The sequence below is a fragment of the Lepidochelys kempii genome, chromosome 1 (assembly GCF_965140265.1).
Source record: "Lepidochelys kempii isolate rLepKem1 chromosome 1, rLepKem1.hap2, whole genome shotgun sequence".
Classification (NCBI taxonomy): domain Eukaryota; kingdom Metazoa; phylum Chordata; order Testudines; family Cheloniidae; genus Lepidochelys; species Lepidochelys kempii.
This window is the reverse complement of record NC_133256.1, coordinates 233,779,076-233,923,254: the sequence shown is the minus strand read 5'-3', so window position 1 is coordinate 233,923,254 and position 144,179 is coordinate 233,779,076. Positions and strand designations below refer to the sequence as shown.

The window sequence follows — 144,179 nt, the reverse complement described above, 5'->3', positions numbered from 1 at the left end:
CAAAGAAATGTCTCCCGATAAACTTTTTTTTAAAATGTACAATGCATGTCTCCACAGGTGAGGTTTCAGTCAGAGATGAACGCAACCTGCAGAACTGAGATCGATGTTTGGATGGCGGCGCTTTAATAAAAAATAATATGAGTAATTAATAACACTTACATCATACTTTTATCAATAGATCTCAAAGTGTTTTACAAAGGAGGGCTGTATCACAATACCCATTTTACAGATGGGGAAACTGAGGCACGGAGCAGTGAAATGACTTGCTCAAGGTCACCCAGGGGAGAGGCTTAGCCTGTTTGGAGTCGTTATGCTGTAAACCCCTTCAACAGCTTATTTTAGGGGCTTGAGTCAATGCCATCTGATGTCAATGGGAATCTTTCCATTGTCTTTAATAGGCTGTGGATCATGCCCTAGAAGCAGCCATCAAATGTTTCTCCCTTTCTTCCTTTACTACTTTGGAATAGCTGACATCAATTTGTGCATATTTTTGACTATTTCAGTTTCTTTATTAATTTCCTTTCCCTATCTTTTCATTAAACAAGGACAAACTGTTTAAACAGGTATTATCAAGATTGATTTTGTTACTTAGATTGTGTATCTGCTTTAGGTGTGTCAATCCAGCACTGCAATTGCTTGCAATTGATATGTATACATTGATTATGAGAGCTCTAAGAGAGAGAGTATTCTGGCTCTATTAGTTGTTTAGCTGCCACTCGATATACGCTGCAAACTGCCTTTTCAGTAGTGTGTGTGACTTCTGGATACCAAACATCCATTAATAATAAATGGGATCTAAAATAACCATATGATAGAGATTCAGGAAAATAAGCATGTGCTCATATCCACCTGTATTCAGGACAGCACTGAAATCAATAGGACATAAACATGGGCTTAAGTGCTGTCCTGCACAGGAATGTTTTCCTGAATCAGGGCTGTCAAGGTTCCTTCCCCACTCTGAATGATAGGGTACAGATGTGGGGACCTGCATGAAAAACCTCCTAAGCTTATCTTTACCAGCTTAGGTCAAAACTTCCCCAAGGTACAAAACATTCCATCCTTTGTCCTTGGATTGGCCGCTACCACCACCAAACAAATACTGGTTACTGGGGAAAAGCTGTTTGGAAACATCTTTCCCCCCAAATTACTTCCCAAAACCTTGCACCCCACTTCCTGGACAAGGTTTGGTAAAAAGCCTCACCAATTTGCCTAGGTGACTACAGACCCAGACCCTTGGATCTTAAGAACAATGAACAATCCTCCCAACACTTGCACCCCCCTTTCCTGGGGAATGTTGGATAAAAAGCCTCACCAATTTGCATAGGTGACCACAGACCCAAACCCTTGGATCTGAGAACAATGAAAAAGCATTCAGTTTTCTTACAAGAAGACTTTTAATAGAGATAGAAGTATATAGAAGTAAAGAAATCCCCCCTGTAACATCAGGATGGTAGATACCTTACAGGGTAATTAGATTCAAAACATAGAGAACCCCTCTAGGCAAAACCTTAAGTTATAAAAAGATACACAGACAGAAATAGTTATTCTATTCAGCACAATTCTTTTCTCAGCCATTTAAAGAAATCATAATCTAACGCATACCTAGCTAGATTACTTACTAAAAGTTCTAAGACTCCATTCCTGGTCTATCCCCGGCAAAGCAGCATATAGACAGACAGACCAGACCCTTTGTTTCTCTCCCTCCTCCCAGCTTTTGAAAGTATCTTGTCTCCCCATTGGTCATTTTGGTCAGGTACCAGTGAGGTCTTAACCCTTTACAGGTGAGAGGATTTTTTTCTCTGGCCAGGAGGGATTTTAAAGGGGTTTACTCTTCCCTTTATATTTATGACAAGGGCCTTGGGAATTACATGCATAAAGTAATTCTTCATAGTATGCTGAAAAAGAACCACTCTGGTTTAATCAAATATGGGCATACAGCAGGCTACATGAAAGCTTCTGTTGTCAGACATGACTAGTAATTGGTGCTTCAGTTTTTGGGTGCCCAACTTGAGACAGCTTAAAGGCACAAAATTTTCAAAGGGTCAGCGCTCAGTATTTTCTGAAAAATCAGGCTCCTTTAATGTGTCTACAGTTAGGCACCCACTTGAAAATTGAGGCCAAATTGCATGGTATTAAATATTTTAAAAGTTTTCTAGCTTCCATATCAAAACTAAAACGATACAGGAATTTACTCCATTGACTTCAATGGAATGTAAGCACATGCTTTGTGCTTGAGGAGTTCTATACTAGGGAAACTTTCCTGATGTGAGGCCTTCTATATAGGGGTTTTGGTTGTGCCTCAAAATGTGCATAAGCATGAATATGAGCCAGGTTTTTGTAGGACAGAAGAAGATTTTAATTATTTTGAGTTATGATTATTTTATGATTTAATGCGTAAGGATACAAGTATTAACTATTTTTAATTTTACATATATATCTTATCCTTCAGTTAATTATCCAATTAAACTAAAATGTGTGACACAGAATTATTTCTTATTCTAGATTAGAGAGAATTTTGAGCATGCTCCAAACCATAACTAAGCAAAAGGACTTTCTTGCAACATTTGATGTATTTCAAACTCCAGCAGACTGAACCTGTTCTAATATTTTCACTCTGCTATTTTTGTACTAGTGCTTTTGAAATTTAATTTGACATCCTGATGCATTTGTTGCTTGTTTCACTACAGCTGGAATACCAGCCCCCGTTTATTTTGGTGCTTTGGTAAACAGAACTTGCTTAAAATAGGGAAGTAAAATCTGTTGGAGTCGAGGAGCTTGTAGGATATATGATTCTAATGTGTGGGTTTTTTCTCTTTTTTGTAAACATCTTGAGAATTGCACATGAAGATATGTATTAATAGTCATAGGTCATTACAGCTGCTTTTCTTACACATTTAAAAGTCAAGAAATGCTAAAGTGAAGGCTGCATTATCTATTGGAGTAAGTTGCTCTCCTCCACGGTTATTTTCAGAGGGGCCTTGATGATAACAATTAAGGGTGATGTTATGGACTCACGCTCTGGCATAGACCTGGCCACTCAACTACTGGCCCTCTGCATAGGAAGCATGGACAGGTAAATGGGGCATTGCTGGAGCATGTCTCCATGTTGTATCTTAGAGACCAACAAATTTATTAGAGCATAAGCTTTTGTGGGCTACAGCCCACTTCATCGGATGCATTGAATTGAATGAAGTGGGCTGTAGCCCACAAAAGCTTATGCTCTAATAAATTTGTTAGTCTCTAAGGTGCCACAAGTATTCCTGGTTTTTTTGCGGATACAGACTAACATGGCTGCTACTCTGAAACCTGTCTCCATGCTGGCAATTCTCAGCTGCCAGAAGAGCCACGTGGGAACCACGAGTATCTGGGCTTAAGTTAGAGGAGCCTTCTGGGTCTTCTAATACACACTGGGCACCAAATTAGTGTAAAGCCACATTTCCACCTGTTCCATCTCTCATCTTGTAGTGAAGTGAAGACTCACCAGCAAGATGCCTCCTGCTGGTTGTCTTGGGAATTAGCTCTTCACCAGCTTCGGAGCACCCTATGCTGCCTGGTGTCTCGCCTGCCTCAGGCCCCCATGTCCCTCCCGGTGCCCCTTACCCTGGGGTTCTGCCCCAGTAGTACCCCCACTCTCTGGGTCTCCCCTCCCAGGGGAACCCCCAACCCTCCCAGGGGAACCCTCTAAGCCCACCTTGCCTCAGTGGCTACTGCCAGACATCATCTAGCCCCTGTTCACTGGGGCAGACTGCAGTGTAATGGCCACTCATCATTGGCAAGGGGGGTTTGGACCTGTTGCCTTTCCCTGCAACCCAGTACCTCTCTAGGCCTTCCTGTCAGGCTGCAGCCTGGGAGGTCACCAGGCCTAAGCTGCCCAGCTCAGCCTGCCCCTTCCCCAGCACTGCTCTGTCCATAGTACCCTTTGCTCCTTCAGGCAGCAAGGTCCATCTCTCCCCAAAGCTAGAGAGACACTCCTTTGTCTCCTGTCCCCACAGCCCTTTTATCAGGGCCAGCTGGGCCCTGACTGGCATGGCCCCAGCTGTGGCTGCTTCTCCAATCAGCCTAGCTTGGCTGCTTCAAAAAACCCCTGTTCTCCAGGAGTGGGGCAGCCACTACACTACACACTTCCTGTGCAGAGCATAGTTCTGCCAAATGCAAGATTCAGGTCCTAAGTTCTACTGTGTCTGATAAGAGCACCACAGTTCAGCTAGCTCCTCAGTTGCTGCAAAGCTGCATAACTTCATTGACTTCAATGGGACTACTCTGATTTACACCAGCAAAGCATCTGTGCTGTAAAGAAAGAGCTGTGGACAGTCTTTTCTTTCTGACCTCTGTTCCCAGGTACACCTACAGAGGCCTAGTTGCAAGGATAGGGGCACCTTTCTATTTCTTAGCTTGCCTGTTTTTATGATGGTGAAGAAATATCACACAGGAGATTGCAGTCCCACAGAAAATGGGGGACAGAAAGGAGGAGCTACAAATATCTATGTTACCTAAAAGAACAATGACTGTTTTGCAGATTCCTCTGATGAGGAGAAAGAAACCTATCTTTAGAAAACAAGCATAAGTCCACTGTTATAAATATAAAGGGAAGGGTAAACACCTTAAAATCCCTCCTGGCCAGAGGAAAAACTCTTTCACCTGTAAAGCGTTAAGAAGCTAGGATAACCCCGCTGGCACCTGACCAAAATGACCAATGAGGAGACAAGATACTTTCAAAAGCTGGGAGGAGGGAGAAAAACAAAGGGTCTATGTCTGTCTGTGTGATGCTTTTGCCGGGGACAGAACAGGAATGGAGTCTTAGAACTTAGTAAGTAATCTAGCGTTAGATATGCGTTAGATTATGATTTCTTTAAATGGCTGAGAAAATAAGCTGTGCTGAATAGAATGAATATTCCTGACTGTGTGTCTTTTTTGTAACTTAAGGTTTTGCCTAGGGGATTCTCTATGTTTTGAATCTAATTACCCTGTAAGGTATTTACCATCCTGATTTTACAGAGGTGATTCTTTTTACTGTTTCTTCTATTAAAATGTTTCTTTTCAAGAACTGAATGTTTTTTTCATTGTTCTCAGATCCAAGGGTTTGGGTCTGTGGTCACCTATGCAAATTGGTGAGGATTTTTACCAAACCTTCCCTAGGAAGTGGGGTGCAAGTGTTGGGAGGATTTTGGGGGAAAAGACGTGTCCAAACTATGTTTCCCAGTAAACCCAGTTAGAGTTTGGTGGTGGCAGTGGTTATTCCAAGGATAAAGGATAAAATTAATTTGTACCTTGGGGAAGCTTTAACCTAAGCTGGTAAAAGTAAGCTTAGGAGGTTTTCATGCAGGTCCCCACATCTGTACCCTAGAGTTCAGAGTGGGGAAGGAACCTAGACATCCACCTTGTACTAATCAAGGTGTGATCATGTGCGGTGTTGAGCACTCTGGCCACCATCCATCAAAGCACTTAGGTGTGTGCTTCACTGTCAGGGCATGAGTCATCCCACTGTACTCGACGGGACTGTTTATGCGATGGTGGAATGGTGTTTAAAAAACCAAAAGTGAGTAAACGTTTCAACTAAACCCCATATTCTCCAAAGGAGTAATGGGTAAACTCTGTCTACCTGTGACTGCACTACTATATGCATGTGCTTTAAAGTGGTGAACATGCTTAAGTGCTTTTGCTGGATCAGGGCCAGACCTGCCACCACTTTGGAAGATCAAGTTTCGAGAGAGTTGGTCTGAGTCTAATCTAATTTACACTGAGGTAACTTCAGTGGAATTACACTTGATTTAAATCAGTGTAGGAAAGAACATCAGAATGTTGCGCAATCCACATCCTCCTGTACAGTCAGGACATGAAAGGGGTAATAAAAGCAGACAGAAAATGGAAGAGAGCAACAAGAGTGGCTTAGGATTACACTATCCAGGTGAACTTTGTGACACCTGAAAACAAGCAGAATATGTGTAATGTGAACAGATTCATGCTATTAAGAATTAGAGAAGGAAACCATGTTCTACATTATGAAGTGTAACTGTTAACGATTTTTATTTGGCTTTGTAGGGGGAGTTCTACCAAAGTGGGTCAAACATCCATTATTGTGGGAACTATTTTTGGATCATTGTCTTAGGAGCTGCATTTGTTTTTAAAACTTCCTGGCAGACATAGCACAAGGCAATCAGAACATGTAAATATCGAAATGTTCAGATTTGGTCTTGGAGCTCCACGTCTGACCCAAACCCCACTCCTCTCCTGACATAGTGCTTTATCTTCAGCAAAACAGAACCTACTGTGAAAGGTAAAATAAGAGTGTGCAAACAGTGCTCTTGTTTTGTTAAAAATACTTTATTAATATATAAACAAAACATCGTGCCGCATACATTCATTGATCAGCAGGAATCAACATATTTTAATTTATCATCCCAAAAAGTAAAATGAATTGCATGTAAACCAAACTCAGTTCAAGCCACTATGTTCAGATTCATGTAACAGGGCCTGAGATGCCTCTCATTTGCAGGGTGTAAATCAGGGGTAACTCGAGAGAAGTTAATGCAATAGCACCAATGTGAGCCTGAGAAGAATGATTTTGAATCCCTGAAAGTTCAAGGATGTTTGAATCTGGGATTTTGATTCAGGCCCATCTCTAATGCTGACATACTTAGTGCTGATGTAGTTTATATTCCAACACACAAAACAGCCTGTTTTCTTCTATCTGATTGTAGCCTGAAGTCAAACAACCCTTTATAAAAGTACCCCAAAGTATGAACACGTTGGTTTAATTCTGTGAGCAGCAAAACTGGGGCAATTCTTCTGTCCAGGACCAGCATTTGAGGAGCTCTCACACCAGTGACCTGCACATGTGCCATGTCATGGGTGCTTCCTGTGCTTTTGTTTACAGCCAGACTGGTGGGGGTGTTGGTGGAAGCACAGGACCAAAGGCTCTTTGAGTATGGGGAGCCACCTGTTATTTCTCCCATGTCGGGGAAACAGAGAGAGTTCATTTTTAGACGTGTTGAGCTTCCTTCCATTTTCTATAAACTATAGCCCAAGGTATGGAAGAGATTATTCCAATCCAGTCATGCATGGTTCTCACGGCTCCTCAGGCTCGACATAGAGCCTGGAGAGCGTAGGATTTAACCCTAGAATAGAGCGAGACTTAGTCTACAGTACAAAGTTTTGCCAGCATAGCTATGGTGGCTAAGAAGACACCTGATGTAGACGTGAGTACTCAAACAGAAGAATGCTTCCTCTGGCTTAGCTAATGTTGTTCAGGGAGGTGGTATAGCTATGCCAGTAGAAGAACTCCTGTCAGCCTACACTGCATCTCCGTTAGGGGGCTCTATCAGCAAAGGCTCTGAAGTGTAGACAATCCCTAAGCCTATGACACAACATGCTGCAACAGCGGTGACAAATTACCCCAATTGTTCTTATTAGTAATATTCATTCTCTTTGAAAAGTCACAGAGCAGTCTTTGTCAGGGGGACATCACACTTCACGTAGTGAGGCTTTATTTAAAGAGATATTTTAGTAATAAATGATAGGTGCGTTTGTTATTAAGGCTCTCTCTTCTCTGGCATGTCATCGAAGCTCTATTTGAGGGCTTTTAGCACTTTATTTAATGGCCCTTTTTGGCACTTTATTGGGGGATGACGAATATATATACTGCAGTCTTTCAATTATTACAAACTTACATTGATAAAGTTCTAAAAAAAAATTTAAAAAAATCAAAGAAATGTAGCTCCAGTGTCTGCCACCTCATTGCACAGGATCAGCATAATTACACTAATGACGAGAAAAGGTTTGATTCAATACTGAAAGGTACTTTAAAACTAATACAGTATAGTCTCTCTTCTGCAGTCTATTTTGACTGGTTAATGTTTGAGCCAAATCCTGAAGTTGTCATGAAGTGTTTGAGGTCCAGGTGGTTTTTGCCTGAATGACTGAGGGACCAACCCTACAATCTTTATTCATGTTAGTAATCCTCATTCGTATGAATGTGCCCATTGAACTCAGGAAGAACAATTGACTATATAAGGATTATTTGATTTAATAAGGATTGCAAGACTAGAATTTATATAGATCAGGTTCAAAAACAGGCAAGAGTTGTTGTGAATTTTTTTATTGTAAATTTCCCATCTGTTTTTTAATTAAAATTTTGAAATTGGAAACATTTCAACCAGCCTTACAATTGTTTAAAAAACAAAATTATCATTTTTCCTGCTTTTTTGGAGGGAGGTGAGGGGTTAAAACTTGAAAAATTTCCATCGCAATTCCAAAAAGCTGTAGACTTCAGTATTTGTACCTATGCTCTACTTGTAAAACCTCCACTTGAGCATTCAGAGTTAGAAAATGCCTGTGTCCTTTTCACATGCATGTTTCTTCATTTGCCTCCAAAGCTTTGGCACAAGGAAAATTTTCATTTTTACTGACAGTAGTTGATCCCTTCCTGGATGGTACTTCTGTACTATTCAAATCTATCAGCTCATTGCTCTCTGGTCTGAATCGTTTTATTATTAAAATGAAGAGAATTATATATAAGAAACAACATCCTGCCCTCAGTCCTGCAATGAGTCCAAGATAGACATTTCTAGAAGAAAAATGAAAACATGAATGTTTGTATCATTGATACTTGAGATACAGTCAGGGTCCAAAAAGAAAAGGAGTACTTGTGGCACCTTGGAGACTAACCAATTTATTTGAGCATGAGCTTTCGTGAGCGATGAAGTGAGCTGTAGCTCACGAAAGCTCATGCTCAAATAAATTGGTTAGTCTCTAAGGTGCCACAAGTACTCCTTTTCTTTTTGCGAATACAGACTAACACAGCTGTTACTCTGAAACCTGTCAGGGTCCAAACACCCCCCTAAATAGAGAACGGGGGGTTTAAAGCCCAAAGAATAAGCAATTGAAGCTACTGATTGTATACCATGTTATTGTGCATAAAAATATGTCAAGGAAGGATTTTTATAAAAGCTTGTAATGTTCTAATCATTCTGACATATGTATGCAGACTATGGTTATGAATTTATGTAATCTGTGTATTTAGAGAACTGGGCCCACAAACTTTGGCTCCACAACAGCAGGACAGGTCTACACTGAAAATGCTGCATTGGTGTAGCTGCACCTGCTCCGCTCTAGCGCTTAAGTGTGGACTCTTCTCCTGTCGGGGTAGTTAATCCACCTCCCTGAAAGGCAGCAGCTATGTTGACAGAAGCTCTCCTGACGACATAGTGCTATCTACACAGGGGGTTAGGTCTGTATAACTAGGTCGCTGAGTGATATAGTTCTACTGATATAGGTTGGTAGTGTAGATACCTCCCATTCCCAAACCACTTGTTTACACCAAATCAGAGTCAAATAACACTCTATTGTACGACTCAGGAAAAGACAATGACGAACCATTAAACTTAATGAAAAGATAGAGACAACTGGTGATTTTCCCACTTTGAATATCTCTAGTGACTGAAGAAAAAGAAAATGCAGACTTTTTAAAATGAAAGGGATTTGAAGTGAAAAGCATCCAGAAATTGACCGACAGCCAGTGGGAGAGAAGCTATCCATGAAAAGCTAGATCCCCTCTATTGTTGGGGGGGGGGTATGCTGGGAAATTGTTCAAAGACAATAGGTATCTTGTATTGGAAAAGGGAATTTATCTAATATGTAAGTGTAAAGCCTGAGGTTGCACCATTATGTTTATTTTCTGTGTAACTTGTATGGGATTGCTTTCCCTTACTATTTCATCTTTGAATCTGTGGTTTTTCTATTAAAGAAATCTTTTGTTTATTTTTACCTGAACTATGTCTCTGTTGAGCAAACTGTGTGGAGGCTAAAGAAAGCTGGTATCTGGGGGAGGGGGTGGTGGTCTGGTTTCACATATTTGGGGGTGATGACCAGAGGGGAAAAATCCAAGTGTCTGGTAGTTAAGAACTTGGGGAGACAGATTTGGGAAGACTTGGGACCAGAAGGGCTGTTGGGGTCACCCTGCAAGGAATAACTAGGCAGGTGGAAGCCAGGGTGAGACCTTATTCTTGTGGTCTGGTTACTACCCTGGTGTCAGGGCTCTGAGCTATAGCAGCAGAGCATTAAGGCACCCAAGGTTACAGGGCAGGTGGTGACAGAACTCCTTACCGGTCTCGGTGATCCCTAAAATGTCAATACTTACCAGGCCTGAATGGAATTTGAGTGTAAGATGTAAAATATGCATTTATGAAAAGCTGCTTAGACTCTCTGAATCCTGCTAAATCACAAACACAACACTAAGAGCGAGGGTCTGGGATATATTAGGACTCCTCCTCTGCACAGTTCCGGTTGTGCAAAGAGGCCATAAACTGTTTGATAATTTCCATCAGAGAAAGGGCTCCATGCTGGGGGTGAAGGTGCTGCATTTGGCACCCTCCAACCAGCTTGGGGAGAATGTCAGGGTCGGGAGAGGGTGTAACAGAGCAGAGCTCTATCTGCAATGCCAATCTTCTACTGATGCGGGGTGGTTAATGGATCATACATTAATCACACATCTTAGTTCTGCTAGGCCTATCCTCTATTGACATAGGGTCAATCAGTGGCACAACTTAGAGCTGTCTGGCATGGGGACTTGAGGCAGCAAAACTGTGCTGCCCCCCTTTCTCCTGGACTGAGTGGATTTTTGGCACAGGAGAGAATCAACTTGAAAACACCCGCTTTGTTCTTCAGTCCTGTTTTCTATATCTGAGCCAAAGCACGTCACAGCCACACTAAAGAGCCAAGTTAGAAAAGAGCAGTTTATCCAGGGAGCATTTATTCTACTTGTATAATGACAGGTTTCAGAGTAGCAGCCGTGTTAGTCTGTATCCGCAAAAAGAAAAGGAGGACTTGTGGCACCTTTGTTAGCTCTAAGGTGCCACAAGTCCTCCTTTTCTTTCTGCTTGTATAGAAGCAGCCACCTTAGAAAAGTGTTAGCCGTTTAACCAGTCCAAGGCACAGTTGAGTGGTAGAGAAAACCCTAAAGTAAATTGTAGACACTCATTTTGCCAACCCCTAACACACAAAGCACTCCACTGAACTCAATTTCCCATTGCCGTAATATTAGTGTTCCTCAGCATTCTAAGGATTAAATTAACAACCGTTAAAAATGCAACCTTTGGTAACAGGACCTTTAGGCATAAAGAAGAGACCTTCTGCAATTTCATATGTTAGAACTAATCAAAAGAACATTGTTCCCCAGGCCTAGCTTTGATTAAGTTTATATGCTTTGAGATTGTCTGATCAATTTTGTGATTTTCTTTTTTGCCCCTGAGACTTAGTGCTAGTTGAAAAATGTTTTTTTTTCTGAAGAAAATTTTGACTTTTCATCAAAAAAGTAAAATTCAGAACCTAGAAGTTGAGGTTTTCAGCCAAAAACCCAAAATATATTTGGCTGAAAACTGATAGGAATAGCCCAACATACAGTTTAGGGCTGAAAACTTTTATTTTAGAATGGTTTGTTTTCTGACACAAATTTGAAAATTTTCAAAGATGGTACAAATTATTTTCATGAACAGTTTTGTTTAATCAAAAACCCAGTTGTCCATCCCCCTCCCCCAAAAAACAAATCAACAGAAAATTTAGTATAACTAGTAGAAAACTTCATTTAAACTCTGAAGCTGCAGCTGAATGAAGAACAGGAGACAGGAGCTATTCTGAATACCCTACAGTCAACGCTGCTTGGTAAGCCAAATTCTTTTCCCTGTTGTTTTTAGCCTTTATTCTTAATTTCATCTCACCTGAATGCTTTCGTGTCATACACTCTGCAAGACCCTGATCCTCCACACCTCTTTGTTCCCCATTTCAAGCAGGTCTGATCTATCAAAGCTCCAAAATAAATAGGCGCTGGAAGTCCACCTGCAAAGAAAATAAATTAGTAGAATGAGCGTAACATTATAACAATAACAGCGCTTAGTTTATAGTGGAGGAAGGAGCCCCTTAACAAATGGTTAGAACAGGAGCATGTGAACTCAGGACTCCTGGATTCTGCTCCCACCACTGCTAGCCTCATGACTTTAGGCAAGTTGATCAGCCTCCATGTTTGCTCAGCTGTAAAATGGTAATTTCCTACTTCCCAGCCTTGTTGTCAACTTAATTAATGCATGTAAAGTGGTTTAAATTCTTTGGATGGAGTCTTCTGTAGACTGGACAAGCATTATTATTACTCCCACATAAGAAAAAGAAAATTAATGATTCCAGTGATTCCACTTTTTCAGTTTTTTGCCTCTCTCTCAAAAAAAAGTTTAAATGTCCTCTTCTTCACATTTTCTTGAGCATCAGTCTGTTCCTGGTTTTGATTTGTGTGTCACAATTCATCACAGATTCTAATCCCATGTACATCACTATATCCATTAAAGCTGTGTAATTAAAATAGATCAGTGCTACAGCTCAGCTGAGCAAAACACTTAAGTATGTACTTAACTTTAAGCATGTGCTTAAGTCTCACTGTGTATGCTTACACAAGACAAACCCATGGTACTGTGTCTCAGAGCCCATACCAATCGACTTGGTGCATGGGTTTGGGGCTGAGAGGCTAAAAACAGTAGTGTAGACGTTCCGGCTTGGGCTAGAGCCCAGGTTCCAAGGCCTTCCTCTTATCAGGTTTCAGAGCTCAGGCTCCAGCCCAAGTGGGAATGTCTACACTGCAATCTTTAGCCCTGCAGGCCAAGCCCCAATTGACCTCCATTCTGAGACTCGGCATTGTGGGAGTTTTTTTGCAGTGTAGACATACCCATTGACTTCAGGCACTTAACGCATGTGCTTTGCTGAACTGGGGTCTAAACCATTTCTTGATCGACTGCCAAACACTTCCGTTTTCAAAACAAAAATCAATCACAATTTACAATGATCAGTGTTCAGCTTTGTTAGGAAAAATTCTTTTACAAAAATATGAAAATGGCCCAGTGAGAGCTCATTGGGAAATGGGTTCCTGCAACGGTCAGATAAGGCAGGGATGGGAGCAGAGGGAGATCTTTGTGACAGTAAGGGGGGGAAGGAGGGCGACGGAGCATGTGGAAGCTGTGGGGACGTGCCCAATGGTGGTTGTAGGAGAGAGAGTATTTGGAGATGCAGCCCTAAAGGAGCTGGGTAATCTTATCCCATTTTAAAGTCTGAAACACCAAATCATAATCCTTAGGTGCCTGCCTACGTGAATAAAACAAAAAACCTCTGCAGTTCAATCCCCTCCTTTTCCCTGACTCTTTCATTACATAGATTGTTTAACTAGACAAATATATTACATATTCATGTGCTAGGACATACCTATGAAGCATATTGAGGTGGAACATATTCAATACACTCTACAAATTTCACAAAATCAAATTTTTGGAAGGGTTTGGGGGTTTGTTTGGTTTTTTTGGTTCTGACACAGAACAAGGACATTACACCAAGTCATCTCAGGTCCATCTCTATTGTGTTCTATTTAAATCCTAAGAGGAATAAAGAAGAATAGGAAAAAAACAAAAATTTTACCTAGTATCCTTCCACACAAAGCGTCAATGCCAACCGCAAATGATTTCAAGTCTGGTGAAACAGATCTAAAAGGTAGGCGATCACATTAATTTTATATTCACGGGAAGAGCACTTAAGATAATACAGTTTTGCCAGCCTCTACACTGAGCATGTCCATATATGCTCCATTGTAACAAGTGCCACACAACTTTATTTTACATAGCAAATTTCATACAAGCCATAATGGAAAACGCTCCTCAAAGGTTTCATTTAAGATGCTGCTTCTGCACTCATTGATCTACATAGGCGTAGGAGCAGGCTTTCAGACAATCAGGTGCATTGTGTAAAAATATATGTGAAGACATCATATGAGGAAAGAAAAGTAAACATTCTATCATAATACTATTAAGGACCTGATCCGGCCAGACACTTACCCCTGAGTCCTCCTCAATGCAGTTAAAGTTAACACACAAACGTAAAGGTGTTACTGTCTCAGGGCCTGAGGCATAGCAAGGACATGGAGAGAGCATTTCAGATGACATTTGAAAGGGGCTGGAAAGTTGCTGAGGCAGACACAGAAAGGCCATTTGAGATGACTGTAATTGTGGTGAACATCACAGCTGAAAGTGGCAAGATTGTGGGCTGATACAAATTGGAAGAAGTAGGGAAGGGAATAGACACACAGCCTTTAATTCTAACCGGGCATGGAGCCATGAGTACAACGGTGTTGCATGCCAGCACAACTGTAGAAATAAATGGGACCAATTCTCATTTCCACAGGCCTGGTCTGCCCACAGTTTTTGTAGTGTTACACATGTCAGTTTAGGGTTATGTGATTATTTTTACCAATAAAGTTGCACCCCTTGGTGCAGACACAGTTATACAGGTATGAAGGTGCCTTACACCAGTATTGCTTATTTCTTTTCCTGTATGGGAAGCATCCATACTGGAAGGGGAAGGGTGTACCACTTTAACTATATTGGTGCAGTGGCCTTACGGTGGTGTTTACCCAAGCAGTGTAAGATGGCTTTAGTGTAACTGGGAGTTAGGCCCAAGTAAGTTTAAGTATCAAGTCTTCTGCACTCAAAAGTATTAAATCTCACACCCTTTAAGGGCCAGATCCTTTACTCTCAGATGGTGAAAGGCCTGGATGCGTGTGAGGAGACATGGGCTTCAATGTGATCTTCAACATGCAAATGAGGCTCTTGATTACATACTGCTGCCTTTTGCCTTCCTCTTGCTACTAGGCAAGAGTAATTTAATGACTGTGTAGCATGCAAATGACTGGGTCCTGCTGTCCTGCCAATAACTTTTTACCCTAGCTTGTATATGCAACACTCTTCACAGGAACATTTCCATAAAAGATGTATTTTAACAGTGAAATAACTAACTCAATGTAGCTAGTCACAGTAAATCACAAGTGGGGGAGGGCTGACCTCAGTTAGCTAGTGTGATAGATAGGGCAAATTTCCTGTAACATCCTTGAAAAATCTTCTTGCATTAGGCTTAAGTTTCTTTGGAGTCCCTTGTATTAAATGCAAAGTTTATGTTTTATGGTGGGATTTTATGTAACTTCTCTAATGGGGAAGATGTGGCCAGTGTAAAAGTTGGAAACAGTTATGAGCTTCAAAGAACTAGTTTAAACAATGTGGTAGACAAGAAGAAATTTTTGGGATAAACAAAGTTAAGAGCATTTCTTAGGAAATCCCTGGTGGGAACTGAATGCAAATTCTCAACTCCGGACACAACCTTTTGAAGCTATGCCTCAAGGAGAGAACCATTGTCTGTTGATCACGTGTTATTTGAGGACAAGATCAAAGGCTCAAGAAGTATAACAGGAAGGCTGCACTATTCAAGGTGGTGAGCTAAAGCTGTTATTAACTTGTAACCACACAAAAATGCCTTCGTGGGATTTGAAGAACTGACCATCTACCAGAGCCCTTGTTGGAGTTGGGGGTGATCTCTAGTAAGGTGATTAGCATGTAGGGGTTTTTTTATTGTTTTAAATATGTTTTCTCTGTAATGCTTTCACCTTAAGAATAAATGTTCTCTCTAAGAAAGAGCTGTGTGGCAACTGATAACTGTAGGCAATTACAACTGTTGATAACCTCTGAGGAGAAAGCAAAAAACAAATGCCAGCCTGTTTAGGCAGTCTGGCTTGCTGAGAAACTCAGTTTAGGAAGGGAACTGTGCAGTCTCGAAGAATTCCAGTCAGACAGGAGAGAGACATGGGTTTCTGCCCAAGATAGGTGACAGCTGAGGAGCTGGAAGCCTAGAATGAGTACCCTGGTTGGACCATGCTGAGGGAATACAGGTGCAGTTGCCCTGAACTATCACAGCTACATCAAGGGAAAACCTACCTGTGCCTCAGCTCCACTAGGATTTAACAGCGAGATAATTAGTTTGAATTAGCTATCTCAGTGTAAAAACATACCTTTCTAGGCAGTGACATCATAACCAATCCATCAGGTGAATTAAAGCAAGTCAACAGAGAACAGAAGGCAGTTTCAAACTGGTTCCTAAAACGAATGGGGAGCCAGTGGAATACATCATAATTACAGCAGTTTAGCTGTAACAGATTCTAATCCACACAGGTAGTGAGAACTGCTGCATTGAAAATCAATACAAATGAAGCAGCAATAAGTGGTGCTGTGCACCGATAATTTAAGATTATAATCTATGTTTATGAATGAACAGAAACAGACTTTGGTAAGTAAGGCAAACAATTTTAGTTTTACTTTTATGTTTAAAGGGCAGTGGTAATTGAGTTTTTTGTTTTGTTTTTTATACCAGTCAATTTTCATTGGTGCTGGAACTATTCATTTAGTTCCAATTTTAGATAAAACAGGAGATCTGATATTTCAGGGTGTGTACTGAAGTAAATCAAGTATACCGAAGACCACAAATATAACTGTAAAAGAGCAATACAGACCAGAGATTCTAATCTCAGATGCACAGCACTTTGCCTTATGTAAACCACTTTATAAAGGTGAGTTCTTTCTCAGAAAACTCTATGTGAAGTAGGTATTATATCCATTTTACAAACGGCTTAACTTGGGTACAGAGAAATTAAGTGACTTTACTAAGGTCATGCACAGAGTCAGAAAAGGAATCCATTGCTCTGACTACTGAATAATCCCCCTTTCCTTCTCCCCGCCCCCCCATCCATAATTAAGTGGAGAGGGTGGTCAGAACAAGGCCGATCCAATCCATCACATAAGTCCCAAATACAGTTTAAGTGAGACAAATGATGGCTTGGCCTTTTGCTGGCCCTTTGCACAGGGGTGGGTTTTGTAGGAAGTGCAGAAACACCCACTGCCTCTCTGAGATTAGAATTTCATTCTTCAAAGCAGAAATGAAGTGACAGAATGGTACATTAATACTTTGTTTCTGTTTGCCCAAAACTTTATGGTCAAGGTTAAGGTAAAGTATTTTACCTAAACATAATCATGTATGTAGGAGTGCCTCCTAAAGCTAAAATAAGTGCACATGTGCTCAGTAGTGCCAAAAAATAGGGAAATGTTTTAGTGCAGCTTTCTCTTTGGCACTGTCCCAGAACTGCAGAGAAATTGCCACTCTCAAGCCCTTCAACTTGCACACAGCTGCAGTTGTGAAACACCTGAAAGAGAAAGATGAGATGACTCACTTACTTCATGAGCACTCATAGATTTCCAAGCATCTAGACTTTTGATGGTAGTTAAGAATACAGTGTATTTCATATGGGAATAGCGGACCCCTAAATGATTTGCAGACTTTGGGCCAGCTTACCCTGTATGCGTCTGCTGCTTTGCATTGCTCCAGTGACACAAACCAGCTGTGAATCCAGTTTAGGCAGCCATGCTATTACTGTACTGGGGTATGAAATTCTGTGGTTAGCTTAAAGATGGGTTAAAATTCAAGTTCAAGGTGGTTCATGTATAAGATTTGGAGGCCATCTAAAGTACATAAATAAGTATAGATTACTAAGGGCCTAAATATTCAAATGTGGGGACCTAAATCTATATTTAGGGACCTAAATAAAAGTGGCCTGTGTGGTGATGTAACAGGTTTCACTCACCACTAGGGAGCCTCCTCCTGGCTGTTTAGGGGATTAGCTCCTTCCAGGTTTGACACCCCTTTCCTCACACCATGGCCCTTCCCTCTCTTTTTGGGACTCAGGGTACTCCCTCCAGCCAGGTCACGAAAGCCTTCCCCTTCCTGGGTATCAAAGTCCCCCCTAAACAACTGTCCCATGAAGTCTTTGGCTCTACTGCCCAGTCTAAACCACTTTGCTCAGTGGCTGGTAGGGGAACCCAGGCCCACACAATACTCCAGGCTCCAGTCCAGAGACCCTATGTCCACCAACTGTGGTCTGCTTACACCCAGATCCAGTTGCTGTTTCCCCTGGACTCCTTCCTACTTTTCTGCTCTTATCTTCTGGCCTGGCCCCTGACTGGGTTTATCAATACAAATTCCTTCCTCCCAGGGAGTGTCAGCAGATTACTTAACACACTCCCATCTCCCAGGCAGTGACTACAGATTATTTCCCTTGTAGCCCCTTTCTGCTGCCAGCTTCTGGCTTTTACCAGCCCCATCTATTCCTTCTCAGCTAGACTAACTTTTCAATCCGTGGTTCTTCCCTGGGTGCAGCCTATCAGGTTAATGGACCTCACTTAACCTGCTCTACCTTGAGCAGGGTGGACACCCAATTGTAGGTGGCCATTGAAGTCAGTAGAAGTTGTGGGTGCTCAACACCTCTGAAACCCAGGACTCTTATTTAGGTGCCTAGGAATATGGATTTAGATTCTACCATGTTGGAAAGTATTGCCTTATGTTTGATCATTGTTAGGTGATGTGATGGAAACCCTGTTGAGTTTATCAAAGTTTTCTTCTCACTTTCACTACTTCCAAGAACAATTTACCAGTTGAGATTTTCAGAACAATACAAGGATATAATTTCAATGGTGATGCTGAGCTAAATTCCCTGCTCTACTTTGAAAATCCTAGCCATACATTTTAGTTCAAGCATTTAACCTTACATTGCTTATTTTACAACTATGTTGACCATACTCATAAAAGGTAGGACTCAGGTTTGTGACCTTATTGTGATCTGAGTTAACTGATAGATAACTTGGGTTTAATTGGCAAGCTCCTTTGTAAATGCTAATGTAGACATGCAATTTTTCCAAGATGTAAACTTCATTATTTACCTGAGGCAATATATGCCAACTGTACCAGTGTGATGTAAAAGGGCCTTCTTACTTGAAAGTTGCATATTTATCTCAAATTCCTTTTAAACTGATACAAACACTTGTGTAGACACTGTTATTTCAGTTTTGTATATTACTTAGTTTGGTTTATTTTAAATTGCTTCCTAATTAATGTAAACTAAACTGAACTAAAACGGAGAATGTACATATCTTTTTGTGCCCCTTTAATTGAATAGATCTAGAATCATACCTTAACTTCCTCATGTGGACAATCCCTAAGTGCAAATGAATGTCAGACCCTAAACTAGGATCTTTCTATCTCACATATTGTCCTCAGTAATAAAGATTCTGCAAGCCAGATTAAACCATTATAAATATTGGAGCAAATTCATTGTCTTTTATGTATTTGCACCAGTATGACTGATTAGAATATAGCTAATAATTCTGCTAATAATGCACAAAATTCTATAGAATCCTCTTACTCAGTGTTGCCCCTGTGAGCTAACAGGAACAAAGGCAGTAAAAAATTATTTTTGTCACTGAAGTATTCAGCATTCTATCCGCCTACATCTGAGTAACAGATTTGCTGAGAAATATATTTTTACAGTCACTTTCCAGAGTAAGAAAACATTGTTTAGAAAAAACAAATTCTAAATTTAAAAAAAACTTTAAAGCAAAGAAAATCTAAAAGTGAGTCTAGGTTATTGAATTCCAATGGGATTTGGGTGCCTGACTCCCCTGGGTTCCTCTGAAAGTGGAGCGAGGCATTTAGTGCCCTTAGGCTCCCTTGAAATTCCCAGCTGGATGCTTTTGTGCTTTCTCCGTTCACTAGTTCAGAGGTAAAATGGTAGAGAATGGGTATCTCTACATGGTTGCTTAAGCATAAAATAAGCAACAGAAATCCATCCATATAAATAATTATTATTTGTATTCTTTTAATTTATATCTATCAACCTACTTACCATATTCTTTCCAGTCCCAATCGATGATTTACACCCAGCAAAGCATGCGGTCATATAAGTGATTCCATTGTCCCCACACACAGGATCCCATTGATTTAATACACAACTGCAGTCAGAATTGCAGCTGGCAATTAAGTTGTTTTTTGGGAAGGAAGATTGTTTTACTCTGGAGAGATTACAAGTAGAATCTTAATTGATCAAATAAAACAATTCCTTATTAGAAAAATAAACATAGACAACACATGAATGACCAAGCACAGAGAAATGAGGTGGAGTAAAGCGGTCTCCATTGGCAAACTGCATTCAGTGGAGCATGAAGAACTGATAGATAGTAATTGCATGTAGAATGTCGGCTAAATTGATCTAAGCCAAGGTTCTCTTGGTTTTATCATAAAACGTTAAGAATTTTGCTGGATTGTAGCTTCAAATTGCAAGCCATGTCTGACTAGCTATCTTTGGTGGGATCATCAGTGACAAGGATGACATGAACAGACACAGAATGGGATTGCTAATAGATTTAGTGGAAGATTCAGCCCGGGGGGAAAAAAAATCACACATGAAATTGCTGCCACCTTCAGACTAACTCTATCCTCCCTCCCTCCCTCCACATTGTCCAACTACCCCTGCAAATGCGAAGTAGTGGTCTAAACCCCGACATGCTTGTTATAGCTCCAGTTGTTTGGTCAGAGTAGCAGCAGCAATGCTGCTCCTTGGTCTCCTGGATACATGCGTGTGAGGCCTGGTTTACACTAGACAATTAGGTGGGTTTAACTACATCAGTCGGGAGGGGGGGGGAGGGTGTGAAAAATCCACACCTCTGACCAGTGTCGTTAAACTGACCTAAGTCCCTATGTAGACAGAGCTAGGTCAATGCAAGAATTCTTCCATCAACCTCATTACGCCAATGGGTGAATCCCTCCATTCAGCAAATGGAGTGTCGACTCTAAAGCTCTCCAGCAGGGCAGCTGCAGTTGCTGCTGTAGCGTTAAGTGTAGACAAGCACTGACTCATGAGTACTGCTCTCATCTGAAGTCTTCTACTCAGCAGCAACCCTGCAACACTGGTCAGGCTGGACTCCTGTTGCCTTATTCAGATCTCACATTGGTTTCACCCCAAAATAACACCATTGACCTCTGTGGGGTTACTCCTGATTTATGCTGGTGCAAGTGAGATCGAGGGACCAATTTAAGATCTTGCTGACGAGAACCAAGATTTTCATACGTGACTAGTGATTGAGTTTGTTTTGGTGTCCAATTTGAGATGCATGAACACATTTTCCAAAAGTGCTGTGCACCCGTCCTCTGAAAATCAGATGCTTTTAAGGTGTCTGACATCAGACACCCAAAGATTCAGGCACCAAAAACCACAAATCGCTTTTGAAAAGCTTGGCCTGGGTTCCCAATTTAAAACCACGCCATTGAAGGAAAAACAATCACCCTCCCCCACCCCCGAAATTTTCGAATGAAAAAGTATTTTAGTTGTGTTTTCCCCTGAGTTATGATATTGCTCATCTTGCAGTTAAGAATATTAATGTGGCTGCAGAGTGCCAAGATGGCTGAAATAATCTGTGAATCACAAGGTCTCTTTTTCACTTCAGCAGAAAGGTCCCATGATGTGGGAAATCCCCCAGTAGTGAGTTGTTGGGGTATGGAGAAGCTATTTGACCTATTTATTCATCTTTGGGGTACCCCCAATTTTGGGAGCAATCAAAATAAGTCATTTTAATCCTCCAGCATCATCTCTAATTCAACAGGCAGCCTGATTGCCAGGGACTGAACTTGGCCACAGTAGTCTCCACTGAACAAAACTCTGAGATCCTCTTGTAACTAAACTCCAAGTCACGCTGGCCTGGTTACAGAGAACATTGGTGACCGGTTTGACAAAAGAATTGGGAATGTTTAGGTGAATATAGGCTGCTTCAAGAAAAATGGACTGAGTTTTGATTAAACCTGGACTGGAAACCCCAGGCAAAGCCTAGTGGGTAGAGCAGGGTGAAATTTTTCACACAAAATGTTTTGGGGGGAGAGGAGGAGGGGAAAAATGCATATTCATTGACAGTGAAACTTTCTCCTAATTCACGTTCATTTAGTTTGTTGGGGAAAAAAACAAAAAAATTCTGAAAAAAAAAAGAAAACATTTTGTTTCGACATTTTTCAAACGAAACATTTTAATTCTTCAGCTTGAATCAACTTTTCATTTCAAAGTTTCCTTGGATTTTGGCCATTTAAAAATAAAATTAAAACAAACCATTTCATTCGACCCAATTTTTTTTTAACTTTCAATTCACTGAAAATTATGAAAATGTTGGTTTTCAGTCTGACCTGAAGCATTTTTTCCAACTTTTTGAAACTGCCACTGAACCAAAAATTATGTTATTTGCCCAACTCTATTTCCTTTTGAATGTCTGTTTGAATTAGACTGTGAACTCAACACAAAATTCTGGGAGTTTGAATCTCCACTGCCATGCACCTTAAGTAGACATTTACACCTCTGTAAATTGGGTGTAAAATGCTACCAATTCCAATGTCTCCACTGATGTCTGCCCATGATAGTGCTTTCCATCCACTATGCCCAGGGATAAATGTCTATACAAAGTGCAAAGCAATGATGAATCTGATCTGGAGTGTGCAAATTCCCATGAGCTGAAAGTGAAGCAAGGTCTGCAGAGCCATTTGCAAATTGACACCACCAAGTTCAATACATCTCTAACACTGAGCATCCAAATATCCTGAAGCATCTCCTCTGACTACTAAAAGGTTTCAGAGTAGCAGCCGTGTTAGTCTGTATCCACAAAAAGAAAAGGAGGACTTGTGGCACCTTAGAGACTAACCAATTTATTTGAGCATAAGCTTTCGTGAGCTACAGCTCACTTCATCGGATGCATTCAGTGGAAAATACAGTGGGGAGATTTATATACACAGAGAACATGAAACAATGGGTGTTACGATACACACTGTAACGAGAGTGATCATTTAAGGTGAGCTATTACCAGCAGGAGAGCCGGTGGGGGTGGGGGGGCGGGGAGGGGAAATCTTTTGTAGTAATAATCAAGGTGGGCCATTTCCAGCAGTTGACAAGAACGTGTGAGGAACAGTGGGGGGTGGGGGGTTGGCTGATGTGATTAGGCCCTACGATGGTGTCCCCTGAATAGATATGTGGACACAGTTGGCAATGGGCTTTGTTGCAAGGATAGGTTCCTAGGTTAGTGGTTCTGCTGTGTGGTGTGTGGTTGCTGGTGAATATTTGCACAAAGCCCCCCAACCTGTGTCTCCCAACCTGAAGCAAATACTCACCATTGCCAACTGTGTCCACTTAGCTATTCAGGGGACAGCATCATAGGGCCTAATCACATCAGCCACACTATCAGAGACTCGTTCACCTGCACATCTATCAATGTGATATATGCCATCATGTGCCAGCAATGCCCCTCTGCCATGTACATTGGCCAAACTGGACAATCTCTACGTAAAAGAATAAATGGATTCAAATCAGACGTCAAGAATTATAACGTTCAAAAACCAGTCGGAGGACACTTCAATCTCTTTGGTCCTAAAAGTTGCAATTCTTCAATAAAAAAACTTCAAAAACAGACTCCAACGAGAGACTGCTGAATTGGAATTAATTTGCAAACTGGATACAATAAACTTAGGCTTGAATAAAGACTGGGAGTGGATGGGTCATTACACAAAGTAAAACTATTTCCCCTTATTTATTCCCCCCCCCCCCCAGCTCCCGGCTGTTCCTCAGACGTTCTTGTCAACTGCTGGAAATGACCCACCTTGATTATCACTACAAAAGGTTTCTCCCCCGCCCCGCTCTCCTGCTGGTAATAGCTCACCTTACCTGATCACTCTCGTTACAGTGTGTATGGTAACACCCATTGTTTCATGTTCTCTATGTATATAAATCTCCCCACTGTATTTTCCACTGAATGCATCCGATGAAGTGAGCTGTAGCTCACGAAAGCTCATGCTCAAATAAATGTGTTAGTCTCTAAGGTGCCACAAGTCCTCCTTTTCTTCTGACTACTAACACTCTCTAGTATGCACTGTTAGTAGGCCTCAACGAGCAAAGCTGGCACAAATCAATGTCGCTCCACTGACCTCCGTAGAATTGAGCTGATTTACATCAGCTGAGGATGTAGTCCCATTATTTTTCTCTTTAACTAAACACAATAAACTTTATACTTTAAAACTTTAAGACAAACAAATAGTTATAGTATATTTGTGTATAAAGTTATATACCAGTAAATTACAATATGCAAACAAGGGCCTGAGTCACAGAGTTTAGATCTCAGAGTAACAGCCGTGTTAGTCTGTATTCGCAAAAAGAAAAGGAGTACTTGTGGCACCTTAGAGACTAAACTGTTAGTCTCTAAGGTGCCACAAGTACTCCTTTTCTTTTTAGAGTTTAGATCTAAATTCAGATCCGAACTACTCCCTAGCATTCTACTTTGGGACCTTCTTGAAACGTAGCGATCATGAGAAGAAAGGATATGGAAAGTGTGTTTCTGAACAATGAAGACAAGAATACAAACCCAGAGAGAATACAAACCCAGAGTAGGAGACTGTTAAACCAGCCACCTGGAGCACCTCACAATCACATGTGAAGTACAAGAGGTTTAACAGGTATGCAGCTATAAAGGTGGCACATCCAAATTTTGCCATTCCAGTTATGTGTAACTTGAACTTTTTAATGATAAAGCCTCCCAGAAACATCCCCAGAATTGTAATGGGTAAAAGTATCACACCTGCAAACAAAAAGGAACAGAAGGATGTTTACATTTATTGAAACAGCACCCTATTAAAATAAAAGTCTGATGCTAGTTTGTGGTTTGCATTTTGTGTCTTTTAGTTTCTTAACTATGAATATGTGAAATTCAGGTTAGCTGAAATAGACACTAATCCAGACCTTGCCCTATTCTTCAGATTGAGTTTTTGAAGTTCAATAAAGTTCTGTTTCATTTTTGCTTGATGCTTCATTTTCTCCCTATGCCTGCAATTAGAAAAAGACTGTTTTTATTCTATTCCTTGCCTTTTTGTATGTGATTTCCAGCACAGGATTGCAGGTGCTAGAAGTTCGGACAATTCAGATAAAAATCTCACCTTGTGGGCACTTACTCAGCTGACATAAGCCTCCAAACCTTTCGAGGTCTGGCCATAGATTGTGCTAACAGAGATGGTGAAAGGAAACAGTGTTTGGATTTGGACTGAGCTTGAGCTGGGATTCCATTTGTAGGTTGGAGCCTGAATCCTGGCTAAGGTTTGGGCTCAGGTCCAATGATGTTGAAACCTCACAAACTCTCCTCCTGAAATTTTGACCCCAAACTTCAGAAATCTTACAAGCTGTTATTGTGAGATTTTATTCTTCTTTTGTGAGACTTTGGATGCATCCAAACCAGGACCAGAAATAAGGCCCTTCCAGTTTGGATTCATCCAACCTATAACGAAAGCAGTAGGGACTGGTTCAGAATCAGGAATCTGAATCCAAGTCCTCAATATTCTTAAAATCCCAAAGGGTTCAGATGACATTATCCCATTAATAGTAGAAAAAAGCATTGTCTGTGATTTATTATCAGCCAGTTTACTATATGAAGAAACCCAGGAAAATGATCACTAGAACTATAGGTAAATAATAATCCTCAATTTAAGATTTAACCCCCACCCACAAAGGAATCCATGGTTTATCTAAGGGCCCAATTCAATTCCACTGAAGAGAGTGTCAGAACTCTCTTGGAAATGAATGGGACCAGGATTTGGTCCTAAGTTGGAAGATAAAGTAACAAATGAAAATTTTTCATTGTAGGATGGAAAGAAGAGGGACACATACCGATTAGAAAGATGGCTCTTGACACGGATACATTAAATTGCTGTTCCATAAACTTTGTCTCAAAAGTTAACAACCCAACCATAGAATTGTACTGCAGAATAGTGAGGGACAAGTACACCAGAAAGACTGGGTTCCCAAGAAGTTTCTTCAAAGTTGGTAGGAAATCTGGAAAGGAAAGGTGAGTGTCTTATTCTCTGCTAAATATGAAATAGCCATATGGAAAGCTTTGTCCTTATTCAGCTGATGAACCAGACACTGATTTAGTTACTGGCTGTGTTAGAAAGTTTAATTTATTTTTCTCTCCATTATGCTAAACACTATCGAAGGGCAATCTTATAACCATGAGAACTTTCCTCTTCTTTCATACTTGACTTAGAGAGATACTAGTACATGAAGAGGCGGTGCAGTCTAGTTGATAGTGTGCTAGACTGGGAATCAAGAGACCTGGTTTATAACCCTGATTCTGTCAGTGGCCCACTTGGACTGTAAAGTCTTTGGGGCAAGGACTGTCTCTTATGTGCTTGTACAGTGCTTAGTCCAAATCTTGACTGGGACCTCTAATTAGCACTGGACTACTAGTAATAATAATAATAATGTCAGTGGTTGCAAATTATTTGAAGTATTGCCAACCCTAGGTGTTCAAACTCATGTGTTGGGTCCCAAAAATCATGATATTTTAAATAATATTTTGGGGTTCATTTTATTTGCCTTTTTTTGTGAGATGGGGTGGGTGAGGTAATATCTTTTATTGGACCAACCTTTGTTGGTGAAAGAGACAAGCTTTAGAGCTACACAGAGCTCTTCTTCAGGTGAGCTTTGAGGGTTTGCATCTTCCAGTTTTCCTCTTCAATCATGAGGGCTAGAAGCTTACTTCAAAAAAAAAAAAAAAAAAGATAAGAGTGTCCCATAATCACGTGACTTCAAGAGCTGGGGCTTTAAGAAAAGCACTGAATATCATGAGATTTGCAGTAAAATTGTAGGTGTTGGCAATACTGTGCTTGGTATTTCCCTCTTTTACTTTGATCTTATTAATAGAGGGGAGTAACTTAAGCAGAATGAAGGACTCATTAATGCATAATCAGGTTTTCCTACACTGTCTTCCCTGCTCAATACCTCTTACCTTATGTTTATGCATGTAATGTGCCATGCCAGTGTGATGGCTAACACACCGAGACACATAAATGAATGAGCTGTATAGCTTTTGCTAAAGGTCTGTAGATGGTGATGGTGGTCATGACGGGGGTTTACCACCTCATATTCTCTGTGGAGTGGCACAGAGGGGGACCTGTTACACACTCTCACCTGGGGGTTATACCAGCACTACATAGGATGATGATGATTATTTACTATTTGCATTGCAGTCACATCCAGGGATGCAGCCTGATTGTGGTCAGTACTGTACAAACGTATAAGCAGCCCTCAGTGAATACTTGAAAGACAACAATGTGAAATAGATCATCCAATATGTTCTTACCTTTTACTGCTTCTGAGAATTTTAACTGTGGTTGATTTGGGGATTCTATTTTACAGTGATCTTCTTGAATAGTTACAGATGATTCGCTCAGCTTCTTCAAATTTCTTTCTTCTCCTTCTTTTGGTAAGGAGTAAGGAAAGAACCAGAAAGGCAATGAAGCCAGAAAACTGACTGCTCCACATATCACCAATCCAAGCCACCAGGCGCCAACCCAACGAGCATCCTTAGGATTTATGGTTAAACTCTCTAAAAAGAGAGCGAGAGAGATTCCAAATTAAGCACCAGGTTTTTGTTTCTTGATTAACTGACATATAATATATTTCAGTACACAGAGCAATTTAAACTTGTATAAGAACATTTGTATCCAATATTTAAACATTTAAGATTAGCCATATTTGCTACAGAAATTTAAAAACTATTTTGTTGGTGAATCATTCTCAAGCACCTAAGAATAGGAAATACTAGTCACTTATTCAGCGACCACCATGTCCCTTACATTCCCTGATGTCCCTTCCTTGCTGCAGTCTGCCATTGCAATGCTTTTCCAAGAAAACCCATAAAAATGCAACATTCTCCCTTTATGGGACCCAAAATTCTACCCAGGATTAGAGACAGGCAAAGTGATTTAGATGATGAAAGTATCCGCCACATGAAGCTTTGCCCATTCCTTGACCTGGAGCAGAACCAGCTCTTTGGAGGTCCTCAATGTTCATTTAACATAGTCTCCCCATTTTTCTTTTTATTTGTGCAGATCACTGCATTTCCAGCTTCCCATCTAACATGTAATCCAAACAATAATGTTAGCTATTGAACCAGTAACACCCATTGGAAAGCCCCTTATTTCTGAGAGAGCTAACTGACAAGCAGTTGCTGAACACATACAGAACATCTGAGTCACTGATATTTCAGTATTATCATTCAGTGAATCATTTCTGTGTCTTACCAAGATCCACCACTCCAACATCTACCCACAGATTAGCACAGAAAGATCCGAGCAGAAAGCCAAGTGTTGGCCCAACCATTCCTGACGATCTTATGGTGCCTGTAAGAGAAGGAAGATATTATGATATAGTAAGTAATATACTTTATACAGAAAAACAACCATTAGTCTGAAAAAAATGCTTACAGTGCGTGAGAATTTCTAATTTTATGTTTTAGAAACTTTGCTTTACATTTTAAGGCTCTGATCCTGCCTGTTACAATATTCAGGCAGATTCCTTCACCCACTTGGAGCCCAACAGAAGTCAATGTGGTTTTGTATGGGCTAACATATATTATACCTGGTAGGATCAGGGTCAAGAGACAATATGGAAAAAGAGCATATTATAGTGATTTTAATCTAAAAAGATTTTTTTTCTTTCAGCTCTATGTGACTGTATCATTCAGTTAATGACCATTACTAGAAAGCATATAGTTTTATAAATGTTGAAGGGATCACAACTGTGGTTACAACTGCTGGTCACAACCAGTTTACATGACTGTGGGATGCATGACTTTCCCTGTACCGTATACTCAAATAAGCCCTGAATTTAACTTTAAGGAGGGGTATTTCCTTTGCCTCATCTGCTTAAAGTTAAGCATGCACTTATAAGCTTTCTTCATTCAGAGCCAAAGTACAGTGATAAGTAGTAGTGCAGGTTAATAAGTAGAAATTTAGATAGAATACTCTGAAAATGTCAATTGGCTGAATTAATATGCCCCTGTTTAAGTGTAGTTCAGTATAAAAAATGTCTACAAAATACAAGTAAATGTGAGAATTAGCAAACCAACAAAAAGCTATGTTAATATTTATTTATACAGCTCCAAAAGTAGGCTAGTAGAGAAACAAGGAGACAAGAGGGAAAATCCTGGCTCTATTGAAGTCAGTGGGAGTTTTGCTATTGACTTCACTGTGGCCAGCATTTCACCCAAGGTCTTTGCTTACGAACTAAACAGACATCAGAGATGAAGGAGGTGGATCATAGAATACCAGGGTTGGAAGGGACCTCAGAAGGTCATCAAGTCATCAAGTCCAACCATCTGCTCAAAGAAGGAGCAATCCCAAATTTTTGCCCCAGATCCCTAAATGGCCCCCTCAAGGATTGAATTTACAACCCTGGGTTTAGCAGGCCAATGCTCAAACCACTGAGCTATCCCTCCCCCTAAGGGGATGCAACAAGAAGCAAATGAATGAGCAGTAACATTTAGTACAAACTGGTCAGGCCTATGCTGCATTTTGTTATAATGTTTTATCATCTAATTTGTGAAACGCAGTGTAATCTGATTTTATTTCTCATTCCATGTCATGGCTAGACAGAAAAAATAAAAAGTTCCAAAAAGCTAATTCCTACATGGACAGCAGCATTTCCCTTTCACTTATGCTGATCTGTGGAGTTTTGAGTTGTAAGGAACAAAATGGGGGTAAAATTGTCAAAAATGCCTCAGGGCTAGATTCAAACAGATATTGTAATGTTCAGTGTTACAATGCCAGGCTCCTAGGTGCCCTGCCGCCCAGTGGAATCCTCTGCCCTGGGTTAGGTGCTCAAGCTCCCCATGCATTGTACAAGGAGAGGAAGTCATCTAAAGAAGGGATTATCAGAAACCAACTGAGTGGGAAGCTGCCTAAATTAGCCAAGCGTGAATGCAAAGGAAAGCTGTAGGGCTTAGGCCCAGATCCTCAAAGGTATTTAAGCACCTAACCCACACTGATCTGGGCCTTAGGTGTGCGCCTCCCTCTACGCCAAATTCTCAGATGTGAACCCTCTCCTAGAGTTAGGCACCTAAGCCAGATCAGCCCTTTCTCATGGGGAACAAGAGGGCAACTCACCCCATAAGAGCCAGTAGCCTAGTGGTTAGTGCACTCCCCTGAAATGTGGGAAACCAGTGTTCAAGTCAAGCAGAATGGGAATTCAAACCTGGGTCTCTTACATCCCACCTGAGTTCCCCAATCACTGGGCTACTGAGTATCCTGGAGTCATATACCCACGCAGCTATCTTTTGTGTGGGGCCCGAGTTTGTAAGTGTGCTCTGAGAACCTAGGTGCCAACTTTTCCCAGTGCCGGTGGGTGCTTGTGTCCGCTGGCCCCACCCTTGCCCTGCCCCCATTTCAACCCCTTCCCCAAAGTCTCCCCCCCCTCCCTGCCCCTATTGGACCCCTTCCCCAAATCCCCGCCCCGGCCCCACCTCTTTCCTGAGTGCGCTGTGTTCCTCCTCCTCCCAGTGCTTGCCATGTGAAACAGCTGTTTTGTGGTGCAGCGCTGGGAGCTAGGGGGGAAAAGTGGGAATGCGGCACACTCAGGGGAGGAGGCGGAGCGGAGGCGAGCTGGGGCAGGGCGGGGGAGGAGGGACTGCCAGTTGGTGCAGAGTACCCACCAATTTTTCCCCATATCATTGGATTGACCACCCTTGAAATCTACATTAATATGCCTAATTCAACTTCTTTTACCCTTTCATGTGGAGATTCGTCTTCTATACATTTTGTAATTTGAGAAGCTCCTTGTTTTATAGATCTCACTACAGTGATTGCTCAGCAAATGAACAGCGGTTCCTACAATGGAGCCTCACACTATGATCCCACTGTGTGGACTTTATTCTCCACTGCATTACATCCGTTCTACCCCACTTTCACTCAGTTCACTTCACTGTAGAACCTGAAGTAACACAGTAGGGAAATCGGGATGAAATCTTGGTTCCGCTGACTTCAATGGAGCCAGATTTCATCCTTTATTTTGTATTAATCTGCAGTAAGACAGCTCCCATTCAAAGTTCTGTGCACTCCTGACAATCTTCTAAAAATACACTAGTAAGTGAACAGATCTAGTAGCATATTATCTGTCTTTAAAGTTATATTGTGTAATTCTTGAATATACATCAAACCATCAGCCAGACTTTGAAACAGGCATGCAGCAATTATCCATGTTTGTAGAGAGATTTATACCTACGCTTCTCATCTGCATATGTTTTATACCTTTTAAATATATTGAGTGCCAATCTGATCTCCCCTGTAAATCAAGAGCCACTCTACTGAAGCCAATTTGTTACACTGCTGTGCACCAGATATAAGAGAGATCAAAATAAGTTCATTTGTGACATTTTCTTGTCATCTTCCTCAAAAGCTTGTCTCTTTCTCCAACAGAAGTTGGTCCAATAAAAGACATCACCTCACCAACCTTCTCTCATTATTTACTGTGTAATTTTTGAACAGCTATAACCATAGCCAATAAATTGAGCACACTTACATGTAGAGGGTCAACTGTTGTAAATCAGTGTAGTGCCATCTGGCCCATATATTGTTTAATAAATATCACATATAAATCAGTTTTAACACCTGAAACACATCTTGGCTATTGGTTTCCAGGGACGCAGGATAGACCCCTAATGCCACATTAAATCTTACTGTAGAATTTTCATTCAGCAGCCTCTGCTCTGCAGAGGAAACACAGGGAAATGTGATATATCTGATGAAAAACTGCCAATGACTCCTCTTGCAAAATGCAAAATTGAATGGCTGGCTAAACCAATTAATTGTACTAATACCCAATTACAATTAAACTCATTCATAAGCATGTTGTTTGCTGAGGATCAATTGAAGGCTTAGTGCTCCGTAGAACTATAAAGTGAGCAGTAAATCAGAACAGCCAGACAATCATATTACAAAGGATTACAGGAGAAGTCTGACGAAGGAAACAGAACAAAGCAAGGCATTCAGATTCTGATTCCTCTTCCTCATCACAGCTGCATGCAACTAGATAATAATGGATGAAAATTCTTATACCCTGCGTTACTTTGAATAATACCTTACTCCCCAAGAGCTCCCATTAAAGTCAATGGGCCTGTTTACGGAATCAGATTCAACCTATTATGAAGAAGGGTGAATCATCACCAGGCCCATGGTGATTAGCTATTATACTTACATAGTTTAAAGGCTGTAATGAAACCAGAGCCACTGTTCCCTCTAAGCTGTGTGCGTGCACACACAGATCCTAAACCCTGCGCACACAGCGAACCACCGCAAGCACAACAATTTGCCCAGAAGAAATTTTTTGCACACACGGCCTGTCAAAGATTAGAGGGAACATTGACCAGAGCATTAACAAAGAGGAAAGTTCACCTACGCCATGATGCCCACAAAACACATGACTGTGGCTTAGCATCTGTGACTGCTACTATGCTAGTACCCTCACTGTTACTGTGTGCTCCCTCTCTCTGTCTCTGTTGTAACCACCTGCGGTCTCTCATCACATAAGGGTAGATCCTGCAAATGAACCTACATGAGGAGATCCCTGAGCCTGCGGGGAGCCCCACTGACTTCTGTGGGGCTTGGCACAGGTGCAGCAGAGTGCTATGAATTGCAGGATCAGCAGAGTGCTATGAATTGCCTTAACTCCCAATCCTGCAAAAATTAAAACACATACTTAATTTTGTGCACTATGAGAAGTTTGATGGGGCAACAGGTTTATTCATAGTGCATAAAGTTAACCATGTGTATACATCTTTGCAGGACCAGGACCTTAGCTTGCAAGCTCTTTGGGACAGAGCCCCCACAAAAATCTCTTGCCTTTGCATTATTCATGCCTACATTGCTTAACACAATAGAGCTATAATCTTTGACTATGGAGCTGCCACAATACAAATACGTAGCAATAATAATAATGAGACTTGGTACTTATATATGAGTAAAGGACATGTCATAAACCTGACCCTTCTATTTTTCAGATAAGTTGCAGCTGAATCATTGATTATTACATGTAGTGGATGCCATTAAAAACTGGACAGTTACTCCCAGAAGCAATGACAATTTATACCAGCTGTCCTATAGACTTCAATGAGACTGCTTATACCAGCAAAGTTATGCACCTGCTTAAGTGTTTGCAGGATTGGGGCCATAGTATTTAAATTCACTGACCTGCCTCTTGTTCTAAGTATGCAGAAATCATAAAAATTGCAGGGAAGGTCCATTTTTAGAATGGTGCCTAATGCATTAGAGTTTTCCTGATTTTTTTTTTAAATGACTGAAAAGAAAAGAACATATTCCATCTGATATATCCAAATGTGTTAGATTCCTAGTTCAGGAATATTCAAACACTAGGCATGTGAATAATTATACTCACTTGAGTAGTGCCACGGAAATCACATGAATAAAGCTGTTATGTGCATAAGCATTTGCAGACTCAGAACTTCAGTTAAGATTGTGCTGCTTTTTTTATTTTTAAAGCTACACTATACAGACTCAAACACTAATAATTCTGTCCTCTTGGACTCCCTTGTGGCAAAGTCCTATGAAATGGAATGGGATGAATCCAGTAGGGTCCTGTGGAATTCATTAGAGAATGATCTCCTTTCCATAGCTTTTTTAAAAAAAATGTTATAGAATGCTATCGCAGAAATATAATTTTCTATTGAATTCAATTGGATGGGTAAAAAGCCAAAGAAAGGCTTTCATTTTCCGTTAAATTCTATAACACTTCAGATGTTGTTATAATTATTTATAATTTATATTACTGTAGCACCAAAAGTCTCCAATAGTGATCAGAGCTACATTGTACTAGGCTTCCGCAAAGACCTTACACTCTAAGGGCTTGTCTACACTAACCTGCTGGATTGGCAGGCAGCGATCGATCCAGCGGGGGTCAATTTATCGTGTCTAGTATAGACACGATAAATCGACCACTGAGCACTCTCCCGTCGACTCCGGTACTTCACCAGAATGAGGAGTGCAAGCAAAGTCGACGGGAAAGCGTCAGCTGTCGACTTACCTCAGTGAAGACACCTCAGTAAGTAGATCTAAGTACATCGACTTCAGCTACACTATTCACTATCAAGTTGCAGTGGGGGAGGTTTAGGTTGGATATTAGGAAAAACTTTTTCACTAGGAGGGTGGTGAAACATCGGAATGCATTACCTAGGGAGGTGGTAGAATCTCCTTCCTTAGAAGTTTTTAAGGTCAGGCTTGACAAAGCCCTGGCTGGGATGATTTAGTTGGGGATTGGTCTTGCTTTGAGCAGGGGGTTGGACTAGATGACTTCCTGAGGTCCCTTCCAATCCTGATATTCTATGATTCTATGATTTTAAATTGCAGATTTTAGATCAACCCCCATGCGGTAGTGTAGACTACACTTACCAGTGGATCAACGGTGCAGAGATTAATCTACTGGGGGTCGATTTAGTGGGTCTAGCGAAGACCCGCTAAATCGACCACAGATCACTCTCCTATCAACTCCGGTACTCCACCGGAACCAGAAGAGTAAGGGGAGTCAACGGGAGAGTGTCTCCCGTCGACACAGCATAGTGTGGACCCCGCGGTAAGTAGATCTAAGCTATGTTGACTTGAGTTATGCTACTAATGTAACTCAAATTATATAGCTTAGATCAACTTTCCCCCATAGTGTAGACCTGCCCTAAAGTAGACAAACCAGACAAAGGAGGGCAAGTGGAAATGTGAGCACTCAGCAGTGAAGTAAGTTGACCAAGCTCACACACACAGGTTTGTGGTCAAAATTCAACGATAGTCTTGAGTGGAATTTTTTCCATTACAGGACGATACTTATTAGGCACTAATATGGCATGGACGGGTCTTGCTCATCAGATATGCAGAAGAGTATTGCAATGAGAGATGATCAATAAGTGGAATGTACATCCTGCAGAAAATCCAATATTTCAGCTTTTGGTTTAATCCCAAATTGGGACGAAATGTGAAAGTATCAAAACTTTTAATGGAATGAAAAGTTATGAAAATTTTCAACTCAGAAATGTCGCAATGAAACATTTCAGGATTCCAAAATCAAAAATTTTGTTTCAGTTTATTGACCCAAAAGAAAATGTTTAGTTTCAGGTTGAGTCAATGTTAGTCTCTGAGTCTATCTGAGCTGCCAGAGTGCCTCAAGGGTATTGTAGTTGCAGGTCCCATATGCCCCTAAGGGACCCGCTCCTACATTTCCCTGATGCACCATGGTCCTTCCCTGTGGCTGAGTGACTGTAGTGTGACTTTTGGACCAGTCCTAATTAGAAAGTTCTGAGGTGATCATGAATAACTTGGTAAACTGAGGTAGGGAATTAGTGGGTTTTGTACAGCCCTATTTTGTATATTCCACATCTTTCTATCTAAAATTTTTCTTTCCTCATCCCCAAATGAAGACTGTTTTCAGTGGCTTTAGGTGCAGTATCATCTATCAAGTTCTTCCTGAGATTAGTATATTATACTGATATTTCCATGGCCAGTGTATGTGCCATCAAACTTATTCTGGGCAATTGCTTAGCCATGCATCAATTACACAGATTATGGGTTTGATATAGTAGTTCAAGATAATAAACTGGTTATGAATGAGCTAAGACAGTTGGGACTCTTTCTCCCCGGTCAACAAGCGATCCTGCTTCCAAAGAAATGCCCATTGATTGGAAATGACATCCTGGCAGCTGGTTGTATACGTCCCTCCCTGACTTTACGTCAGTTGTGCTAGGTTGCAAAACTCAAAGTGCCAACTGCAAGCTTTCTGAAAGCTTTTAATAAAATGTTTAAAGTATTATTATTATTAAAGTGAGTTATTTGGGGAAGGGTGGTTAGGAAGAGTTTGTCTGTGGGTCTAGAGCCGCACACAGCTCTTCATGGCCCCCATGTACTACTCTCAGGGTAAGTCTTTGACTATGCTCCACTTGTTCCGTCGGCCAACAAACTGATCCGTGTTGCAAGACACCCTGAGGGGGAGGAAAAGCTGCTGTTTAGAACTCTTTTCCAAAGATAAGCATGGAACTTGCTCAGCTTTCCACTCTTACAGTTGTAAGGTGAGGAAAGAATGCAGACTATTGTCAACGGAACACTGGGGTTGTTCTAGTTTTGATGCAGAAATGTTTAAAAGCTTGATCTGGGAGTTGATATTGTACATTAATTTATTACCTATGTAAAATGCTGAGTTTTCTTCTTTGGCAAAATCATCAACATATGACACTCCCAGTGGCATAATAGGTGCTTCACCAATTCCACGTAAAAGGTTTCCCATCAGTACAAAGATCCACAGATAGGAGCTTGCTGCTTTTTCACATCCTGTAGGCAATAAATATTTACATTTTTGGAAAGAGAGCTTTCAGAAGAACTTATTTGCAATGGAATTGAAATGGTGCCTTTTGAACAATGGGGAGAAAAACACTGATAATAGATTTAATTAGTCTGTTTTCTTTACAATCTGCTATACCTCTTTGAGGTCCATTTTATGCCAGCCATTCAAGAGAAAATCTTGGGTGTTCTGATACAATATCAGAATCATAGAATCATAGAATCATAGAATATCAGGGTTGGAAGGGACCCCAGAAGGTCATCTAGTCCAACCCCCTGCTCAAAGCAGGACCAATTCCCAGTTAAATCATCCCAGCCAGGGCTTTGTCAAGCCTGACCTTAAAAACCTCTAAGGAAGGAGATTCTACCACCTCCCTAGGTAACGCATTCCAGTGTTTCACCACCCTCTTAGTGAAAAAGTTTTTCCTAATATCCAATCTAAACCTCCCCCACTGCAACTTGAATATTTTGACAGGATCCAGTGATACAATGAAAAATGTCATTAGATTGCAAGGGGATGACATTTTGCTGGCCACAAAAATGTTGCGGGGAGCAGTAATCTTGCAAAAAAGGACATCCCAAGAACAGGCCTGATTGTGCAATGCTTACCCACATTGGTGAGCGTTTACTCAGACAGGTCTTCTCACAGAAGTTGAGGCACTTAAGTACGTGTTTAACTTTTAAGCACCGATTTAAGTGCTTTGCTTAATCGGGACAATGGGTATGTTTTCTTTGGATATTCTGCCTCATACATTAGTGGAATTACATAAGGTTGAATGTGTACGTAAATAACAAGAGATTCTAATCTGGATAATAGGAGTTCTACACTTAGCTCTTTCTATTTTCTCCTCAATATATATACATGGCTTCCATTAAATTTGGGAGGTGGGATAGAGGGCAGGGGTGACTGGAGAACATGCTTCCTCTTAGTGGTTTTAATATTATACTTTCCAATAAAAAGAGAACATATAAAATGATGTTAACCAAGACTGAGTCCAATCACAGAGCATTTGCTTACCAGAATTTTTCAACTCTCTAGTCATTTCTATGGCATCTAAAGTCGGACGATGTAAAGGTAATGCTAGAGAGCAGGCTGATAAACTTGTAGAAGAGTTGTCCTCTGTAAGTGGTATTCTTTCATAATTATAACTGGAAAATAATGATGTGAGATGTAGCTGAAATATAAATAACTTATCTTTTGCGAAAATTGTACATAAACTTGGTGCTCATGGAATTACTTTGTCTATTATATGAAGGCAGAGTTGATCGACAAATAGCTGTGGCTTGGGTGCGTCACAGCTTAGTGGTTCTCCAAAGAGAATTGATATCTGTTGATGCACCTTCATATGGGACTATAATGCTGTTCCCTAGCTAAGAGAGCTATTAAAGGTTGCACATCCCTTAAGTCAACCCTGGCTACAGGAATTTTAAATTCAGTTGTGACCACTCAGTGTCTGGCTTGGCTGCACATTCAAATAGCTTATGTTTTTATCTAGAGACTTCATTCAGAGGAGTAAAGAAGAGACAACCTGATATTGTTGGTGTTCGGTAGTGTTCAGAGTTTCCACATACTGACAGCCACATTGTTATTTTTACAGCATCTGGGATTTAGTATAGTATTAGTGTCTACTAATGTGATGAAAGGCAATATGGTCCATGGTTCGTTGCCACCCTCCCTCTGGTTATTACATTTGCGTTATGAGAAAAGGTTTATCTTTCAAAGCTCTACTGAGAGAATGGATTAAATCTATATACCCCTCACTGGGCAGTGCCGTGCAGTTCTCAGAGACTGCTGGCTCTCTACAATTCCACAAGCAGAGTAGAGATTTGGGCCTTTTCTGCTCTTTGGTCCACATAGCCCCACTCAGTATCCCTACTCAATCTTTCTTTTATGGCAGTTCCTTCTTGGCTAGCCCTGTTCTGGGAAGAAACAAGCCTCTCCCATTGGCATGGTGGGGAGGCACTGCCTTCCATGATGTCATTCCTTCTGTGCCCTGATTGTCATATATGGCAGTTGTGGGGATGGGAAAGGGTCAGTGCCTCATACAACATCCAGAAATTAGTGCTTTCTGGCAGCTGTTTACAGTGACCATTGAAAAAGAAGACTGTTCCATCAGGATCTGTTGGCTAGTTCTAGATCCAAGTAACATTCTCTGAACATGGAGCTCTGGCTGCCCCCATACCACAGAACCAGGCAGGCTCAGAATAGGGCCTTCAGTAAGCCAGAGAGACAATGAATGCTAAAATATCATGCCCTACCATGCTACTGAAACCATCCAATCTTTGGGGGAAACTTTAATTTGTTAAACCAGTTCCTCAGCTTTTATATCAAGTGTACTGAAGAAAAACTGCTTCAGAAGTTGGAGTTGTGAAAGTAGAATGAATTATATTGAAATTATAATTCATTAAAGAAATGCTACTTGGAGGGTTTGTTGAAATATAGTTGTCAGGAAGAGAAACATTAAGGAGTGTGAGACAATGAGTCCTCAAACTAATTAACTTAGAATCATAGAATCATAGAATATCAGGGATGGAAGGGACCTCAGGAGGTCATCTAGTCCAACCCCCTGCTCAAAGTAGGACCGATCCCCAACTAAATCATCCCAGCCAGGGCTTTGTCAAGCCTGACCTTAAAAACTTCTAGGTTTTTCCACCACCTCCCTAGGTAACGCATTCCAGTGTTTCACCACCCTCATAGTGAAAAAGTTTTTCCTAATATCCAGCCTAAATCTCCCCCACTGCAACTTGAGGCCATTACTCCTTGTTCTGTCATCTGCTATCACTGAGAACAGTCTAGAGCCATCCTCTTTGGAACCCCCTTTCAGGTAGTTGAAAGCAGCTATCAAATCCCCCCTCATTCTTCTCTTCTGAAGACTAAACATCCCCAGTTCCCTCAGCCTCTCCTCATAAGTCCTGTGTTCCAGTCCCCTAATCATTTTTGTTGCCCTCCGCTGGACTCTTTCCAATTTTTCCACATCCTTCTTGTAGCGTGGGGCCCAAAACTGGACACAGTACTCCAGATGAGGCCTCACCAATGTCGAATAGAGGGGAACGATCACGTCCCTCGATCTGCTGGCAATGCCCCTACTTATACATCCCAAAATGCCACTGGCCTTCTTGGCAACAAGGGCACACTGTTGACTCATATCCAACTTCTCGTCCACTGTAACCCCTAGGTCCTTTTCTGCAGAACTGCTGCTGAGCCATTCGGTCCCTAGTCTGTAGCAGTGCATTGGATTCTTCTTTTGTAAGTGCAGGACTCTGCACTTGTCCTTGTTGAACCTCATCAGATTTCTTTTGGCCCAGTCCTCCAATTTGTCTAGGTCCCTCTGTATCCTATCCCTACCCTCCAGCGTATCTACCACTCCTCCCAGTTTAGTGTCATGTGCAAACTTGCTGAGGGTGCAATCCACACCATCCTCCAGATCATTTATGAAGATATTGAACAAAACCAGCCCCAGGACCGACCCCTGGGGCACTCCACTTGATACCGGCTGCCAACTAGACATGGAGCCATTGAGCTAGGAGATTGGTAAACGTTAGTATGCAAATAAGATATATATGTATATTTGTCAGTTTCTGCTTCCTTTTGTCTCTTATGTTAAATTGGCTTTGGCTTATTTGTATAAATAAGTTAGCTGAAGCCTCAGAGAGGGGCTCACATATCTGGATGCATTGGCAAAGTGCTTTGCTAATAAACAGAGCGGTCTGACAAATTATGTGAGTCTTGAATCTGACTTTGACAATTTGGAGGTCCCACCGAGATAGCAACCGTCTTCGCTGGGGCCGTGTGACTCCTGACTGTTCTTAGGATGGCCATGGTAAGCCGGCACCTGGGCATTTGGCCCGAGCGGTCCTCCGCCAGAACGGAAGGGTGCATGACCACAGTGAAGTCTACATCATCGAACCTGTTGGTTCCCATTCTGTTCTGGTAGGGATCCCGGGATCTGACATCAGGAATCTGGTCAGGTAATTATTTCTGTGTTTTGTGCAGACTGAGGATTGTCTTGTCTCTGTGTCTATCCATCCTCCCTTTGGAGTGTTTGAGTCTGGGCACTGTCTCCATCTGGGGATCGGCTGACCAAAGGGTTCCTGTCCCCACAGTCTGAGTGAGTAAAATCTGCACAATCGCAGGCGCACCGCGCCTTGGGTAAAACCCTTGTTGTGAAAGCAAGGGCGATTGAGGCAGTAGCCTGTGGGCTCCTTTTGTGTGTTGCACCGGGCATCGTTCTGACGAATCCGGCTTTCCTTCTTGTGTGATTGGTGTGTAAAGTCCTCCTGTATGGGTAACCAGATTTTAAGTCGGGACAGTTCCCTAAAGGAATACCTGCTCATTTTATGTATTTTAGGAAAGCAGACTCCTGTAAATTTCTGGAAAAATGGTCTAGGCTAACTCAGGAGAATCCCAAAATTCAGTGGCCACTGTTAGGATCTTGGGACAAAAACCGAGTAGACGTCTTAAAAGACAAACTCAGCCAACCTAAAACTAAATTGGCATAAGGAGAGGTTGATTGTTTCATGCAGTGGTGGGAAGAGGCAAATCATAGGTGGACAGAATCAAAACTTGCCTCTCTCAAAGATTCTGGCTTCTATCCCACCAGATGCAACTCATTTTACTGTTGTTGATTTGTGCTCTGCTTTCTTTTCTGTTCCGGTTCACCCTGACTCCCAGTTCCTGTTTGCCTTTTCTTACAAGGGACAACAGTACACATGGACCACACTGCCCCAGGGGTATACTGAAAGCCCATCATATTTTTCCCAAGCATTAGCCTGAGACCTTGCTGACCTTGTTTTCCCATCCAGGTCCACACTAGTCCAATATGTAGATGATCTACTCCTCTGTTCCCCTTCATTGTCTGCCTCTGAAACTGATTCTTTAGTGCTCCTTACTGCCCTAGCAAATAAGGGTCACAAAGCTTCTCGCTCTAAACTACAACTCTGTCAAGCTTCTGTCACATACCTTGGCTTTCTCCTCTCCCAGGGTTCCCATGCACTTTCTCCCACCCGCGTCCAAGCTATCCTTAGCTTTCTCCGACCCCGCTCCCCCACGCCAGGTCCGGAAGTTTTTAGCCCATGCCGTGGCTCCCGAGGCCAATTCTGCCTTTGTTTCCGTCAAACAGGGTTTGGCTTCTGCCCCTGCCTTAGGGCTGCCTGACTATTCTAAGCCTTTTACCCTTTTCTGCCACGAACAATCTGGGTGTGCACTTGGAGTTCTCACTCAGATGCACGGAGAAAAGAACCACCCAGTGGCTTATTTCTCTGCCACTTTAGACCCTGTTGCCCAAGGCTTACCCCCCTGCCTGCGTGCTGTGGCTGCTGCAGTGCGCCTAGTCGAAATGTCTGATTCCCTTGTTCTCCGCTCTCCTCTTACCCTCCTGGTCCCTCACTCTGTAGAAACTCTCCTGCTACAACGTAACACAGGCCACCTCTCCTCTGCCCGCCTTACCAGGTACGAACTTTTACTACTATCAGCTTCATATATCACCATAAAGCATTGTTCTCAGTTAAACCCTGCCACTCTCCTTCCTTTGTCTAATGACGGTGATCCCCATGACTGCCTTGCAACTGTCTCTGCTGTCACTTTCTGATGTCCCTCTCCCTAACTCTGACCTTGTTTTATTTACTGATGGTTCCTGTTTTCGAGATGACCAAGGTCATCTCCTTGCAGGATACGCTGTAGTTTCACTCTCTGAAACCCTGGAAGCTGCGCCTTAACCTTCTGTAACCTCAGCACAAGTCGCTGAATTAGTTGCCCTCACCCGTGCCTGCTTTTTGGCGGAGGGACGCTCTACCACCATTTACACTGACTCCCGCTACGCTTTTGGGGTTGTACATGACTTTGGTACCCTCTGGCAAACTCAGGGTTTCCTTACCTCTGCCAGTACCCCTATTAAAAATGGGCCCTACATTGCTGCCCTCCTGTATGTAGTTTTACTTCCGTCTGCCCTAGCTATTGTTAAGTGCCCTGGCCTCAATGGCGGATACTGATGTTGCTAAGGGTAACGCATTTGCTGACGCCTCTGCTAAACATGCATCTGGGGAAGGTTCTATGGCAGCAGCATTTCTAGGTTCCCTTTCTGTTTCTATACCGCCGCCGTCCCTCACTGACCTCACCCTGCTCCAAGACTCTGCCCCAGAAACCGAGAAAGAATCCTGGGTTGCCCAAGGTTGCTCTCTACATCCCGATTCTCTTTGGCACTCGCCTACTGGCACCTTTGTAGCCCCCTTTACACTCTACCCGTCTCTGGCCGCCCTGCTACACGGTGTTTCGCATGTCAGAAAGGAGGGGGTGGTCTCTGCTGTAACTAAGGCAGGATGGTGGGCCCCCCATTTTAGCTCTTTTGCAGCCCACCACTGTACAGCCTGTACCATTTGCCAAAGCCATAATATTGGTAAACCTGTAAAAGTGGCCCAGGGGTTCCGGGGCCTACCTCAAGCACCGTTCTTGCATTGGCAACTTGATTTTGTACAAATGCCTAAATGTCAACAATATGAATTTATATTGGTTATGGTATGTTCTCTGATTGGATTGAAGCCTTTCCTTGTCGCAAGGCTGACTCACTGTCTGTTGCCAAATGTTTGTTAAATCATATTATGCCTGCCAAGGGAATTCCTGCTACTCTGTCCAGTGATCGCGGTACACATTTTACTGGACAACTTGTTCAACACCTGGACCGTATATTGCATATCAAACACCTGTTGCACTGTCCTTACCACCCACAGAGTGCAGGTGCAGTTGAAAGACGAAATGGTGTACTTAAGAATAAGCTTGCTAAAATTTGTGACTCTACAGGATTAAGCTGGCCAGTAGCCTTACCATTAGCCCCTATGGACATGAGATCCACTCCATCCCAAAGGCATAAATTAAGTCCCTTTGAAATTGTTATGGGACACCCTATGCGAGCTATGACTACCATTACTCCCGTTCCAGATTGGAACTTGACTCACAGTGCGCTCCTTCAGTATTGCAAGGGACTAATGCAAGCTGTAAGTAACTTCCATTCACAGGTTCAAGCCGCCTGGCCCACGGAACCCACCTCCGACACCTGCCACAATCTCGAGCCAGGTGATTGGGTCTACATACGGCGCCATCATCGAAAGCACGCCTTGGAGCCCCGGTGGAAGGGTCCTCATCAGGTACTGCTTACTACACAGACGGCTGTTAAACTATCTGGCATCACAGCGTGGATACATGCTTCACAGTATGTCAAGGTTCCTCCCCCACTCTGAACTCTAGGGTACAGATGTGGGGACCTGCATGAAAAACCTCCTAAGCTTATTTTTACCAGCTTAGGTCAAAACTTCCCCAAGGTACAAAATATTACACCCGTTATCCTTGGACTGGCCGCTACCACCACCAAACTAATACTGGTTACTGGGGAAGAGCTGTTTGGACGCGTCCTTCCCCCCAAAATACTTCCCAAAACCTTGCACCCCACTTCCTGGACAAGGTTTGGTAAAAAGCCTCACCAATTTGCCTAGGTGACTACAGACCCAGACCCTTGGATCTTAAGAACAATGAACAATCCTCCCAACACTTGCACCCCCCCTTTCCTGGGAAATGTTGGATAAAAAGCCTCACCAATTTGCATAGGTGACCACAGACCCAAACCCTTGGATCTGAGAACAATGAAAAAGCATTCAGTGTTTTACAAGAAGACTTTTAATAAAAAATAGAAGTAAATAGAAATAAAGAAATCCCCCCTGTAAAATCAGGATGGTAGATATCTTACAGGGTAATTAGATTCAAAAACATAGAGAACCCCTCTAGGCAAAACCTTAAGTTACAAAAAGATACACAGACAGAAATAGTTATTCTATTCAGCACAATTCTTTTCTCAGCCATTTAAAGAAATCATAATCTAACACATACCTAGCTAGATTACTTACTAAAAGTTCTAAGATTCCATTCCTGGTCTATCCCCGGCCAAGACGACTACAGACAGACACAGACCCTTTGTTTCTCTCCCTCCTCCCAGCTTTTGAAAGTATCTTGTCTCCTCATTGGTCATTTTGGTCAGGTGCCAGCGAGGTTACCTTTAGCTTTTTAACCCTTTACAGGTGAGAGGAGCTTTCCCCTGGCCAGGAGGGATTTCAAAGGGGTTTACCCTTCTGTCATAAATATAAAGGGAAGGGTAAACCCCTTTGAAATCCCTCCTGGCCAGGGGAAAACTCCTCTCACCTGTAAAGGGTTAAGAAGCTAAAGGTAACCTCGCTGGCACCTGACCAAAATGACCAATGAGGAGACAAGATACTTTCAAAAGCTGGGAGGAGGGAGAGAAACAAAGGGTCTGTGTCTGTCTGTAGTCGTCTTGGCCGGGGATAGACCAGGAATGGAGTCTTAGAACTTTTAGTAAGTAATCTAGCTAGGTATGTGTTAGATTATGATTTCTTTAAATGGCTGAGAAAAGAATTGTGCTGAATAGAATAACTATTTCTGTCTGTGTATCTTTTTTGTAACTTAAGGTTTTGCCTAGAGGGGTTCTCTATGTTTTTGAATCTAATTACCCTGTAAGATATCTACCATCCTGATTTTACAGGGGGGATTTCTTTATTTCTATTTACTTCTATTTTTTATTAAAAGTCTTCTTGTAAAACACTGAATGCTTTTTCATTGTTCTCAGATCCAAGGGTTTGGGTCTGTGGTCACCTATGCAAATTGGTGAGGCTTTTTATCCAACATTTCCCAGGAAAGGGGGGGTGCAAGTGTTGGGAGGATTGTTCATTGTTCTTAAGATCCAAGGGTCTGGGTCTGTAGTCACCTAGGCAAATTGGTGAGGCTTTTTACCAAACCTTGTCCAGGAAGTGGGGTGCAAGGTTTTGGGAAGTATTTTGGGGGGAAGGACGCGTCCAAACAGCTCTTCCCCAGTAACCAGTATTAGTTTGGTGGTGGTAGCGGCCAGTCCAAGGATAACGGGTGTAATATTTTGTACCTTGGGGAAGTTTTGACCTAAGCTGGTAAAAATAAGCTTAGGAGGTTTTTCATGCAGGTCCCCACATCTGTACCCTAGAGTTCAGAGTGGGGGAGGAACCGTGACACCTTCCCTTTATATTTATGACACAGTGTAAGAAGGCACCATCCCCAGAGAACCAATCATCACCTCAGGACAACGCAGAGTCAATTTTGACTCCAGAAGAAGACATAGAGGAACAGTCTGCAATACCTTACAATCTACGCTCTCGTAAGGATTGCCAGAAGCAGACGACAAACAAAAAAAAGCAGTAGTGAGCCTAGCGCCTACTGCCTGGTGGGCGTAAAACCATGACTGCAGTTCCCTCAGTTGAGGCTGTCAGAACCAGAAGAGCTTTGCCTCCAACATGTACCTCTGCCTGTTCCTCGGCTGCTGGTATCTTACGATCTGGGGAGACCATGATGACAATTCTTTTATCAAGCAGCAGGTGTGGATAGCTCAGACCCTTAATATTTCTAATTGCTGGGTCTGCAGCCACATCCCAGCCCACTCTCAAACTGGTGTTCCTGTCCTGGCTATCCCACTCAAGTCCTCAGACCTCACTGGAGGGCCTCGTCTGTTTAACAAAATATGGAACAGCAATGACACTTGGGAAGCAGTGGAAATAAATGCATCTAAATGGATAAGTGTGGTGGAGGGAAAGGGTCATTGGTGTTGGGTGCGTAATGGGACAGGGCTGGATCTGGGGAAAAGCCATTGCCTTCAGCATATTGTGGCCAATGGTGTATGGGATTATTCAAACAAAACTAAAAAGTGGCAGGCCGGGTATGGAGATATGAATTTTTTTCTCAAGCTGGGATCAAACAGAGAAATCAATCTCATGTTCCCCCTACAGTCATGCAAATAACACCACTCCTCATAAGGAGAATTACCCTATACCCTTTGGGGGATACTCCTCCTCCTTTGCAAACACCTATATGACAAATGGGTGCAACCGACCCTTCCCGGCCTTAATAGGCCATCACTGGGTGTGTGGGACCACAGCTTATACCGCATTACCAGCTAATTGGTCAGGAATCTGTTATCCCACCCGACTCTTCCCACAATTCCAAATGCTAGGAACCTTCCCTCGAGAACGCCTCCGCAAATTGAGGCGAAAAAGAAGGGACTTAACAGATGCCCAATGGTATGTAAATAACATAAGCCCCTTAACCTGTGAAGAGGCCACTGGCAGTTCCTTAATACCATTAGGGGGAGTAATACACCATGCAAAAAGGCTCCTAAGGTTACAAGCAGTAGTTGAAATAATGGCAAATGAAACCGGAGAAAGTTTAAGAGCCCTGGCCAAAGAAACAGAGGCAATCCGACAGATGGCCCTCCAAAACCGTCAGGCATTGGACGTAGTGCTGGTCGCAAAAGGAGGGACTTGTGCTCTCATTGGAAAAGACTGCTGTGTGTATATACCAGACAACACCAATGAGGTAATAGATTGTGCTAGCCACTTAGAACAAATCGCATATCTTCCCCACGAAGAGCCAAGTTCTTTATGGAAGTGGCTAGGTAACTTTTTCAATTTCTCTGGCATAGGAAACTGGTTGTTTCAGGGAGCCCTAACTCTCCTGTTTGGAATCCTAATAATTTTTGTATGTTTTCAGTTACTTTCCTGTTCTATCCAAAATTGTGTCAAGCATGCTACACAGATAGCTGCCCCAAACCACAGTGCTAATTTGATGATTTTAAATATCACTGATGAACAAAGAGATAAAGAACGATTGATATCATAATTGTAATCAGTAATTGTTGGTCATTGCGTAGCTTGACCAAAAGGAGGGATTGTGAAAGTAGAATGAATTATATTGAAATTATAAGTCATTAAAGAAATGCTACTTGAAGGGTTTGTTGAAATATAGTTGTCAGGAAGAGAAACATTAAGGAGTGTGAGACAATGAGTCCTCAAACTAATTAACTTAGAGCTCCTACTGAGCTAGGAGATTGGTAAACGTTAGTATGCAAATAAGATATGTATGTATATTTGTCAGTTTCTGCTTCCTTTTGTCTCTTATGTTAAATTGGCTTTGGCTTATTTGTATAAATAAGAAAAGGAGTACTTGTGGCACCTTAGAAACTAACCAATTTATTAGAGCATAAGCTTTCGTGAGCTACAGCTCACTTCATCAGATGCATATCGTGGAAACTGCAGCAGACTTTATATATACACAGAGAATATGAAACAATACCTCCTCCCACCCCACTGTCCTGCTGGTAATAGCTTATCTAAAGTGATCATCAGGTGGGCCATTTCCAGCACAAATCCAGGTTTTCTCACCCTCCACCCCCCCACACACAAATTCACTCTCCTGCTGGTGATAGCCCATCCAAAGTGACAACTCTTTACACAATGTGCATGACAATCAAGTTGGGCTATTTCCTGCACAAATCCAGGTTTTCTCACATCCCCCCACCCCCATACACACACAAACTCACTCTCCTGCTGGTAATAGCTCATCCAAACTGACCACTCTTCAAGTTTAAATCCAAGTTAAACCAGAACATCTGGGGGGGGGGGTAGGAAAAAACAATAGGAAACAGGCTACCTTGCATAATGACTTAGCCACTCCCAGTCTCTATTTAAGCCTAAATTAATAGTATCCAATTTGCAAATGAATTCCAATTCAGCAGTTTCTCGCTGGAGTCTGGATTTGAAGTTTTTTTGTTTTGAGATAGCGACCTTCATGTCTGTGATTGCGTGACCAGAGAGATTGAAGTGTTCTCCGACTGGTTTATGAATGTTATAATTCTTGACATCTGATTTGTGTCCATTTATTCTTTTACGTAGAGACTGTCCAGTTTGACATTGGTCAAATGGACACAAATCAGATGTCAAGAATTATAACATTCATAAACCAGTTCTCTGTGTATATATAAAGTCTGCTGCAGTTTCCACGATATGCATCTGATGAAGTGAGCTGTAGCTCACGAAAGCTTATGCTCTAATAAATTGGTTAGTCTCTAAGGTGCCACAAGTACTCCTTTTCTTTTTGTGAATACAGACTAACACGGCTGTTACTCTGAAACTTGTATAAATAAGTTAGCTGGAGCCTCAGAGAGGGGCTCACATATCTGGATGCACTGGCAAAGCGCTTTGCTAATAAACAGAGCGGTCTGACAAATTATGTGAGTCCTGAATCTGACTTTGACAGAGTCTAAATGGTGCATAATATAATAATCAGCCATATTTACCGTCCCATTAGGAAATGAGGCATCAGTGATAAAAATGTTCCAAATGACATGATGAGACATCCAGCAGCAATTACTTTGGGCCGGTGAACCTTTGACCCAAGATAGCTCACCAGTACCATCACCATTAAGTTACCTGAAGAGATATAAGCAAAGCTCCTATGAGAATAGCTACTTTTAAACAAATTGTCCATTAAAATGCTCATCCTTTTTACTTCCAAAGGGAAAGATATATACCTATCTCAAAGCTGCCATCAATGATGCCGACAACTGATGATGAAATTTCAAATCTCCTTTCAATTTGACTTGACATACTCTTCATGTAGCTTCCAGAAAATCCTTTGGCAAAAAAGGAGAATGCTAGTGCCCCAAGAAATATCTGAAGAAAAGGAAATTGAGTCGGTTAAGAACCATCTTTCCTCAGCGATTGGATGGCTCAGGGGATTGGCAACGAAATACAGATACTAGATGTGTTGTTTGGGTAAAACCTCCTTTCAGTGGCTTTCCTTCAGTCAGCGGATTTTACTTCATAATTAGGCTGGCCTTCAAACTCTCATACTTTGCAATGAAATATGTTGAGCTTCAGCTCCCACTGTTTCTATGTGCTATCTGAGAAGGGCTGCTAGCCACAGGGGGGAATGCACTCCCTGCCTACTAGTCTTTGCTGTTGCCTTTCCTGGCAAGGGTTTCCTGTGTAAAGCTATTTAAATATAATAATAATAATAATTAATAATAATAAATGTAGCCATAGTCACCATTATTATTACCACTCTGTATATTTCTAATGCATCCATTTCCAAGATTCAGCCTGATCCAAAGCCCACTGAAAACTTCCTTTGACATAACTGGGCTTGGGCTCAGACTATAAAGCAGTAACATTTCCTGAACTTTAATAAATAATGTGACATGCTAGCACACTGAACTCAGTGAATATTCATAAAACATCAAAATACAGTTTTCAATGCTTTTTAGTCAATTAAAGGTTGAGCTGTGATCTTTATACCTTTAACTTAGAAAAATAAGGATACATTATCTTGACAGGAAGTGGCCCAATACTTCTGTCCAGGAAAGGTGGACTGTCTTTAGATTGGTCAGGAATCATTCTTGTTTCCATGGTATTGCTCTTCTAGATTGAATATATAAGTCTTCCTGTTCGGAAAAATTAGTGAGTTATTATTTATATGGTAATCACATAATATCTGTTCAATATCTTCATATTTAGATAATGAAATAGAGAGTACACTTATAAAGTTTGCGGATGATACCAAGCTGGGAGGGGATGCAAGTGCTTTGGAGGATGGGATTAAAATTCAAAATGTTCTGGACAAACTGGAGAAATGGTCTGAAGTAAATAGGATGAAATTCAATAAGGACAGATGCAAAGTACTCCACTTAGGAAAGAACAATCAGTTGCACGCATACAAAATGGGAAATGCCTGCCTAGGAAGGGGCACTGCAAAAAGAGATCTGGGGGTCACTGTGGATCACAAGTTAAATATGAGTCAACAGTGTAACACTGTTGCAAAAAACCCAAACATCTTTTTGAGATGTATTAGAAGAAGTGTGGTAGGCAAGACACAAGAAGTAATTCTTCCACTCTCCTCTGCGCTGTTTAAGCCTCAACAGGAGTATTGTGTCCAGTTCTGGGTGCCACATTTCAGGAAAGATATGAACAAATTGGAGAAAGTCCAGAGAAGAGCAACAACAATGATTAAAGATCTAGAAAACATGACCTATGAGGGAAGATTGAAAAAATTGGGTTTGTTTAGTCTGGAAAAGAGAAGACTGAGAGGGGACATGCTAACAATTTTCAAGTACATGAAAGGTTGTTACAAGGAGGAGGGAGGTAAATTGTTCTCGTTAACCTCTTAGAATAGGATAAGAAGCAATGGGCTTAAATTGCAGCAAGGGAAGTTTAGATTGGACATTAGGAAAAACGTCCTAACTGGCAGGGTAGTTAAGCACTGGAATAAATTGCCTAGTGAGGTTGTGGAATCTCCGTCATTGGAGATTTTTAAGAGCAGTTTAGACAAACCCCTGTCAGGGATGGTCTAGGGCAGGGATCGGCAACCTTTGGCCTGCGGCCCACCAGGGAAAGCCGCTGGCTGGCTGGGATGGTTTGTTTACCTGCAGCATCTACAAGTTCACCAATTGCAGCTCCCACTGGCTGCGGTTCGCCATTCCCGGCCAATGGGGGCTGCGGGAAGTGGTGGCCAGCGCATCCCTTGGCCCGCGTCATTTCCCGCAGCCCCCATTTCCCGTTTCCCGCAGCCAGTGAGAGCTGCGATCGGCCAACCCTGCGAACACTGCAGGTAAACAAACCGTTCCGGCCTGCCAGTGGCTTTCCCTGGAGGGCCGCAGGCCAAAGGTTGCCTATCCCTGGTCTGGATAATACTTAGTCCTGCTGTTAGTGCAGGAGACTGGACTTGATGACCTCTTGAGGTCCCTTCCAGTCTTAAAGTTCTATGAGTCTATTATTAAAAAGCATGCAGGGTGCTTTACAGACAAATAAGATGATACAACCCTGCCACAACATGTTTATAGAGCTGTTCAGAGAAACTTCTAACCATATTCTCTTGAAATATGAAATTCCATTGAAATCAAAAAATACTTCAATTTGGGAAGAAGACTGAAAAAAAGATCCAACCATGTCAACAAAATGTTTTGATTTTTATATTAGTTTTCTTTTTTAAAAAAATTATATTTTTTATGTATGGTGATATAATAAAATATAAAAACCAACAAAACTGAAATGAAACATTTTGATTTTGTTGAAAAGAAATGTTTCAATTGATCCAAAACTTTTGTGGAACCGGGGTGGAGAGAATTTTCTTTTGCAGAGAATTTGAAAATTTTCAGTTCGGAAAATAGCCAAATTTCAAAATCTGAAAGTCCTTCATAAATGGAACTTTTGTCCTCAGCACAGCTGTAGTATATACAGATTAAAGGCATTATCCTGCAAAAATGTAGGCACAGGATGAATGCTATTCTATTAACTTCAGTAGCACTTTCTGTGTGAGTAAAATTACTCATCGGCATAAGTGTTTGCAGGATCAGGCCCAAAATTAGACAGATAATTATAAACGATGGCAGAGGTGGAAAGGAGACAACAAAACAAGGGGGAATGATATCCCAGTCATAAGATACCATAGTGAAAGATGTCTAAGCTAGAATGAAAAAGAGCACCCTGCTATTCAAGGAGTATTTTTCACAATATGTTTCATGTGAGGTTAATATCTGGAAGCCTATTTTAACGTTGCTGTAAAATCTTTTTTTTAAAGACTCAGACAGAAGGGTGCTCTTCACCAAATGGGATGGTCTGAGCTACCCTATCAGGGGAAACTACAGTGAACCTGAAAGGCAATGCTGACCCAAAATCATAGAATCATAGGGTCTGATGAGGATTTTAACAAGTAACAGAGTTTAGGGACAAATTCTTTGCTGAGACCAATTGGTGCAATACCACTGAAGTCATTTGAACGGTGCTAATTTGTACCAGTAGAGCATTTGGCCCATAACACTTTTATCCATCTCCTGTATCTTAAATATACACAGGTCAAGGGTCTGATTTCAGAGATACTAATTGTCATTGGGGAGACTTTTCAAAGGTGGCCCATTGTAGGCACAGTAAGGAAATTCAGTGCTTAGTTTTGGATACATAATGTCATGTGGAACTTTCAGACTTTGCTGTAGGCAGACTTCACAGGGGTGAAGCAGTGTGGGATAGTGGACAGAGCACTGGACAGGTACCTGGGTCTATTCCTGGCACTGGCCTGCTGGGTGACCTCGGAAAGTCATGTTTCCCTTCTCTATGCCTCAGTGTCCCCAAAAGGGGATAAAGCTAATAACCTCCTTTGAAAAGTGATTTGAAAATCTAAGACTGAAATATACTATGTAAGTGCTAAGTATTATGATTATAATGCCATTTACAGATTAGGTGCTCTGTCAACCTGGATCCATCACAAGCTTGCCATGCATCCCAATCTGGGCAACAATCAGGAGGATAATCAGTGCATATCTAACACACTACATGAGGATGATGCTAATATTCTTGGGCAGCTGCAGACACAGCCCCCTGCATTTCAGTCATCAGTGGGAAGTACCCAACTGCAAAGGATTTGATCATGCAGCTGCTGACATGGGTATGCCATCTGTCTCATTTCAATTGATATACAAGACAGGCATAATGATAACTATGAAGAATGGAAGTCTGTGATTTGGAGGGGGCCAGGATTCTGCATGGCAGAAGGCACTTGGGGAAGACCAGCTCCACAGAGAGAGGAATTTTCAAAATGCAAATTACCTGAAAGTGCCCATCTGCCTGCTGTACCCGCCAGCGCCTCATTGTCATACGGAAAAGACTCATTAGCATATGCTAATAGAGTCTGTGCACTCAGGATAGTGTAAGGAAAGATCAGGGACATTTCCAGAGAGTAGCTCAACATTCCAACACACTCACACATCATGACTGAATCAGCTGAAGTACTGGGCACAGAAGGTTCTGCATGGATCCTGGATGTGATTCTGGACATTGTAATGCCAGTGAGGATAAAAGCTCCAAGAAAGATAAGAGATGAAGTTCTAGCTTAATAAGGGCAAGAATGACAGCACTTATCATGGACATTGCACACGGGGATGTATTTTATGGGTAAAGAACTCACTAGGGTTGCCCACATGTATAATTTTCTGCTTCCCTTGTATAAATGCTGAAGTCTTATCCTAAACCAAGACCATGTCTGTCAATGCATATGACAGGCACGTTGAAGTATTAATGGCATGTTTTGCCATACAGGTCAAATGAAAACTGGGAGAAGCTCAGTGATAGGTTGATTTGGAAACCACTAAAGTTATGTCTAATAGGGGAGGGCCTTGCCCTAGATCTATTCTCTTAGGACTTCAGATTAACTAGCACTTTGCTGTTGCATTTCTACCAAAACCTTTTTACTCCACCCAGCCCACCACTCCATACGACCCCGGCACTGTTCCTCTAAGTGCCCACTGCACCCATCCCAGGCTAGGAGGGCACAGCCCATAGTTTGTTCCCTCTTTCAATCACTGCCCTGCCCTGCTCCCTGTTTCAGTTGCGGATTGCCTAATGTCTTTAGTGTATATGTGCTTCTGTTCGGTTCCTCCTCTAGTCTGTGTCACTGACTCTCTTCTGCACAGAGAGCCCCACATTCACCATCAGACCCTTTGGCTGTTCCCTGCCCTCCCCTTCTGTGCCCTCACACAGGAGGTCATCACAGCCTAGCAGCTACCCTACTGAACGCCTGCCTGACCACCTGGTGAGCATGGCTCACCAGGATGTCCTACGATGACAACGTGGCCACCATAAGAGTCTAATGCTATCTGTTCTCTGTGTATTGAAATTATTGACGTGATGGTTTGTATTTTTTCAACTAAGGTGTCACTTCTTGGTGTTGTGTACGTAGCCTTAATTTTTCTAGGTTCTTTCTATTTTACTCGAACAGCCATTGCTCAGGGTTATCCAGGCCAGTCACCACTGGGCCCTTTCATGAGGCCTAGCCAATTTCCACCATGTTCTTTCTTGCCTGCTCTTTTCTGAAGCTGTTCCAGTCATAAGGATGTTCACAGGCCTGCTCTGTCTGAGGGAGAAGGATATCGTTTCATTAACTTGCTCCTGCTAACTTAATGGTGGCCTTTTCATGAGTAGTACAGCAGCACCTGTTTGAGATCCAGGTAATCATTTTAGGGCTTCTGAAAATTCAGGATAACTGACCAACCCCTTAACCATGTCCCTCTTCCATTGCATTGTTCTGGTCTCCCACCCAGGGGGGTGACTTATGTTCCTTTTCTGAAAACTCTAGGAGTGCCCAGAAAGGCCAAAATTTACATCTAAACCACGCAAACCTCCAATTTCAGCAGTACTAGCTTTGGAAAATGTTGGTTTTAATGGCAATTGAAGAGGTGCTAATCATTAACAATTAGATATCAACTCCAATAAGCATTCACAGTGTAGATCATTAATGTATTGTGTGTTCAAACCTACTCTAGTCTTAATGAGACTTGAGCTGAAAAATGGAGTCCTCTAAAGCAAATGAACTTTGTGCCCTCTTCTCTTTTGCTGATGATTAACTGTGTACAATATCTGACTCCTTTAGATAAATATCATTTAAATTGCATGACCGGATTTTCTTCTCCAAATGTTTTGTGCTATACTGCTAGACTAAGGATTCACCTTTAAATGATAACAAACATTAAACTCTAAGTAGGCATTTTCTTGCTCTTCCTAGTGAGACAGTCATATTTTTAGTTAGCAGTGTGTAATAATAGGAATCCTAAGAAACTATTGAATCACTCATGTAACAAGCTTTTTAAAATAAATCAGTGAAAACACCAGCTGTCCACAATGATTGTCCTTTTAAAAAAAAAGTATATTTCAGCTTAGTTATACTGTACCTTTGTCTTTTGTGGATTTAAATAGTCTCTTCCATGTTTAAGTAAAACCAGCAAACACAAACCCAGTGCTACTTAGTGTTAAGTAGTTTTTCCCACCTCCATAGGTAGCATTTAATCATTAAAAAAAAAAAAAACAAAGGGAGAGAAACTGAGAAAGAAAGAGAGTGAGAAAGAGAACTTACTTGTGTCACTTCTGTGTCAGATCCTTTCTTCTCAGTGCTCAAGAGCTTTCGGGCGGGATGCCAGTGTAACGTCACGGCAGGAGGGCTGCCTTCTTTAAAAGGTAGAGGATACTCCACAACATTCCTAAACCTCGGTGTTCTTTCTTACTGTGATTTCAAAACTTTTCCAAAGCCGCCGAAGCAACAGCTTTTCAAAAGCAGGCAGATTTCTTGCAGTCACTAATTTGGTATTCTGCCTTCAAGAGCGCTGCTGGTACCAGCCTCTCCCAGAAAAAAAAACAACAACATGTTTTCTCCATGTTTATTTTTTTTTACAGAGTAAATGCTAAAGCTGGACTAAGAACCTTTACACACTGCAAATCTGATAACTGTTTGGTGGCCTGTGCAAAAGGAGCTTGAGGGTAAAGGCTCAGTTTCTAAACGAATATCCACATCACTTTATAAACATTACAACTTGCATTAATTGATGCCGTTGCTGAGGGTCTCATTAGAGAAGCCAAGAACTGAATTAGCTCTAGGGTCTGAACTAACCCTTCACATCGAGAGATTGTGGTCCCTGATACGTCCCCTTTGGGCCACACCCATGGCACAAAGGGGCAATAAAGTTGCCCTAATTGGAAGCTGAAGAAAAGGGACTATGCCTGGAAAAGAGGGCATAGATGGAATATTGATATACTCAGGAAGTTCCTGGCTAGCATAACAGTCCTAAGTGAGTGTTAGAGCAGCTCTGAGACTGCTCTAACTTACTTCAGGGACCAAACTGGGGATGCAGGAAACACAAAGGTGGTCCCCCTTTGTCCTCCAATAGGCCCTGTGCTAACTGCAGTTCAGCCAGACACAAGGACGGATCCCATTATGTGTAGCTAATATGGCTATCTCACACACACACAAAACCCTACACACCTGCCCTGTTTAGAACATCAGCTCTCTAATCCAGCAGAGCTCATACATTCTTTGAACCAGCTATCAGCACTCTTCTTCTGAGTGGAAACTTGTGCCAGGCAAATGCAGATACTGAGCTGGAAGTCATTCTAGCCCTTACTAAAAGACTATCAGCGAAACAAAATTTTAACAAGGCATGCAACAGCCTGGTGCTTACTTTTGCCAGAAGCTAGAGAAAATTGAACCACAAAAATTTCTTTTAATTCCAATTTAGAAACCATGATTTTTAAATATGCTGAAAATGTAGAATAAAAGGGAGTTTTCCCATCCCATAACTTCTATACCCCTTCTAAAACACGGCAGCTGGGCCTGTGTGTTTTTTAGCAGGGGTAGACAGACGTGCTAGCTGGGCTTGAGCTAGTCTAGCGCACTAACAGTATCAGCATACCTGTGGGTAGCACTGCCGGCAACTTGGGTTAGCCACCGAGTATGAAGCCAAGGGGTCCGGGCGGGCACATTTTCGGACAGCTAGCCCGAGCTGCTGCCGTGCTACCCCAGTTAATCTGCTATTTTTAGCATGCCAGCTCCACTCAAGCTCGCACATCTGTCTACCTGTGCAGGGAAGCACATTCCCAGTTGTAGTGCAGACATCTCCTCAGACACTTCGAACGCTAAGCGTAACCAGCCTTCTTCCCACACATTGGACATCACCAGCTGAGAGGTTTGCTAGTGGTTAATTTGACTCAGTGATGTATTAAATAGTTGACTTTTTAATCCTGACATATAAACAAAATTGTAACCTAAAAGACATTTTAAGCATCTCAATACCCACTCTTATCAGAATCTTCATAGGTAAGTGCAAATAATCTATTCAGTCATGTTCACAGCTGTAACTGCGTTTTGGTTGGCAATGGACTACATAGTATAAATCGTGGTTTTAATTACGACAGTGGATTATTTGCGTTGCTTGATAGGGTATCAGTGTTTTTTTTCCTCTCGAAAAGATCTGCTCTAGGAATTACTTTGGGGAAGTGCTCTGGCCTGTGTTATACAGACTAGATGTTCACAATGCTCCCTTCTAGCCTTGGATTCGATTAATTGAGTGAATTGGTCATTTCTACACTGTGATTTAACTTACACTGGGTTAGGAGATCTGATATTTGGTTTGTGCGAGCAAATCAAATTGCAGCCCATTTATAAGAAGATATGCAAAACTTGTAAATTGTACTCAGACTCCTTTTAATCACCATGTCACTGTTAGTCTTTTAATAATAGGCCCAGCAGATGGGCAGGCCAAGTCCCCCGCGGACACCCATCTTATATGGAGAGTGGTCTCTTGAAATAAATATTGACGTTTGACAGCTATTCCTAGCTCCCTTGAAAAGCAGGTGGGCTCCGTTTCTGCAGCAAAAAATTATTCACCCTGAGGATTATTCCCCACACAACATTTATATCGAAAAGGATATTTAATTTTAATGGACCCAATAATGTGGCTATCACAAGAAAAGTTGGTTTGTTGCTTTAGGTCTTAATTCAACAAGGTACTTAAAGCACATGTGTTATTTTAAGCATTTGTGTAGTCCCATTGAAGTCAGTGGGATTTCTCACGTGCTTAAAGCTACACACACACTGAAGTATCTTGAATCAAGGCCTTAATTTCTCCATCTGAATTATTTCTTAGAAGTTGACCTGCTGCTCCCACAAACAAGCAAAGGTTATACCCATACAAACAAGCAAAACATTATGGGGGACACTTTCAAAGGCAGAAAGGGGAGTTAGTTAGATGCCTAATTGCCCTTAAAATGCTTTGGGAGTTGGGTGTCTAATTCCTATTGTCATAGAATATCTCCCTCTATGGCTACACTATGAGCTAAGAGTGCAATTTCCCTGCTCGTGCACACATCGTCACGCTAGCTCTCATCACGCTGGAGTGAGGATACATAGTAGTGTCGCTACAACAGCATGGGTAGCACTAGCAGAGTCACAGCTGAACCCTGCCAAGTACAAAGCCACCTGAAATGGGTAGGTATGTGCTCAAAAAAAGAAAAGACAAAAAAAAGATGGAGAAAAGTTTTTTCTTGCCACAGAAGGCAGGACAAGAGGCAAAAGGTTCAAACTACAGCATGGCAGATTTAGATTAAATCTCAGGAAAAACTTCCTAACGCTAAGAACAATGGGGCAATGGATCAGACTGCCTAGGGAGGTTCACTGGAAGTTTTCAAAAAGAGACTGGGTAGCTATTTGTCTTGGATGGTTTAGATACATCAGTCCTGCATCTTGGCAGGGGGTTAGAGTAGATGACCCTTGCTGTCCCTTCTGACCCTGTGATTCCATTATTCTAACACACCTCAGCCATGCCACTGCTCCTTGTGCTGCCCTGGCTACACTGCTATTCATATTCAGGCTAGCTGGATGAGAGCTAGCACAAGTAAGGTACACAAGCAGGTGAATCACACCCCTGGCTCGTAGTGTAGATGTAGCCTACCTGGACATAAAAGTCATATTAAACAGTAGTAACCTACACTGAGGTGAGAATGTAACAAAAATTACAGCCCATTTTGCTGAAGTACATTTCTAAAAAAACACACAATGAACTGCCTAAAATCTGATATAAAATAACTCGGCTTTGGCCGTGTCTGAGGTGATACTTTCTTTGGGCCTGATTGTCTTTTGACCTGGTTTTCTGCTAGGTGTGCAGGTAAAGTGCCACTAAACCTGAATGGCAGTGCTTGATACCCACTGGTGAAAAAAACTGCCCAAGGTACAGGGCAAGAAGGAACAACTCTCTTCATTCTTGTGTGCTCAGCCAGATTTCACAATATTAATGCGGTAAACAAACCCTCCACGTTTCACTAGTTTCCTCTATACACAGAAGCTTGCTTCGAAATTGGGCTGGGTGTGAATAACCAGAGAACGTCCTATCAAATAAATATGTTTTTAACTGACTTAAAACTGGCAAGGTGCTATTTTTCTGAAGGAGCATTTCCGCACTACTAAAGGACCCTGTGGCTGAGCTGAACGATGATAAGGTACTGAGTGTATGAGCCAGATGACCCATTCTTCATGTCTTGAGTGTTCCTTAGCTGATCCCACTTTAAGTGAAAGTTCTGGTTCTATAGAATATTTATTTTTTACTTCATGATAAATTATTTAGTTATATTTTTTGGAAAGACCCTGTGGTCCGGAAACACTGAGAATGAAAATAATAAATGAAGGGTTTAGACTGCATCTACTCCTGCATAGGCATACAATGATGGGTGGGACAGAAGCAAAGATAAGGGGGGGGGCAAGGAAACCTTTCCTTCCCACCTGCCCCTTGCATCTCTCTATTGGGGCCAAGCACAAGCCTGAGGAATTCTAGGGTGGATATTGGCCTAATGAAGTTGCTGGACTGGCACAAGGGAAGTGAATGTGCACCAGATAAAAGGGTGTAAGTGGGGCCCCTTGGGTATACTCTCCCCCAGCACTTCTGGAGGCACTGTGATGGCTTCAGGTAGAATGCCAGAGCGGGAGTGGCTGCTGGTTCCTCATCTCACCTCGATGGGGCTGTATTCTGAAACCACGGGAACAAGCTGTCTGCTAGTGTAAACTGGTGCAGCTCCCCTGGACTCATGTAAAATGGGCCCTGGTTATATTGGGGTTACTGATGCGAGTCTCAGTGGAGTTGAACCAGTTTTAACTAACAGAGAATTTAGCCCTTAAAAAGACAAGATTAACAGGTCGCATTTCTTAAGCAATGATCAAACACTTTTGATTTCACTCTGGGTGAGAAGAATAGTAAAGAATGAGGAACTCAAAGTCCTTATGTTCCCCTGCTTTGTGAAAATACAGAAAAAGGGTACAAAGTAGCTCTTGAAAAGCATTGGTTTGTCAGAGAGCCTCAATTACAGCTTTTCTTGTGGTTTTCTCCTATTGTGCAGGAGGTGGGAAAGTAGGGGACAAAAGTATTAAATGCAAAACCAGTGAGAGAGAGAATCTGCTTTCGGAGCCATGCAGAATAAAACAAATGCAGATCTTTTCAGTGTTTTGCAGAAGTATTTAGTCTGAATCTGCTTTCAAAGAAAAGTGAATGATAAGGAGTTTCTCATACTTTATGTATTACAACATTTAAGAAGATAGTGAAGACAGGATACAGAGTAAAACACAGAAATATGAAAAAGGACTGAATGAATACACTGGTTATAGTTCAAAGAAATCAGCTCCACCTGAAATATGCTGGGGGAGGGAGGAGCTTTCTGTGTGGTTATGAATTAGTTCCCTTAGATACTTCAACCTGCAATACTGCAGAAAACTTACAACACACATACACAGAGTACAAAATGCAATGTGCTAGCCATTTTCAGAGCTCCTGTTGCTATTATTTCAGCCAACCATGTTTAAACCTAAGAGTTCTTTCTCATGTACCAGACTCTCCAACTCTCTAATCCTTTAGTAAAGTTATAATCCTTTGATAATGCTATCACAGTCTGTTGCCATGGAAATGTCTGATGTCACAAATTCAGTAGTAGGATATCACCGAATAAGAAGAGAAGATGGGCTGGGAAGAAGTAAACCCGTCTCTAAATACAAATATCTGCACTGACGAGTATGGACAAGCCTGAGATGGACCCAAATATCTCTGAATGTAGGGAAAGCTCATACTCATGTCCACCCTTCACTGCTCAAGCCATTTCCGACTAGCAAATATGGCAAGAAAAGGTAGTCTACTTCAGTTGCTATCAACCTGTGGTCTGCGGACCCCTGGAGGTCTGCAGACTATGTCTAAGGAGTTGTGAAAGACTTAGACTGAAAACTGACCATGCAGAATTCAACTATCTATACAGACAATAGATTTCCAAAGGGTCTGCACATTCATTCAAAAGTTTTTAGAGGGGGTCCACAAATGAAAAAAAAAGGTGAGAACCCCTGTTCTAATTCACCTGAGACTTTTCTCCAGTGTAACAACCCCTTCCAATTAGACATTCCATTTTTCCTAGTTTCTGGAGAAAGGTTTTATGAGGCCAACCTTTTATATGGCAACCAATAAAAATAATTGCAAAAAAGGGAAAGAAATTTGGGGCTAACGATCCTATTGAACTCAGCGTGGGTTTTGCCACTGCCTGCCACTGGCCCTTAGTAGGCCCTATAATAAATAACAAATAAATAAAATACCTAAGTCTAATATAGTTCTTAACAGGCGTATCCAGGCAAATAACTGCTCATCAGTGGGGGTACAGGTTTTATAATATAAGGTAGCAGAAGCAAGATGCCGAATTCCCTGCTAGCCAGATTATTTAGGAGGTGTTTTGCGAATGACGATAAAATGTGACATGGCAAACTATGTCAAATAAAATAATGAAGCACAGATTGTGCTCTATTGGGCGCTCTTAGCAATTTTTGAATTTTTCTGTGGAACCCCAGGATTTTTTTTTTAATTTATTGAGTAAAGTTTCTACAGGTTGTTTTTCCATCCAAAAGAGCCTTCATTTTGCAGCTAGCAGTTACTGTTGCCTGTTTGTCCAGCCTTCCAGAAAACTGCCCCAAAACAATAGTAACAGAAAGGTACAGTATGAACTGTACTGCTTTGCTTCGCCATTCATCTCGGTGAGATGTCTAGCTTCAAAGTCTGTTTGGAGCCAGTTAAATGGTAACGCTGTTAGACAGGCCAGTCGTTAAAAATGCACACAATTGGGATCAAGACATTTTACATAAAACATAGTCTTTGAGCTCAATCTCTTCCCCTTCCCCACAACCACAATGGGCTTTTGGCCCACTGTTCTCCAAATGAGGACTTTCCTATCACACTGCCCAACCTTGAAGAATTAAATAACTCCCCACCCACACTACATACCTTTCTACCCTGGATCACTGGCGTTTTCCCTTTGTATTTCCCCAAACACCGCTCTTTGGAGGTAATAATTATGTGATACATGACCTCCAGCTTGGAGAATAGGCACTTTTGCCTATTTAGGCACTTAAATACATTTGAGGATCTGGGCCTTGGCTCCCCTAGGCATGAATAAAAGCCCTTTATACATGTGATCTGGCATGGGGAGTTGTAAATTGTCAAGGACTATAGCATATTTGGCATATAACTTTGTCATGCCTACTACCACCCTGGCAAATTGAAACAAGTTCATGGCTAAAATTTTCAAACACTCCTAACTGACATAGGAGCTGAGATTCCATGTTCAAAAGTGACATAGGCACATAGGAAACCAAGTTATGCCATTGAAAGCCGACAGGACTTAGGCTCCTAAATGCCTATGGCATTTTTTGAAAATGGGACTACCATGCTTTTGAAAATATTACCCTGTATCTAAACCTGACTTTTCCACCATGATGCAGAATCATTTGGATTGTTCCTTAAGGCTGGGACTTAAGCACCCAAAATCCACTGAATTTTAATATAAGTTCACTACCTCACTCCCTTAGGCTCTTATGAAAAGCCCAGCCAAGGTGTTTGGGTGCACTTTATGAGGTGGCATTATTAATGGAGCCAGAAACTGGAAATACATTAGAATAAACAGCAGAATGAATCTCTGTGTTATTGGAAGGCTGGATATATCCCAAGGTCATGAGCCAGCGAAAATCTGAGTCACCTGGCTTTATAGTTGGAGAAATACAAGAAATAGTTTCAATAATTTTTTTAATCTCCAAAAACAGTACTAAAAAAAAAGTTTTCAGTAACAGACACGGGACATACAGACATATGATGGTGTGATGTTATTAAGGTTTTATTAGCAGTCATTTGTGATTACCTGTATAATGCACGTATGGTTTTGCCACTTGCAAGTAATATGCCCATCTCAAAGGAATGCTGATAAAACCTGTATACCTGTACACCATTCTCTCTCACACACCTGCCTCTCAATAGATAACAGATTAAAAAGGCAGGTACTGATTTCAAAATGTCTGTTTACGGTGTCCCTTTACTAACATCCACGTTCTGAATCAGATTAACTGAGAAGCATATTTTGTAGTTTAAAAGCAGAGTGAACATATGAACTAAAAGAATACATATTTAAAACCTTGAGGATTTTCCTACCTGATTAGTATAATTTCAAAATACAATGAGTTAAATAGTCCAGAAATCCTTGGCAGTGTTCCCTTGAAACTGGTAACAAACTAAGATTTGTTGTTGCACACAACTGTGGGACTTCAGTGCCCTGTATCTATTCAAGTTTCCCAGGTTACCTTGGCACCAAACTGACTGGAGAGAAATGTTTGTGAGAGATTTTAACTCTAGCTGTGGAAGAATATAATTACCACAGGGCAGGATGGTGGCTTTAAGCAAATAACTTGAGGTAACAAGACCAATGAAGGAACTCAAGCAGGCCCCATGCTTCAGGCAACCACAATGCCTATGAGGTCTGGGGAAAATACACAAAACTCTGCTTGCTATTACTGGATGCATTATATACCCCTCCTTCCTGCTTCCTACAGTGCTCCAGTCCAGCTCTGCTGGCTGGTGCAGAGAGCGAGAAGCGGCATGGCCTATTTTTTTCAAAAAAATTAGCTGTGAAAAACCCAACAGTGAAGTACCATATAACTGGAGCTGGAAACATTAACCTCCAGGGATGAAATTATGGCTCCACTAAAGTCCATGCAAATTTTGCCAGATTTTTCAAACACACACATAAGCACCCCAAAAGTCAAACATAATTTAGATGACCTCATGTATACACTTTGGGGAAGATCCTTCCCTCTCGTCTGTGGGTGTAGAAAGTCCCTGTTGCAGAAGGATGGGAGTGGGTCTGTACAATGTGAAATATATGGGAAGCCCTCACAAGGGATGCAGAGTCCCTGAATGTTGGAAAGCCCAGTTCCAGAGGACCCCTCCGTGCCCCATGCAGCTGGGGATGGCCACAGAACATGAGAGGGGGAAATGTGGGACTGATTACCATCCATTTTGTCCCAAGGAGTAGTGCAGCAGCAGCAGCAGGAGTTACAGCAACTTCAAGGCAGAAGTAGCCAGATTGTAATAGCTCCACAGCCTGGTAGGAAAGATTCATTCCACTTCTGGCCCCTACAGAATGAGCTCTGGAGCTGTAATCCTCTGTGCTTGTTCTTATGCACCTTTAGATTTGTTTACATATGTTGGTATATGCTTCTCATTAGCATCAACCGCTGGACCCCATGAATTCCACTAATCTGTGGCTGCAGAATCCACCTCTTGCCACAGAATCATGCCCCCAAACTTTCATTAAAAATAAAATGTCTAGACCTTGCAGCCTAGAAAACTAAATAAAATTTGAACCAAAGCAGGGTTGTTAATTTTCAGGCAGCCTGAAAAAAGAACTCTAAGACAGATGTAAATTGTTCCTATTCAGCTCAATGGTGTGTTGACTCTGAAACCTAATAATTTAATTGTCAACATTTTAAACAATTTGTGCTGATGATCTTTTTAGCGAAAACATCCTTCTAAGGTGCCACAATGCCAAGTAGTTTCTTATGCCACCTCATGTGCCTAAAAGCCAGAACAATCCTCTATCCAGTTACTGAAACCTCCAGCTTCCTGCTGAAAATCTTCTATGATGCAGGTCTACCTTATCAATATAAAAATACATTGGCATACTGAACACAGTGCAACTGCATTGATTCATCATAGAGTCAATGCAGTTGCGCCAGCGTAAAACTGGAGTAATGCAGAGGTTGACTCAGTCCCTGGAAATGTGAAGACTGTAAACTAAATTGAATTTAATGTCAAGAGTAGTAGCACAGCAGCTACTGAATGCATTACTTACTGAAAGCATTATTCAGTTTCACAAAGAATTCATTCAAACCCTCCATTTTAAAAATTGTAAAGAAGTTGGCATATATCTATCTATCTATCTATCTATCTATCTCTACCACACCAGAGTGCTGCCAAACCAAAAGACCAGGCTGCAGTTGTCAGCTGTTAGCTCAGTGTGGAGACGCAGCAGCAAAGAGCTGGGAGCTGCAGGGAGGGGCCACTGCTTTAGCTCAAACCAGCTGTTTGCCACTGCCTCTCCTCATGGCCACAGCTTGCAGCTTCCAGCTTGCCGGCTCGAGCCGCTGTGGTGCAGGAAGGGGGCCCAGTGGCACCATGTGACGAGTGTGACCAGCAAACCCTGGCAAAAATCTGAGGGTACATGTAACCCCAGGTGCCCATGCATCACCTCTGGCTTCTGCCCAGTGGGTAGGGGGGTCTTGGGGTTTCAGCCCCACAGAAGGCACCTTTTGGAGCTCGGGGCTTCAGCAGGACCAGGTCTGTAGCCCCGAACCCTGGCAGATGCCTCCTGCAGTGCTGAAACCCTGAGCCCTGGCAGGCTCTCGAACTTTTGAAGATTGTCATATGCAACTCAGAAGGTCAGTAAGTTTGGCCACCCCACTATAGAATGTTAGAGGACAGCAGCTGCTCCAGTCTGTGTTAGCTTCACTCACAGTCATGTTTCTACTACATTGCAATTTCACTATATCTATTGCCATTCATTACTTCTTAAACTGTAGTGCTGCCCGAAGGGTGGATTCCTAAATACTGTCAAAGGTGCCTGAAGTGTATGGCTAGGCAGCCTTTTTTAGCATTTTTATAGATCTAAATCAATAATAATAATTAATAATAATAATAAATCACAGTTAAATTGCATTTCTTCCACAATAGCATTTTGCAGGCAATGCTCTTCCCACAGTAGCATTTAGGGGGCAGCTGAGAACCACAATAATACCCTACACAGGATTTATTAGGGACCCAATTGTCCTCTTCTTCTCTGCCCATCCTGGGCTGGAAAGGGACTCCTGGCCCTGCTGCCCCACAGCTTCAAAGGAAGAGGCTCCTTGTCCTTTCTGGGTTCATAAAGCATCCAGGAGTAGCAGCTACTCTTGTCTTTCTGGGGAAGCCCATCAGGTGGTGGCTGCCCAGGGTTAGAGCTTATGCACACGTATACTTCTCAGGCTGCTGCTTCAAAACACTAGCTTGAAAAACACCTGCCAAAATAGGTATTTCAAAGTGAAATGAAACAATTAAAAGAATAGATAGAAACTGTTTATGGGTCAGAGATTGTAAATATATATTATATTCAACGAGTACATATAAACTGATGGTGCCCTTTACATACACTTTCACAGGCTGTCATAAACATGCACACACACAAACACATGACTACGCTGATCTTTTTCCTCACTTTTAATATTTTGGCTTACTTTCATTAAAAATGATATATCTGTATAATTTTTAATAGGTTATCGTGCTGTCCATGCAAGTTCTCTCCATTTTAAGCTCCAGTGATAACACACATGACAAGTCAAGCCTTGGACATGGGAGGGGGAAAAAAAAGATGCAATTTACAAATCACTTTGTCCAAAGGAGATGCTAAATGGAGATGCAAGAAATCTTTAAGTCTCTCTCTCTCCTTCCTCCCTCCCACTCCATATTTTAAGACATCTCAGGGGAGCTTGCTCACTAGAGTTCGAACCTCTGACAGCTGGTTAGCTGCAGCTCTAGTTCAGATCTTCACTATAGCATCTTCCATATGGGAGACATAAAAAAATTAATAAAATCCGCAAAAGCTGATGACACAAACCATGCTATATTAGTGACTTCTATCATCTACCATGGCAGATACAAATTGGAAAAACATGAGAAAATCTGCTATTTAGCAGCCATCATCAATACACTTGGTAAAGAAAGGCTATTTTGCCCTTTTATTACGTATAATTCAGGCTACCTCTATACTACAGTAATGTATGGGGACAATTTCCTGGTGCAAGTGCTGGAGGAACCAACTAGGGGCAGAGCTCTTCTTGACCTGCTGCTCACAAACAGGGAAGAATTAGTAGGGGAAGCAAAAGTAGATGGGAACCTCGGAGGCAGTGACCATGAAATGGTCGAGTTCAGGATCCTGACAAAAGGAAGAAAGGATAGCAGCAGAATACAAACCCTGGACTTCAGAAAAGCAGACTTTGACTCCCTCAGGGAACTGATGGGCAGGATCCTTTGGGAGAATAACATGAGGGGGAAAGGAGCCCAGGAGAGCTGGCTGTATTTTAAAGAATCCTTATTGAGGTTACAGGGACAAACCATCCCGATGTGTAGAAAGAATAGTAAATATGGCAGGCGACCAGCTTGGCTTAACAGTGAAATCATTGCTGATCTCAAACATAAAAAAGAAGCTGACAAGAAGTGAAAGCTTGGACAAATGATCAGGGAGGAGTATAAAAATATTGCTCAGGCATGCAGGAGTGAAATCAGGAAGACCAAATAACAATTGGAGTTGCAGCAAGCAAGGGATGTTAAGAGTAACAAGAAGGGTTTCTACAGGTATGTTAGCAACAAGAAGAAGGTCAGGGAAAGTGTGGGCCCCTTACTGAATGGGGGAGGCAACCTAGTGACAGAGGATGTGGAAAAAGCTAATGTACTCAATGCTTTTTTTGCCTCTGTCTTCATGAACAAGGTCAGCTCCCAGACTACTGCACTGGGCAGCACAGTATGGGGAGGAGGTGACCAGCCCTCTATGGAGAAAGAAGTGGTTCAGAACTATTTAGAAAAGCTGGATGAGCACAAGTCCATGGGGCCAGATGCACTGCATCCGAGGGTGCTAAAGGAGTTGGCGGATGTGATTGCAGAGCCATTGGCCATTATCTTTGAAAACTCATGGTGATCGGGGGAGGTCCCGGACGACTGGAAAAAGGCTAATGTAGTGCCCATCTTTAAAAAAGGGAAGAAGGAGGATCTGGGAAACTACAGGCCAGTCAGCCTCACCTACATCCCTGGAAAAATCATGGAGTAGGTCCTCATGGAATCAATTTTGAAGCACTTAGAGGAGAGGAAAGTGATCAGGAACAGTCAGCATGGATTCACCAAGGGCAAGTCATGCCTGACTAACCTAATTGCCTTCTACGATGAGATAACTGGCTCTGTGGATGAGGGGAAAGCAGTGAACGTGTTATTCCTTGACTTTAGCAAAGCTTTTGATACGGTCTCCCACTGTATTCTTGCCAGCAAGTTAAAGAAATATGGGCTGGATGAATGGACTATAAGGTGGATAGAAAGCTGGCTAGATCATTGGGCTCAATGGGCAGTGATCAATGGCTCCATGTCTAGTTGGTAGCTGGTATCAAGCGGAGTGCCCCAAGGGTCAGTCCTGGGGCCAGTTTTGTTCAATATCTTCATTAATGATCTGGAGGATGGCATGGATTGCACCCTCAGGAAGTTTGCAGATGACACTAAACTGGGAGGAGTGGTAGATGTGCTGGAGGGTAGGTATAGGATACAGAGGGACTTAGACAAATTAGAGGATTGGGCCAACAGAAATCTGATGAGGTTCAACAAGGACAAGTGCAGAGTCCTGCACTTAGGATGGAAGAATCCCATGCACTGCTACAGACTAGGGACTGAGTGGCTAGGCAGCAGTTCTGCAGAAAAGGACATAGGGGTTACAGTGGATGAGAAGCTGGATATGAGTCAACAGTGTGCCCTTGTTGCCAGGAAGGCTAACGGCAATTTGGGCTTTATAAGTAGGAGCATTGCCAGCAGATCGAGGGATGTGATCATTCCCCTCTATTCAACATTGGTGAGGTCTCATCTGGAGTACTGTGTCCAGTTTTGGGCCCCACACTACAAGAAGGATGTTGAAAAATTGGAAAGAGTCCAGTGGAGGGCAACAAAAATGATTAGGGGGCTGGAGCACATGACTTATGAGGAGAGGCTGGGGGAACTGGGATTATTATTCTACAGAAGAGAAGAATGAGGGGGGATTTGATAGCTTCTTTCAAATACCTGAAGGGGTGTTCCAAAGAAGATGGATCTAGCCTGTTCTCAGTGATAGCAGATGATAGAACAAGGAGTAATGGTCTCAAGTTGCAGTGGGAGAGGTTTAGGTTGGATATTAGGAAAAACTTTTTTCACTAGGAGGGTGATGAAGCACTGGAATGAGTTACCTAGGGAGGTGGTGGAATCTTCTTCCTTAGAGGTTTTTAAGGTCAGGCTTGACAAAGCCCTGGCTGGGATTATTTAGTTGGCGGTTGGACTAGATGACCTCCTGAGGTCCCTTCCAACCTTAATATTCAGTACAGTACCTGTGCTGGCATATTTATGCCGGCATAGCCCCCTGGCATAGACACAGCCTACCCTAGCAGAAGGAGTTTTTCTGCAGGTGTAGGAACACCACCTCTCTAAATGATGTTCTCTATGCCAACAAAAGCACACTTCTGTCACCATAGCTGCATAAATGCTTAGGGTTTTGTTAGCATTAGCTGTGTTGGTCAGGGGTCTGATTTTTCACGCACCCTGACTCACATAGCTATGCCAATATAGGGTAGACCAAGCCTCACAAGTGTTGTTTTTTTATTTCCTTCTTAGGTGTACCCATTTGTCACATCACACACAAATGCTGAGAACTTTTCATCTTCAAGACTCTGAACAAACAACTTTAACTAATTCTCATGTGATGATTGGGGGTGATGTGTCTATGTCCGATTTATGAATTTTGGTTGATTTTTATGAAATTGCTATAGTACTGAATGTGCCTCCCAAAAGGGCTGTTCTGGTCAGAGAGGGGTTGGCAATGACCTCCCAACATCTATAAAATGCCTAAAAAAGGCTGGTGTCTACAGTAGCCACTGATTTCCTTTCATATGTTTACTAAAAGTGAGGGTGTGAAAAGCAAGTATCTGGTGCCTTTAAAATAACCAGAGAGCTCAGGGTAGGTGTAGCCCTTTAGCCTGGGTGGGCAGCCTACCTAAGAGAAGGAAAATTGTGATTTCAAACCCCATCCATGTTTTGAAACGTGCTATTGGGTAAAGGTAACACTAGTACCTCCTGTCAACGGTCAACCAGGTCTAAGGCAACAAGGTAGGAAGAGAGTGAGCAACTTAGGGTATGTCTATACTACGAAATTAGGTCGAATTTATAGAAGTTGTTTTTTTAGAAATCGTTTTTATATAGTTGATTGTGTGTGTCCCCACACAAAATGCTCTAAGTACATTAAGTGCATTAACTCAGCAGAGTGCTTCCACAGTACCGAGGCTAGCATCGACTTCCGGAGTGTTGCACTGTGGGTAGCTGTCCCACAGTTCCCGCAGTATCTGCTGCCCATTGGAATTCTGGGTTGAGATCCCAATGCCTGATGGGGCAAAAAACATTGTCGCAGGTGGTTCTGGGTACATGTCATCAGGCTCTCCCTCCCTCCCTCCCTCCCTCCCTCTGTGAAAGCAATGGCAAACAATCGTTTCGCGCCTTTTTTCCTGAGTTACCTGTGCAACGGCAAGCATGGAGCCTGCTCAGCTCACTGTCACCGTATGTCTCCTGGGTGCTGGCAGATGTGGTACTGCATTGCTACACAGCAGCAGCAACCCATTGCTTTGTGGCAGCAGACGGTGCAATAGGCCTGAAAACCATCCTCATCGTGTCTGAGGTGCTCCTGGCCACAACGGTAAGGTCAGTCAGGAGCGCCTGGGCAGATATGGGTGCAGAGACTAAATTAGGAGTGACTCGACCAGGTCATTCTTTTTAGTCCTGCAGGCAGTCCTATTGTACCATCTTCTGCAGAGCAACCAAGAGATGTGGATGGCTTGCAGTGCTACTGCAAAAAGAAAAGGAGTACTTGTGGCACCTTAGAGACTAACCAATTTATTTGAGCATAAGCTTTCATGAGCTACAGCTCACTTCATCGGATGCTTTCAGTGGAAAATACAGTGGGGAGATTTATATACATAGAGAACATGAAACAATGGGTGTTACACACTGTAACAAAAGAGTGATCACTTAAGGTGAGCTATTACCAGCAGGAGAGCAAGGGGCGGGGGAAGGGGAGAAACCCTTTTGTAGTGATAATCAAGGTGGGCCATTTCCAGCAGTTGACAAGAACGTCTGAGGAACAGTTTGGGGGGGGAATAAACAAGGGGAAATAGTTTTACTTTGTGTAATGACCCATCCACTCCCAGTCTCTATTCAAGCCTAAGTTAATTGTATCCAGTTTGCAAATTAATTCCAATTCAGCAGTCTCTCCTCGGAGTATGTTTTTGAAGGTTTTTTTGTTGAAGAATTGCAACTTTTAGGTTTGTAATCGAGTGACCAAAGAGATTGAAGTATTCTCCAACTGGTTTTTGAATGTTATGCTCAAATAAATTGGTTAGTCTCTAAGGTGCCACAAATACTCCTTTTCTTTTTGCAAATACAGACTAACTCGGCTGCTACTCTGAAACCAGTCCTACTGCACCATCTGCTGCCAGCCAAAGATGTAAAAGATAAATGGAGTGGATCAAAACAAGAAATAGACCAGATTTGTTTTGTATTCATTTGCTCCCCCCTCCCTCCCTCCGTGAAATCAACGGCCGACAATCGTTTTGGTGAGGTCTGTCAGGGGCACCTTGAAAATTTTAATGGAGATTCAGTCCTGCCTGAAATACCAGAGGGAGGGATAGCTTAGTGGGTTGAGCATTGGCCTGCTAAACCCAGGGTTTTGAGTTCAATCCTTGAGGGGGCCATTCTGTGTGACAGTTGTTTTTGTTTCTCCTTGATGTAAAGCCACCCCCCCTTTGTTGATTTTAATTCCCTGTAAGCCAACCCTGTAAACCATGTCGTCAGTCGCCCCTCCCTCCATCAGAGCAATGGCAGACAATCGTTCCGCGCCTTTTTTCTGTGTAAATGACATATCATGGCACGCATGGAGCCTGCTCAGATCACTTTGGCAATTAGGAGCACATTAAACACCACACACATTATCCAGGAGTATATGCAGCACCAGAACCTGGCAAAGCGAAACCGGGCAAGTAGGTGACGTTAATGCGGTGACAAGAGTGATGAGGACATGGACACAGTCTTCTCTCAAAGCACGGGCACTGGCAATGTGGGCATCATGGTACTAATGGGGCAGGTTCGTGCGGTGGAATGCCGATTCTCGGCCCAAGAAACAAGCACAGACTGGTGGGACCACATAGTGTTGCAGGTCTGGGACATTTCCCAGTGGCTGTGAAATTTTCACATGCATAAGGGCACTTTCATGGAACTTTGTGATTTGCTTTCCCCTGCCCTGAAGTGCATGAATACCAAGATGAGAGCAGCTCTCACAGTTGAGAAGTGAGTGGCAATAGCCCTGTGGAAGCTTGCAACACCAGACAGCTACCGGTGAGTCGGGAATTTGGAGTGGGCAAATCGACTGTGGGGAGTGCTGTGATGCAAGTAGACAACACAATCAAAGATCTGCTGATATCAAGGGTAGTGACCCTGGGAAATGTGCAGGTCATAGTGGATGGCTTTGCTGCAATGGGATTCCCTAACTGTGGTGGGGCCATAGACGGAACCCATATCCCTATCTTGGCACTGGAGCACCAAGGCAGCGAGTACATAAACTGCAAGGGGTACTTTTCAATAGTGCTGCAAGCACTGGTGAATCACAAGGGACGTTTCACCAACATCAACGTGGGATGGCTTGAAAAGGTACATGACGCTCGCATCTTCAGGAACTCTGGTCTGTTTCAAAAGCTGCAGTAAGGGACTTTATTCCCAGACCAGAAAATAACCGTTGGGGATGTTGAAATGCCTATAGTTATCCTTGGGGACCCAGCCTACCCCTTAATGCCATGGCCCATGAAGCCGTACACAGGCAACCTGGACAGTAGTCAGGAGCTGTTCAACTACAGGCTGAGCAAGTGCAGAACGGTGGTAGAATGTGCATTTGGACGTTTAAAAGCGCGCTGGCGCAGTCTACTGACTCGGTTAGACCTCAGCGAAACCAATATTCCCACTGTTATTACTGCTTGCTGTGCGCTCCACAATATCTGTGAGAGTAAGAGGGAGACATTTATGGCGGGGTGGGAGGTTGAGGCAAATCGCCTGGCCGCTGGTTACATGCAGCCAGACACCAGGGTGGTTAGAAGAGCACAGGAGGGTGCGGTGCGCATCAGAGAAGCTTTGAAAACCAGTTTCATGACTGGCCAGGCTACGGTGTGAAAGTTCTGTTTGTTTCTCCTTGATGAAATCCCCACCCCTTGGTTCACTCTACTTCCCTGTAAGCTAACCACCCTCCCCTCCTCCCTTCGATCACCACTTGCAGAGTCAATAAAGTCATTGTTGCTTCACATTCATGCATTCTTTATTAATTCATCAGACAAATGTGGGGATAACTGCCAAGGTAGCCCGGGAGGAGTGGTGGAGGAGAGAAGAACTGGGAGGGGGTGGTGGAGGAGGGAAGGACAAGGCCACACAGCACTTTAAAAGTTTAAAAGTTTAAAACTTATTGAATGCCAGCCTTCGATTGCTTGGGCAATCCTCTGGGTGGAGTGGCTGGGTAGCCGGAGGCCCCCCCACCACGTTCTTGGGTGTTTAGGTGAGGAGGCTATGGAACTTGGAGGAGGGCGGTTGGTTACACAGGGCCTGTAGTGGCGGTCTGTGCTTCATCTGTCTTTCCTGTAGCTCAACCATATGCTGGAGCTTATTAGTTTGATCCTCCAGCAGCCTCAGCATTGAATCCTGCCTCCTCTCATCATGCTGCCACCACCTTTCAGCTTCAGCCCTCTCTTCAGCTTGCCACCTCTCCTCCCGGTCATTTTGTGCTTTCCTGCACTCTGACATTGTCTGCCTCCACGCATTCATCTGTGTTCTGTCAGTGTGGGAGGACAGCATGAGCTCAGAGAACATTTCATTGCGAGTGTGGTTTTTTTTGCCTTCTAAACTTCACTAGCCTCTGGGAAGGAGAAGATCCTATGATCCTTGAAACACATGCAGCTGGTGGAGAAAAAAAGGGACAGTGGTATTTAAAAAGACACATTTTGTAGAACAATGGGTACACTCTTTCACAGTAAACCTTGCTGTTAACATTACATACATAGCACATGTGCTTTCATTCCAAGGTCGCATTTTGCCTCCCCCCACCATGTGGCTAGCCCCTCACCCCTCCCCGTGGCTAACAGCGGGGAACATTTCTGTTCAGCCACAGGCAAACAGCCCAGCAGGAACAGGCACCTCTGAATGTCCCCTTAAGAAAAGCACCCTATTTCAACCAGGTGACCATCAATGATATCACTCTCCTGAGGATAACACAGAGAGATAAAGAACGGATGTTGTTTGAATGCCAGCAAACATACACTGCAATGCTTTGTTCTACAATGATTCCCGAGTACATGCTACTGGCCTGGAGTTGTAAAGTGCCCTACCATGGTGGACGGAATAAGGCTGCCCTCCCCAGAAACCTTTTGCAAAGGCTTTGGGAGTACATCCAGGAGAGCTGCAAATGACAGGGCAAATTAATCATTAAACATGCTTGCTTTTAAACCATGTATACTATTTTAAAAGGTACACTCACCAGAGGTCCCTTCTCCACCTGGCGGGTCCGGGAGCAGCCTTGGGTGGGTTCGGGGGGTACTGGCTCCAGGTCCAGTGTGTGAAACAGTTCCTGGCTGTTGGGAAAACCGGTTTCTCCGCTTGCTTGCTGTGAGCTATCTACAACTTAATCATCATCATCTTCCTCATCCCCAAAATCTGCTTCCGTGTTGCCTCCATCTCCATTGAAGGAGTCAAACAACATGGCTGGGGTAGTGGTGGCTGAACCCCCTAAAATGGCATGCAGCTCATCATAGAAGCGGCATGTTTCGGGCTCTGACCCAGAGCTGCCGTTTGCCTCTCTGGTTTCTGGTAGGCTTGCCTCAGCTCCTTAAGTTTCATGCGGCACTGCTTCAGCTCCCTGTTACGGCCTCTGTTCTTCATGCCCTGGGAGATTTTGACAAATGTTTTGTCATTTCAAAAACTGGAACAGAGTTCTGATAGCACGGATTCCTCTCCCCATACAGTGATCAGATCCCGTACCTCCCGTTCGGTCCATGCTGGAGCTCTTTTGCGATTCTGGGACTCCATCATGGTCACCTCTGCTGATGAGCTCTGCACTCACCTGCAGCTTGCCACGCTGGCCAAACTTTTGAAATTCAAAAGTTCGTGGGCCTTTTCCTGTCTACCTGGCCAGTGCATCTGAGTTGAGAGTGCTGTCCAGAGCGGTCACAATGGAGCACTCTAGGATAGCTCCCAGAGGCCAATACTGTCTAATTGCTTCCACAGTACCCCAAATTCGACCTGGCAAGGCCGATTTCAGCGCTAATCCCCTTGTCAGGGGTGGAGTAAGGAGATCGATTTTAAGAGCCCTTTAAGTGAAAAAAAAAAAGGGCTTCGTCATGTGGACGGGTGCAGGATTAAATCAATTTAATGCTGCTAAATTCGACCTCAACTCCTAATGTAGACCTGGGCTTAGTCTAACTGGGGAAAGGCCCTTAGCCAACACACGACAGTCTGTTACGAATTATTCCAGTCAGGACACGTACAGTTCGTTTCTAGGCTGAGGCAACCAAATAAAGACAGACTGCAGAGTATCTCAAAGTTTGTAGGTTTATTACGCTCGAGCGTGGTACCGCTCTGTTAAGCAGAACGGGACCCTGATTACAGGTTACACAAAGATTATATACTGTTGGCAAAACATCCTGCCTGTGTGCCTCAGGGGGCCTAAACCAATAAACAGGCCTTCTCCTTATCTATTACCAATCCCCTGCAGCCACCTTCCCCCTGCAAAAAAGCTGAAGTGGCAACTATTTCAGGCCTGTCGGCTGGTTCCTGTCTCCTTTGTTTCCCTTCTAGTAAATGGCCAAGAGGAAACCCAAAATGGAGTCACATATGCTAATTAGGCTGATTTCCCCTAACAAGTCTCTGGCACAAGATGACTATGTTGGTGCAAGTAGTTTTCGTCTTTTTATGGCAAGATATCAAAGGGCTGTAATAGATACTGGTTACAATGAGGAGTGAGACTGGCCAGTATGTGTCTCCATGAGGGACTACTGCTATTGGTGGGAGTGTGTTTCATGTCTATACCAGAAGTTTACCTGCCTTAAGTCTGGCAGTCACTGGCCAATAGGATTTCTGGCACCCAGCATCTGAACTGACCTCTAAAGGGTCAGGGGGAGTAGCAGTCAGAGCGAAGAGTCAGACAAAAAGAAGTGAACTGCACAGGCAATGAAGCCCAATATCATAAAAGACAGCAACTTCACTGGTTTGGACACATGCAGAGGATGAATGGAGGGGACCTGGTGAAGATAGCAGGGGAGGAAAGGGAGGTAAGAAAGAGACCCTAAGGAAAGCTGAGCAAGTGTTGGGTGGATTGCATCAAAGAAGATGGTAAACAGCTGGACCTTAGTGCCACTTCAGACAGAGGTAGATGGCTGTTACTTGCATGATAACTAAACCCTGGTTGATAGGATAAGGGGATGAAGCAGCAGCAGCTATATCATTGAATACTTCAGTGGATGTTGAGTCGGCCATATGCTATCAGGGTCGGTGTCACATCCCTTCCAGACCAGGGACAATGGAAAGTCAATAACATGAATACTTCCCATTCAAATGAGAGCACCTTAAAACAATGTGATGGCTGAAGTCTAGGAGATCCAGTTGGACATGACTTATCTACAAGGAGCGGGGAGAGGAGCAGTAGAATTTCCCTAGAGGGAGAACAAAGAGACTGAGGTGTTGGTACAGCCTTTTAAAAATACAGAGGGACTCAAAGAGAGACAGAGAAGAACAAAGGGACAGGCTTTAGGAAAGGGAGGGGACCTGTTGACTGTGAGACCAGCCAAAGCTGAAGAAAACGGATTTCAGAGGTCAGGGAGATTCCATGATTTGAAGGAGAAGCCATGAACTGTAGGATTATGGCCCAGCAGAGGGGACCTCCTGGACCCTGAAAGGATACTGAGCCACATCCCAAAGAAATCTCAAGAATGGTGAGGAAATAAGACAAGGATTCATGTGCAAGTGTGTCTTATTTTCCTAAATCTATGGATCTTTTGTGCTGTCTAAAGAAAAAAGTCATTGTGTTAGAAATCCTTCTGTAACCTCTGAGTCTATTTGCACTGTGTCCCTGAAGAGGTAAACTGCCCACAAGATTAGAGCTCTGGGAATGGTGTGCTTAAACTACTCAGAGAGCTGGCACTAGTCTCAAGACCTAAGCAGTTGGCTACAAAGTCCCACCTCTTAGAAAGGAGTGCTAAATGCAGGATCTATACTCTTGAGTGTCTGCCTAGAGACACAAAGCCAGAGGCATTGCCTGGACTCTGTTTGGACTCAGCAAGCCAGAAGTACACAGATCCAGTGCTGGCATCCAAAAACAGCAAGCTGTGAGTGTCCAGCAAGGGGAGCTTGACCATGGCTGGGACACCTCACAACAGGGCAAATAAGTATTCCCTACATCTTGGGAAACTGAGGCACAGAGAGTTAAATGACTTGCCTAAGGTCACAAAGCAAGTGTGTGACAGAACTGGATGTAGAATGCCAGGATGAGATCCTGGCTCTATTGAACTCCATGGCAAAAGTCCCACTGACTTCAGTGGAGCCAGGATTTAACCTCAGCTGTTTTTGGTTCACAGTACTATCCTCAGATCACTAGCCTCTGACATTTCCTATGTAATTATAATATTGAGAGTTTCAGTTCTTTTATACCATTCACACACCTTTTTCCCGTCTGTCTTCTATTTGATTTTTTTTTAAGAAGGAAACTGAGAACTAGCTATGTGTGATTATTAGGGCTGTCAATTAATCGCAGTTAACTCACGTGATTAACTCAAAACAATGAATCGCCCTTATAACAATAGAATACCAACTGAAATGTATTAAATGTTTTGGATGTTTTTCTACAGTTTCAATATTGATTTCAATTACAACACAGAATGCATCCGATGAAGTGAGCTGTAGCTCACGAAAGCTTATGCTCAAATAAATTTGTTAGTCTCTAAGGTGCCACAAGTCCTCCTTTTCTTTTTGCAGAAAACAAAGTGCATGGTGCTCACTTTATATTATTATTTTTTATTACAAATGTATGCACGGTAAAAATGATAAACATAAGAAATAGTATTTTTCAATTCCCCTCATACAAGTACTGTAGTGCAATCTCTTTATCGTGAAAGTGTATTTTACAAATCCAGATAATTTTGGTTACATAACTGCACTAGAGCCTACAAGTCACAGACAAGTGCAGCAGCACAAGAGCTAGCAAACAGATCTGTAAACAGGCGAGTGGGAGTTCTGTTGGAGGAGAAGGTATTTGTATTTGGTTTTGTATTTGTAGTATTTGTATGTGTAGAGGCTTGTAGGGGCTTTGTGCTGGGAGAGAAGCTGAGCCCTGATTAGGGGGCGGGGCTTCTCTGACTAGGGGTCCTAAAAGGTAGCCAGCCAGCAAACAGAGCTGTAAACAGGGGAGTTTGAGTGGGAGTTTGTAAGGGGAGTTTGTATTGTAGTACTTGTTTGGGATTTGGCTTTGCTGTGGGTGGTGATGTTTTGGTGCGGTTTGTGTTTCCCAGATTAACAGGATTTAGGTGGGAAGGCTATGACAGATACAGAGGCAGAAGTGGGAGTGACCCATGTAGTGGAAGATACAATAAGGATGACTGGATGTGGAAGCTGCGGTGGGTACATGATCCTGGAGGGGATACCTGGTAAGAGTTTTGTCTGCATGAAATGCCGTCTGATAGAGCTGATGGAGGAAAAGATCCGAGGTTTGGAGATGCAGGTGGAAAGTCTGGTTGAGTTTAGGAAGGGGTTTGAGCAGATTATGGAGCAAAGACATGAGGTATCTGAAGGGAAAAGCTCAGACTTGCAAATGGAAGCAGGGCTGGGGAATTCTGAGGGGAGACTACTGGGTGAAGAAAATGGACAGTGGAAGCATGTGACTAAGAGAATCAGGCAGAGAAAAAGACGGGCTAGTGAAGGAGAAATAGAGCTCAAGAACAGGTTTGCAGAGTTGGAAAATGAAGAAGGGGCTCAGCAGGTAGTTGCTGAAGGTGGAAGGGCAAGGAAGAAGAGAAGAGCGGCTCATCCTATAGGAAAAGGGGAAGAGTCAATGGAGACTACACCAAATATGAGCCCCAGGAGGATACAGGATGGGTTGAATAGGAATGGAAAGAACTTGCAGCCAGAGGGAACAGGGGATAGACTGGAGAATAGCACCGTCACCAGGAAAAGGCAGGTCTATGTGATCGGGGACTCTTTACTGAGAAGAATAGACAGGCCTGTATCCAGAGGTGATCCAGAGAATAGAAGGGTGTGCTGTCTTCCAGGTGCTAAGATACGGGATGTAGACCTGAGGTTGAAGAGGATCCTAAAGGGAGCAGGAAAGAATCCCCTAATTATCCTTCATGTTGGAACAAATGATACGGCTAGATTCTCACTGGAAAGTATTAAGGGAGACTATGCTAGGCTGGGGAAGACGCTTAAGGAAATCAAGGCTCAGGTGATCTTCAGTGGGATTCTGCCTGTTCCTAGAGAAGGGCAACAAAGGTGTGACAAGATTAGGACTATCAACCGATGGCTCAGGCAGTGGTGCTATAAGGAGGGCTTTGGGATGTATGGCCACTGGGAGGCACTCATGGGCAGAGGACAATTCTCTCGGGATGGACTTCATCTGAGTAGGGAAGGAAATAGACTTCTAGGATGGAGGCTGGCACAACTGATTAAGAGAGCTTTAAACTAGGAATTTGGGGGAGATGGTGGGGAGATGTCCAGCTAATCTCCACGCCGGATTGTAGCATTGAGAGGGAAGAAAACAAAGTAAGAAAGGATACAGCCGTGGGTAGGAGAATGGACATAAGGAGGAAGGGCAGTGTGGATACCAGTCTAATAGGTTATACTGGCTGTAGAATGACCGTGCCTAATAGGGTACAGAATGTGAGCGAGGCCAAACAGCAAAAATTAAGATGTTTGTACACCAATGCGAGGAGCCTAGGTAACAAAATGGAGGAACTAGAGCTACTGGTGCAGGAAGTGAAACCAGATATTATAGGTATAACAGAAACATGGTGGAATAGTCGTCATGACTGGACTACAGGTATTGAGGGGTATGTGCTGTTTAGGAAAGACAGAAATAAAGGCAAAGGTGGTGGAGTAACATTGTATATCAACGATGAGGTAGAATGTAAAGAAATAAGAAGCGATGGAATGGATAAGAAAGAGTCCGTCTGGGCAAAAGTCACATTGGGGAAGAAAACTATTAGAGCCTCCCCTGGGATAGCGCTTGGGGTGTGCTATAGACCGCCGGGATCTAATTTGGATATGGACAGAGCCCTTTTTAATGTTTTTAATAAAGTAAATACTAATGGAAACTGCGTGATCATGGGAGACTTCAACTTCCCAGATATAGACTGGAGGACAAGTGCTAGTAATAATAATAGGACTCAGATTTTCCTAGATGCGATAGCTGATGGATTCCTTCATCAAGTAGTTGCTGAACCGACTAGAGGGGATGCCATTTTAGATTTGGTTTTGGTGAGTAGTGAGGACCTCATAGAAGAAATGGCTGTAGGGGACAACCTTGATTCGAGTTATCATGAGCTAATTCAGTTCAAACTGACCGGAAGGATTAACAAAAATAAATCTGCAACTAGGGTTTTTGATTTCAAAAGGGCTGACTTTCAAAAATTAAGGAAATTAGCTAGGGAAGAGGATTGGACTGAAGAACTTATGGATCTACAGGTAGAGGAGGCCTGGGATTATTTTAAATCAAAGCTACAGAAGCCTGCATCCCAAGAAAGGGGAAAAAAATCATAGGCAAGAGTTGTAGACCAAGCTGGATGAGCAAGCATCTCAGAGAGGTGATTAAGAAAAAGCAGAAAGCATACAGGCAGTGGAAGATGGGAGGGATCAGCAAGGAAAGCTACCTTATTGAGGTCAGAATATGTAGGGATAAAAGTGAGACAGGCTAAAAGTCAAGTAGAGTTGGACCTTGCAAAGGGAATTAAAACCAATAGTAAAAGGTTCTATAGCCATATAAATAAGAAGAAAACAAAGAAAGAAGAAGTGGGACCGCTAAACACTGAGGATGGAGAGGAGGTTAAGGATAATCTAGGCATGGCCCAATATCTAAACAAATACTTTGCCTCAGTCTTTAATAAGGCTAAAGAGGATCTTAGGGATAATGGTAGCATGACAAATGGGAATGAGGATATGCAGGTAGATATTACCATATCAGAGGTAGAAGCGAAACTCAAACAGCTTAATGGAACTAAATCGGGGGGCCCAGATAATCTTCATCCAAGAATATTAAAGGAATTGGCACCCAAAATTACAAGCCCATTAGCAAGAATTTTTAATGAATTTGTAAACTCGGGAGTTGTACCGTATGATTGGAGAATTGCTAACATAGTTCCTATTTTTAAGAAAGGGAAAAAAAGTGATCCAGGTAACTACAGGCCTGTTAGTTTGACATCTGTAGTATGCAAGGTCTTGGAGAAAATTTTGAAGGAGAAAGTAGTTAAGGACATTGAAGTCAATGGTAAATGGGACAAAATACAACATGGTTTTACAAAAGGTAGATTGTGCCAAACCAACCTGATCTCCTTCTTTGAGAAAGTAACAGATTTTTTAGACAAAGGAAACGCAGTGGATCTAATTTACCTAGATTTCAGTAAGGCGTTTGATACCGTGCCACATGGGGAATTATTAGTTAAATTGGAAAAGATGGGGATCAATATGAACACTGAAAGGTGGATAAGGAATTGGCTAAAGGGGAGACTACAGCGGGTCATACTGAAAGGTGAACTGTCAGGCTGGAGGGAGGTTACCAGTGGAGTTCCTCAAGGATCAGTTTTGGGACCAATCTTATTTAATCTTTTTATTACTGACCTCAGCACAAAAAGTGGGAATGTGCTAATAAAGTTTGCGGATGATACAAAGCTGGGAGGTATTGCCAATTTAGAGAAGGACCGAGATATCATACAGGAGGATTTGGATGACCTTGTAAACTGGGTTAACAGTAATAGGATGAAATTTAATAGTGAGAAGTGTAAGGTTATGCATTTAGGGATTAATAACAAGAATTTTAGTTATAAGCTGGGGACACATCAACTAGGAGTAACGGAGGAGGAGAAGGACCTTGGACTATTGGTTGATCATAGGATGACTATGAGCCGCCAATATGATATGGCTGTGAAAAAAGCTAATGCGGTCTTGGGATGCATCAAGACAAGTATTTCCAGTAGGAATAAGGAGGTTTTAGTACCGTTATACAAGGCACTGCTGAGACCTCACCTGGAATACTGTGTGCAGTTCTGGTCTCCCATGTTTAAGAAGGATGAATTCAAACTGGAACAGGTACAGAGAAGGGCTACTAAGATGATCCGAGGAATGGAAAGCTTGTCTTATGAAAGGAGACTCAAGAAGCTTGGCTTGTTTAGCTTAACTAAAAGAAGGTTGAGGGGAGATATGATTGCTCTCTATAAATATATCAGAGGGATAAATACTGGAGAGGGAGAGGAATTATTTAAGCTCAGTACCAATGTGGACACAAGAACAAATGGATATAAGAGTTTTTTATCTTTGAAAATTCGTGGTGAACGGGGGAAGTCCCAGATGACTGGAAAAAGGCTAATGTAGTGCCAATCTTTAAAAAAGGGAAGAAGGAGGATCCTGGGAACTACAGGCCAGTCAGCCTCACCTCAGTCCCTGGAAAAATCATGGAGCAGGTCCTCAAGGAATCAATCCTGAAGCACTTTTATGAGAGGAAAGTGATCAGGAACAGTCAGCATGGATTCACCAAGGGAAGGTCATGCCTGCCTAATCTAATCACCTTCTATGATGAGATTACTGGTTCTGTGGATGAAGGGAAAGCAGTGGATGTATTGTTTCTTGACTTTAGCAAAGCTTTTGACACGGTCTCCCACAGTATTCTTGTCAGCAAGTTAAAGAAGTACGGGCTGGATGAATGCATTATAAGGTGGGTAGAAAGTTGGCTAGATTGTCGGGCTCAACGGGTAGTGATCAATGGCTCCATGTCTAGCTGGCAGCCGGTGTCAAGTGGAGTGCCCCAGGGGTCGGTCCTGGGGCCGGTTTTGTTCAATATCTTCATAAATGATCTGGAGGATGGTGTGGATTGCACTCTCAGCAAATTTGCGGATGATACTAAACTGGGAGGAGTGGTTGATATGCTGGAGGGCAGGGATAGGATACAGAGGGACCTAGACAAATTGGAGGATTGGGCCAAAAGAAATCTGATGAGGTTCAATAAGAAGAACCCAATGCACAGCTACAGACTAGGGACCGAATGGCTAGGCAGCAGTTCTGCGGAAAAGGACCTAGGGGTGACAGTGGATGAGAAGCTGGATATGAGTCAGCAGTGTGCCCTTATTGTCAAGAAGGCCAATGGCATTTTGGGATGTATAAGTAGGGGCATAGTGAGCAGATCAAGGGACGTGATCGTTCCCCTCTATTCGACATTGGTGAGGCCTCATCTGGAGTACTGTGTCCAGTTTTGGGCCCCACACTACAAGAAGGATGTGGATAAATTGGAGAGAGTCCAGCAAAGGGCAACAAAAATGATTAGGGGTCTGGAACACATGACTTATGAGGAGAGGCTGAGGGAACTGGGATTGTTTAGTCTGCAGAAGAGAAGAATGAGACGGGATTTGATAGCTGCTTTCAACTACCTGAGTGGTGGTTCCAGAGAGGATGGTTCTAGACTATTCTCAGTGGTAGAAGAGGACAGGACAAGGAGTAATGGTTTCAAGTTGCAGTGGGGGAGATTTAGGTTGGATATTAGGAAAAACTTCTTTACTAGGAGGGTGGTGAAACACTGGAATGCATTACCTAGGGAGGTGGTAGAATCTCCTTCCTTAGAAGTTTTTAAGGTCAGGCTTGACAAAGCCCTAGCTGGGATGATTTAATGGGGGATTGGTCCTGCTTTGAGCAGGGGGTTGGACTAGATGACCTCCTGAGGTCCCTTCCAACCCTGATATTCTATGATTCTATGATAAACTGGCCACCAGGAAGTTTAGACTTGAAATTAGACGAAGGTTTCTAACCATCAGAGGAGTGAAGTTTTGGAATTGCCTTCCAAGGGAAGCAGTGGGGGCAAAAGATCTATCTGGCTTTAAGATTAAACTCGATAAGTTTATGGAGGAGATGGTACGATGGGATAACATGATTTTGGTAATTAATTGATCTTTAAATATTCATGGTAAATAGGCCTAATGGCCTGTGATGGGATGTTAGATGGGGTGGGATCTGAGTTACCCAGGAAAGAATTTTCTGTAGTATCTGGCTGGTGAATTTTGCCCATATGCTCAGGGTTTAGCTGATCGCCATATTTGGGGTCGGGAAGGAATTTTCTTCCAGGGCAGATTGGAAGAGGCCCTGGAGGTTTTTCACCTTCCTCTGTAGCATGGGGCATGGGTCACTTGCTGGAGGATTCTCTGCTCCTTTAAGTCTTTAAACCACGATTTGAGGAATTCAATAGCTCAGACATAGGTGAGGTTTTTCGCAGGAGTGGGTGGGTGAGATTCTGTGGCCTGCATTGTGCAGGAGGTCAGACTAGATGATCATAATGGTCCCTTCTGACCTTAGTATCTATAAATCTATAAGTCCACTTAGTCCTACTACTTATTCTGCCAACCACTAAGACAAACAAATGTGTTTACATTGATGGAAGATACTGCTCCCTGCTTCTTATTTACAATGTCACCTGAAAGTGAGAACAGGTGTTTGCATGGCACTTTTGTAGCAGGCGTTGCAAGGTATTTACATGCAAATAGACTAAATGTTCATATGTCCCTTCATGATTTGGCCACCATTCCAGAGGACATGCTTCCATGTGGATGATGCTTGTTAAAAAATAATGTGTCCATTAAATTTGTGACTGTACTCCTTGGGGGAAGAATTGTATGTCTGCTGCTCTGTTTTACCCGCATTCTGCATATATTTCATGTTATAGCAGTCTCGGATGATGACGCAGCACATGTTCATTTTAAGAACGCTTTCACAGCAGATTTGACAAAACGAAAGAAGGTACAGATGTGAAATTTCTAAAAATAGCTACAGCACTCGACCCACGGTTTAAGAATCTAAAGTGCCATCCAAAATCTGAGAGGGATGAAGTGTAGAGCATGCTTTTAGAAGTCTTAAAAGAGCAACACTAGGATGTGGAAACTACAGAACCCAAACCACCAAAAAAGAAAATCAACCTTCTGCTCGTGGCATCTGACTCAGATGATGAAAATGAACATGCATCAGTCTGCTCTGCTTTGGATCATTATCGAGCAGAACCCATCATCAGCATGGGTGCATATATTCATATATTCTGGTGCTTGAAGCTTGAAGGGACATATGAATCTTTAGCACATCTGGCACATAAATATTGTGCAACGCCAGCTACAACAATGCCAGGTCAATGCCTGTTCTCACTTTCAGGTGATATATTGTAAACAAGAAGCAAGCAGCATTATCTCCTGCAAATTATAACCAACCTTGTTTGTCTGAATGGTTGGCTAACCAAGAAGTAGGACTGAGTGGACTTGTAGGCTCCAAAGTTTTACATTGTTTTATTTTTGAATGCAATTTTTTGTAAATAATTCTACATTTGTAAGTTCAACTTTCATGATAAAGTGATTGCACTACAGTACTTGTATGAGGTGAATTGAAAAATACAATTTTTTTGTTTTTTACAGTGCAAATATTTGTAATAAAAAATAAATATAAAGTGAGCACTGTAAGCTTTGTATTCTGTGCTGTAATTGAAATCAATATATTTGAAAATGTAGTAAACATCCAAAAATATTTAAAATAAATGGTATTCTATTGTTGTTTAACAGTGCAATTAATCGCACAATTAATCGCGATTAATTTTTTTAATCGCACGATTTGTTGCGATTAATATTTTTAATCCCTTGACAGCCCTAATAATTATATTAGTCTCAGTCCAAGTGTTCACTAGTTTCAATCACCAATCATTAGTAAAGATATGCTCAAGTTTATACTATGAGACTGTCTCATGATATGCCCCGCAAAAGTCTGAGCTTTTGGAGTGCTTCTCTGTTCAGTCATTTTTGCTCTTCTATGACCTCCGTTGCCATTGGTGAACTATTTAAGGTCTTCTCTTCAGAAGATGTAAGTTGTTTCTTTAAGATAAGGAGAATTAACACACATGGGATGTAGGACAGTCCACGTAATATCGCTGGCAGTCCCAGGTAGAGCCATCTGGAATAAAAGGTGTGATTCATTAAAACATGTTTGCTTGCAGCATTAGAGCATAGCTTTTTGTTCTTGTCACTGTAAAATCTCGCTGCTCTGAAAGTACACTAATGGCTTGAGCTGTGATTCTTTTGGATCTCAATGTACACTGGATCAGTACATGGATGAGGTAATACTTAGGTTATTTAGGAAGTGGCATTCGTACTTCTGAGCCTATATTGAACCAATATCCTAACAAAGGTAGATAGTGGTCTGCTGAAGGGGCCATTTTTTCAATAAGACATAAATAAGGAGCTGAATACAAGTGGTCTTTAAAGATCTCACAGCATTTCTTCTAGGACTTCAGAGGGCTATAGCCATGGTATCCTAGACAAATTCCATCTTGGAAAACTACATTCTCTCTACCTGAACTACTCCTGCAATTCCTTTTGGAGACAGTGTCCTTCACTTCCTATTCAAAGATGTTATGCAATGTTGTTGTCAGCTGTTAAACAGCTGCCACTTTTCTCAACAACAGCAGCTGTATTTCAGAGGTAGAAGCCCTGTGGGGCAAGGCTTGTCTTTTTGTTAGGTGTTTGTACAGACCTAACACAATGGGGTCCTAGTCCATTACTAGGGCCCTTTGGCACTATGGTAATACAAATAAATTAATTAAATAAATAAAAAATAATACTTGTACCATAATAAAGCATTTTAGGATTCTTTGTGATGAAAGCAGTAATATACGGGCATGATGCAATAACAAGAAATTTTTGGTGAGGAGCTGTTATGGAAACAGAACACTTTGCAAAGGTAACCTTAACGGGGAAATAGGTGTATACTGAAGAATATGTTTATGGCCAAATCTATAATCCAATTTTGTGGTTTGTCAACTAGAGGAAGATCAATAGAACAGATACTATAGTGATGAACACAGTATTGAGGAATAGATATAGATAGGTGTGCAAAAGAAACTGTACCTATATGTGACAATGTCATACATCCTACATGCTCCTTCACCACCACAACTCAGAGTTCCCCATTTCAAACATGTTGTGTCTATCAAAGCTCCAAAATAAATGGGAGATGGAATTCCAGCTAGGAGGGAGAGAAAGGGGTGACCGTGAGGATAAATAAGACATTTTTCAATGTGTATGTTAGAAGCACACTTTTCTGCAGATTAATGGAATAAATATAGGACCATCACAGTTCCTCCCTCTTCCTACATCAGCCCCCTTCTCTATAGTTCATACAAGAGTCTCTCTTTCCTTAGCCTCCTTCTCTTATTTCCACCTAAGTAGTTTCTTTCTTGATGCTTGTTTGGCACTTTATACTGCAGTTTAAAAAATACATACTGTAGTTGCCATTCATATGTCAACATTTGCCCACACTCATCAAACAGAAATATTTAAGATACCATGGGAGAGATTATCTCTTCCAGCTGAACTATACTCAGTGAACATTTGGCAGGATGAAAATGGCACAAGGTGGCTTTAAGATGGAGGCATAAATGGAGTCCCTGGCATAAATTAGCCCAGACTGAAAGTTGCTGTAATTTGCAGCCAGATGCCTCTGGCTCTAAAGCAAAGTTCATGTTTGCCTGGCCATGCCCCCTGTACCAGCAGTTCTTTTTTCAGATAAGTGGAGATGCATATGGTGAATATGACCTCTGCATTTGTCCTTGTTTGCACTCACAGCACGGTTTAAAACATTTCTTACCAAATACTCTTGAAGCAAGTATATGGATACCCACACCAAATGACTTTTCTTCAGGCTTTAGAGACCTACGTGAGAATTGCATTGTATATTGAACAACAGTCGGCAATATAAATGCGAAACAAAGTTGCCATTGGTTTGTCAATCAAATTCTGCATCATATTACACCAGAATCCAACTACCGTGGCCATTAATTACAGGGGTCCATTATCTTGATTAAGTGGCTCTCATGAAAGAGGAGGTCTTTTTGAGATTCTTGACCAAGACTTTTGAATAACCAGAGGAAAGGCTGCCCTCACAGTACCATCCACTGTTTTGCAATGAGCCCATCGCAAGATAGGACCAGACTTTGGGAGTTAAATCAGGGCTGCGTTTATATGCATGCTGAGCAGATGTGATCAGTAAATTCATAGTTGTTATGCACCTTGCTAAGGTGTCTCAGTAAACCGACTCAAAGAGCTCCCATTAATCTGGGCAGAAGCAAAATCACCTTCCAAAGTTGAGAAAGCTTATCCTGAAATATAAGCCCTAACAATCAGCATAAGAAGACAGAGAACCTCCACCAACTCATAGGAATGCATGACCTCAGTATAAAATTTCTAGCAGGGTGCTTACAGTAAGGGCGTTCTACTGTACCTTATTAAAACCATATATCCAGGCATGGCTCCTAAGGAATAAATGAAGCTGCAGACTATTGATAATATTAAAAAGTAGTGAAGCATCATGTCACAGTTTGCTTCTTTGTCACACTGGCCCAGAACCGCAGAGACATTTCCAGATGAAAATCCAGAAGCTGCAACACAGGTGCAATTTTCAAATACCTGTCAAAAGATGGTTTTAATCATTTAGGCCCAGACTACAATACCCTTACACTGAGTAGTATCATACACCATGTGAGGTGCCAATGAAGTCAATTCACAGAGCAAGAGAATAATGATCATGAGTAAGGCATCAAAATCTGTCCCTCTGTGTGATCTCATAGTTATTTAAAATATGTTTATTGGTTCTCAGACTTTCTAAACTCTTCTTTGGGCTTTGTTTTATTTTGTTGTATTGCAGTTCTCATTCTCAGTCATGTTCCACCTAGCATGCAAGAATTTATAACTAAAGCCTTAAGGAAAATTCTTACCGTATTAAGATAATAACCTCTCATCAGGGTTTTTGTTTGTTTGTTAGCCATCCTGTTACAAAAAGAAAAGGAGGACTTGTGGCACCTTAGAGACTAACCAATTTATTTGAGCATAAGCTTTCGTGAGCTACAGCTCACTTCATCGGATGCATACTGTGGAAAGTGTAGAAGATCTTTTTATACACACAAATCATGAAAAAATGGGTGTTTATCACTACAAAAGGTTTTCTCTACCCCCACCCCACTCTCCTGCTGGTAATACCTTATGTAAAGTGATCACTCTCCTTATAATGTGTATGATAATCAAGGTGGGCCATTTCCAGCACAAATCCAGGGTTTAACAAGAACGTCTGAGGAAGGGGAGGGGGGTAGTGTTAGGAAAACAAGGAGTAATAGGTTACCTTGCATAATGACTTAGCTACTCCCAGTCTCTGCCAACATTTTTATGGCTGACTTAGAACAACGATTCCTCAGCTCTTGTCCCCTAACGCCCCTACTCTACTTGCGCTATATTGATGATATCTTCATCATCTGGACCCATGGAAAAGAAGCCCTCGAGGAATTCCACCATGATTTCAACAATTTCCATCCCACCATCAACCTCAGCCTGGTCCAGTCCACACAAGAGATCCACTTCCCGGATACTACAGTGCTAATAAACGATGGTCACATAAACACCACCCTATACCGGAAACCTACTGACCGCTATTCCTACCTACATGCCTCCAGCTTTCACCCTGACCACACCACACGATCCATTGTCTACAGCCAAGCTCTGCGATACAACCGCATTTGCTCCAACCCCTCAGACAGAGACAAACACCTACAAGATCTCTATCAAGCATTCTTACAACTACAATACCGACCTGCAGAAGTGAAGAAACAGATTGATAGAGCCAGAAGAGTTCCCAGAAGTCACCTACTACAGGACAGGCCTAACAAAAAAAATAACAGAACACCACTAGCCATCACCTTCAGCCCCCAACTAAAACCCCTCCAATGCATTATCACGGATCTACAACCTATCCTGAAGGATGACCCAACACTCTCACAAATCTTGGGAGACAAGTCAGTCCTTGCCTACAGACAGCCCCCTAACCTGAAGCGAATACTCACCAGCAACCACATACCACACAACAGAACCACTAACCCAGGAACCTATCCTTGCAACAAAGCCCGTTGCCAACTGTGCCCACATATCTATTCAGGGGACACCATCACAGGGCCTAATCACATCAGCCACATTATCAGAGGCTCGTTCACCTGCACATCTACCAATGTGATATATGCCATCATGTGCCAGCAATGCCCCTCTGCCATGTACATTGGTCAAACTGGACAGTCTCTATGTAAACGAATAAATGGACACAAATCAGATGTCAAGAATTATAACATTCATAAACCAGTCAGAGAACACTTCAATCTCTCTGGTCACTCGATTTCTGATCGAAAAGTGACTATTCTTCAACAAAAAAAAAAAATTCAAAAACAGACTCCAACGAGAGACTGCTGAATTGGAATTAATTTGCAAATTGGATACAATTAACTTACACTTGAATAGAGACTGGGAGTGGTTGAGTCATTATACAAAGTAAAACTACTTCCCCTTGTTTATCCCTCCCCCCTCCCCTCCCCCCGCACTGTTCCTCAGACGTTCTTGTTAACTCCTGGAAATGTGCTGGAAATGGCCCACCTTGATTATCACTTCAAAAGGTTTTCTCTCCCCCCACCCTACTCTCCTGCTGGTAATAGCTCATCTTAAGTGATCACTCTCCTTACGATGTGTATGATAAACACCCATTTTTTCATGGTCTGTGTGTATATAAATCTCCTCACTGTATTTTCCACTTTATGCATCCGATGAAGTGAGCTGTAGCTCACGAAAGCTTATGCTCAAATAAATTGGTTAGTCTCTAAGGTGCCACAAGTACTCCTTTTCTTTTTGTGAATACAGACTAACACGGCTGCTACTCTGAAACCTGTCATCCTGTTACAGATCATTATAGCCCTGCTTTAGAATTCTATTATTTTTGTGAGATTTCTAGTGCTTCCCAGTGTTTAAAAAGGTGGTGGGGGGCCTGTGTACAAGGGTCAAAGACCTGACCCCTGCCCCAATTAAAATTGCTCTTGATTGCTGAGACTTTCAGCACTATCTTACCAAAGATGCTGCGTCCAGATTATGATAGATCCCCCACTTTTTTAGACTGCTTTAAACACTGGCACTTCCAGGTTTCAGACAAGTGGAAAATACCAGAGGCATAACTTCTCAAATGGTATTTTGGTATTTCCACTTCTGTCTATTCCATAAAAGAGAAGAGGCTTGTTCAATCTTTTGTTTTCTTTAAACTTAATTGAACTAATTCAAGCTTCAAATTTTCAGAGTCAGTTTGAATTTGGGGCAAAGGGTCAGGTCAGTCCTTATTGTACCCAAACCACTTTGCCCATCTCTAATTATCACTCTTTAAAATCCTTGTCAAATTTATATGTATATATCCCACTGCACCATGCTATCTAGATTTCATAATGTGAGCTGGTAGGCCTTACTGTATATTTGCTTGTTCCATCTGAAGCTTTACAACCAGCAAGACAAGGTGAAACATACGTTATTCCATTCTTCCCACAAACGGGGTCCCACACTTTACTTGAGCAATCACAATCACTGTTACAGTCAGCAAGTAGGGTTGTTTCCATGTATGAGACCTGTTCTATTCTGAAATATATTTAAAAGGTGAATAAACAATTAAGGAGTTAAAAAACAACCATCACCACCGCCTAAAACAACCCCCCAATAGAAGCTTCTTATCATTGACTACATAAAACTCTCTTGGTAGGTCAGGAACTTTTCCAGGACTCGGCCCTGCACTTTTCACATAAAACATTAATTGGTCAGACCCTTAGAATTTAGTCTTTCTTCTGTGTAATTTTTTTGGCTCGAGACATTGTACAGTCCACAGAGATATACTACGACTGCTGTACAACATGACTTTCATAGACTATGGTGCTTATATCATCTGTTCGTGTGTGTGTGTGTAAGTATAGGTTTGTATACACACAGGCACACACATACAGATTCGTGGCAACCTTCAAATCAAGAAACTGCAGATAAAACATTCCATGTTATCTACATGAAAATAATATTTAAATAAAAAGCTCCTGTATGTCCCTCTGTTATTGCAATTACATATGTGAATGGTCAGCCAGACACATAACTGGCCACTTACACCAGCAAATATCTGACTGGAATATACGATTGTATTAGTCACAAGTGCCAGTGGGACATGCAACTGTATGTGCATTTTTGTTTCTGTATTGTTGCATGGATGTTTTAGAAAACGGGAGGCAAACAGGTTAATTTAAATGTTCAGAACACATGAACACAGTTCACAGCACTTTCACCTCTTCCACTACATTCTCACTTTTGTTTGAGACCTAGGATAGATCATCTTCCAAGGAGAGTACTCAGTGGACTTAACACCCGCGTTAACTAACTTCTCAGCACTATGGTTTTAGATACAGAGTGGGAGGATGAGTTGGGGAGGGAGAGAGAAACTCACTGCCTTTGCCTTCTTGGACACTGATGGTTTGGATAAATTAGAACCTGAATCTGAAGTGTTCCTGGTTTTGTTTTTGCAAAACCAAACTGTGGACTCCTTGGCCCATTTCTAACTAGAATATTGGTTTTATTACAAGGGGATGACAGATCGTTTCAGTATTGTGATTTAAAGAACATACCCTTCATAGGAGACTGTTAGACCAGCAACTGGAGAATTTTCACAGACCGTGAAATAAGCAGCGAAGTAGATTAGGTATTCAATTAAAGAGATCCAAAAGGCTATGTTGGCAGCTTGAATGGTACTTATCTTGAATTTCTTCATTAGAAAGCCTCCAAGAAAATATCCAATGCATATAACTGGTAAATTGTAAACAGCTATGGAGACACAAGCAAATAAAGCTTTTCTTGTTGTGCAAATATTTATCATATAAAGCCCTCAGCAGAGTCACCAGCTGGTAGGCAAAAATGAGATATAATGGGAGTGTACCTATTAAAAAGATGGCTTGTGATGCAGATTTCCCATACTGTTGTTCCAAATATTTTGGCATGAAGGTTATCATACCAATGAAAGCACTGAACTGCATCACAGTTATGCATATAAACAACATATAAACTGGGTTGTGAAACAGACTCCGGAGGAATGGGATGAAATCTGGAATGAAGAATGTAACACGTTATTTTGAAGCTTTACAAGATGACATTGCTCATTGTGGCTGAGGAAGTAGGGAAGCAGAGGTGGCCCTAAATTGAATCCAGTTCAATGCTGGGATTGGTCAGAGGCCACAGACCTACTGTAACTAACACCATCTGGAATGGTCCCCTGGAGGGTCTTTTGTTAGCTCAAGATGTCCCTCTCCTACCCCACACACTCCGATTCCAATCCAAGGAACTGCCTGTAAAGCACAACTGAGTGCTTATCTTTTTCTTTTTTTTTAAATCATGATGTATTTGTATAATAAATTTAAAAAAAGGAGTACTTGTGGCACCTTAGAGACTAACCAATTTATTTGAGCATGAGCTTTCGTGAGCTACAGCTCACTTCATCGGATGCATACCGTGGAAACTGCAGCAGATATTATATACACACAGAGATCATGAAACAATACCTCCTCCCACCCCACTGTCCTGCTGGTAATAGCTTATCTAAAGTGATCATCAAGTTGGGCCATTTCCAGCACAAATCCAGGTTTTCTCACCCTCCACACCCCCCCCCCCCCCCACAAACTCACTCTCCTGCTGGTAATAGCCCATCCAAAGTGACAACTCTCTTCACAATGTGCATGATAATCAAGGTGGGCCATTTCCTGCACAATTTGTGGATTTGTGCAGGAAATGGCCCACCTTGATTATCATGCACATTGTGAAGAGAGTTGTGTGTAGGGGGGTGGAGGGTGAGAAAACCTGGATTTGTGCTGGAAATGGCCCAACTTGATGATCACTTTAGATAAGCTATTACCAGCAGGACAGTGGGGTGGGAGGAGGTATTGTTTCATGATCTCTGTGTGTATATAATATCTGCTGCAGTTTCCACGGTATGCATCCGATGAAGTGAGCTGTAGCTCACGAAAGCTCATGCTCAAATAAATTGGTTTGTCTCTAAGGTGCCACAAGTACTCCTTTTCTTTTTGCGAATATAGACTAACGCGGCTGTTACTCTGAAACCTATAATAAATTAGTAACCTTCTGGTTACTAATAAACCGTGTGGGTAGCATTAACTCGTTCCGGGTTTGTTTTCCTGCCCTCATCTTTTAAACAAAAACCTTAATTGACTCTCTTCTTGTTTGAGTCTCTCCCTCCCCTCCATTTCCAGTACAGGATCTTTTATTGTCCTCATTCCTTTCGTGCAGGCATTCTTGGTTCCATCCATTTTTCTTTCACAGTGGAATTCATATACATTTCATTTTTAACTATGTCTTCTTTAAGCATGTCCCACATATATTATATACACATGGATATTAATGCTTCTTCCCACTGCACCATGCTAACAAGATCTCATCATTCTTTCAGATTTTGCATTCCTGAAATGCTGCACTGCTGGTCTCATAATGGCTACCTAGGATCTAACCACTGTCTCTTCCACCACACTTCTAAGTACTTGATTCTGAGTTCTCATTCAGTCAAACGTTAGTGGGACTGGGTATCTTTGGGAGTTATGCTTGAGTAAAGTTTGCAGAATCAGAATCCAAACCATAAAAAAAATAATTCCTCTCTGTTTAATTTTTTGCACTAACTAGTGTGCTGATCTACTGTCAAGAAACTTTGTAAAACAAACTGAAACTTTTATAACACAATGACCACAATTTGTCGAAAATGAGCACCGCTTTTCATTGAAGTATATCCTTTGAGGGAGGGAGGACTAGTATCTCAGTAAATGAGGGTTAATACATCAGTCTCACAATATTGTTTAGTTTATAATAAAAAAGCCAAAATGTCTCTAATGGCTGAAATGCTATGAGCAGGCTGCCTTGTTTGTAGATGCCACATGGTCTAGGATCAAAACATTCTGGGAAAGGGATGGGAGTGTTAAGTTGAACTACACAAAGTGGATTTTTCACTTGAAACCAAGACACCTTTTAATTAGGGATTTTTAGGGTCAGTGGACTTCCACATAAATATAATAAAAAGTGCTGCTCCTATGAATGATAATAGAAAGAAAAGTGCTCTTAGATAACACTGCGGGACTAGAAATGCTGAGTGATTAAATGGGCTCCTTTCTTTGTCAAAAGATTACTTCATGGAAGGAAAACTGGCTGTTGATTTTTGGACTACATGACTGAAAAGAAATGACCTTGTATTTAACAGAGTGAAGATTTAATATAGGTTTTCAAAAGTAACTAATGATTTTGGGTACATTGAATGTGAAGTGGCACCTATCTTGAGATACCTTCAAGGGATAAGCTTTTCAGAGTGCATGTGCTCAGCCCTTTCTAAAAACTAGGGCCTGTTAAAATGTCTCTATTGGGACATCCAGTACCACTAGTCTCTTCCGACAATCTTCTCCTATAATGAATTTTAGTTATTTATGTTCCTAAAGGGTCAATATGAAGAACTGGAAGACATACAGAAATTAAAAGAAAAAACAAGGTATACCACATATAGAAAACCTTTACAAATATAAAGCTTGTTATCTATATCCATGCAACAGTAAAAAAAAAAAAAATTAGTAAATCTTTCTGGTGAAATCCACCTGTTTTCAGAGGCCTATGAACCACTTGAGTGCCTTGTAGGTCCTGTTTTGAGGATTTAATTGGAACTTAAGTGGCGCACAGGCCTTGCGCTGGTTCTCTGCCTAGGGAAACGCGGAGAGGGGATTTCACCCTCTAAGATTTGCAACTTCCTGTGATTTTTTCAGTTTCATTTTCTAAACTTTGTCAGTGTACAGTAGTCTTTCCCAGCTCTAGTTATAATTAGTGGTTGGCTGGAAGCAAAACTCCAGATCAAAACTCCCCTGAAATTTAGGAGAAGTGGGGAGGTGAATCTGGATCTCAATTTCAAAGCAGGCATTTATCTCTATAAGGGGCCAATCCAAAATCCCAGATCCAACACCCTTATACTTTGGGGAGTTGAAAATCACTGTGTGAATGTTGCAACTCGGTACCATCTTTAGTTATAAAACACACATAGTCCAATCATATAGAGAAAAGAAAGACTTACCTAGTATGGTGCTGGTTTTAATGTGTTCTACCAGATAATGACAATTGTACATTTAGGAGATAGTTAGCTTAACTTACCTTTAGTGATTTCACGCATTTTCCATTTGGCTTGAGTTTCACCTCTCTCTTTTGATTCATTTATCTTACTTAATAGCTCAGTATCACTTGCTTGTCCTTCCTTTGGAAGGGACTCGGGCAGAAAACAAAAAGGTATTCCAGTGAGCAGATTTACTGATCCACAAATCAGAATGCCCAGCCACCATGCCCCAACCCAACGGGCATCAGTAAGTGTTATAGTCACCTCCTCTAAAAATAAAGGAACACATATCTGATTAGCTCTGAGTTATCTTTCCCTGTGGTCATTGGTTGTGCTGGTTACTTCTCATATTTAAGATAGAATAAAACTGTTTGAAAGATTCAAAGTACCTCTTAAAATGAGGCTTGTGGAGGTCACCAATATCTCTTTTTTATGCAAATAATTTATCTGCCAAATCTGAGTGTTCTTTATTGAATATGTTTTTTTTTTACTGTTAAACTATCTCAGATGACAGAATAATTTACCAGATGATCTGTTTGACAGATTCTTTCACTCATGTTTGAATTCAGGTGATTTTGTTGAACTGAACAACATATGATTTTTCATCAGAAAACTATTACTAGCAAACTGGCAGAAAACTACAAGTGCAGTTGATGCTGAGATATACACAAATCATCCCTGTTGATTAATACATACAAATTTTATTTATAGATATTAGTTCATTACCTATATCTGTGAAACCCAGATCCACATACAGCTGTGCACAATATGATCCCAACATGAAACCAATAAAAGGACCTATCACAGTTGCTATCTGTAAGCATCCTAAAATTGGGAAAGGGGGAAAATACACAAAATTAGACCTACAGAGAGTTATTTTCATGGAAAATAGTTTTGTTTTTAGTCCAGTTCAATTGATTGGGCACACAGGAAGGGAGTGTTGCCTAGTGGTTAATGCAGTGGACTTTGAGTCAGAAGTCCTGGGTTCTATTTCCAGCTCTGTCGCTGACTTGCTTCTACTCTACTCCATGCTAAGGCCTCAGCTGTAGTATTGTGTCCAGTTCTGGGCGCCACATTTCGGGAAAGATGTGGGCAAATTGGAGAAAGTCCAGAGAAGAACAATAATAATGATGAACGGTGTAGAAAACATGACATACAAGGAAAGTTGGAAAAATTGGGTTTGTTTAGTCTGGAGAAGAGACAACTGGGGGGGGGACGTGACAACAGTTTTTAAATACGTAAAAGATTGTTACCAGGAGGAAAGTGAGAAATTGATCTCATTAACCTCTGAGGAAAGGACAAGAAGCAATGGGTTTAAATTGCAGCAAGGGAGGTTTAGATTGGACATTAGGAAAAACTTCCTAACTGTCAGGGTGGTTATGCTCTGGAACAAACTTCCTAGGGAGGTGGTGGAGTCTCCATCATTGGAGGTTATTAAGAAAAAGTTAGACAAACACCTGTCAGGAGAGGTCTAGTTATTGCTTAGTCCTGCCTGGCATGCAGGGGACTGAACCTAGATGAGGTCCCTGACAGTCCTACACTTCTATGATTCTATAAGTGCCCTAGCATACTTTGTTCTCTGGTTGACACTTAATATCAGGGCTGCTTGCTTATAAATCTGAAATTCACTTGCTGTCCCTGTTCTCCTGTATGTGCTTCATGGGCCTGAGTCTTTCCATTGATTTTAACGGGCTTTGGATCAAGTCGTCTGTTTTTTGTTCAGTCAAATATACCAACCAAGTAACTTTTTCACTAGAATATTTAAAGAAAGCGAATGCTAAAGGGCACAAAGGTAAATCCCTAAACCCAGGCAGAGCTCCATTGATTTAAGTGGGGCTCCACCTACGCTCAAGGGTCTGCTCAGTTGATTCTCAATGCAGGATCCCAGCCTTCATACAATCAATGAACACTCAAATTCATTTAAACATTTGAACTGATAGTTGAATGACATTTTCTGGAGTGTGCACCCACCTCTGACTACTAGGTAAATAAATAAAAAGAATTTTGGTGCACTATTTACCTTGAACAGCCAAAAAGGGTGGGCGGGGGTGTTTTTTTTGTTTTTTTTTAAGCCAGCACATGACACAACAATGTTGAGCACTTGAAGATATACCTATGTAAAAAGGTGAATTTTCTGCTTTGGAAAAATCCTCCACATATGAAATAACTAACGGCATGATGGGAGTTTCACCAATGCCTCGTATCATGTTTCCTACCAACACAAGCACCCACATCAAGGACCCAGACTTTTGTTCGCACTCTGTGAATAAAACAAGAAACCTGTATTAGTGGTTTTAATGTTGCCTGGAAATGAAATATTTTCTACAAAGAGAAATGAATATGAAAAGCCATCTCACCACTTAGGGTTTAATAGGGCCTTATAGGCCCAGCCCAGAGAATGGGGCAATGAGGAGTCATACATAGTAACCCAGTAAGAGAACTGGTAAAGAGTTTGCCTCAGAGGCATTATGCCTGCTGCTACATCACTTTATGGAGTGCAACTTACTCCCTCCACACAGTCAGGAGTGTTGGTCACTGCCTAGGCCAGATCTTTGCCTCCTCTCCACGCACTGGGCCACTGTAACTTTGAGGTCAGTAGCAGACAATGGTGCCTGCATTCTTGCGAGCACAAGATTCTGAAATTCTGCCTGGCCTTTAGGTGAAGGTCCTTGCACCATCTCTTCCTCCTCCAAAATTGCTGTTTACCTGCATAAAGGCCTGGCAGAATTTGACCCCTAGATAATTCATGGAATAGAAGTGTATCCTTAAAATGACAGAAAAAACCTTTGTGAACCAAAAGTAAGAGATGATTCAAAAACAGCATATCTGTCCCATGGAACATAAGGATATTTCACCATTTGTTTTCATCCCAAATGAGTACAAAATATCAAAATTTTTCTTAAAATAAAAAAAATTGTAGAAAATTTCAGTTTGGAAATGGTGCATTATATTTTGACATTTTTGATCAAAATGAAACATTTTGACAGTTCCAAACCAACACAAACCAGGAAAACCTCTTTTCTGATTCTTTCCTATGGGTACTGCTACCTGGCTACACACCATCTCCCATGATACCCCAATGGTCTCTCCCTGTGGCTGACTTGCTGTGCTCACTGTTTTGGGTTGAACTCCCTGAACTGAAGCATTTTGTTTCAATATTCCTGATGGAAAATTTGCTGAAGATTATCTTTTCCTGCAGAAAATTGATTTTAAAAACATCTCATTTTCCAATATGAAAATGTTTCACTTGAAATTTTTCTATCAGCCCTTCTGAAAGCTTTTTTGCCTTTCAAGATCTGACTTAAGGTTCCCAAAATTGATGCCACCTTAAAACTACTGGGCTGAGCTAGCTCAAAATTCAATAACCTTGTCAGAAGATTCAGTTTACAGTTGTATAAAAGCAATATTTTGTGCTATCACTTAAACTGAAAACTCAGGCTGAAAATTCATACAGAGCTATGCAAATCTAACAATGTTCATAGTGAAACCAAAATAATTTGCCCAAAGCAAATGACTTGGAATAAGGACTTCTGGGTTATATTCCTTACTTGCATACTGATTTGCTGTATAACCTAGGTATAACTGTTTAACTTCTCTGTGTAGCATATTCTGCCTTCATAAAATGAGGCAAACAATTTTCTAAATCCTCAGATGAAAGGTGATATGTAACACAAAGTGTGGTTGTTAAGTAGCATGTAGTATTAAGTAGCATGTATTATTTTCATTTTTCTTTAAGTCCCAGAACAGTGATGCAGAACCATGAAGAGCTTGAAGGCCATGTTCTTCATTAAATTGAGCCACAAAAAAACAAAAAATAATGACATCCTGTCTTTATGTTGCAAAGTTTGCATAATAATATTGCATCAACATGATACACCCTTATCATAGATTGATGGAACACCATGGCAAAAATATAACAACTTAGTGGCAGGATGCTATGCCATGAGTATTTCATTGGTCTCTGTAGTGCCATTTGATAACAATATCATTAATTTACATTAATATGGCACTGGCAATGTACTTGCATGTTTCAAGCAATAAAATAAGCTACAGACCCTAGTTTATAGCATCTAGTTTCTCCCCCATCACACATACCGTCTATTGAAAGGGAGTAGATGCTATTTCTCTTCTCTGCTCCTCCTCCTCCTTTTCTCCACTGCTTGAAAGAACAAGGTGGAATTCTTATATCTCTTACCCATTTTCCCAGCACTCGCAATGCTGCCTTGTTCGTGCGAGGTAGCCTAGAGAGTGTTTCCAAAATCTGTGTTCTGTTAGCTTTTCTCACAATCAGGCAGTGAAGGAAGGGCCACCCATGCCTGTGAACATTATAAGACCTGCACATGGAACCATGAATGTCTCTAGGGCAACAGACTATTACACTGCCCTAAAGAAAAAAACTAAAGCGAGGAAACTGCCTGAGTTCTGCAGCTTTTTATACCTAACCTTGAGCCCTAGAAAAAGCATTAATGAAACACATGCAGCCTACTCAAAACCTACAAAAGTAATTAAGCAAAAAAGGAGCACTAGACACAGAAAGAGACGCACCTGCTGATTGTTTCTCCATAGATGTGGAGGACTGGATTTGATTTATGAGACACATGGACATGCTTGATGAAGAATTCTCTAATGGTGAAAGGGCAGTTTCATACTGATACCTGTTTGAGTCAAAGTAAAATGTTTCCAAATTAAAGAGAGAATATATCAGATCCAGCTCATAAAGCTGTTCTCTTGTATTAAAGCTGTTTAGGAAAGGAATTACTTAGATATAATAAGAATTAAAAGTTCATTGAATGTTCCATTCATTAACCAAAAGTAATCTCTGGAATAAAGAAACTGTCATACTGGATCAGACGTGTGGTCTATCCACTCCAGTATTCAGTTTCTGACAGAATCCAGTATCAGATGTTTCAGATGAAGATTAAAGAAACCCTATAATAGAAACCTATATTCCATTTGTGCTGCAGCCAGAGAGCTGGGACTTGGGAAATCCATATAGGAAAGAGTTGAATCAGTCAAGGCCAGAGGAGATGAAGCCATGAAAAGGGATTTTGTAGAGGGAGATACAAGTCAGTGATGTACATGTGTGATATTACTTGAGGTGATGTAGGCATCATTACAGACACAGGCGATACAGGAGAAAGAGACTTCGGGACCAAGAAAATATAATAAGGTATACTAATAATACTACTATGGTATCGTAATATGATAGGAATAGAGGGCAATGCAACTTGGAGCTTCCCCTGCTGAGACATCACAGAACAGGGAGGTAATCATCCATGGTGACAACTGCCCACTCGGATCAGGAGATGAAACAAAATGGAACAACATAGGTTGCCCCATAGGCGCTGACTCCATGGGTGCTCCAGTGCTCAGGCACCCACAGAAAAAAAATAGCGGGTGGTCAGCACCCACCTGCCACAGCTGTTTGGTGGTGCTGCTGATCAGCTGTTTGGTGGCTGCGGGAGGCACTTGGGGGAGGGCGGAGAGCAGTGAGTGGGTGGGGGTTGAAGAGGGGGCAGGAAGAGGCGGAGTGAGGGTGGAGCCTCAGGGGAGGGGCACAGTGGGGGTGGGAAGAGGCAGGGCAGGGCCTCAGGGAGGGAACAGGGTGGGGAAGGGGCTTTGGGGCAGAGCAGGGTGGAGCACCCCCAAGGAAAAATAAAAGTCAGCACCTATGGGTTGCCCAGTAGAGATGTGAATCTCCCAACCGTTAATCCGTGGTTAGGAAGTAGTTATTAACTTCTGAAGCCCTTGCAAAAAAAAAAAAAAAAAAAAGAACCAAATTCTGATACCCTGATTCATGCTGAGCATACCTTACTCCACAAGTGGTCCTACTGATTTCATTGGGACCACTTGTGGAATAACGTATTACTCAAGGAGAGTAAGCATACCACAATCTGGTCCATCCTTAGCTAAATACTCACCGTTCCATGAGAAAATGAGGTAGTGATATCAAAAGACAGCCAAAAGACATAACTGTGCACCCCAAAGTAATTATTCTTGGTCTATGAAGTTTCGCACCAAAGTAACTCACAAATGCTATCATCAACAAGTTTCCTGCAGAAAGAAGAGCATGGTTCATTTTCACATTTACATGCCAAGTTACTCGATGTGGGTGTTACTGTACTAGCAAGAGGATTGGCTAGATGATTAAATAAGACTTTTCCATCTATGGTTTTTGCATCTGTGGTTTTTGCGTAAAGGGTTAGGCCAACTAGGAAATATTCTGATAATAGAATGTTAAGTAAAGTAGAAATTATGACTAAAGAGGAGAATATCAACTGAGGCTGTCAGAAGAAGAAAACAACCACCTGCGTACTAAATTACTGCCGTCAGTGCACTTTCAGAGAAATGTAAATTACAAGTTAATGGAGAAAACACGGATGAATACAGAAATCCATGTGAATTAGAGCTGGGTGAAATTTATTCAGCAAATAAAAATTTGCCAAAAAATGCATTTTTTAGGGCACTGGCACTATTTTCAAATTTGGGTCTAATTGACCTATTAATTTCAGCTGAAAAACAATTAAAAACCAAACATTTTGAAATGTCAAAATGGTTTGTTTTAAAATGAAACAAAATATTGATTTAAAACTACATTTTCTAAACAAACCATTTTTTTTCATTTGGCAAGGAAAAACAAACAACATTTCAATTCTGTTCAAAACTAATCAACTCCCCCCCCCCCCCGGCGTATTTTTTTGTTTGGAAACCAAACTCAAAAATCTATTATTCTCTAAGTTCTGATGGGGATGCTACATAGTGTAGTCAGTTTGATATCCCCTTTATTTCTTCCCTGATTTGTGAGGAATAACATGGATAAAGAAAGTCCCCCATTAAATCATTTCTTTTTAGAGAGGGAACATTTCATGTGAGGAAAAGCTTTATGATATATTGTAAACACTGTTTTCTAGAAACTAGGCCCTGCAGCTCCAAGATAGTACATGTCTTGGTACGTTATTATTCTCTTAGGACACTTTCTATGTATACAAATTTTATGGCACAGATTTTAACACATAAATGCAATGATGGGGGAAAATGCAGAAATATAAATCTAAGTACTTCAACACTGAAAATAAATACAAGATAACACATATAGAGAGAAGAATTGATTCATTTATATTAGTTGCAAAAATAACTTAATAGGGGAGAAAAAAGAGGTTACTGTACTGAATGTCATTATAAAATATAAATAGACTCAAAGAGCTTGATTCTGATCTCACTCACATTCATCTTATACTTATGTAGCTCCTATGACTTCACTGAATTTACTATACTTTGGATTTATAACCAGTATAACTAAGAGCAGAACCAGACCCAAAATGGTCCAGGGCAGGTATAATTTCTGACACACTTGTTAAGACATCCTCCTTTTTATTGGAAACACAGGAACTGCCATACCGGGTTAAATCATGTGTCCATCTAGTCCAGTATTGAGTCTCTGCCAATGGCCAGTGCCAGCTGTGTCCGAGAAAGGTGCAAGAAATGCTGGCATATCCTTTTTATATATAAATCGATAGTCAAACTGCATTGAGCCAGGTGTAACGCTCAAAAGTCCCATTTATACTTAAGTATGGGTGCAACTTTCTACATTGGAGCATTCCTATTGAGTTCATTACATTACATATTAAGATTATTTTAATCCTGAAATTTTAAATCAATCAAGATGACAATATCCACAAGTCTTTTCAGTTACGTATTCATATTAATACCAGGGGTTAATTAGTTTTAAACCATCACCTTTTTAGACCCAGCATCAGTAATTTTGGCAATTTCCTTTGTTATTTCAAAAGCATGAGACTACCCTGGGTGGGTCTGTAAGTCCCTCAGAGGTCCCTCCCTCCAAGGGCTCTATTCTGAGCTGCCTTATGGGACTGAATTGCAGAGTGGGCAGGTAAGGGAGAGAAGTGGAAGGATCCTTGGCTCCATCCCCCACCATTGCATCAGCCAGCATCAATGAGCCGGCATTCCAGGGGAAGTAATCTGTGCCAGTTATAGGGCTAATGCAGATTTCTTCCTCTCCCCCCTCCCCCCGCCCCCGAAGCAAGGGGTAATCAGGACCTACACTGTAAAGTATACACTTTTAGAGACAAAGTCTGGTTCTTTGTCTGCTCCTGTAGCAGCTCAGCTACCGAGTGCCCTTTGCTCGAGACTTGCACTTTGATCTATACCTTTTGTGGAGGCAGGGGTCGGTCCGTTCCCTCCCCCTGCTCTCTCACTCCCCACTCACTGGTGTAGGAGATGGAATAGTGGCCCCAGCAGGGGCTACTCTCCCTTAGCCCTATGATCTATGAGGCAGGTAGCCAGAAAGAGGAGTCAGGAGGGTGCCACAATTCCAGGGGACAATCCTGTTCTTAAGCATTAAAGTGTATATAGTTGTTTTCTGAAAAGTGACCCAAAAAATAGACCCTTCTTTCTCAATGGATCTGCTCCCTGTCTGTTCAGAGTCAAATCTTCAAACTTTAGTTACAGAAGTATGTTTTAACAGCTTTTTACTCCTTTAAGATCTGCCCACCTGTAAAATAAGGATAAGAATACTTACCAGGGTAAAGAATTTTGAGATCTGCTGATGAACAGTGCCATATAAATGTTAAATAGTATCTTTGGTGTTAAACTGGATGTTCTATTGGCAAAATATAACAGTCAGGTGTTCTTTGGAAGCTCCTAAGCAGATCAAGCTAGTCGAACCAGAGTTTGCATCTGCATTCCCTTTGTCACATAAATGGTCCTATTGATTTCAGTGGGCCTAAATACACGAGTAACAGTTTATAGGATCTGGTCACAGACACATCTACAGGTCACACAATGGCTGCAAACCCAGACAAACTAATGAAGAAAGGGAAGAGCCGAAATAGCCCCTCACCCCAGCTGTGGAAAAATACTGTTTTGTCAAAGAATACTAAAATAAATGATTACCAATTTCAAAGCTTCCATTAATAATGCCCACCAGAGAGGCTGGAATATTAAATCTTCTCTCTATCTGTGTGAGCATGCTATTCATGTAAGCCCCAGACATAGTTTTAGCTAGATATGCAAATGATGATGCCAGCAGAAATACCTGGGAGAAGAAGAGAAGAATACACACACAAATTAACAAGAGCATGGAGATTTAGGCATACTTCATAGCTACTTTTCCCAACAACGTTGTGTTTCCAGTGAAAGCAAATACATAGTCCTGCAGTTTTGAACTAAATATGAATTCAACTCCATACGCTTGTATTTGCGTACTTGCTGTACTTGCGCATCGTGTTCTGACTTCAGTGGGACTACGTCCATGAATAAGGAGAGCAGGTTTTTATCTTCCACCTGTTCACATACATCTGTGTTATCATTGCTGTTCATCCTTCAGAACCCTCAGATCCCCATTCTTCACCAGACACTACTTAACATCGAGTTCTACAGCCAAGGATGTGATTGAGGTTCGTTTTTAGACAATCTAGGTGCAGGAATTTTCCCACTGAGCAGATGTTTGTTGCAAGAGTGCCATCTGCGGGACTGAATAAATACATGCACCAAAAGAAAAAGAACCCCAACCAAGTGACCTGAAAGGCCTTTGGCTTTACTCATGTGGGTCATCAGTTACTCCCAGGAGCAGTCCCATTGGCTTTGAGAGGACTACTTGTGTGAGTAACTACTCTCCCATGTGAGCAGGGTTCACAATCTGGCCCAAAGTTAGTAAATTTAAAATATGGTAAATAATAATATGTCCTTTTTTCAAGTAATGTTTAGTAATTGATAAGAGATTATTTAAATATAAATGCTCTCATTTGCTGAGTGATGCCTTTACATCTGGGGGTATCACTAAGTAAACATGAAATAAAAATGAGAATATTTTTAAGTAACTTCCAAACTTTTAACGATCATATTCAAGTGTAGGAAACACTAGTAACAAACTGACTATGAAATACTAACACAAAATGAAGCCACTAAATACAATTCGGTATATTCAAAGCAAAATATTAGCTCATCGCAAGTATGTCACCTTTGCCAAGAATCCTTTAGCAGTTTCCAGAAATGAGGTGTCTATAGCAGAGCGGGGGAAATCCTCTCAGTCCCTCCTTCAGTTTGGAGGGGAGTTTTAACAAGGAGCTTTCAAGTGCTCCCTCCAGTGCATCACAGAGCTTAAGGTGATGGCATTAAACAACATTTTACAGTAAACTATGTTTGAACTTTATAGTTAACTGTGAGCTTTAAAATAATCAGTGCTTCCTACCTTTGTACCTACAATTCCATTGGTTTATAACTTTTAACCTAGAGGCAAGCAACTACAACAACTGTGTGTATAAATAAATAAAATAATTAAAAGATCACCTTAAGCTTGGAAATACAGCAGAATTTCTCAGTTGCAGCTGGTTTCTTAGTTTCTTTCATGTTGCTTTTTTAAGGTGGCTCTGGATGTTTGCTTGTGAAAATTTCTGATGATGCTACTATTGTATAAAAGAAAGAAAAGAAACCATAGTAAAAGAATATTCTCAAAAATGCAACAGAATCCTTCTGAGATTCAATAATGTCACTAAACTGGAGCAGTTTCCATTCAAAATAATGAGCACAATTAAATAAATACATAGATAAAAAATTAGGCCATTATGGAAATGAATTATAAACTTTTCTAATTTAGAAATTTTAAGACATGAAACTCAAAACTCCAAGGTACTGGCCACCTCCTATGAGATAATAACCACCCATTGACTTCAATGGCGATTAAAGGCATGCAGATGCCTGCACACTGCCCTAGCAGGATCAGGCCCTTGGTTGATGGTCTCTGGAGCTCACTTGTGAAGTGATCATGTGCATAGGGTGACCAGATGTCCCGATTTTATAGGGACAGTCCCGATATTTGGGGCTTTTTTTTATATGAGCTCCTATTACCCCCTCACCCCCGTCCTGATTTTTCACACTTGCTATCTGGTCACCCTACATGTGCATAATAGAGAAGGAAGATTGGCTACCTACCAGCTCAAAGCCGGAGTCTGTGTCCATGCACTCTGCTATCCTGTCTCCAATAATAGCCAGAACCAGAGGCTTCGGAGGAAGGAGCAAAACCCTATTATGGACAATTATATATTAACCTGCTCATACAGGATGTTTCTTCCCAACCACTGTCAATGCGTGGTTAAGGTATACGGTGAAGCACAAAGGTTTCTATCCGTCGTGATTTTTTTATCCTATCAAATGCAACTATGCATGTTCTTATTAGCCATATCAATGTCATCTAGTCCTGTTTTGAATGCTACTGTGGTCCCAATCCAACTTCCCGTTTAAGGCAATGGAAGTTTTTCTATTCAGTTTAATGGAAGCTAGATTAGGACCTAATCTCTTGGTTTCAAGTTGTATGGGGGAAGGAGGAGACAAAAAACTCTGAACTGTCCTAAAACATTGAACTGAACTGAACCAGAAACAGTTTTCCCATAAAAATTTTGATAAGTATTCCACTCTACTTGATTCGTTTCCCAAAGAGCCTCCTACCTTTGCTGATTCTTCCTGGTATTTTAGTAGATCTAGCAGCTCTGCTAAGCCAGCTGCTGTCTTCAAATCTCATGCATTCTGGGACTTCTCCAAGGTGTGAGAGGAGAAAGGGCAATACAATCTGGGGCACCACTGATCTGGAAAAGCCGCTGAGTGTTTGAGATTTAACTACAACAGAAAGCCAGAGTGAAGCAGAGAAAATGCCAGAATTGAAGGAATTTTCCTTTAATGACTATTGTCAAAGATCGCCTTCCTCTGCAGCATGAAGCACGGGTCACTTGTAGGTTTATACTAGTGTAAATGGTGGATTCTCTGTAACTTGAAGTCTTGAAATCATGGAGTTCAGTAACTCAGCCAGAGGTTAGGGTCTATTACAGGAGTGGATGGGTGAGGTTCCGTGGCCTGCAATATGCAGGAGATCAGACTAGACGATCATGACGATCCTTTCTGGCCTTAAAGTCTATGCGTCTATGAAAGGGCTTCATTAACTCAAGTTATATAATACAGTTACCTACTGGCTGTAAGGGAGGGAATGTGAACAAAATAAGAGTGAGCTAGAGTTCAGCCAGGCCCCACCTTATATAAGGCCAGCCACAGCGGGTGGGATAGAACCTGGGGCCTCTGGAGCTTAGTGCATGAGCCTCTACTGCATGAGCTAAAAGCCATACAGTTGTTAGCTAAGACTGTAGAGCACACTGATTAATCTCTCTCTAAATCAGGGGTGGGCAAACTATGGCCCGCAGGCCACATCAGGCCCATCAGACCATTTAATTTGACCCTCAGCTCCCGTCAGGGAGCAGCATTGGGCGTTTGCCCCGCTCCGGCACCCCAGCCGGGAGAGTGGGGTCGGGTGCTTGCCCCACTTCGCGCGGGTCCCAGGAAGCAGCCAGCATGACCCCCCCCTCTGACTCCTATGTAGTATATGGAGGCGAGGCCAGGTGGCTCTGCTCGCTGCCCTATCCGCTGGCGCCACCCCCACAGCTCCCACTGGCCACAGTTCCTGGCCAATGGGAGCTGCAGGGATGGCGCCTGCGGACAGGGCAGCATGCAGAGCCGCCTGGCTGTGCCTTGGAGCTGGGGAAGGGACATGCTTCCAAGAGCTGCTTGCAGTAAGCGACACCTGGAGCCTGCACTCCTCAGCCCCCCTCCCCACCCCAATCCTCTGCCATAGCCCTGATCCCCCCTCCCACCCTCGCTCACAGCCCAGAGCCCCCTCTTGTGCCCCAAGCCCCTCATCCCCAGCCCCACCCCAGAGCGCGCACCCCCAGACGGAGCCCTCACACCCTTCCCGCATGCCCCAACCCCCTGCCGCAGCCCTGATCCCCCCTCAGAACCCCTTGGTCCCAGCCTGGAACCCCCCCTGCATCCCAAACCCCTCATCCCTAGCCCTACCCCAGAGTCCTCACCTCCCCCCACACCCCAACTCAGAGCCCGCTCCCGCACCCTGAACTCCTCATTTCCGGCCCTACCCCAGAGCCCACACCCCCAGTCAGAGCCCGCACCCCCTCCCGCACCCCTACCTCCAATTTCGTGCGCATTCATAGCCCGCCGTACAATTTCCATTCCCTGATGTGGCCCTCAGGCCAAAAAGTTCGCCCACCGCTGCTCTAAGTGGTCTCAGTGCCACTAGATGGGACAGAACACCACACCCAGGAGGTGTGTGGGTTACACTTACACCAGGAATGGATGTGGATTTATCAGTTCATCTCTTTCATCTCTTATACTCTGCCTTATGATCTATTCTGGTTTTCCCATCTCGCAGCACCTGCTCCTCTCAACCTACTTTACCTTACTGGATCACAACTGAAAAAAAGAAACAGCCTCCAGTAGACGTACCAGTGGCACTCACCTGCTCTTTCACAGTCTTCCTCTTGAATCCCACAGGATTGACCTCGTGGAACGGTAAATTCCACAGCAATGTTAATCCTTTCAAATGTATTTCTTCATTACCTTGATTCTTGGCCGATTCACTAGCATTAACCGATATTACAGTCCAGTTTTCATCTCTTCATGTTCAGCCTTTAATGAAGCTATACAGTATTATAACATTCGTTTAACTATTTGCACTAACTAATGCAAGTGCTCCAGCATTTTAGACCAGTAGCATAGTAGAATAAATGCTGTTTGTTTTTTATTTTGTAAGGCAAACCTATCTACTTGCAAATTTAATTCCACTGCCAGGATTAAATTGCAGAGAGACAAAGGTGGGTAAGGTAAAGAAGAGCTCTGTGTAGCTTGAAAGCTTGTCTCCTTCACCAACAGAACTTGGTCAAACAAAAGCTATTACCTCACCCATCTTGTGTCTCTAATATACTAGACAAACATGGTTATAAGAACAGTGCAAGGAATTAAACTGTGTTTATTAGGCTGAACATGTATTTGCTGAATCTGATCACGAGAAATTATATGCTTTGTCTTATGCAGACTGTGGCACATACAGCATGTGTCATAAATATAAAGGGAAGGGTAAACTCCTTTAAAATCCCTCCTGGCCAAAGGAAAAATCCTCTCACCTGTAAAGGGTTAAGAAGCTAAAGGTAACCTAGCTGGCACCTGACCAAAATGACCAATGAGGAGACAAGATACTTTCAAAAGCTGGGAGGAGGGAGAAAAACAAAGGGTCTGTGGCTGTCTGTATGCTGTTTTTGCCAGGGGCAGAACAGGAATGGAGTCTTAGAACTTTTAGTAAGTAATCTAGCTAGGTATGTGTTAGATTATCATTTCTTTAAATGGCTGAGAAAAGAACTGTGCTGAATAGAATGACTATCCCTGGCCGTGTGTCTTTTTTGTAACTTAAGGTTTTGCTTAGAGGGATTCTCTGTGTTTTGAATCTAATTACCCTCTAAGGTATCTACCATCCTGATTTTACAGAGGTGATTCCTTTACTTCTATTAAAAGTCTTCTTGTAAGAAAACTGAATGTTTTTTCATTGCCCTAAGATCCAAGGGTTTGGGTCTGTGGTCACCTATGCAAATTGGTGAGGATTTTTACCAAACCTTCCCCAGGAAGTGGGGTGCAAGGGTTGGGTGGATTTTTAGGGGGAAAGATGTGTCCAAACTATGTTTCCCAGTAAACCCAGTTAAAGTTTGGTGGTGGCAGTGGAAATTCCAAGGGCAAAGGGTAAAATTAATTTGTACCTTGGGAAAGTATTAACCTAAGCTGGTAAAAGTAAGCTTAGGAGGTTTTCATGCAGGTCCCCACATCTGTACCCTAGAGTTCAGAGTGGGGAAGGAACCATGACAGCATGTCATAGCATGGGTAGCAGTATGTAGGTGACAGTAGTCTCCCGGAGGCCACTATGCCCTTCCTCCCCAGATATGTGGGTGGAGAACAGGCAGTATGGGGCAGGTAATGGGTGGATCATTGGTTCTGCCAACCAGTTCAGCTGCACTGGCATATATGAGGACATATGCTGTGCTAGCTATGGGGTTAGCCCCTGCTGGAGCAGAAGGAAACCAGGAGACAGATTATGATTCAGAATCACAATCAGCTTTCTGGTCTCCTCTTGGGGCATCACAACGTACTGTCCTACATATGGGACAGTCTGTAAAATGGCAATTTTGCCCTTAATTAGTATTTATTACCTGCCTTTGAAGCACAACTATTAAGAATTCTAATCTGTATTTTTTAAAAGTTATTTGTGTAAAGTTACTTTTAATCTGTTTCTGAGTGGGAGGGATGATCACCTGAAAGTCATAATTGTCATCCAACTATATCATTTCCAGCAATGTTCCTGAGACAGGGTGGAGGGTACAGTGAATAATAGTCCTAGCTTTCAAATGTTTTTGTGGCTTCATGTCCCAAATGCTTAGTCATATGGTGCTCAAGCAAACACAGACTTACAGAGATCTCTGGAACTTCCTTACCTAAAGTCCATTGTCAAAAGGCATTCAGTGATTTACGTAACTAACCTAAAGTCTGAATTACAAATTTAACAATCAATGCATAACGTGCAATTCACTTTTCTGAACATGGGTGAATTGAAATTCGCTTTTAAAGTCTAATGACTGATTGCCAATAATTTTCCTTCTATTTGTTCAGCTCTCATTGCAATCTCCCTGCTGTATCAAAACAGCAAGAGAACTTTGCCCTAAAAATGGCTGGTAGTGTGATAAACAGATTACTGCTTTCAATCTAAAAGCTGTAAAGGTGATGTTAAACATTTAGTTTGAACAAATAGTTAAGCCTTTTTTAAAAATCAGGCTTGTACTCTTTTTACCTTCTTTATGATGTATAAAGAAGGTAGGGGGAGGGAGGGAGGGGGCATTTGCTTGATTGTTACCTTAAAGTATCAGGAATACCAACTATGATTTTTCCTGTGTTTAGAGGAGGATGTGTATCTCTCTCATGTTTATGGAGTGATATTACACCTAAATTGAAGGCCTTAGGGTGCTGAATTTTAACAGAGATGTCCTTTATCCAAAATGTTAATTGGCCATTGAAGTTAAATAGGTGGTGACAAAACAAATAAATAAATAAAAGTTTTTGTTAATCTGACTAAAGATCTCCTCTTGTCTTGAATGCTCAAATTTCACTTTCCTGACTGTTGAAATGACATCATTTCACTAGTTTTCCAGCCATTACAGTCTTCTGGGAAGACAGGACTTGAATTTCTAATGTAAAACCAAACAACAACTAAAACCCCAAGCAGAACACAAAGTCTTTCAGGTCATCTTTATAAACCCAATTTTGTTGTTTTATTTCTTTGCAGGATACCTTTAAGAACTCTCAGCTTTTTAGAGATATCTCTTTGCAGTCAACTATCTGAGATACTGAGCTTGTCAATGCCAATACCTTAACCAGTTGGCACAACCATTTTGCATGGACAATGCGATGACTTAATCTTTTGTGTACAAAGGAGATTTCCTGCAAAATAGACATAACTAAAAAATTCTTTAAAACCACTTAAAATGGCCAATCCTGTTTTAATAAAACCAATTCAAACTCTGCTGACCAAGTAAATTATATAGGGGAAAACAAATTTTATGAGCACTTATGAGCAATTTTTTATGAGCATTATAACAGAAAATTTGTCGTCTACTTACTGAACTTGCCAAGTGATCGACTCACTGAACTTGCTGAGGTGTCTGAACAAGTGGTTAATAATGTCCCTTCAAAAAAGAGACTTTGTTCTGAATCCGAATTTGTTGAAAATTAACCCCTGTGCAGTAACCAAAGTTCTGTTCTAGTCAAACATTTGCAGTTTCAGATTTTAATTCAGCTTGATTTGATAGGAGCAATTTTCTGCTTATGTTCATACTCTGGGCCTCTATACTGAGCTCAGATATGCCCATGTTGAAAATAATGGATTAATCAATATATTTGAAGGGGCCACAATTTAAGTCATTTATATGATAAATTATAGTTCTGTGGGTTCAGACATCTTATTCTTTTATTACCATAAGTCTAGAGGCCACAACAGAGGTCAGAGCCCCACTGAGTGAGGCATTGTACAAACCTATAGTGAGAGACAATCCCTGCCCCAAAGCAGACATGTAAGCATGTAATCTAATGTAAGCAGACAAAATGGATAGTGGAGCGGATGAGAAACAGGGAGAGATGAAGACACTTGCCCAAGGTCACATAGCAGAAATGTAGCAGAGCTAATCCTACATATTGCGTTATGACAGCTACCATACAGCATGACATACTCATCCATGCTAGCACATACTGAAAGTCGAGTGTAGTTTGGCCAGTTTTGGGAAGCTTTAGTGGCTGTAACAGGGAGAGGGTATATGATATTTGTCCAGGGGGCACTGTGGTCTAGTAGATTAAGGATTAGATTGAGCATCAGGAGAGATGCATTCTAATTCTAGTTCTGACACAGTCTTCCTATATAACCTTGGGCAAGACAACTGAGTTTCTTTACCCTTATGTAAGAAGAGGACATAGATATTTACCTTCCTCACAGTGTGTGCTACTAATACATGTAAAGAGCCACATAAGTGCTAAGTGTTATTAAGGTCAGTGAGGAAGGAACTTGTGAATTCCTGGCCCCAAGCTGTGTGGTCAATCCACTAGAGCACATGGTGAGGTTGTCTGTTTTCTTCCACCTGCCTTCAGGTCAAAAACTCATAAATATGTACTTTAGAGAGAATAGCTTTTCAGTTTCACAGATAGAGGGAAACAGTTTGCATGAAAATCTGTAGAAAATTTTCCAATATGTGAAAATTTCACACAAAAGTTGTAATTTAATGAAAGCTACAGTTCTGCTTTCAAATTTACATTCATGATGGCCTCCTATTTGCTGGTTGTGCTAAGAAAATTTGGTGGGTTTTCTTTTAGATTTAATTAAAAATAGAAACACTATTAACCCTTAGTTTTCTTGTGCAAAGTCCTCATGCTTTGGAGAATAAAATATTAGCAATGACAGAATAATAGAAAAACATAAAGATAATGGCCCATATGTTCCCTGCCCACATATTGCATGATGTGGAGTGAAGACAGCACAATTAAAAAGCCATGGGGGAGATATGTTAAGGTCAAAAATGGTAGGGCAAAATGCTTCTGTCTCCATGTAGCCATCTCTCCTTTTCCTGAAAGGTGGGCAGGCCAGGGTGGTGGATGAAGAGTATGCTTTCTGTCAAAACTGCAGCTCTTCCACTGGAAAAGTCAGCAACACTTGAACGCAGCCTAAGGCTTCAAGTCACTTCTCTGGTACTAGGGGTGCTGTGTATAGTAACCCATAGTGTGCGGATCTACCCACTTCCATGTAGAAGAGAGACTCAGCTGTCCATGCAGCATTGCCCTTCCCCCTACCCCCAATGCATTTGGAGCGTTCCCTCCAGAGACGTCAATCATGTGACTGTAACAGTCCATCCATGCAAATCAGATTGAAGAAGCAAGGCCTAATTAGCCTAACAAAGTTAATTTGTAGACAATGGGGGACTGGGTGAAATAATCCAATGATAGGTGTTTTAATTCATTAGAGCCCATGCCTTCAAACCAGTTTTTATTTATTCTTCACTTCATGTTTAGCAGACACTATTTTCATTGTTTCTTGGTGCTAATCCCTTCCTCTGTATGCCTCTCTCTCCACACACACAACTACTGTGCTATTCTAACCATTAACTAATTAGAGGATATTTTATTATTTAATTCTTGTCTATTTATTCTAAGCAATAGTCAAAGTTTTTGTACAATGAGTCAGAAAGGGTCATATTTTCAAAAGTTTGTATTCCAGTCATACTTATGCATAAATGCAGGTGTCCATTTTAATGCACATGAACTTCTGAAATTATGCCCCACACATGTTAGGCTTTGGAAAACAAGCAAACAAAACCATAGCAGAAAAGTCCTGATCTTTGCTAAATAGACCTGGATGAAATCTGAAGGAGAGCATCTTATTATGTAATTTTTAAGGGCAACCCTTACTCAAGTGAGGAGTCTTTTCTCACGCAAGTAATCCCATAGACTTCCACAAGGTTATTTTCATGAAAAATTCTGCTTAGTGTGAGTAAGGACAGCAGACTCCGGCCCTAAATTTTAAGGGAATTACAAGCAGTAGTGAGCAAAATAAATAAATCTATAAAAACTATATAGCAGATACTTTACAATTTCCCTTAAAGTACTTATTTCCTTATCACAGAAAAACAATCTAGGCAGCAATTTAAGTCATTTATGGCATGTGCCTACAGTAGTTATGGTTCCATGGCCACAGTTTAGAGAGCTCTGCTTTTACACTGAGCGTGTCTCAAACAATCTGCATTTTAGAATCTTAAAACAAATAATTGCCCTCTTTTCTGTTTACAAAAATACCCACATTTTCTATTTTAAAGACTAATACATCTTCAGAAAGATGTCAAATTACTGTATATTCTAGTTTATCTCAGCTGAGATTTGACATTCAAATGCCTACGTTTCCAGAGATTCAGATTACTCATTATACAAGATTTGCTTCTGGTACACTTATGCTTAAATTTAATACTCCCAAACTCATTTTTAATTTGCCCTAATTTGGTCATCTTGCACAACTGTATTTTCAATGTACCCAAGGGGGTTCTGGCTTCATGGAAGATTCATTTAGATTCTTTTGTTCTATTTTTCTTATGGCATCATGAAGATTGAAAAACTACACGGAACTGTAACAAGATAAGGCAACTTGTGGCTTTTGCTTGCATGTGAAGAAGGGCTGCTGTCCTTAACTTTTCTCCATGATTCTGGAGATAGGGAATTCCAGACTTTCTGACCTTTGGATGGAGAAGGACTAAATTTTCACAAGCCTCTGCACTTCTTCGTTTTGGCCTGAGCAGGATTCTAGACATACCACAAGCCTTTTTTGATTATCATTGACTTGCGCAAACCAGAAACTGCCAAAAATCTTGAGAGACAACTAGGTCGTGAGATTTCCTCATCAATTTTTAGATCAAAGTGCTATTGAACAAGCATCTGAACTTTTGGGTGTTTATCTAAACTTGAACCTTCAAACCTTTTGAGGTTCACAGATCACAAATACATAAAGAAATGTATTTTAAAAAGGGCATTAGAAGCCCTTTGAGCCCCAGGGGATGAGTGCCGAAGAAATACTTAAAATATACAGATTAGGCTAGATTGATTCAAAGAAATTATAGTGTACTCCAAAAATATGCTTTTATTAATAATTATTATTTGTTTGGCACTGTCAGGGTTCCTTCCCCACTCTGAACTCTGGGGTACAGATGTGGAGACCCGCATGCAAGACCCCCTAAACTTATTTTTACCAGCTTAGGTTAAGAACTTTCCCAAAGCACAAATTCCGCCTTGTCCTTGAACAGTATGCTGCCACCACCAAGTGATTTAGACAAAGAACCAGGGAAAGGACCACTTGGAGTCCTACTCCCCCAAAATATCCCCCCAAACTCTACACCCCCTTTCTTGGGGAAGGCTTGAGAATAATATCCTCACCAATTGGTACAGGTGAACACAGACCCAAACCCTTGGATCTTAAGAACAATGAAAAATCAATCAGGTTCTTAAAAGAAGAATTTTATTTAAAGAAAAGGTAATAGAATTACCTCTGTAAAATCAGGATGGTAAATACTTTACAGGGTAATCAGATTCAAAACACACAGGATTCCCCTCTAGGCAAAACCTTAAAGTCACAAAAAAACGGGATAAACCTCCCTCTAGCAAAGGGAAAATTCACAAGTTGAAAACAAAAGGTAATCTAACATGCATTGCCTTATTTACTTACTCTTTTTGTAATATCAGAGACTTGTACAGGATGGTTTATAGGAGAAGGAGTTTTTGACTGATGCTTCTTTGCTTTCCCCAGAGAACACACCAACAAAGCCTCGCCCCCACCCCCAAGATGTGAAAGTATCTTCTTTCCCTATTGGTCCTTTTGGTCAGGTGGCAACCAGGTTATTTGCGCTTCTTAACCCCTTACAGGTAAGGAGGAATTCTAGCTGTATGGTTATGACAAGGCACTGAACACACATTTTAACATTCTGCAATATACAGAATAAAGACAGCCCCTGTTGTGAAGAGTTTGCAATCTATAGTTTGCAGGATGTATTAAAATAATAATTTTTGAGGAGAAACCATGCACTCCTTGTTCAAATAACTCTCCTGTTGAAGTCAGTGGGAGTTTGTTTGAGTAAAATCATAGAATCATAGGACTGGAAGGGCCCTCGAGAGGTCATCTAGTCCAGTCCCCTGCACTCCTGGCAGGACTAAGTATTATCTAGACGATCCCTGACAGGTGTTTGTCTAACCTGCTCTTAAAAATCTCCAGTGATGAGTAGGAAATGCAGAATTTGACCCCAAGTCTCAATCTTATATTTCAGCCAAGGAAGACTATTGGTACTAATCTAGAAGCAGAGCAATATTTTTAGGTAGCCACGGATGAACTTCAGAAGATTCAGGGGCCAATCCTGGCTGCCACTCGGGATATTAAATACCTTTCTGGTAGCATATAAAGACCATACTGGCCTTTCCTCCAGCACAAGAGCAGTGTAGAGCACATGAGCAGTGCAGAGGCACTATACACACAGGGAAGTGCTGGAGTGGAACTAGGAGGGAAAAGGGAAGCATCCATAGTAGAGCTGAGCATTACTGAGATTGTGGGCCATATGCGGGTATAAGAGGCCAGACGAAGGTAAGCCTCCTCAAACAGCCAGCCCGCTGCCTTTGGAGTGTGCAGCCACCGAAAGGGTGGGCACCGCAGCCAGCTGTGGCCCAGCCTAAGCTCTGCCCTGAGGCCCTGCTCCCATGCATCTTCTTCCCCCGAGTCTTTGCCTCTTCCCATTTCCACTCCACTCACATGGGAGTCTTGTGTGAGGGGGCGAAGAGGTGCACATGAGTGGTGATTGGCCAGCCAGCCGGTGGCTGGGGGCTGGGAAGGGAGCAAAGAGGCTCGAGTGGTGAGGGGGGAATGGTGGAGGGGGCAAATAGGCACACAAGTGTTGAGTGGCTGGAGGTGAGGGGGCTGGAGGAAGGGGTGAAGAGGCATAAGTGACAGCAGGGTGGGCCTCGAGGAGGGGGCTGTCTGAGACCAGGGGTAGAATGTGGGGGGAGTTTCAAGGGGAGGAGGCTGAGTAGGGATGAGCCTCGGGGCGGGACCAGGGTTTGGGTGCACACAGCCTCCCCAAATGGAAGAGTCACACACCACCCATGTTGTGGGCTGCCCTTGTATGTAGTGAAGTCCATATGCACGCTGAGTAAGGCAGCTGTAAATTACAGTAGCCTCCATGTCGGCTGCCTGCTGACCTAGAATCCGAGTGACACCCAAGTGGCTTAAAGCCACCCTTCCCTCTGTGCTGCACGTCCTGTGAGGCACAGCACAGAATCTGCCACTCAGAGCTCTGCTCTCGTTTGGATAAGTACACAAAGTGTGGATGCATGTCTGTGCCTTTTGGGATGATCTGCAAAACCGGGCTGGGAATCTCACACAGACAATCTCTGTCATGTAGTTTCCTATACATACGGCCCCTAATTGGCCTGGAAATAGGTATAGTGAAAACAGTTGTTCTTGTGGTATAGGGGGTCTTTCTGGGTCTTTCAAGCCCAGTTAGAGCTAGGAAATACAGAGTGAGGATGAAAAATAATGAGATAGCAGGCAAGTTAATTGAAGTTTTTTCATCTAAAGTAGTGTTGGTTCAGGAAGTTGTCACAATAGGTTGAAACAAGATGGGGAGATCTCACTGCACCGGGGAACTTGCAAGAGCACTGCTTTCCCAAGCCAGGCAGAGGAGGCAAAGCTTCTGTCTGCATTTAGCAGAGGATGAGGAACTGTGCTCTCCCCTAAACACATGCTCACACTCTTACTTTAACCCCTGAATTCAGATTTTGAGTGTGAGGTGGCTTAGGGGACAGTCTATTCTTATCTGAAAGACTGCATTGCCTAGTGGTTAGATCATGGATGTAGGAGTTAGTGTGGCTCTGTTCCCCAGGCGGCCACTGACTGGCTGTCTGACTGTAGGCAAGACACTTAAACGCCCCCTGCCTCAGTTTCTCCCTCTGTAAAATGGGAATAATACTAATTCAGCACATTCAGTTCTTCAGATGAAAACTACTGACATAAGTACAAACTACTATTAACTATTATTTTATTTTAATTATTATCCCTGTTTATTTAGATTGAAGCCAAAGTCTATCAGAACACTATTTAGCGTAATAATTTCCATTATGTATTGTATTATCATTGTTTTCAAAATAAAACAGGTTGATGTCTTCCAGCCATGTGGTAAATTTACTAAGACATTCTGTTACACAGACGTCTATTTTTAAATGTTAGGAAATATAAAATGTTGCAGCTGTCAAAGCAGCTTTCCAAATTAATTGACTTGTAGAAAAAAAAAATGGTGAATACCCAAAGATGCAGTTTTGGGCAGGAAGATATTCTGCTGAAGATTCAAAGAAATTTGTTGTGTGTTCCGGTTGGTCAGTTTTCTGCTAATGAGGCATATTATAAGGTGAACATCCTTTTAACTTTTCATAAAGTAGCAAATGTGCTGAAGGTTGACTGGCAGTTCAAAAGCTTCAAAGTCTCTCCTGAGTCTTTCTCTCTGAAAAATGCCATTAAGTATGATTCATCAGTCAATGGTTCATATAACCTGAAAACATTTCACTTACGTTCTCCATCAGGCCCCAGTTTTTTGGCTTGTGATAACATGCTTTGTGAGCGCTGATATCATCATACAGCTCGTTAGTCTCCTGGTTCATACAGAATGTTTAAAGGTAATACCCTCAAAATTTCTAAGTACATTTTTAAATAGGGATTTCTTCTTGTATTGATGAGTCCTGCCAGGTGTGAAACACCCTCATCTCCCAGTGGGAGCTACTGTGGATTTAGTGCTTTTGAAAGTCATGCCACCTATTTAAGAGCCTAAATATGGACTTAGTTTCCTAACTTTAGGTTCCAGTTTTTAAAATATTGGGCAATGTTCATAGGATCTCCAAAAACAGCCATTTTTGCTGATAAATGTTGAAGTTACACATTTTCTCTTTTAACACTGGAAATGAAAAGATTGAATTCCGCTAGCATTGTGTATCTTAAATCTATCATAATAAAAATATCTGGCCTTTGTGGATCACACTTTATATCAATGTCCATTTATAAATAATTCATATAGGTGTTTTCATAACTGGTGAATCAATTGTTTTTGATTATTATAGAACCCAACAGGCCAATAAATTGCTTATAGTCTTCTGCCACACCTACTGAGATGCTTATAACCATCTATAACACAGCCTTATAAAATCTATTAATCTTTTATTAAGCCTGTGTAAACCATTTACAAACGGAATCTTAATATAAAGTGTAATCCACTTGTGCATTACCTTTCACCTCAAAACATCCCAAAGTTCTTGGCATTCCCAGTCAAAACCACTGAAATGCTTGAACCAAGGAATTTGAATATGGTAGCTGTTTAACTGTTCTCAGCAACTCAAGACAATAATTTAAGACCCTGATTCAGAAAAGTACTTAAGTATATGTTTATTCTATCCCTACTGAGGACAGGACTAAAGCAGGTGCTTAAAACCTGTTGACCTTAATGGTGCATAAGCATGTTCTAAAAGTACTTTCTCCAGTGCTTTCCTGAATTAGGGCGTATGATAGAAAGAATGCTGAACTGTATCCAGTTGAAATTGTAAGTGGAATGTAGATAGGCAAACTGAAATTTGTCCAGGACATTGTTCTTGTGAAAAATGTTAGGGGATTTTCTGCAACCCCTGAGATTTCCCTGAAGATTCACATAGAAATACTGAAATGAGTAATGCTGCACAGAGACTATTTAAAAACACCATAATAGAGACTCAAACTAAATGTATATCCCAAATAAAAAAAAAACAGAGCATCAAAAATGCCACTATGGCTATCCAGCAGAGTACAGGAGGTGGTTAGAGGCAAAAAGGCATCTTTTAAAAATTGGAAGTCAAATCCTACTGAGGAAAATAGAAAGGAACATAACCTCTGGCACGTCAAGTGTCAAACTGTAGTAAGTCAGGCCAAGAAAGAATCTGAAGAACAACTAGCTAATGACATAAAAACTAATAGCAAAAAAAAAAAGTTATGCACATCAGAAGCAGGAAGCCTGCCAAACAGTCAGTGGGGCCACTGGATGATCAAGGTATTAAAGGTGCACTCAAGAAAGAAGATGCCATGGTGGAGAAGCTAAATGAATTCTTTCCACCATTCTTCACTACAGAGCATATGGGGAGATCCCCACACCTAAGCCATTATTTTAGGTGACAAATCTGAGGAACTGTCCCAGATTGAAGTGTCAATAGAGGAAGCTTTTGGAACAAATTGATATATTAAACAGTAATAAGTCACGAGGACTAGATGGCATTCACCCAAGAGTTCTGAAGAAATTCAGATTTGAAATTGCAGAACTACTAACTGTGGTATGTAACCTATGCTTAAATCAGCCTCCACACCAGATGACTGGAGGGTAGCTAATGTAATGCGAATTTTTTTAAAAGGCTCCAGAGGTGAGCCTGACAATTTCAGACCAGTAAGCCTAACTTCAGAACCAGGCAAATTGTTTGAAACGATAGTAAAGAACAGAATTATCAGACACATCGATAAACACAATATGTTGGGGAAGAGTCAACATGGCTTTTGTAAAGGGAAATCATGCCTCACCAGCCTATTAGAATTCTTAGAGAGAGTCAACAAGCATGTGGACAAGGTTGATGCAGTGGATATAGTGTAGTTGGACTTTCAGAATGCATTTGACAAGGTCCCACACCAAAGACTGTTAAGCAAACTAAGCAGTCCTGGGATAAGAGGGAAGGGTCTTCTCCTGGATCAGCAACTGACTAATAGATAAGAAACAAAGGGTAGGAATAAATGGTCAGTTTTCACAATGGAGAGAAGTAAATAGCGGGGTTCCCTCAGGAATCTGTACTGAGACCTGTGCAATTCAACATATTCATACATGATCTGGAAAAGGCGGTGAACAGTGAGATGGCAAAGTTTGCAGACAATATAAAATTAGTCAAGAAAGTTAAGTCCAAAGCTGACTGTGAAGAGTTGCAGTACAATCTCACAAAACTGGATGACTGGACAACAAAATGGCAGATGAAATTCAATGTTAGTAAGTGCAAAGTAATGCACATTCAGAAAACTAATCCCATCTATGCATACAAAATGATGGGTTTTAAATTAGCTATTGCCACTCAAGAAAGAGCTCTTGCAGTCATCATGGATAACTCTCTGAAAACATCCACTTAATGTGTAGCAACAGTCAAAAAAAGAGGAACCATTAGGAAAGGGATAGATAGTTTCTGTCTTATTACCATAATGTCACTAAATAAATCCATGGAAGCCCAGACCCTGAATACTGCATAAGCTCTGGTCACCCCATCTAAAAAAAAAGCTATTAGAATTGGAAAAGGTGCAGAGAAGTGCAACAAAAATGATTGGGGTATGGAACCACATACATATGAGAAGAGAATAAACAGACTGGGACTCTTCATCTTAAATAAGAGACAGCTAAGGGGGGATATGATAGTTTATAAAATCACGAACAATATGGAGAAAGTGAATAAGGATGTGTTATTTACCTCTTCACGTAACACAAGGATTAGGTGTTGTCACAACCCAAGGGCCCCCTCCCTTAGGGGGTCCCCTGGGGAGGCAAATCAGTATTGTATGTTGCTAACACTGTTGCAAGCATTACAAGGCATGTTGGGGAAGGGTTAAAGGTGTGCGTGTGGAGTGGAAGATTCTTTTGCAGGTTGCAAGAGGCCTAAAGGGGGGGCAGCGGGAGGAGAAAGGAATGGGCAAACTTGACGGTCCAGGTCCGAAGATAAGACGCTGGTTCCCGCCCAAGGCCACAGCACACAACTGACACTGGGCTGCCTGCCCAGAAAGACGGGGGCCTGGATTTCCACCCCCCCCCCCCGACCAACCATGAGAAAGGAAGATTCAGCTGCACAAACCTGCAGGGGCTGCAAAACCCAGCATGACAGTGAAGGCTGGCAAGGGGGTAAACAACCGCTGTAGCGTCCCTGAAGCTGATGTGTTTTAGGAAAGCTGAAAAAGCCAGTAAGGCCAGTTTGGACTGGTACAATCAGCACTGGGAACAAAGGGCCCTGAAGGCAATGCCCCCAAGAGACCCCAGAACTTAAAAATCCTCCCGGGAGCTGAGGCAAATCAGAGATCAACAGCGGACCCTGGACGACCTGTGCACAGGGCAGAACTCCCATCCACCCTTCCCCCTCTTCTTTTTACATTACACCCAGGCTTGGCCAGCCTCAGGTAGTGCAGGTGTGAGTATGAAAGTGGGTTAGGGCTTGGGCTTGGGGCACTAACGCTTTCTTCCTTCCTTTGAGTGATGTGGGGAAACTCCCCCCCCCCCCAGCACTCTCTGCTGTTATTTTATTATTTTATCAATAAAGCTTTAAAACTCAGTTACTTGGTGTGCTCTGTCATCTCCTCCCCCAATGACCCTGCGGCCTTAGCCTGATCACCTGATGCCTCACGCAGATTGGTAACAGAAATCTGTCACAGTGTCACCCAATGAAATTAATAAACAGCAATTTTAAAAACAAATAAAAGGAAGTACTTCTTCACACAATGCACAGTCAACCTGTGGAACTTATTGCCAAGGGATGTTGTGAAGGCCAAGAGTATAAATGTGTTTAAAAAAAGAAATAGATGAATTCATGGAGGATAGGTGCATCAATGGCTATTAGTCAAGATGGTCAGGAATGCAACCTCATGATCCGGGCATCCCTAAACTGCAGCTGCCAGAAGCTGAGCCTGGATGACAAGGGATGATCACTCAAAAGTGACTTGTTCTGTTCATTCCTTCTGAAGCATCTGGCACTGGCCACTATTGGAAGATATGATACTGCACTAGGTGGACCATTGGTCTGACCCAGTATGGCCATTCTTATGTTCTTATGACTATTCCACATTAGTATGGGACTGTGAGATCTGACAAGATTGCAGCCTGAGGTGGTATGGCTGCTAATCATATGCAAAATAACAGCATTTGTTGTAAATTGCACTGCCATAGCTGTTAGCAGAGATCTGCTGAAATTTTCCAGTAAATTATGCCAATCTTCTAATGAATTTTTAATGACTTGTTAAATTAGAAGGATAATTTCCTGTACTGATTCATGTAACTAGTGCTTTTTGAACTCCTTTCTCATCATCAGGTAGAACAAAAAGGTCAGGTTCTCTCCTCTCACATGCAATAACTTAAAGAACTTTTAAGGCAGCACCACTTCACTTCTCTTTAAAACACAATAAGGTAACCTACTCTGCACATGCCAACATACCATAGATAAATTCATTTATGTTTCACGCCATTTGGCAACGTAAATCCACCTACGTAAGCTAGTGCACTGCACTTGCTCCAAGTGGAAAACTATTACCAACATGACTGATTCTAACTTCAGCACAACTCTCCTTTTTAAACCGAAGGGAAAATGCCACTATTAATAGCAGAGCTGTCAAGACAGCATCATCTGTAAGACTAAGAGTGTTTTAAGACAAAGCTAGATTGTCACTCTCTCTGTAACTGGTAGGGTGGAGGGAACCTGATTGTTGAAAGTGAAACAGTTTAAAAGGAAACTTAGCTAAAACTTAGTTGTATAAAGTAGGAGTTAATATGGGTCAGTGGAGACTTATTTTAAAAAACCAAGCCTGTTCTGTTATGTTCTGAATGTTGGAGTGCTCCCTGTTTGCTCCCTTTTTATTTGTGTTTCACCTGCCTTGAAATAGACATAGATAGAAATTGGGAGGTTTTCTGGTTTCACTGTAGTATCCTCAAAACAGAGGTATCTCTGCATAAAGCTGGGTGAAATTTTTTAGACAAAAAAATTTTTCTTGCTGAAAAATGCACATTTGGGTTAACTGAAATATTTCATGAATTCAGGTCAAACTTGCCAAATCGTTTTGGTAGGAATAAAAAAACAAAAAACTAACAATTCTTTCAGAATTTTAACATTTTGTTTTGACATTTTTTAAAATTACAAATGTTTTGAGTTTTTTCAATTCAAAACGATTTTTTGTTTCAAAATTTACTTCAATTTTATTTTTTAAAAGGTTAAACACTCAAAAATGAAATATTTTGTTTCAGGTCAAACTAAATAATTGGTTTCACCCAAACTGATATTTTTCCTCCAGTTTCAATGATATTGCTACACCTGTCACAGCAGTAGTCACTCCTCTCTTACTACCTTTCCTCCCCCTACACGCGCATCACAAAAAGCTACAACAAGACTCTAAGCCTCTTGATACTAACAGATGTAAGCAGTGTCAGGATGAGTTCCACCCTGACATCTGGTGGTGAGGTGTGGCAAGTTGTGGAAAAGAACTTCAGGGGCCGATCTCATTTGCATAGGCACACCCACCCCGCCTAGAATGAGACCATAGCTGCCCAAATGGTCACTTTGGCTGCTGTGGGATCCCCAGTGTCTCTGTTATTGGGGCAGGAAGAATAAATTGTTATTACCCTGATTATGGGAACTGTGCTTGGAACTGTATGTGGCCTTTTGTTATGATGGAGGGATTCACCATCAACTAAGTAGCACTCGCTAGGCAAGGGTCATGGGTTCCAAAACTGTGTGAATGGAGAGAGGCTGGGGACAAGTATTAATACTTGGTGGCATGGGCCCCTTGGTGAGGGCCTTACATGCTGATTGCACTTCCTCCTCTCTCCACTGTGGAATATCAGAGCTAATTTTTATTTCATTAGAAGTCTAGTTATAGGCTGCTGAGCTCACTTTGGGCTGACAGTGCACCAGCACTGGGGCTCCCCTACTATAAGCTGAATTCACCTAAGAGCTGAAATCACTGAGTGTTGTGTTAAGTAGTGGGGGAGCCTGAAGATATATTGTGGAGCAGTTCGACGCGGAGCAGTGTGTGGATGGCAGGAGCTGCTTGTGGGCCGTGGAGCTGAGTGAAGGAGTTCGTGGGGCGGCTGGCGGAGCGGAGCGGAGCGCAGCTGAGCGAAGGAGTTCGTGGGGCGGCTGGCGGAGCGGAGCGGAGCGCAGCTGAGCGAAGGAGTTTGTGGGGCGGCTGGCGGAGTGGAGCGCCGCTATGGAGCTATGGGGCGGTCAGCTTCAGATCACGTAAGGTGCCTCTTACCCCCGTCCCATTTCCACCCAGGTTGGGAGGTAAAGCTCCGCAGATAAGCTTTCGAACTCTGGGGCTGCCCTGACCAGGGACAGGGCATTGGACTTTTGGGACTTTGGGTGATTTGGGGTTGCTGGACTCAAGAACCAAAGGGAAAAGGGCATGCCCCAATTTGTCTGGGGTGGGTTTTTTTTTTTTTTTGCTCATGGGTTGTGTTATGAATCCTGTTGGTGGTGTTTCCCCAACATAATGCCACATTGTTTCTCTCTGTTATTAAAAGACTTTTGCAACACTCAGACTATGTGCTTGCGAGAGGGGAAGTATTGCCTCTTGGAGGCGCCCAGCGGGGGTGGTATATATTTGTCCCAGGTCACTGGGTGGGGGCTCGAGCCGGTTTGCATTGTGTTATTGGAATGGATCCCCTAGATATTGAACCCGGCCCTTGTTGCTGCCAACTCTGACGGGCAGAAGGGTTACATATATAGCACACTTAGAAGCCCATCCTGTCACCTCCTGAGTGGATACTGAGGGCTGCTGGTAGTGGAACTGATATGATTCCACTGCCCAAGGCTGAGCAGGATTTGGAGGGATGTAGAAGGGGTGCACTCAAGCTGGGCAGGGAACACTAAGCTCATTTCACAGAGGATTTCAAAATTTGGTCCATTACAATTTAGAACAAACCCCAAACATTTCAAAATGTTCCATATAACAGAATTACAGTTCTCTGCCCAGCTCCACTGAAGCTCCAGCACCAGGGCAGTCTGCAGGGTAGACTACCCCACAGCCTGGGAGACCCAGACTGCTAAGGACCTGGGAGCCAGGTCTTCTAGGCTCCTAACTCCCTACCAGCCTGCCAGTTGCGCTGCTGAGGACCCAGGTTGCCAACCTGGCAGGAACCACGTAGGTTTCTGACAGAAACGTCTGTCTAAATTGAACTGTAGGGAGCCATGGTGGCTCCCCTCCGAACCAGAGGGTAAAGAGCCACCCTCTCGGCCTGAGTGGGCGGGGCCAGACCAAGCTTACGCCAATCCCCGGAAGGGGGGGGTGGGACAGGAAGTACAAAGGGCCCTTTGTCCAGTGAGGGCAGCACCAGAGAGGGAGACAGACACAGGCTGCTCCCTCCAGACCCTGCTGCCAACCCAGGGGAGGCCCTGGGCCAGGAGGAACCTGACCGGGAGGAAGGACTGAGGCGACCAGGACTGCCGACCGCCGAGTACCCAGAGGGCCTGGAGGGGCCAGGCTGTAGCCCGGGCCAGCGTGAGTCCGACACAGAGGGGGAGCTGGAGCTGCCAGCAGCGGCATACCCGGACGAGCTGGAGGGACCGGAGAGGCCCGCTTGAGAGACCGGGTAGGAAGTAGCCCGGGGCAGAACTGCACCGTGGGGTGGGTGTGTTTGGTCAGTGGGTGCGGATGGCCCCCACTGACCGAGCGGCAGGACCTTCGCCTCCCACCACTGTCAGGGCCCTGGGCGGGAACGCAGTGGAGTTGGGTGGGCCTGAGTTCCTCTACCCCGGCCAGCCCGTCTCGGGTAGCAGAACTGTGTGCTAGAGACTCGGGCCGGCGCCCCCCTGCCTGAGGGGCGCGCTGCAGACTCTGGCCGGCACACCTTCCCCGCTAATTCCCCAGTGCCCGAAAGGTGTGACTGAGGCCTGCCAGTGGGACCATAGCTCTCCATCGCCCCCTAGGGGCACAGAGGACTGACTGAAACCTGTCACACGAACCATCTCAGAGAAACGTTTGATTTTGACAAATCAGCAAATTTTTATGAGAAAGCGTTTTGTCACAATGTATCTGAACAGCTCAATTGTGCATGGAGCTCAGCCCTACAACAGCTCACTGCACACCAGCATGTTGTGGGCAAGTGAGGATCTAGTTTGGGGTAAGAAGTGCCTATTCCAGAGCCTTCTCTCTGCTATCCTGCACATCTGCCCTAGTGCCTGACCAGTTATTCTGGCTGGATGCTAGACTCACAGTTTGGGCTAAAATTTTGAAAAGTTTCTAAGTGATTTAGGATCCTGTTTTCAAAAGTGACTTAGGAACTTAAATCTCATCGAAAGAAAATGGGACTTGGGCTACTAAGGGTCAGATTTTCAAAGGTATTTACGTGCTGAAAGATGCAAGTAGACTTCTAGTGGGATTTTCAAAAGCACACAACCAGGTTAGACACCTAATTTGCATAGGTACTTTTGTAAATTCCACGTAGTACCTATCTGCATCTTTAGCCACCTAAATACCTTTAAAAATCTGGCCCTAAGTGCCTAAATCATTTTTGAAAATGGGTCATAGGTTGCTAAGCATTTAGGCGCTTTTGGAAATTTTACCTGAAGCCTATAACTTGCATCAGATATTTTTTGAGTAAAAGCAATAGTTCTGTCCCTGAGTTCTAAGTTTTTTTTCTCTTAAATGATTGGCAAAGTTTTAAACTGCTTGCATAGAGACACTTATGGCAACATTGTTGAAAGCTGAATATCTTGTTATTGATTAATTCTTATAGGCAATGTTATAGGTAGCAAACATAGTAGAAAGCAATAGGGTAATGTGTGGTAGCAAAGGTGGTAATTAGCATGGTATTGCTGATTTATTGTATGTCAGTATTATTGTCCCCATCTTCACTAGAACTTTTCTCACTGCCAGAGGTTTATCGTTAATGAACACTTCTAAGTGACATTGAAGGGATAACAGTCTTAGACACAGACACTCTTGTGAGATTGGTTACAAAAGAGACTGGAAAGATCATTTTTTCCTGATCAAGAAAATGCAACACCTAGATGTGCTTTTCCTTCTGGTATGTATTCATAATGAGTAGGCACATACTGTAACAAGTATCATTGGCAGTATAATGATGTGGGCAGGACTTATGTCAGTTCCTACACTTAACTATTACAAAAAAATCCAGATCCAAAAGAGAGTAGTGTTGAATTTGGTATCCCAATAAACTTGAAGACCACTCAGGTTTAAATGCAAACAAGAACAAACTTTATTCCAGGGGTCTTATTGGCACCCCCTCTAGGTTTCTCTTCCTCTTGACCCCCACTGGGGCCCCTCCTCTTCCTCCTCCTAGCCCCACTTCCTGGTTTCTTAAAGGAGCCATGCCTCTAAGCAGCCATTCCCAAATACCACACTGGATGCTAGCCTTTTGGAGAATAAGCCAAGGAATCATTATTTTATGAACTACAGGTAGCAGTGGCATTCAGACCTAGCATTTATCAGTCATTGTACTGTTAATTTTGACTTTAACAGGTGCAACTGCAGATTTGATTTCCCTTGTTTGGGCTTTTCCAGATTAAGAAACCGATACAGCACCAATGCTGCTGATCTCATCCTCCATAAGAATAATCAGCATGAGTACCTTCTTGAACATTATTATGTTTCTCATTTCTAGAATTTCCTTCTGTGGCAGCAACAACCATTCTTCCTTCTATAACATGAGTGAAGAAGCTTAGTGTATCATACCATCTTGTACCCAGTTTTCCTAACTATTCAAACTACCTTTTTCTTTTCATTTGCCAGTGGGTTCCTTGGAGTTTTTTCTTTCCCCCTCTTCAATCAAGTTACAGGCTTTTTCACAGGGGAAAAATGATTGTCTTTTCTCCCAATCCCGGTATCGCTCCTGCTGCTACTATCACCAACCGCCACTTTTTAAACTGATTTGGCCTCATTGAGGGGTCAACAGGAGGTGCTGCTCAATTTGTATTACCACTGAAGTGATCCATGCGAAGTGAGGACAACATACCAAAGTGCTGATAGCAAAAGCATGTTTGAGAGAAGATACCCATAAAATCATTTATGATGCGAATGCAGTTGGTGGCCTTTGCAAATTAGCACCTCTATAACTTGACCTTAGCTGTGTAACCCACCACAGTTACTATTAACAGAACATAACAGGTGGCCCAGCACATACATTGTTTGTGTTAGAGGCACAGAAAAAAAAACATTCAGACATACATACACCCCCACAAATAATGGGGGCACAAATTTTGGTGCCCTTGTAATAGAGCAAATGCATAAGATGAGAGCATCAGTGTGTAGTACAGAATGTTCGGTAGGTGCAACTGCAGTTGGTCTTAGGAACCAGTTGGTCTTAGGAACACAGAGGAACTTTCCCCAAGGCAGTGATGGTCCACGAGTAACTGAGCAAAAGTGTAATTTGCTGGAAGGAGCGAGATTATGAATCATAACAGTACCTGGCAGGGTATGTGCAACAGGTGGTACATCTAAGTTATGATTTCCCCCACAATTGGACACAGATGTCAATTTCCAAAGGCTAGCAGAATCACAGACATCTGTGGGAGCCATTAGCATTGTTTAGGCAAATGTGTCACTTAGCAGCTGTTAAAATACAGTCAGGAGAGTGGGAAACTACCACCAGTCACATGCTGAGACTGGCATAAGGAAAGCGCTGGTTGGACAAAAGTAGGGAACCAATCTCAAACTGGAGAGAAACTGAGGCTATAGAACTAGGTGACAGGGATGGAGAGATGGAGGCAGCCACAGTCTAAGGACAACAGCATGTTTGAGAAAGGACTGAACACCTTTAATCCTGTTGCCAACAAACTTGGGTATGATGCTTGCTCAGCATCTCTGCAACTCATGACACTTACTTAACACTGGGATTGGCACCTAATACTTTTAGGATTCTTTCAAAACCTCAGCCAAGGTGTCTAGATTTGAATTTAGGTGCACAATTATAAGCTCACAAGTTTGAAAATATTGGCTTAAGTGCTAATATAAGATCCTCTTATAATGTATTCAGCTGCTTGTGAATTTGCCATATATTTGTAAGCCTGGCTTCACATGAGTAATTTGACATAGGTGAGGCCTCATTTCTTGGGAGACAGGAATAGGGAGGTAAATGAAGCTGCAGGCTGGAAACAGAATGTCTATACCAGCTAAGATAAAGGGGAACACCCAGCAAACCATTGACAATGGACAAGATACTAATGGACAAAAGCCTGGAAAGTAAGATGAGGTGAAAAGTAGACCATACATGGACAGTGCATGCTGAATAGGGACTGGTTCCTACAAAGTAACTAAGCCTATTCCAAAACATGTGATGCAATGTATAGTAAATGCTATATAATGTGTAAATGTATGTAGCGAGGCGGTGTGGTTCCCCGCTGAGCCAGAGAGAGACGAGTCCCTCAGGACACCAGAGTGGGCGGAGCCAGGGAGCTCTGAGCCCACCCCCCCAGAACATCAGGCATGACACAGGAAGTATAAAGGCCCGACCCCAGAGCTCACTGGAAGAGCAGCCGCCATGGAGGCCAGACGCCTCTGGCCTAGCTCGCGATTGGGAAACCCCAGCAGCCAGCGGTACACCAAAGGACTGGCCCGATCTGCCCCGCGCCCGCTACCCAGAGGAGTTGGCAAGCCTGCCCTGCGCCAGCTATCCTGAGGAGTCCATGGTGCTGGACCCCCCCTGAGGACACCACCTAGACCCAAGTACCTCAAGAGGGGGAGTATGGAAGTAGCCCGGGGGCAGCCGACCCTAGCCTGGCTGCAGCACTGCCAGAGCCCATGTCAGTGTGTTGCGGCCAGGATCCCCCCAGACATAGCAGCAGTGGGTCCTCTGCTGCTGCTAGGACCCCGGGCTGGGACGCAGCGGAGTGGGAGGGCCTGAGTCCCCCTTGCCACCCAATGTGTGGGTGGCAGTCTCCTCCCTCTCCCAGGCCCTTTGGAGCCAAGGGCCTGGGCTTACTATTATATACTGTTACTGCTCAGCCCCTGCCTGAGGGCCTGAGCACCTGACTCACCATTGCCCCACCCTGACCTAGGGCCTAGGCTGATGACTAACTGTGTTGTTTCTGCCCTCACAAAGGGCGCGGAGGAAGACTCCTGTGGCCGGACTAATACACTGTTAGACCTATTCCCAAACTCAGTGATGCAGTGGGGTGGGGTCCCTGCTGCCCTGGAGAGAGCCAAGTCCCAGCTAATCTCTCTACATTGTACATAAAGGAAAAGGTTTGCTGTGTAACTTTGGACATGAGGTATGCCCCTGTGCCCTCCCCCTAAACTTGGATCTAATCAACTGAGCCTAGATTTGCTATACGCCAACCAAAGAAACCCGAGAAACAAGACTAAGGTCAAACTGAGTTCCTGGGAATCCAAGAGGAAGAGGTCTCAGAGGAACCCCAATAATATTTACTATTCAGTATGAAATTTTCCATGCTTGATCTCTGCTTTAGGCTAATTTAGGGGGAAGTTGGAGGGAGGAAGGAATTTCAGTATGAACAGTGCAATTATTTCTGGGACCAAAGCTGAGGAAAATGGCAGTGTTGTCAATGATAACAATATTTTCCAACTGTTCTTTGCTAGCACCACTCTGGTTTGTGGTAGATTCTTGAAACTTGGTTCAAGATTAGTCCTGGATTCAGAGAGGTGCCTTTTGCTGTCACTGTGAAAATCTATCTTGGTTTGGTCAAGTTATAAGATGTGAAAATTGGCACATACATGCTCAGAAGAATTTCTGTAAGCACCCATTCCTTAATTTTCTGAACATTGTGTCTGTACTGCAAATGCTCTGTAAATCTCATTGAGCAGCCCTGGCCTGCCTCGCCAAAATACTTGTTGGCCTAAAAGAATATACTCTGGGCTTGGGACACCATGAGATCCAGTTTCACCTCTTTCACTCACTGGTTTTTATATTTTTGTTTTATTTCACAATCCTTAACATTGTCCAAAACCTCATATTCCTGTGCTACAGGCAGGCAAGTATCATTCTTTCCTCCGTCCCTGCAAGGTAATAGAAATTGCACAAGGTCATTCCCAAAAGGGCTGGGAATAGAACATAGGGCAAACATTTTTGAAAACTATTGTGCTAACTCCACATTTTGGGCCCTAAATAAGTGTTCTGATTTTTCAAAAGTGCTGAGAACCCAGCAGCTACTATTTATTTCAGGATTTAGATGCCTAACTTAAAGCACACATTTTTGAATTTTGGTCCAGTTCTTGAAGTACGGAAGACCCATCTGCATCCACTTCACCTGCTGCTTTTTCAGGATACCAAATCTATCAATGCCAACTGTTATCACCATTCTAAGCACTAGACCACAATCCTCCTGCCTCAAAGCCAGAAATAGAACCCAGGACCACTAATTCCCAATATTCTACTGCTGTCTCGCAAATAATGTAGTTGTGTAACCCACTGGCAAAGTGTGTGCCCCACTCTAATGACTATTCTTCGTACAGGATAACAGTCTACTGATGCTAATTGTTACTCCTTTAGCTCATGTAGTGGTGCTCTGTGCTATAGATCTGACAATATCAGTTCAAACCTATGCTGACAACTGATGTGAAAGGGCTTTTTGGTTATACATTTCTAGGTTTCCAGTTTTCGTTTTTAAAAACTTAGTTTTTTGTCTTTGTATAAAATTTACTACATGAAAAGAATGTTATGGTTGCAAAGTCAAGCACTCAGAAGTTAGGAAAGGCTGCCAATTAGAAATAAGTGTGCCTAGGCAACCTTAACTCTGCCCCTTGTTCATATGCATTATGATAGTCTTCAATCACACGATCACATGCTACTTTTTCCACAGGATATCTGGCTCAGTGCTCACCATAGATGGAATATAAGCCAAGGTTATATAACTGATGCTGCTGTTGCCTCTAGCTACCTTGCCTTATCCACTAGAGAAACTGGAAAGCGTGTAATAATGAGGCAGGGGGCTGTAACAAGAGAGCATTGACTTGTGAGTAAGGCACTGGGCTTGGATACAGAGGGAAATGGGCAATATCTTTGATTCCACCACAGACTTCCTGTGTAATGTTAGACAAAACACTTAACCCAGAATTTTCAGATGTGGCCAATAACAGTGTGATTCTCATTTTCTGTGTGTAAAACTTGAGCTACCTGATTTTTCACAACTGCTGAGCACTCACAAGTCTATTGAATGACAGTGGGAGTTGTAGGTACCTGCCACCTCTGAAGGATCAGCCCCTAGGCATCTCAAGTTGGATGCCAATTATTGAGGCACTTCAGTTTGGACACTTACATAAATTTTGGCCTTAACATCTCTGTGCTACAGTTCCCCATCTGTAAAGTGGGGCTAATAATCCATTAACATTTGTAAGGCATTTACATGCAAGAGTGATGATCACAATAGAAAATTCCAAGAGGAAATAAAATAATTTGGAACACTTGCATTACATCAGGTACATAGCCGCATAATGAATGATAAGGATAAAAAGAAATATTAAATTGTTGCTTCATTCACTGAAAACTACCCAGTACCCTGAATGGGCAGAGAACCTGTAGGAAAAATGTGATTAAAGGCTGTGGGTAAAGTTTTCACAAGTGTTTAAGGGTATGTCTACACTGCAGTTAGACCCTCCCTCCTTGCAGGGTCCCAGAGCCCGGGCTGCAGCCTGAGCCCAAATATCTACACCACAGTTAAAAGTCCCCTAGCCCACACCCCACAAGCCCTAGTCAGCTAGCATGGGCCAGCTGTGCATTTTTAATTGCAGTATAGATGTATCCACAGTGATTTATTTCAGAGTAGCAGCCGTGTTAGTCTGTATTCGCAAAAAGAAAAGGAGTACTAGTGGCACCTTAAAGACTAACCAATTTATTTGAAATTGGTTAGTCTCTAAGGTGCCACTAGTACTCCTTTTCTTTCCACAGTGATTTAGGAGCTTAAGTTCCCCTTTCAAAACAGAAGTTCATAAGCTTAAGGATGCAGATTTACAGGGTCTTCTTTGGGGGAGGGGGTGCCTAAAGATGCACATAGGCACTTAGAAGGATTTTTTTAAGTAAACAGATTAGGCTACTAAATCCCATTGATTTAAATTGGGAGTTAGGTGCTTTACCTGTTTAGCCACTTTTGAAAATCCCGTAGGTGCCTATGTGCATTTTTTACACCTAAATACGGTTGTAAATCTGGTCACGTGTTACTTTTGAAAACAGGACTTTGTCTCCCACCCACTTAGGTGCTTCTGAAAATTTTACTCTGTAGCATAATGCATACTCACAAGGAGGCAGAAAGAAGATTGCGCGGGCAACCTCTATTCTGTAATTTCTTAACTTTTATATGCCTGACTTTACATCCTTAACAACATACATGAAAACTAAAATAAATTAATGAAATATTCTATATCTAGAGAGAGAATGTACTAGCAACAGGAAAACTTATACTCAACTGAAAGTGTTATCCAACTTATTCTCTGTGGATGTTCAAGCTATTCCTATTGGTCAGTTTTAATCGCATTCTCTTGCTTCTCATTCCTCATCTAGGTTTCACCCTTTCCTGTCATTTGCTCTGTTTTTGGTTTCTATATTTGTGTATCTATTACAAATCTCTATCATTTTTTCTCCTTTCCATGATTTCCAGTACTTTTGTCTATTTTGTGTTTCAGTTACTTTTGATCTGGTGTTTCATTTTGCTTCCTGTATAATTTTTTCTTACCTTATTTAGCCCTTGAAAACGCCCCCAGGAAATATGACCTCAGCATCTTATTAGAACTGTAAAATTGTGGCTTCAGTTCTCTGTGCAATATAATATCACAGTAGCTTCATGAGGGCATCCTGCATAGGCTAGGTTAATATTTACTGATGTGTTAATATAATAATGACCCATCTACCTCTTCTCATCTCTGGGGCACTTTCTATCTATAGGGATGGAAATGAATGACAGAGTCTCTCTGTGCTGCCTGATGTCAGAGCTGAGAAAGGTGTGAAGGGTATATAAGAGCTGTATTACTTGCCAGCAAGGAGGGGAGAAAAAAGGGATACTGCAGAGTCAGATGCAAGCGTGGAATTGTTGCATGTACCCTTCCTGCTAATACAGACGTGTGTTGAACTTCTTCAGTTAGTTCCTTGACCACTACAAGGTAAATGATTTGTCCTTTCTGTAATTTAAGATATAAAGCTACACACACTTTAAAGGGGGCACAATCTGCCTCATTATTAAGGAACAGAATTATTCAGAGAAAGACTAAAAGAAAGATCTCGATACAATCTGTAGCTGAAACCACAATCTGAAATTTAGAAAATGTTGGGGGGAAAAAGCAAGGAAGATGGGAACAGGATTTAATCCACTAGATGCCAAAATTTACTAGAGAGCCACCTGAATTTATCTTTGTTGTGTCACTAAAGTTTGATTGTGCTTTTGCTCTAATTTAATGGCAGAGATTAACTATTGCCTGTTTAGAACAGCACTAGGGTCAGATCTATTGTATGTTGAATAGTACTTAGGTTCTCTTTTAGTTTTGAATTGTTATTCTTTTCAGAAACTTAGGAAGGAAAGATGTGCAACCTAAAGCTGACAGTTGTCTTCATTGTGCTCTCTGTTACTTTAAGCTACTTGGACGCTACACCTATGGAAAGGTAAGTAATGAAAAATATTTATTTTTAATGAGAAATCAGATGTTTCAGACTGTTGCATTATTCACTTTTGCCATAAAACAATATGAGCAAAATAGGGCTATTCAATTTCACTATGTATTTTGTTATTGTTTAAAGGCTATTCTCTGTGGCTGACGATCTATCTGATGGGACTTCCAACAGACAAGGATGGCTATTACCAGTTCTGTCAAGGAATACACCCTGGGGACTTAACCGGGCATTGCCACAACTGGCTGCTGCAAAGCCAAAAAGGTATCCAATCTCATTTGCGTTCTTCTATTCAAACCAGACAGAATTAAATTAAGAAGCATAATTTATGCCAACAATTTTCTTTTCTTCTAGATCCCTTCAATTCTATTCAAATTCTCTCAAAGAGAGCTTAAAATATCCTTTTTGGTAGAAATCTAGCCATTCTGTAAAGCAAAGTATTTCGAGTTAAAAAGTGAAATATAGTTGGAAAGCCAATCGGTTTTACCAGATCTGTTATGGAAATCTGAAAAGCTTTCAAAATGTGTTCTCTGAATTTTCAGCACACAATTTTTAGGTTATGTTGTGAAAGGAGGTTTACTCTGAAAGGGATCTGCTATTTAAATGTTAATTTTTCATGCCTGAGTGAGGGGAGGGGACATATGACATTTCTTTCCATGTAAAACAGAATTCCTTTTGGAGTAAATTTAATTATTTTAAAATATTACTGTCTTCAGTAGGTGAATGCTCATTTTTGACATAAACAGCAATTTCAGCATAGCAAGAATCAACAGAAAGAATTTGTCATGCTAGACTTTCACTAGTTTGTAGTACATTTACAGATGCATAAGTGTAATTTTCAATAGACTCTTGATGTATACAAATAGCAGTTTTAAAAGAATTTGGAGTTTATACTAGGTGATAAACAGTATTGAATAACACTAGGAAAATTAGCTACATTATCTGGTCTGTCTGTTTACTGTGTCTTTACGTGATTTTCCTTCACCAGACATTAAACACACCTCTTTTTATAGTTACCTCTGATTACAGTATCTCTTCCAACCTAAAGAATGATTATTACAAACCAAAATGATTATCCTCTAATATAATATGGGTAATGAATACACAATCCCAGAATTCTTATAGCTAGTCCTCTTTATTTTAAACAGTTAAAATCAAACATTTCTCTACAAGATATTTTCTTCAAGTCTGGGGTCTGATACCCTGCTCGTCAATGGTCCCGTCCGACAGTCCTCTTCACAGTAAGCAGCCCCCACTGAAACCAATAGTACTTCTCACTTGAATAAAGGCTGCAGGATAAGGTCCCTTGCGAGTTAACAGCCATGATGAGTTTTTGTGTCATTTTGTTCAACTGTGTAATAATGTTAGGTATTGATAAAATATATAATAACTTGCTGCATCAGTTTCATAAAGTTAACTATTGTAAAAATAGTGGCCCAGAGTTTTAGGGCCTGGGCCTGTACCATTTAAGTGAATGGAAGCTTTGCCTTCATGAACAGATTAGCAATTTCATGAGAATGAGTGAGTGATTTGTCCTTCCAGGTGAAGGTACTTAGCAAATTTCCCATCCATGGTATATTGTTTGCTGGCTGTGTGATAGTATGTTATGTCTTTTCTATTAGGCTTTAAGAGCCTGATCAAGCTCCCCTTGGAGTCAATAGAAAGACTCCCACTGACTTCAAGGAAAGTTGGACTGGACCCTAAATTACCATTTAACTGAAATATGACATGTTTAAAACATGAATCACTTATAAACTATTACCCATTTGCTAACCAACAGCTGTTACAGCTCAGACATTTAGCACAGAGTTTCTATTTCACCTGGGCTCTTAGATTCAAAATCACACTGCTGAAACATAATGTGACATTTTAAATACTAGACCTAGTCAATTAATGGGAAAATATATTAATCAGGAATTAGTCAGAGTAACATTGCAAATAATGAGTTTTGGCAATGAATTATTTGATGTATTCATCTAAAAATGTAATTTACTTCATGTCACATAAGCACAGAGATTACTTTGAAGAAGTATAGGGAAATCCTTTGGAACAGATGGTCCTTATTTCAGGAACTATTGTCAACACCAGAGAGTGTCTGTTTAAGGGCATGGCTTAATGGTCTAAGAAGGAAGTTTTGAAATCCCTGAGCTCCCCAGAACCAAAGATTTGAACTCAACTCTTCCTCTTTCTGAAGTGAGTCCCCAGCAGCTTACTGTGTGGGGGTCAGTTGGATACAACCTTAAAACTGAGGTTTTCTTTGCACACGGATGTTTCAGTGAAACTTTTTGTAAGAAAGATAGGGTCCTGTCCAAAAATGGCTCTCCCCCACCACAGCAGTATTGCCATGCTGCTGTGCTCCAACAGAAGTGGCTGATTTTCAGTAGTGAAGAAATTACTGTTTGTACAGAGCCAAAGCTTGAGTGGTACAGAAGCCAATGGAAGATGCAGATGCTGAGCACCTCTCAGGATCTGGCCCATAGCCCTAGTCTCAATCCTGCTGCCTTTTTAAATTAACTGAAGGTTTGCCATTGACTTTAATGGGACCAGTATGGGGCCCTCTGAGATTAAGGGAACTGAATAAATGTAAGTGATTATTATCATGCTAATCAGTCTCATGATATCAGAAAATTCTCTAAATAGCCATAAAAGTTAATCTTGGAGCTAAATCATTGTTGTCACTTACTGACTTAACTATACTATTATTACAGTTATTCTAGGTGCCAGAAGCTACTGTGCTGAATATCAATAAAAATGACATATGAATCTTGAGGTTTTTGAATTTAACCTACACCTATCATTAAAATAGATAATAGCATACAATGTGATTTTTTTTTCAGGCACAAAGTAGGTGGCAGCAATATTGTACTGTTCACATATTTGTGCTCACATTAAAAGAACTCCTACATTATCAGTTAAAATGCCTTTTAGAGGTGGCATATTTGATTGCTCATCATGAGGACTTCACCATGGCTCTGTTTGTTTTATGTTACCAGTCACCGCTTGGAGAAACGGAAATGCAACACTGCTACATGTGTGACACAACGTTTGGCTGACTTTTTAGTTCGATCCGGCAACAACATCGGAGCAATTTATTCACCTACCAATGTGGGATCCAATACATATGGCAAGAGGGACCGAGTTGAGCTTTTAAACAGAGAACCCCTAAATTAGCTACAGCTTTAGCGTGTTGAAATGATTACTGCTGCACTCCTCATTAGGAGTTCCTCTCCAATTTTTATGTATAAATAACCTTTTAGTCATTTACTACCTATACATTCTTAACAGTGCCTTGTTTTCTTTGTGTGTGTGTCTGTGTATGTGACTTTCATGGTTCTCATTTCACTATGCATGTATGATGACATGCATAGGGTATGGTTTTGAATTCACTAAATGCTTCAGAAATCTGCTCATTACATTCCTTTGTGAAAAGAAAATAAATCACAAAAATAAACTGAAATGTAATTGCTATAGGGTTTTTTTTAATTAAAAAGATTAAAAAGACAACCATGATGTGTATGTCTTTATAGTCCCAGCTGGGTGAGGGGAAAACAATGAAACCTGTCCTAAACAACCACTCAGGGAGCTAACAAAAATCAGTTGGTTAATGGAGGTTGTGTCCTAATGTAAGTGAAGCAGAATTGTACTCAGTACTTTTGGAGTTACTTTAGAGGGGTTATAGTCCCTTACTGCACTCTAAGCAAGAACTATTGGGTGAAACTCTATGGCCTATGTTATACAACTCAGACTAGATGATCATAATGGTCCCTTCTCACTGACAAATATTTTAGTCTAATAAGGGTGATCTCTTGTACAGGTTTCATAGCATATTGCAATATGGTATTTTAAGGGTTTGGTATTTAAGGGTTTATATCAAAATTTTAGCTCACTTAACTCTAACCACTATGAGAACCAGTAAATTATAAAGCTGAGCACAAGGAAACCCAGCTAATTGGGTGACAAGAACTTTGTATTCTTCTTAAAAGCATGTCCTACAAAAGAACTGGCATCTTTCTTTGTGCGTTCCCTTCTCTGAACTGAATTAATAAACTGATTAAAAAGAAAGTGAGCAAAAGCATTAAGCTACCTATGATAGCTTTATATTTTTTTGAAAAAAAATCTTTTCACGACAAGGATTTTTTCAAACTGATATTTACTAGTACTAAGCAATTCATTAAAATCGAAGAGCAGTTTGACACAATAAGCTTTTCCTTGGTCTTATCCCAGCACAACATCAGTATACGTTTATGAAATGTACATTTTAATCTGTGTCGCGGGCTTTCAGAAAAACTGTCTCATCCAGTATGTTACAATAGGAATTTTTGTTTCTCTTCATCATATTCTTAATTAAAAGTTTAATGACATCAGGAAACCACATACAGGATGGTGGCTTCTTAATTCTGTCAAATTATGAAAACCTTTTAGCAGAAGTTCTGTAGGCCACTTATGCCTTCTCATTGAAAAGCACCATTAGTGGAAAAGTAAATTAAACCTGAATACTCTGCATGGGTTGATTCACTTTGTTGTGTTTGCTTGATAAAGTGTGCCTTAGATTACAAACTCTAAGTTTTAACTTTATTTTAATTTATGTTTTGCCTTCATTTTATGAACTCATCTGAAGTACACTGAAATAAAAACTAAAGCAATGTGCAAGCTATTGCTAATCATAATAGTTTGTTTAGAAAAGGGTAAACTTAATGATATTGCAAAGGATAGTTATTCATAAAGTCTTTGAAAAAGATGTCCAAATGGTATTCTGCTTGCTTAATACTTCTGGCAGCTTAAAAACAGATGTACTTTTACTTCATTCTTGCTCAAGTTCTACAGCCAGGGTGGCCAACCTGAGCCTGAGGAGGAGCCAGAATTTACCAATGTACATTGCCAAAGAGCCACAGTAACACGTCAGCAGCCTCCCATCAGCTCCTGCTCCCAGCACCTCCCGCCCACCAGCAGCCCCGCCAATCAGCGCCTCCCCCTCCCTCCCCACACCTGCCAATCAGCTGTTTTGTGGCATGCAGGAGGCTCTGGGGTGGGGGAGAGAGGAGCGAAGGCATGGCAGACTCAGGGGAGGGGACGGGAAGGGGTGGAGTGGGGGCAGGGCTTGTGGCAGAGCCAGGGGTTGAGCAGTGAGCATCCCCTGGTACATTAGAAAGTTGGCACCTGTAGCTTCAGTCCCGGAGTTGGTGCCTATACAAGGAGCCGCATATTAACTTCTGGAGAGCCACATGTGGCTCCGGAGCCACAGGTTGGCCACCCCTGTTCTACATCTGCTTTATGTTTCCAGCTTAGTTTAATTTTTTTTTCCAATTCAAGTATGACAATCACTCTCCAAAAAGCAAACAACCAGATATTGTTAGAGTAGTTGTGAGCTGTCACAGATAGAATGTAATAGTGCATTACAGTAATTGCATAGCACCTTGCAGGTGGTTGTTTCAAGGTTTATTGTACTGTGTTTACAAAGAATGTTGGTAATCCCAGAATTAAAAGCTTTATACATATTAACTATCAATGCATCAGGAGTCTCTAGATTGTCATTTGATCACACTAAAACTCTGCACAGACTGGCAACACTTCCTTAATTTCAGTGGTACCAAGTAAATTTTTTTTTCTGGACTGTCCAATGCACCAGTGATAGTGATGTTATCAGTAGTACCATTTCTTTAGTTGGGAGGATACCCAGAAAGGGGACTTTTCCTCAAAGTCAACAGATCAACTAATAGCAGGTCCCACCTTAATAAACTTAGGTCCCATTTCAGCAAAAACACTTAAGCATGTGCTTAAGTGTCACTGAATTCAATGGGACATAAGTATATGCTTTGCTAAATCAAGGCCTTGATGCCACCTACCAAAGCTATGTCACTTTAGATTCAGTCTTACGAGGTGCAAGTACCCCCCATTCCCATTAACTTCAACTGCCTGGAGGTAGCCAATCCCTTATAAGATTGGAGCCTGTCATAACATACATAGAACACTATACCCCAAGATTGGACATTTCTAGCGGCCCTAGTCAGTGCTCCTTTGATCACTTGGTCAATAGGAGTTTTGCCTGAATAAAGAGTTCGGAACAGAAGCTGTGGTTCTGGTTCTATCTGGACTTAGTTACTGGTGTGATTTCCTCAGCATGAGAACAGTCCATTTGGTGCCACGAAAAACAAGCCAGGCTATTAAACAATCAGAATGATTGGTCCACATTGTTGGAAACATGCAAAAAAGCCATAAAGAATTAGGTGTCTGAAGGGCAAAAAAGATAAATGAATAAAGCTGTCAGCTCAGGTGTCTTTGACTTGAGAAATGGCCTAAAGTGAGAGTTGTTTGAATTCACTATTTGCGGCCCAATTCTGATACCCTTACTCATTTAGAGTAGTTTCTTACTCTGCAAGTAGTCCTATTGATTGTATTGAGGCTACTTGCAGAGTTAGGTACTACTTATTTTCCGTATGGCCCTTATATAGGGAGGGCAGGATCATATGACTGTGGTCTCTATTTTTTAAATAAAAATAGAAAACAATAAAATATTGGTTCTTCAAAACCGCAAATGGCATAATATTAAACATTGCAGAATAGGGGCACCGTCGTGAGAAGTCCCATTGAAATCAGTGGGCATTAGGCACCTAACTTGCTTAGGTGCTTTTGAAACTCCCACTAGGTGCCTATCTGCACCTTTAGACCCATAAATACCTTCAAAAATCAGGACCCTCAATGCCCTTTGGATTCAACTGGAGTTAAAGTTGCTGTGTACCTATGAAGTGGTGCTTAGAAGCTTGCAGCATTGGGGGCCAAGGGAGAAAATTAAGAGGAAGAAAAAGAGGGGGAACAGTATAAAAACAAGGACATAAAAATGCAATAAACAATATACTGATAAGAAAGCTCTGCATTTTTTATTAACTGACATTAAATCATGTAATAAAGGAGGAAAATATAGAGAAGACTAAATAGTGTAAAAAGAATGGAGAAAAATATAAATCTAAAATGTCATCAAAGGAGCAAAGAGGAAGATAAACAGGAGAGTAAGAGTATGAAGAATGCATTAAAACAGTAGCAGGCCCTAGGGCTTAATGTTTCCTAAGGACTGCGACATTTTCATAAAAGGCAGAATTCACATCTTCTTGGATGAATATGGCTTAGCTAAGAAATTGGTTTCATTTTAAAAGGCTTGGACTAAAATTTTGAAAAGCACACATAATATTCATATGACATTAATACATTTTATTGAAAAATATTTTGAATGAATGTTTTCATTTTCCACAAGGAGATACAAATATTTCTGCTGCCCAGAAAGATTCTCAATTAGCACCCAATTTAGGCTGGCAATACTCCCATTGACGTCCAGAAGACAATGGTTAACGACAAGTTTGGATTTTGTTGAGTGGTTTTCTAAAACCATTTGCAAGTGACCCTACAAATAAAATCAGTTTCCAGAAACGCTTTAGTTCATGTCTTGGGTTGCTGCAGTCTTCACTTTTTGAAGGTGTGCTGTTTGAGTCTATTAGTTCATATATGAATAGAGCTTGACATTTATGGTAGACTGCTTCTGTTGACAGCAATACAGTTAAGTAATTTTGTTGTCTAACTTAGTTATCATGTCAGAAGGAGACTGTTTTGCATTGCTTCTGTTGTACGCCACTAGCAAAATGCTCTGGTTAGAATGACATCTCATTGCTGTGTACCAAAGCTAAAAATAAAGGTTGAAGAACCATAAAATAGAATCTTTCTAACTGAAAGACAACTTCTGCTTCAGTCATCTCATTATTAGCTCTTAATTCACTCTGCCCACACACACACACACTTAAAAAAAATCCAGGTAAGTATACTGAAAAGTTAAAACATAGATTAATTATATTTTTGGAGCAGGATATAGCTCAATACCCAGACTCAAAAGCTTAGGCAACCACTACCTTAGAGAGTCAGGGCAGTTTCTATAAGCACCCTAAAGTTTGGATGATTTTCAGAACATTATGACTGTAAAACTAATTTGAAAATCCTATGCAGACTGCTCGCCTGTTTCAGAACTGCCATGAAGAAAAAAATATATCCTGAATTATATTCCTCTAAGAAGGCGATGTTTCTTTAAATGCAATCTATTTCCTTACCAGAATGATAATTCTATTCTGATAAACCTGGAAATTCACATTATACTTAACATGCCATCAAAACCTGAAAGTAGTGATCTTCTGATAGTTATCACATGATGTTAGACTGAAAAACCAATGAAGGCTGAGACAATGGTAACACTCAGATAATAGTTTAAATTCTGTTCATTGTACAACAGTTATTCTTCTTAATACTAAAAATTCCTAACAAAAAGAATACATTTAAATGCATTTTGATCCTAACAATGAGACTGATTCGTGTA

General features: G+C 41.9%; 3 protein-coding genes across 12 annotated transcripts; 1 reads left to right on the top strand and 2 right to left on the bottom strand.

The window, feature by feature from the left end:
* Positions 1-6,300: 6,300 nt before the first annotated feature.
* On the bottom strand, positions 6,301-54,827 carry LOC140900805 (solute carrier organic anion transporter family member 1C1-like). 3 transcript variants are annotated; one of them, XM_073318653.1, is made up of 15 exons: positions 54,653-54,822; positions 49,054-49,199; positions 48,288-48,429; positions 48,054-48,186; positions 36,920-37,050; positions 35,746-35,892; positions 27,820-27,918; positions 26,877-27,122; positions 25,403-25,567; positions 24,128-24,323; positions 19,574-19,739; positions 16,860-17,041; positions 13,444-13,508; positions 11,712-11,829; positions 6,301-8,563 (listed from the first exon to the last, which is right to left on the bottom strand). In XM_073318653.1, exons 2-15 carry the CDS (start codon positions 49,162-49,164, stop codon positions 8,341-8,343), a joined length of 2,124 nt encoding a protein of 707 aa, XP_073174754.1. In that variant the 5' UTR covers positions 49,165-49,199; positions 54,653-54,822; the 3' UTR covers positions 6,301-8,340. The 3 variants fall into 3 exon arrangements, 2 of the variants coding, with proteins under 2 accessions (XP_073174754.1, XP_073174761.1); XM_073318660.1 differs by lacking the exon at positions 54,653-54,822 and adding an exon at positions 54,471-54,575; XR_012155723.1 differs by lacking the exons at positions 6,301-8,563; positions 13,444-13,508 and adding an exon at positions 13,234-13,400 and having other exon boundaries at positions 11,743-11,829; positions 54,653-54,827.
* A 30,194-nt stretch (positions 54,828-85,021) lies between these two features.
* On the bottom strand, positions 85,022-112,078 carry LOC140900753 (solute carrier organic anion transporter family member 1A2-like). 8 transcript variants are annotated; one of them, XM_073318519.1, is made up of 18 exons: positions 112,028-112,078; positions 108,832-109,012; positions 106,983-107,150; positions 106,470-106,560; positions 105,828-105,943; positions 104,433-104,574; positions 101,441-101,573; positions 100,065-100,174; positions 97,633-97,779; positions 96,246-96,344; positions 95,561-95,788; positions 92,316-92,480; positions 92,008-92,203; positions 90,820-90,985; positions 87,783-87,967; positions 87,150-87,214; positions 86,411-86,528; positions 85,023-85,457 (listed from the first exon to the last, which is right to left on the bottom strand). In XM_073318519.1, the coding sequence occupies exons 5-18, from the start codon at positions 105,885-105,887 to the stop codon at positions 85,301-85,303; spliced, it is 1,971 nt and encodes a 656-aa protein (XP_073174620.1). In that variant the 5' UTR covers positions 105,888-105,943; positions 106,470-106,560; positions 106,983-107,150; positions 108,832-109,012; positions 112,028-112,078; the 3' UTR covers positions 85,023-85,300. The 8 variants fall into 8 exon arrangements, with proteins under 8 accessions (XP_073174664.1, XP_073174620.1, XP_073174647.1 ...); XM_073318546.1 differs by having other exon boundaries at positions 106,983-107,119; XM_073318537.1 differs by having other exon boundaries at positions 108,832-109,001; positions 112,028-112,072.
* Positions 109,639-139,074, top strand: IAPP (islet amyloid polypeptide). Its single transcript, XM_073318600.1, has 6 exons — positions 109,639-109,667; positions 116,236-116,351; positions 135,113-135,327; positions 135,727-135,823; positions 135,959-136,093; positions 138,823-139,074. The coding sequence occupies exons 4-6, from the start codon at positions 135,744-135,746 to the stop codon at positions 138,998-139,000; spliced, it is 393 nt and encodes a 130-aa protein (XP_073174701.1). The 5' UTR covers positions 109,639-109,667; positions 116,236-116,351; positions 135,113-135,327; positions 135,727-135,743; the 3' UTR covers positions 139,001-139,074.
* Positions 139,075-144,179: the final 5,105 nt, after the last annotated feature.

What these genes read in the sequence shown, in the direction of transcription:
- LOC140900805 (XM_073318653.1), bottom strand. Translation starts at nt 49,164, where the DNA reads ATGGAAACAAGAATGATTCCTGACCAATCTAAAGACAGTCCACCTTTC. An exon ending in TGTTGGAGTGGTGGATCTTG is followed by an intron (nt 27,123 to 27,819) that starts GTAAGACACAGA and finishes CTCTCTTTTTAG; the next exon opens with AGAGTTTAACCATAAATCCT. An exon ending in ATTCTCAGAAGCAGTAAAAG is followed by an intron (nt 25,568 to 26,876) that starts GTAAGAACATAT and finishes TTTCCTTTCCAG; the next exon opens with ATTTCCTACCAACTTTGAAG.
- IAPP (XM_073318600.1), top strand. Translation starts at nt 135,744, where the DNA reads ATGTGCAACCTAAAGCTGACAGTTGTCTTCATTGTGCTCTCTGTTACT. An exon ending in GACGCTACACCTATGGAAAG is followed by an intron (nt 135,824 to 135,958) that starts GTAAGTAATGAA and finishes TATTGTTTAAAG; the next exon opens with GCTATTCTCTGTGGCTGACG. An exon ending in GCTGCTGCAAAGCCAAAAAG is followed by an intron (nt 136,094 to 138,822) that starts GTATCCAATCTC and finishes TTATGTTACCAG; the next exon opens with TCACCGCTTGGAGAAACGGA.
- LOC140900753 (XM_073318563.1), bottom strand. Translation starts at nt 105,887, where the DNA reads ATGAAAGAAACTAAGAAACCAGCTGCAACTGAGAAATTCTGCTGTATT. An exon ending in GGATATATGGTTTTAATAAG is followed by an intron (nt 87,215 to 87,782) that starts GTACAGTAGAAC and finishes ATTCTCACGTAG; the next exon opens with GTCTCTAAAGCCTGAAGAAA. An exon ending in ACTTGCTTCAAGAGTATTTG is followed by an intron (nt 86,529 to 87,149) that starts GTAAGAAATGTT and finishes TCTCCCTCCTAG; the next exon opens with CTGGAATTCCATCTCCCATT.